Raw genomic sequence first — 144,179 nt, 5'->3', positions numbered from 1 at the left:
AAGCTGCATCCTTGGAAAGCAGAAACGGGTTAGTTTCTTAAAAGGAGGAAGAGAGCCAAAATCTGAGAAGTTAGAGCTGGTGCACACAGATGTGTGGGGACCCGCTCCTGTTGCATCGCTAGGAGGTTCGTACTACTATGTGACCTTTATTGATGACTCCACAAGAAAGGTGTGGGTCTACTTCATGAAGAACAAATATGAAGTGTTCTCGTTTTTCAAGAGATGGAAAACCATGGTTGAGGTTGAGACGAATCTCAAGTTGAAGTGTCTAAGGTCTGATAATGGTGGTGAGTATATCAGCGGCGAGTTCACGAGATACTGCGCTGATAACGGGATCAAGATGGAGAAGACTATTCCTGGAACGCCTCAACAGAATGGAATAGCGGAAAGGATGAACCGAACCTTGAACGAGCGTGCAAGGAGCATGAGATTGCACTGTGGATTACCAAAGACGTTTTGGGCAGATGCAATCAGTACCGCAGCCTTCTTAATAAACAGAGGACCGTCTGTACCATTGGGATTTAAGATCCCTGAAGAAGTTTGGAGCAGAAAGAAAGTAAACCTTTCTTATCTAAAGGTGTTTGGTTGCTTAGCTTATGTTCACATTGACGATGCTGCAAGAAGTAAACTTGACTCGAAGTCTAAAAAGTGTTACTTCATCGGTTATGGTGACACGGAGTTTGGTTACCGGTTTTGGGATGACGAAAATCGGAAGATCATCCGCAGCAAAAATGTTGTGTTCAACGAAGAAGCGTTGTACAAGGATAAGCTAAGAGAAGGCTCGGAGAAGAAAGAGCCTGGAGCTGTTGACTTAGAAGATATCCTGACACCGGAATTGCCACAGGATACCGCAACAGCAGAAGAAGAAATCTCTCAAGACGAGAGTGGTGAGGCTGAAGAAAGTGATGATTCTGAAGTGGTCCCATATACACCAGTCACGGAGTTACGACGGTCAAGCAGAATCATCAGAAAGCCATTAAGATTCTCTCCATCGCTCAACTACATTCTGCTCACAGACAGAGGCGAGCCTGAATGTTATGAGGAAGCTATGCAAGTTGATGAGTCGATCAAGTGGGAGCTTGCAATGAACGACGAGATGGACTCGTTGTTATCCAATCACACGTGGGAGTTAGCAGATTTGCCTAAGGAGAAAGAGGCATTGCATAATAAGTGGGTCTACCGAATAAAAGAAGAACCTGATGGAAGTAAGCGCTATAAAGCAAGGCTTGTTGTGAAGGGATTCCAACAAAAAGAAGGCGTTGACTACACTGAAATCTTCTCTCCTGTAGTCAAGATGGTGACCATCAGAACGGTTCTTGGGCTGGTAGCACAAGAAGGTCTGCATCTTCAACAAATGGATGTGAAGACGGCATTTCTTCACGGTGATTTGGATGAAGAAATTTATATGAAGCAACCCGAAAGCTTTGAGATCAAAGGGAAGGAAAGCCTTGTTTGCAAGCTAAAAAGGAGTTTGTACGGCTTAAAACAAGCTCCAAGACAGTGGTACAAACGGTTCGATAGCTTTATTAAAGGCGTTGGTTTCTTGAGGTGTGAAGCTGACCACTGTTGTTACTTCAAGACGCTTGAAGAGTCCTACTTGATATTGCTCCTATATGTCGATGACATGCTGATAGTAGGAGCATACTTGCACGAGATCAATAGCTTGAAGACGAAACTCTCAGAAGAGTTTGCGATGAAAGACCTTGGAGAAGCAAGACAGATTCTAGGGATGAGAATCAGTAGGAGCAAGGAAGGTCTTAAGCTATCACAAGAGGAGTATGTGAAGAAAGTCCTCAAGAGGTTTAACATGGATGACGCGAAGCCAGTTAGTACTCCCCTGGCAAGTCACTTTCGGTTATCCAGAGAACAGTCACCAAAGACGGAAGACGAGATGGCATGTATGGATAAAGTTCCATATGCTTCTGCTATTGGCAGCCTGATGTACGCGATGATATGTACAAGGCCAGACATTGCACATGCAGTGGGAGTCGTCAGCAGATTTATGAGCAATCCAGGGAAGGAACATTGGGAAGCCATTAAGTGGATTTTCAGATATCTAAAAGGAAATCCAAGTTTATCGCTATGTTTCACGAAGTCTAAGACGGGATTGCAGGGATATGTTGATGCTGACAATGGAGGTGACATTGACAGCACGAAGAGCACAACCGGGTATGTCTACACCTTTGGCGGTACTGCAATTTGTTGGGTTTCAAAGTTGCAGAAAATTGTATCTCTATCAAGCTGTGAAGCTGAGTATGTTGCGGTAACGGAGGCAACAAAAGAGATGATATGGCTACAGTCTTTTCTAGAAGAGCTAGGCCATGACCAAGGGAAAGGTGTGTTGTACTGTGACAGTAAAAGTGCTATCGATTTGGCAAAGAATCCGGTTTACCATGCTCGGACGAAGCACATACATCGTCGATATCATTTCATCAGATCAGCGTTAGAAGATGAAATGTTGGTGCTTGAGAAGATCCCAGGAAGCAAGAATCCGGCAGACATGTTGACGAAGGTCGTGCCGTATGACAAGCTGAGGTTGTGTGCAACCTCAGTAGGCTTGTTGGAGTAACAAGCTGGGAAGACCTGCTACATTGATCATGGTGTGAAGACAGATTGGAATCAGTCTTCAAGTGGGAGATTGTAAAGAAACACGTTTTTGAATGGTAGGTACAACAATAAGTTGTATCAAGAAGGTGTTTGTTGATTAATTCAACAACACATTTCTTTTGTGTTCTTTTGGTAGGTGCAACAAGAAGTTTCACCAACTCCCCATAATCTCCTATAAATAACCACACAAGGAGAAGAAGAAGATCATCCCAAACAAGAAAAACAAAGTAAGAGAGAACAAGAGAAGAGAAGAAAAGAGAGTGCAAGAGAGAAAAAAAAAATATCTTTTTTGTGAGAAAATCTTTCTCTTTAAGAAATTACGAATAATTTCTTGAGTGTATTTGGGATCGGGTGTGAGTTGAGAGTTTGTAAAACTTCCCGGGTTGATAATAAAAGATCTGTAGCAGGTCCGGAGACGTAGGCAACATTGGCCGAACTCCGTTAACAATTTTGTGTGTTTTCCCGCTTCCATAAATTCTGGTTTTCCGCAAAATTTGACCGCGTATTTCCTAACAATGTAAGTGAGATTGTTGTGATTCAGGGAACATTCTGGTGAACAAGAATAACAAAACAAAAGCGTTTGTTCAAGACTTTCTTGGAATCTGCTAAAGAGATGGTGAACAAGATGATCAAAGGAGGGTTTGTTCCTGATATACAAACTTTCAACACTCTTGTTGGAGCTATTACTAAATCAGGGGAAGTTGGTTTCTGCATTGAGATGTATTACACTACTTGCAAGATAGGTTTTTGTGTAGATATAGATACTTACAAGACACTTATACAGCGGAGGCAGAACCAAAACTCAATGGGGTCAAAATCATATATTTATAAAATTATTAGAGATTTTACAATAAACGTAGGGGTCCAACCCTTACAAATGAACCAATTATTCAATATATACTAAAGTTATATGCTTATATTAAACTAAATTTAAAAATTGATAGGGGTCAACTGACCCCCCTACTTCTACATTGCCTCCACCACTTATACCTGCGGTTTCTAAGATTGATAAGATAGATGAGGCGTTTAGGTTGTTGAAAAACTGTGGAAGATGGACATAAGCCGTTTCCGAGTTTTTATGCTCCGAAAATCAAGGGGTGTGTGTGTCGGAATGGGAAGTTTGATGAAGCGTTTAGCTTCATCAGTGATATGAAGGTGAAGGCTCATCCACTTAACATGCCGGTTTACACGACGCTGATAACAATGTGTTGTTGTGGTGGGAGGTTTATGGATGCAGCTAGTTACTCAGTTGAGATGACAGAGATGGGTTTTGGTTCCTATATCACGGTTCTTTGATATGGTGACTGATGGGTCAAAGAATAACGGGAAGCATGATTTGGGTATGCAGATAGGGCATTTTGAAGTTCAGCTTAGAGGACTTTAAATAGTGGTAGGATAGAAAGGCTCTCATAATTGGGAACTCTGTAGAAACTTAGCTGTTTTCGATTGATAACTCAATTTTAGCACGTAGGTTCAAGTTGAGTGTTAGATTATACTTGCGTCTTAGGACTTGGTTTTTCCTAGGAAAGAGACGAGAAATATAATACGTTTTGCGCCACGACTGTAACGTTTGCATCAAGATACTTAACCAAGAGATATAAGTTGCACAACCAGAGGTTTAAGCCAATCTAACATACACAAACCAGTACCAAACAAAGCGATGGTAAGGTTCCAATGTGTGTTTGTGAGCAACATCAACAATTCTCTAGTGAGCCTTTAGCCAGGAAATAAAAGTACCATCAAACAAAATATATGAAAGAAAACAGAGATGAAACTACTCTGTGATAAGCAGAAGGTTTCGCCTTGGCGAGTAACAAGCACACGCATGAAGATGGCACCTTTCACAGACTCATATGTCAGCTTCAAGGAAATTTTGAGAAAGGGTTACCTATGGAGGAAGAGAAATTACAGTTTAGATTGTATTCTTCATAGCACTTGCATGAATTTACAATGGTGATAGATATTAAGTAATTTGTTACCTTCTCGCCTAGTTTGAAGAGTGGTCTCGGTGATGCCTTCCGGTGTGACTATTTGTCGGAGAAGGAACCCCCTGTAACGGCCTTGGCCCGATGAACCTTATCAAATGCTTTACCCCAAACCTTTTCGTTCAAAAACTCTTATTAAAACTCAAATTGTCTTACATAAAACCAAACTCAACAAAACTGAAATGTCGAATAAAAACTTAAGAAGAAATGGTTGAAAGAAAGGAGTCATAAATGAAAGACTCGAGAAAACACTTGCAGCATACGGACATCTACTCCCGCTCCCTCTCGGCCCTACCTGTAAAAAAAGGGGTGAGTACATAATACTCAGTGAGGGTAGGTTCTAGGAACCCACGAGCTCAACTCAGGAAGAGCAAACAATCACAAGTCATGAGCTAATAAGATCTATTACACAGAAACCCATACTACCCGACATGAACTAAAGACCCTACAATGCACATCCTTTTCATCTTTTCGTCCTTTTCATCAGTGGGTAGCCCCAACTAGGCTTCTACCCCATATTCTTGTGGATTGGCCACATCTCCTATGGGTGCTTCCATATTCTTGTGGATTGACCACATCTCCTATGGATACCTAGCGTGGACTACTACCCCACATACTTTCCTTAGACTCTCTATATGATCCCTTATTCGTACTTATTCTTACATCTTTCACTTATCATTCACAACACGTCTCAACACCTTATCATCATATTCTTGACCACCCTAACATGCCTACGTTCTTATCACTTCAACACGTACTATCGTCTAGACAAGATCAATCACATATCACATCACACATACACACAATATCTAGAACTGATTAACAAAGGACTAAGTCCCATTGGTTACTCATCATGAGGCAAGTTCACGGCCAAGTCCTCACCTTAGCTTTTTGCAGAAGTAGATCTGGATCTAGGTTTGGGGAACAGTCACTTCTCGAGATCTGATTTGAGAATCAGATTCACACAAGAGAGAGATGGGTTTAGAATCTGTCATTTTCCAATGACTTAGAGCTAGAGATCTTAGTTTTACCTTTAGGGTTCAGATCTCAGTTGCTTGCACGAAACTGAATCAAGGAGGCGGCGGCTAGGAGCTCGGTTGCGGCGGCTAGGAGCTCGGTTGCGGCGGCTAGGGCTTCGCGGGCGGCTGGCGTCTGGCTTCGCCGGAGATGGAGCGGCGGCGGCTTGAGGCGGAGGCGGCGGCGGGGTTCTGCTCAGGCAGGGCTTCGCTTGCTGTCTCTCTTGTGGCTGAACCCTAGGGAAACTTCTCCTTTTATAAGCAATGGGAGGGGTTATGTCTAGGGTTTCTTCCCATTGGGGCTCCTGCACTTGAGTTTCCTTTTGGGCCGGGCCCGGGATGTTACACCCCCCCCCAAATCAAAGATTCAACGTACGTTACTTCAATAGTACTAAAGAAAGGACTTGATCCGGAAACACTTTTACAAAAAAGGAGTTTCATGTTTCGATCTTGCACACAGTCATGTTCCTCTGGTTAATAAGCAAACACATGTCAAGAAATCACAAGAGTTTCATGTAAACTGACAACAAGAAAAAAACCACGTGCAGTTAAGAGGAAGCCATATAGATGATCTGAGATCAAACACATGAAGATCGTTTAGAATCCTCTTCTTAGAACCTTCACCGCCGAAAAGGATCAATTTCATATTTCTTTATATTTTCTCGGTCATTGGACACTGAATGTGATAAATACAAGAAAAGAAATTTAAAGGTCGATCAATGGAGGTTATTGTTCGTGCATCCAAAAAAGAGAAGTCTATTTCTAATCTTCCTTGTTTCTCTGGTTCTCTTTCGAAGTCAGAAGTTTACACAAGTCTCAGCTGTTAACTATACCAAACCGCATAGACAAGTCAGTAGCTTGAGAGCTGAGAGGATCCAAAAGCACTTAAACAAGATCAACAAGACTCCTGTCTTCACTATCCAGGTTTGAAATGAATATGTATTTTTAACATACTCAAATGCATTTGTTGGTTTGTATAATTTGTAAGTGAAATATTTACCCTTTTGTTGTTATAAAATAATAATTCACAGAGTCCAGATGGTGATGTAATAGATTGTGTACCAAAAAGAAAGCAGCCAGCTTTGGATCATCCACTCTTAAAGCATCACAAGATTCAGGTAATTCTGACCATTCAGCCTTTCTTTGTTCCTTTAAAAAAAAAAACTTTCTTTGTTCAATTAAATATTTGTATATAGGCATCTGTAGCTCTCCAAACTTATGTGTAGTATTAAACAAACATTTATTCATTTGTATTTTTAATTTAAAATGCTAAATACGGTAGCAAATTTAGCTCAAACATATATATAGTATATTCCTGAATTCTAACGATTACCAAATTTATATTAATTTTAACATAAGATTATATGTTTAGTCAAAAAAAAACATGAGATTATATGGAATAAATTTAACACCTTTCTGTTTTAGGTGAAATCCGATTTAAAATGATGTTAATGAATTTGATGTGATAAGTTATATAAGTATATTGCTTTTTGTAATATGTTTTATAAGTGTAGTAAAGCTATCTTTTTAATGAGAACTTCATTATGATAAATAATGCAGAGAGCACCGACGAGAATGCCGCAGATGATGGGAAAGGAGAGAACCGATGATGTTAAAGAAGCAGCCAATCTATTGGAAAGTGCATGGCAAATGTGGCACGTGAACGGCACGAGGTGCCCCAAGGGAACTGTTCCCATACGACGGAACACAATGAATGATGTGCTCAGAGCCAAGCATTATTTGACTTTGGCAAAAAGCGATGTAGTATTGACCTTGCTCGGAGGACAGAAAAGCCTGATGCCCTTTGGCACTAGTGGACACGAGGTACACTGAATCATAAACTCACTCCCTTGTTTCAACAACATTTTCGGTTAAATATTAGCTTAATACTAATAGTCAAACTGATTAAATATTTTGCTGGACAGAGCTATACGTACTTTAGCATTGTCGATACCTATATATACGATAGAAGTGTTAATGTGAATCGTCTGTGTAATCATTTAATGATGGACTTATATAACAGCTTCTAATGTCAGTCTCATTAATTAAAGTCATAAAATACATAAAACATAAGTATTTAATGGAGTTTAAGACCCGGTCTCGTTTTAATAATTCTTGAATGAATACAATTCTCTACTCACCTCAGGATCAGTCACAACATCCGCGCTTCTGTGCAACACAAGGAAAGGAACGCTCAGATCTTGTAGCTTCTTCCCCAAGTAAGCCGTGGACCATGAAGATGAGGCCACGCGGCGGAGCACACGAAGTGCCAGATCGTTGGATTTCAAATGAGGAAAGTACGATAATAGCCTTCAGTAGTGATAAGAAGTTCCAGCTAGACATCGCTATATTTCGAGTAGACGAAGTATTATTCAAAATAATAATTTTCAAACTTTTGCAACATATATAGTATTCAATTGAATTCATTCAAAATTGAAAAACTTTCCATAAAAGTGCTTTTATAGTTTATATATAAATCAAAAAGTTCATATGTATTTTTGGTTATTAATTAGTTTCTTGTTTATCTTTCAATGTTGGTAGTTGACCGCATGTGACTATAATCAACTAAGAAAATCTTTTAGACTAACTAAGTGGTACTAACAAGAATCCTCACATTGCTATCTTCCAAATGCTATAAACCTCTCTAAACAAACCGGTATATGAAACGTTCCGTATAAGGATATATGAAACTTTCACAGATATCGTATCAATAGGGACATGGTATTTGTTTTGCTACGCGAAAAAAGAGTACCTCAAACTTATTAACGAACATAAGGGTATTCTACAAAAGAACTGTTTTAGAATATTGGCAGCGAAGTTCACTGATCCATCGTCTCTTTGCCTGCCTACATTTACCCATAAACATAAGCAACAAATCAGACTCAAGACAATAACTCTAAGCAAGCGGATATCACTCAGGGAGAAACTGTACCAGCGAAAGATCATTGAATCTATACATTTTCTGAGCATCTTTCTGATCCTTGAAAACAACATCCTGTGGATGAAGCTCACAGACCTGTAGAATAAAAATTTCAGTTGATTGTGTCTTCTTCAAATCATCCTCTGTCAAAAGATAATCTTCATCAAAAAGACATCGTCTAGATTAACCTTAAACAGAGTTTTGGCAAGGTTTTTGAGAGCAAATGATGGACCAATCTTCTTCTTTGCCTTAATCTGCATTTAACAACAAGTTCCTCATGAGCCAAAGCGAGAGAGTATATATGAAACTTCCACAGATATGTAGCACAAACCTGTTGCAACTCTACAGTTTCACCATCACGACATGCAACCCCTTCCGTCACAGCCAAAACAGACAACATCGAATCCTACAAAACAACAAAAAGACCAAGATTGGGTTCATGGAAAAAGATAAAACCAAAAGTAACAGCTTTGATTGATTACTGGGTTAAGAAATAGAAACATACTCTGCCTCTGCCTTGTGGGTTACCATTTACCAACAGGAACTTGCGGTACAGAGGAAGATTTAGAAGTAGAAGGCAGGTCACGGTAGTGTTTTGGAGAAGCAATTTTTGAAACAGGGTTTTTGAGAGCAAATGATGGACCAATCTTCTTCTTTGCCTTAATCTGCATTTAACAACAAGTTCCTCATGAGCCAAAGCGAGAGAGTATATATGAAACTTCCAGAGATATGTAGCACAAACCTGTTGCAACTCTACAGTTTCACCATCACGACATGCAACCCCTTCCGTCACAGCCAAAAAAGACAACATCGAATTCTACAAAACAACAAAAAGACCAAGATTGGGTTCATGGAAAGAGATAGAACCGAAAGTAACAACTTTGATTGATTACTGGGTTAAGAAATAGAAACATACTCTGCCTCTGCCTTGTGGGTTACCAACAGGAACTTGCGGTACAGATGAAGAGTTAGAAGTAGAAGGCAGGTTGCGGTGGCGTTTTGAAGAAGCAATTTTTGAAACAGGGTTAGGGTCTCTGTCTGTGGGAGAAGTATCACCATCACCAGGATTTTGTTTCTTTACCAATTTTGGTTCTGGTTGAGCGAAGATCAAGCTACCACCAGTTGAGAGGCAGTAAAGGGAGAGTTCTTGGCACTGGAAGAGATGGAGTCTCCAGTCTTTAGCCAACTGCCTGTGATGGTCATCACCACCATCCATCAGAAACAGGGTGTACTTAACAGGTGGATGATCAAACCCCTCGAAACCAATACTTAGGAATGGATTTTTTTTCCACCAGATGGCCGGCGGCTTAGTGCCACAGTTCGTCGATGTGTAGCTCATCGATGTGTAGCGTAGTGGGGGTGTCTTGAAAAATAGCCAATTTCCTGCATTTTCTGGTATGATCTTTAGCTGCCAAGGAAGTGTGGTGAATAATCCAGCAACGTGATCCAGATTTGGAACACCTGTTTGTAAGCCTCGGACACTGTTCAGCAGAGCCAAGATACAAACCCTCTTTCGATGTTCTCCATCAAGGAATCCGTCGAAGTAATGAAAAGCCACAGCTCGTTGGGCAAATTCTCGTGCCAACTGAAAATGGCCGTAGCAGCAGTGGCTGCGATTTTGCTCAACTTTCAGGAAACAGCCGAGTAGAGGACAAGTTTTAAACAGGCTCCGCAGAGACCTGTATCGGCAAGGAAGAGGAGGTGGCGGCTCCGCGGTATTAGCGTCTTCTTCCTAGAAAAGAAAGACAGTCTCAGCGAGAACAAGGCCTAAAGTTACTCTAACCCTAAATAGCCCAAACACAAAACAATAGCCCAAACCCTAAATACCAACATATCTACAATGGAGTCATCTAGCTATTACCTAAAAGAGCCCAAAACAAGCGCTAATATCAAGATACCTCAACAATGGAATCATCCATCGAACAGAGCCCAAACACCAAAACAAACCCTACAAGTAGTCTCAATCATCTCGGTTACTCTCTTAAGAGTCCATCGAGTACCTAACAGAGCCCAAACACTTAATCAAACCCTAATTATCAGTCTCGGTTACTCTCTTAAGAGTCCATCGCAAGATTCGCGTCAGACTATTACAAACACCCGCTAAATATGAAGATAGGAATCAGATATTACCGGATCCTCCTGCTCTGGTGCTTGTTGCCGTGGTGCCTGATGCGGTGCTTGTTGCCGTCGTGCCTGCTGCGGTGTCTGTTGCCGCGGTGCCTGTTGATGACGAACCACGACTCTCCCCAAACACTAAAACAAACCCTAATTATCAGTCTCGGTTACTCTCTTAAGAGTCCATCGCGAGATTCGCGTCAGGCTATTACAAACAAGCGCTAAATATCAAGATAGGAATCAGATATTACCCCTTGCGGCGGATCCTCCTGCTCCGGTGCCTGTTGCCGTGGTGCCTGATGCGGTGCTTGTTGCCGTCGTGCCTGCTGCGGTGCCTGTTGATGACGAACCACGACTCTCCCCAAACACTAAAACAAACCCTAATTATCAGTCTCTGTTCTCTCTTAAGAGTCCATCGCGAGATTCGCGTCAGGCTATTACAAACACCAAAACAAGCGCTAAATATCAAGATAGGAATCATCTCGTCAAGCATTACCTCTTGCGGCGGATCCTCTTGCGGCGGTTCCTCTTGCGCCGGTGCCTGTTGCCGCGCCTGTTGCCGCGGTGCCTGCTGCAGTGCCTGTTGCCGCGGTGCCTGCTGCGGTGCCTGCGGTGCCTGCTGCGGTGCCTGTTGATGACCAACCACGAATCTCTTCTTGAGAGGACGATGATCATCAGAATCAATGGCTAGAAGTTGTTAGCGTCCTCTCCTCTTTTTTTTTTCTTCGATCGTCACAGAGAAGTAAGTTTGTTAGCGTCCTTTTTTTTTTTTTTTTCTTTCTTGTTAGTGTTTAGCGAGAATTGTTTTCTTTTATACTGAGTCGTAATGGTAGGATAGAAAGGCTTGAGGAGATATTTAAAAGGAGAATTGAAAATATTATTTTTTGAGGAGATATTTAAAAGGATAATTGAAAATATTTTTTCATGTGTCAAGTACAGGAATCAGACGTGGTTGAAGTGGCGTGGCACACAAGTCATTATCTTGATCTAGCTTCGTTTTAAGGTACATACATGATAAAGCTTCATTTCAAAAGAATTTTTGGCCGTAGGTTTAAAACAACTAAGAATGCTATTGGACACTGTTAGGTCTTACCTCTATGATTATGTGTAGTGGTTCAACTTATTGAAATAACTTAGTCGGACCCCATGCTTTGTCCGTTGCATTTTCAATCAAGATTGTATTCTCTGTCAAACTACTAAACTGTTAGTCTTACCGATTGCTACAGTGCTTTAGCATTCTGGATGCCACTTGAGGTTTCAGTCATCATCATCTAACCACAGAGATCCCTCTCTCTACGCAGGTTTTGGCTTGTGGGTACTGGAGGATTTCAGATTCAGAGTTTAGTAGACAGAAAGAAACATATACACACATATGTTCTGTTTTGTTTTGTTTGTGTAAACATTCATACAGCTGATTTGGTGACTAGTGAAGTCGTGGCTTTATTGGTTGGTTCCGACTCAGATTTCGTTTAGGAAGAAACATTCTTCCTTCCCTTTTTGGGACCTCCACAAGATTTTGGTGTGGAGGCATTTGCGATAGTCATTCCCTTGTAAATATGTTGTGTACTTATATGAATCTGTAATGCAGCGTTTGTAATTTGGTTATGATTTCAAAAAGCAGGGATTATCAAACTATTTGTGGATAATGCAAGCTTCCATAACTCAACTCAAATAAATAACGTACAACCATTTCTGTTTTCGGTTAAACTGCTATCTTCACCAGAAATGGGATGTTACAGTGACTATGAGAGGACACACGTGTTTCTTACAACACAAATGCACATTTGAAGAATATGCCATATCATGGAGGTACAACAGGTCGGGTGGAGTTCCGGCCAAGACTCAAGTCCCAAGCCCAAAGGAACACTATCACTCTTTGGATTACTGCTGAGGCTATGGCTGCACTTGGAAGAATGAACATGTCCTGACTGCGAATTATGTATTGGGTTAACATCGATAGCAACGTGACCATTTCCATTTTTTAAGGTTAGAGCTCCGCTGCATCTGCATCTGCATCATATGCTAATCCCCTCTTGTCTTCTTCATGACACTCAATATCTTCATTATAACCTTTCAACAAGAAATCCGAGCAGTTTCTGCTGCAACCGACCTCCTGGACCTCTTAGGTAGCTGTAGCGTAGTGCATTAGCCATTTCGTTTGTTGTTATAGGATAAAGAGACAGAGATTCAAACTGGATGAAGAAAAACATTCAATCATGAAAACAGATTAATCATCTCTAGTCTACATAGCGAGTAGAATTCATTAATCCAGGGTAGAGAAGTAGGAAAGAACATTCAACGCACCATTTAGATCACAAGAGGAACAAAGACACGCAAATAAGTATGAGGGAATGCGGACTCAATTGCAAGCTAAAAGTTGGAATATTATAAGGAAGAAGCTATAGATGGTAAGCTTTGCAGATTCTCTGCAGAAATTATGATATTTGTGGAATTGAAAAGAAAAAAAGAGAAGCAAAACTTAGACTAGCTCACGTTCAAATATTGGTTTTGTCCCTATCTGGAAAGATATTTACTGAAAATTGAAAATTGGTGCTTTGGATTTACTGTTACCATTAACCAAAACTAGTGTTAAAGAGTCTTTGTTTACTTTAACAAGGTTAGCCAATCTAAAGAATGATTACCATTTTATATGTGGTTCCTAGAGTGTGACTAGCATTAGGACAAGTCACACACATATCTTCTGAAATGAAACAAATTGTAACCAACTTCAATGATATTTAAATGATAATAACCATACACGATTTAAGTTGCATCTAAATATTGGCATATATAGCCGAGAAAGAAAAAGCTCTCAGCTGAATTGGATGTCACACTTTGATGAAGCTTTGGGGAGAGTCAGTAGATTAGCTCGCAAGAACTCAATCTGGTCGTCTTTGTCCGAGTTAACACCAACTTTAACAGTTTCAAGACATTCCAACTTACCTAAGAAATGCATCATCTGGTTCAGCTCTTCAAAAGAACCTCCATACTCTAAAATCTCTAGCACCTTCACTTGACATGTCCATAAACAACTTATTGTCTTCTCCTCCTCCAAAATCTTCCTCTGCTTCTTAGGGATGCAAGCACATGCATCTCCGCATCTATTTGTTATTCTGTGCACAAGACCCTGAAACCAGAGACCAATTTGTTATGTGTAATGATGGGCAACCCACACTAGAAACAAACAAACAAACAAAAAGAGAAAACTGATAATTACCTTGATGACTAAAGTGTGTAGATTTGGACAACTATTGAGCAGAAGTGGCATTACTTGCCAACCTTTTTCCTTGTCACTCTCGATCGATAAATTAAGGAGGTTGTTGAACATTGGCATGGATTCACAGCAGAAATGAAAAGCCTGGTATAATAAGCTAATCATCAACAAACCAAGATACAATAGAAAAACAGAAGATTAGAAAAAACTGACCTCAAGAGAATCAGGAGACAAGTGAAGGGTTGTAATATTGCGTATACCCGCAACTAGGTGTGAAACATCACCAATTATAGCTACCTTATGTTTATCATTAAAGGAATCATCATCATCATCAGCAGCAGCAGCAGCCTCATCATCATCCTCATCATCGTAATCATAATCATAAGTTGACTCCCATAACCTGAGATCCAGCCAGACTTGGACAAGCGAATCCAAATCATCAAACCAATGATTCTCGGATACATAACAAGAATAGTCCAGTTGCACAAGATTGGGTGCTCTCAAATAAGTTCCTTCGGGGTGATAACCTTTTGGAAGATTGACAAAAACCACAAGCCGCTTGATAGTTTCGCTTTCCACGTGCTCACCACAATATGACGGTTTCAAAGGATCAGCATCACTTATGAACAAGTCTTCCAGCACAGGGCAGCCATCTATGAGCCGACAATAGTCCGGATGATCAATGGCTGAAAATGATAACATAGAAAGTGATTTGAGCGCTGGAAGAAAAACACGCTCAAGGACTTGAATAAGATGGTTACCGGATAGTGTGAGCGTAACCAATGTCTTGCACGTAAACAACTCTTGCATTATATGAATACCACAACAAGTGTCAGCGTGCAAGTGTAGTTCCAATAAACCCCGCTCCATAGCAGTCCAAATGCAACGGTCCAAACAAAGTTTCACATGATCATGCGTACACGCTGCTGCGTGACAGCGACTGCCATATACATGTCCGCGAGACAGAGATAATTTTTTGATGATAGGAGAATTGTTTAACAGAGCAGAAGTCTTGTCCACGAAATCTAAGAAGCGATGTGCTGCACCACATGATGCGACTCCTTCCTTGGTGGGATACATAAACATCGAATCATCAAAACAAAGGCTGTCTACAAGACACAGCAGATTCTTCCACCTCTTGGACAGGATCGATGTAGAAGCAGCCTCTTTTGTCGGAACCAAAGACAGGATTTTGCCAAGAAGCTCATCTGGCAAACTACTTATCAAATCTCTAGAAAACGTTTTCATACTAACCTATCCGTACCTTCAAAATCGAAAGACTCAAAAGACGAAGCCAGAGGGAGACGAGGAAGAACCAAAAAGCTTAAGAACCAAAAAGCTTATTCTTTTACGATGTGATCTGAGAGCAAGAGAGAGAGAGAGAGAGCCCTAACCTTCTTCTTTTTTTTTTTTGTTCAAAAGAGCACTAACCTTCTTCTTCTTCTTTTTTATATAAATTTACCAAAATTTACCAAAGTTTAATGTAAATTACTATTACCTTTTTGTTAATTTGAGTTTAATTATGATAACCTTCAAATATTAGGGGAAAAGGGAATATACAAAAGCAAAAAAAAAAAAACTAAAAGTTAATGTGAACCATTATTTTTAAGTTTTTTTTTTTTATAATATTACTAAATGATTTTCCGTGATATAATATCTCGTGGTAACTAAAATGGCTAAACCAATGTCCAAATAAGAAGACTTTACATTATCACATCTACACAATATTACACAACACACTTCACGTAAACAGAGGAGCTCTGTTTTCGCAGATCCATATTAAGCTCAGCCAAAACCTTTCTTCAACATATCTCATCTCCCTCCCAGTTATCCTTCTCCTTTGGTCCCGTAGGACCTTCCTCTCCATAAAGCGCAATAGGAAACAAATTCTCAATAGAGAACCTCACAATCAAAGGCAAAAGATTAATGATCTTATCGATCTCAGCTGCAGAATCATACACTATAGTTGGTCCCCACTCTCTCATGTACTGCAGCCAGCACGGCTCCGAAACCACTCCTTCCCCTAAATACTCAGCCGCCACGACTCTATACCTCTGACTAGAATCCACAACAAACTCGCTCTTCCCAACATCGTTTCTCTGACGAGCCTTGAAGATACATCCCCGGGTGAGGGAAACTCGCGTGTCCGTGCTTAGAAGAGTACACAACCGGCTTGTTGCTTCCTTTAACAAACTCGAGATCAGAGACATCAACCCACCCGCCGCCGCTGTGCTGCGAGAAGAACATCTGAGTAAGCTCGCCGTTGAAGTTGCTTATCCGGAACGTGAAATGCTCCCAGTCACCAACGTGCTCACCGATGCGGTTCATGGGGACGGTGAGAAGACTGATCTTAAGCGTGGCGGGACCGTTAAAGGGGCAGAAGATCCACATAACAACGTCAGTGAAGATCCCACCGAGCGCTGGCTTCACGTGGACGTAAAGCTCTGAGCTCTCTATGTTCCCTTTCTTTAGATTGTTTGTAGCTTCCTCATCTTCTTGAGGGAGATCAATCCAGTAGCTCCCGTCGTTTTGTCCACCTGATGGCAAGTTCGAACCGGTTGAGTTAATCGGTTCTCCTCCCGGTTTACCAAACCGGTATAACAAAGCACCGTTTTTAAAGAACCATGGTACGGAGGAAGGTAAGTAAGTCTCTTCAGGGTGGAAGTAGACCGTTGGTCCGTAGTGCTGAATAAGCGCATGGACTTGGTCAAGATTAGGCATCGCTTGTAAGGTAGGATCAAGGTTTTTCAGACAGGAAATGTTCATGTCGGCTTTGTTATGATTAGTAGAGCAAAAGAATGACCCAACCGCCACGCCTCGTGACCAAATCCCTCTGGAGCACGGTTCCGTGCTCCACACGTTAAAGGATCCAACGCCGAGAATCCTCTCGCGTGTTTCACAAGTCTCTGTGAGATCCTCTCTTACACATCTCACTTCTTCAGTGTCAGGCTCCTCTGCTTCGTCTGTGACGATAACTCCCACGGCTTTGTAGCCAACCGGAGGATTAGGCAACCAGAAGTAGCAGTCTGAGTCTGAACTCCAAACTAAAGTATAGTTCACTGGTTTCTTCAGTGCAGGACGATGATCATCCTTATCCGGATGGTTAGCCCGAGCTGCAAGAACAAAGCCTCTCAACGGCTGGTTGTTTGCCTGACAATAATGGCCAAGGCAATGGAAACCTTCTGGTATCCCCACAGGTTTGTAAAAAGAGGCACATCTTGTTTTACCGCCACGCGACTTGCTACATTTCCAAACTCTATCAAATTCAGTGACTTTCACAACTTGGATCTCTCCGAGGTTTATCTTTCCGGTAGCAAAACCTGTGCCTGAAACAAAGATTACATAGTTCTGATTCAAATCAAGATAGTTTTTGACAGCATTAGCATAAAAATACTAAGCAAGTTGGTGAATTTTAAAACCGTAGGTGGCAAAATATCATTATCAACAATTACTCGACATTATCCAGGAGGGGGGTTGTTGGGACCTCGTGGCATTCATAATGAAAGAATCAAAACATGTATAAACTATGATATAGAATAATATACCATAAGCATCTTCAATGTTTAATAGTAGGGGAAAGGGAAAAAGAATATACAAAAGCAAAAAAAAAAAACTAAAAAGTTAATGTGAACCATTATTTTAAGTTTTTTTTTAATAATATTACTAAATGATTTTCCGTGATATAAGACTTATTCTTGGGTTCACTTCCTAGGGTAAACCTCTAGGTTCACCGACCAATAGGATTGTGTTATTTCATATACGATATCTTTTAAAAAAAGAAACAAAATATTGTCAAATTATATTATTTTTTATAAAAAGAAATAAATAAAACAAATTAGTAATTACAAAAAATATATTTTTAAAGTCGTTAGCAAAACATTAAACCCTAAATCCTAATCTCTAAACGTTAAATCCTAAACCCTAAACCCTTGAGTAAACCCTAAACTCTAGGATAAATCTTAAACTCTAAATCAAAATCACTAAACACTAAAACATTCGAGGGTTTAGGATTTACGGTTTAGAGTTTTAGGATTTAGTGTTTTTATTTAGAGTTTAGGATTTATCCAAGGGTTTAGGGTTTACCCAAGGGTTTTAAATTTACCCAAGGGTTTAGGGTTTATCCAAGGGTTTAGGGTTTAGGATTTAGGGTTTACGGATTAGGATTTAGGGTTTAGTGTTTTGCTGATGACGTTAAAAATATTTTTTTTAATTCTTTTTTCTGTAACTACTATTTTTTTTTTCTAAAACCATAATATAACTTGACAATATTTTGTTTCTTTTTTTAAAAGATATCGAATTTGAAATAATGAAATCCTATTGGTTGAAACAATTCGGTTAAATGCAAAACTAACCCGTTTATCCTAGACGACTTACTGGTAAGTCGTCTAGGGTATTCTCTAGATTTTTTTTTAACAAACAAAGATAACGACTTACAAGTAAGTCGTCCGTTTGACCAGAAGACTTACCCGTAAGTCTTCTACAGCCAGACTACTTACGGGTAAGTCTTCTACGCGAACAGATCTGGAAAAAATTTCAATTTCATACCTTAAACTAGTGAGATGATTTCTTTAGCACACAAAGTCTTCTCCAACCACCCAGAACCTCAAACGAAAGTAACCCACTAAGAATAGTATGTTTGAATGGTTCTATCAACCATAAAAAAATTTGAATCAAAAGCTTGAGTGTTTTTGATGAATATAGAGGCAAAGTGAAAGAGATGTTGTTTTTAGTTCATAACAAGTGAGAAAGAGAGAGTGTAAATCGATTTGAGGTGCATTAAGAGCTTCAAATTGGTTGTTCATGGTGGTTGGTGTAGTGATTGTAATGGCAATCTTGTAAACACTTGAAGATGATGAGGTTGAGAGAGTAAAAATGCTATTTTCGAAAAGAAAAAAAAAACTAATGGTATTTTCGTAAATAATATGAACTTGTGGGGTGAATAGGATAAAAGAAAAATCCAAGAAAAACATGAGTTAGTTTTAGGTTTAACTTTAATTTCTGAGTGAATCTTGCAAAAATCTCTAACTTTTTTGTTCATCTTCACCATCGGATGAATATTTATATTTAGACTTGCCTTAATTTATTTTAATCTTATCTAATCCAACGACCTTTCTCTTTGTAATTTATATCCAATAATATTATTTGCTACTTATTTTCTATCGTCGAACATTTATTTAAAACATCATTTGTATATGTGTGTGTGAGAATGAGAGCTACCCATTCCTATTATCAGCAGCTTAATTAATTATTTAAGTTTATGTAAGCAATTAAGATGTATGTTAAACTCAAATTAATTTGTTGTTGAATATGTCTTGTAAATTCGATTAAACAACATACTTTGTATTTTAAGCAAAAAAAAATACATTATATCCAATTCATATCAGTCGAATTTTCACAGGCATACAAATAAAATGCCAGAAGATATCTACTCTATTTGTTTGGGATGTAAATGTAATGTATGTTGCTCAATATAAATTTATAATTTTAGAAAAATAAGAAAAAAGAAAGAGTGACAGATGAAAACATTGAAAGAGAGTCATAAAAGGGAAGAAAGGTTTAGTTAATTGGGTAGGTCTCTCTATTGTATTTATATCTTTGCTTCACATTCATTTAGAGCGTGACTGTATTGCACTAATAGAGTAAATGTCTAAAATTAAATTTATTCTAGTTTCAGCTACACATTTACCAAGGTGAAAAAGGTTTTCCACAATTTCAGCTATTTACTGTATAAAAGTGAAAAATACAATCTAAATTTTACTCTAATTTTTATAATAGGAAAACATTTACTCTGGTTTTCTTTTTCTCTCTCCTCATACCACTTAGTTTTATTTTCAGCTTATTTCTACTTATTTATTTACTCCATTTTTCTGTGATTTTTACCAATCACAACCTTATTTCTCGTAACTTTATTTTAATCAATAGTATTGTTTTTCTCACACACACACATGTATAAAATGAATATCTTCTCCTTTTCGTTACTTTTTTGAGAAAAAAACTAGTTTAACCTTTATTTATCAATTAATTACTAGTTTAACTCTAATTTTATTTTAATTACTAGTTTGTTTTTCATACATAATTTACCCCTATTTTCTTTGTTAACAAAAAAACAATTACGAAAACAACATTACTGAATTTTCAGAATATTTACGATTTTGTCATCTACAGACTTATTTTGTATATGTTTTATGTAGTCACAGACTTAAATATATTATTCTTTAGCCACAAATTTATTTAAAAACTATAGACTTAATAAAATTTCTACAGACTTGTTACAACAAATCTGTTACGTTTGGCCGCAAATTTATTAAATATTGACATATTTAATTTATTTGGCCATAGATTTACTTAATTTGAACAGATTTACGTAGGATTTGATAGATTTATTTGTTCTATAGCCACAAATTTATTTGTTTTTGACAGATTTAATTTTGATTTGATTGATTTATTTTTCTTTAGCCACAAAGTTACTTAGTTTTGATAGACTTAGTTAGGATTTGATAGATTTATTTATCTTTTACCACAAATTTATTAGAATTTGACAGATTTAGTTAAAATTTGATAGATTTATTTATTATTTGACCATAGATTTGTTACAGTACTGGATATTTGGTAAAAATAAATGGTTATTTGGTGTTGACAAAGGAAGAGGAGTAAAGCTATAGCCATAGACGACAAAACAAGTTATGATGATTTTGTTCATATGGTGATCAAAGAGTACAAGGTTAATGAGCAGATTTACGATTTGAAATTGAGCTACATGTTTCTGAAGAAGGTTTTGTTGAAGTTACCCCAAAACACACCGCCTGTAGATAGTAAAAAGCAGAGGCAATTCACTGGATTTTTGGAACAGCTCAAAACAGAGGTAATGCCAATATGTCTCGATATTGGATAGCTGGATTTTTGGAACAGCTCATTTTTTATGTTTTTAAATTTATTAATGAAATATATTAGAAATAGTAATATTGTAATAAAGAAAAACAATTAAGATTATCGGGTCTTTAGCCACCTATACTAACATGTGTTGATGATGTAGAGTTAGGTTAGTAATCTATACTAATAAAAGGGACATTTTGAGGCTCCATAGAGCGTCCACATCAGCGAAACAAAATTCTCTCGAAAGATGACACGTGACATTATTATTTAAAAATAGAAAATAAATAATAAGTAAATTTGAAATATAAGGAAAAATAAATAATAAGTAAATAAACAATATAAGAAATAGAAACATTGCATTAAACAATCATAAGTAAATATACAATATAAGGAAAGTAAATAATAAGTAAATATATAATTAAGAAATAAAAAAAACCTAAATTAAACATATATCTGAAAAATATATAGTATAATAAATAATAACTAAACACACAATATAAGAAATAGAAATATTATATTAAATATTTATCGTAATATTAGAATAAATAAATATAAAATAAAATAAAAAAATAATAAGCAAATATAGTATATAACAAATAAAAATATTACATTAGATATATATCGTAATATTATCATTGATATAAAAGCAAGAAATTTAGAATAAATAAATATACAAAATAAGAAAAGATAAACAATAAGTAAATATACAATATAAAAATGGAAAAACCTAAATTAAACATATAATCTATACTAATAAAAGGGAGCTTTTGAGGCTCCATAGGGCGTCCACATCAGCGGAAAAAACTTATTCTAAAAGATGACACGTGGCGTTAACAAAAAAATAAAAATAAAAATACATATAAAGAAAAAAATATAATTAGTAAATATATAATATAAGAAATAGAAACATTGCATTAAACAATAATAAGTAAATATACAATATAAGGAAAAATAAATAATAAGTAAATATACAATATAATAAATAGAAATATTACATTAAACATCTATCATAATATTATCATTTTATATAAAAAAATAGAATAAGTAAATATACAATTGTGAAATGAAAAACTAAATCTATACTAATAAAAAAGAGCTTTTGAGGCTCCATAGGACGTCTACATCAGCGGAAAAAATTTATTCTAAAAGATGACACGTGGCGTTAACAAAAAATAAGCTTTTGAGGCTCCATAGGGTGTCCACATCAGCGGAAAAAACTTATTCTAAAAGATGACACGTGGCGTTAACAAAAAATAAAAATAAAAATACATATAAAGAAAAATAAATAATTAGTAAATATATAATATAAGAAATATAAACATTGCATTAAACAATAATAAGTAAATATACAATATAAGGAAAAATAAATAATAAGTAAATATACAATATAATAAATAGAAATATTACATTAAACATCTATCATAATATTATCATTTGATATAAAAAAATAGAATAAGTAAATATACAATTGAGAAATGAAAAACTAAATCTATACTAATAAAAGGGAGCTTTTGAGGCTCCATAGGACGTCTACATCAGCGGAAAAAAACTTATTCTAAAAGATGACACGTGGCGTTAACAAAAAATAAAAATAAAAATACATATAAAGAAAAATAAATAATAAGTAAATATATAATATAAGAAATAGAAACATTGCATTAAACAATAATAAGTAAATATACAATATAAGAAAAAATAAATAATAAGTAAATATACAATATAATAAATAGAAATATTACATTAAACATCTATCATAATATTATCATTTGATATAAAAAAAATAGAATAAGTAAATATACAATTGAGAAATGAAAAAAATAAATTAAACATCTATAAAATAATAACTAAATACAAAATATAAGAAATCAAAATATTATACTAAACATTATCGTATTAAACATTATCTTATTAATAGAATAAGTAAATATAAAAGATAAGAAAAATAAATAATAATTAAATATAGTATATAAGAAATAAAAATATTAAATTAAATATATATCGTAATATTATCATGGTATAAAAATAAAAATAATAAAAGATAAACATTAAGTAAATACACAATATAAAAAATGGAATCTATACTAATAAAAGGGAGCTTTTGAGGCTCCATAGGGCGTCCACATCAGCGGAAAAAAACTTATTCTAAAAGATGACACGTGGCGTTAACAAAAAAATAAAAATACGTATAAAGAAAAAAAAATAATTAGTAAATATATAATATAAGAAATAGAAACATTGCATTAAACAATAATAAGTAAATATATAATATAAGGAAAAATAAATAATAAGTAAATATACAATATAATAAATAGAAATATTACTTTAAACATCTATCATAATATTATCATTTTATATAAAAAAAATAGAATAAGTAAATATACAATTGAGAAATGAAAAACTAAATCTATACTAATAAAAAAGAGCTTTTGAGGCTCCATAGGACGTCTACATCAGCGGAAAAAACTTATTCTAAAATATGACACGTGGCGTTAACAAAAAATAAGCTTTTGAGGCTCCATAGGGCGTCCACATCAGCGGAAAAAACTTATTCTAAAAGATGACACGTGGCGTTAACAAAAAATAAAAATAAAAATACATATAAAGAAAAATAAATAATTAGTAAATATATAATATAAGAAATAGAAACATTGCATTAAACAATAATAAGTAAATATACAATATAAGGAAAAATAAATAATAAGTAAATATACTATATAATAAATAGAAATATTACATTAAACATCTATCATAATATTATCATTTGATATAAAAAAATAGAATAAGTAAATATACAATTGAGAAATGAAAAACTAAATCTATACTAATAAAAGGGACCTTTTGAGGCTCCATAGAGCGTCCACATCAGCGAAAAAATTCTCCCAAAATATGACATGTGGCATTATTATTTAAAAAATAGAAAATAAATAATAAGTAAATTTGAAATATAAGGAAAAATATATAATAAGTATATAAACAATATAAGAAATAGAAACATTACATTAAACAATAATAGGTAAATATACAATATAAAGAAAAATAAATAATAAGTAAATACACAATATAATAAATAGAAATATTACATTAAACATCTATCATAATATTATCATTTGATATAAAAAAAAATTAGAATAAGTAAATATACAATTGAGAAATGAAAAAATAAATTAAACATCTACAAAATAATAACTAAATACAAAATATAAGAAATCAAAATATTATACTAAACATTATCGTATTAAACATTATCTTATTAATAGAATAAGTAAATATAAAAGATAAGAAAAATAAATAATAATTAAATATAGTATATAAGAAATAAAAATATTAAATTAAATATATATCGTAATATTATCATGGTATAAAAATAAAAAAAAATAAAAGATAAACATTAAGTAAATACACAATATAAAAAATGGAAAAAAATAAAAAGGAGCTTTTGAGGCTCCATAGGGCGTCCACATCAGCGGAAAAAACTTATTCTAAAAGATGACACTTGGCGTTAACAAAAAATAAAAATAAAAATACATATAAAGAAAAATAAATAATTAGTAAATATATAATATAAGAAATAGAAACATTGCATTAAACAATAATAAGTAAATATACAATATAATAAATAGAAATATTACATTAAACATCTACCATAATATTATCATTTGATATAAAAAAATAGAATAAGTAAATATACAATTGAGAAATGAAAAACTAAATCTATATTAATAAAAGGGAGCTTTTGAAGCTCCATAGGACGTCTACATCAGCGGAAAAAACTTATTCTAAAAGATGACACGTGACGTTAACAAAAAATAAAAATAAAAATACATATAAAGAAAAATAAATAATAAGTAAATATATAATATAAGAAATAGAAACATTGCATTAAACAATAATAAGTAAATATACAATATAAGGAAAAATAAATCATAAGTAAATATACAATATAATAAATAGAAATATTACATTAAACATCTATCATAATATTATCATTTGATATAAAAAAAATAGAATAAGTAAATATACAATTGAGAAATGAAAAACTAAATTAAACATCTATAAAATAATAACTAAATACAAAATATAAGAAATCGAAATATTATACTAAACATTATCGTATTAAACATTATCTTATTAATAGAATAAGTAAATATAAAAGATAAGAAAAATAAATAATAAGTAAATATAGTATCTAAGAAATAAAAATATTAAATTAAATATATATCGTAATATTATCATGGTATAAAAATAAAAATAAGAAAAGATAAACATTAAGTAAATACACAATATAAAAAATGGAAAAACTAAATTAAACATATATCTGAAAAATGTAAAGTTAAGTAAATAAAAGTAAATTTACATTATAAAAATATTACACTAAATCTATACTAATAAAAATGAGCTTTTGAAGCTCCATAAAGCGTCCACATTAGCAAAAAAAATTTCTATCGAAAGATGACACGTGGCATAAAATATAGTTTTACATTTGAATATTACTAATTTTCTGAAATATGACATGTGGCATTATTATTAAAAAAATAGAAAATAAATAATATGTAAATTTGCAATATAAGGAAAAATATATAATAAGTAAATAAACAATATAAGAAATAGAAACATTGCATTAAACAGTAAAAAGTAAATATACAATATAAGGAAAAATAAATAATAAGTAAATATACAATATAATAAATACAAATATTACATTAAACATCTATCATAACATTATCATTTGATATAAAAACAAAAAAAAATATAGAATAAGTAAATATACAATTGAGAAATAAAAAACTAAATTAAACATCTATAAAATAATAACTAAATACAAAATATAAGAAATCGAAATATTATACTAAACAATATCTTATTAAACATTATCTTATTAATAGAATAAGTAAATATAAAAGATAAGAAAAATAAATAATATGTAAATATAGTATATAAGAAATAAAAATATTACATTAAATATATATCGTAATATTATCATTGTATAAAAATAAAAATAAGAAAAGATAAACATTAAGTAAATACACAATATAAAAAATGGAAAAACTAAATTAAACATATATCTGAAAAATGTAAAGTTAAATAAATAAAAGTAAATTTACATTATAAAAATATTACACTAAACATCAATTATAATATTAGAAAAAGTAAATATAAAATATAAGAAAAATAAATTTTAAGTAAATATACAATATAAAAATACAAAAAATACATTAAACCTTTATCTAAAAATATATAATAATGTAAATAATAAGTGAATATATAATATAAGAAAATGAAATATTACATTAAACATCTATCGTAATATTATGATTTGATATAAAACAAAAAAAAATAGATAAATAAATATACAATATAAGAAATAAAAAAACTATCTGAAAATGTATAGTTTAACATTTTATTATTTTCAAATATTTTTGTAAGTAAATATACAATATAAGAAAAATAAGCATAGAATATAAGATAATATTTTTTATCACATTAAACTTCTATCATAATATTATCATTTGATATAAAAACAAGAAAATTAGAATAAGTAAATTTATAGTATAAGAAAAAAAAATTTAAAATACAATTAAGAAATGAAAAGACTAAATTAAACATATCTCTGAAAAAATGTATAGTAAAATAAATAATAAGTAAATATATCATATAAAAAATACAAGTATTATATTAAACATCTACCGTAATATTAGAATAAGTAAATATACAGTATAAGGAAAAATACAAAATAATTAAATATACAATATTAAAACTGGAAATAGAAAGTATAAGAAATAGAAATACACAATATAAAGAAAAATAAATAATAAGTAAATATATAATATAAGTAAATACGCAATTTAAAAATGAAAAATTACATTAAGATTTAAAAATATATCTTAAAATTTAAAATATTGATATTACGTAAATAGAAAGTATAACAAATAGAAATATACAATTTAAAGAAAATGGAAAATGTACATTAAGATTTAAACATCTATCTTAAATTGTAAAATAGAAATATTAAGTAAATAAAAATACAATAAATGGAAATATATATACAGGAAAATAAATAATAAGTAAATAATGTAAATATATAATATATGAATTATATACATAATAATAAGTAAATACACAATTTTTTTTAGAGAATGGAAAAAGTCCATTAAGCATTAAACATTTATCTTAAAATGTAAAATATATAATATAAGTAAATACACAATTTAAAAAAAAAGTACGTTAAGATTTAAATATCTATTTTAAAATATAAAATATAAATATAGATATTACGTAAATAAAAAATATAAGAAATGGAAATAAACATTTTTAAAAATGGAAAAAATACATTAAGATTTAAACATCTATCTTAAAATGTATATCTATGTTAAAATGGTAGTAAATTATATAAAAAAGGAAATACCACATTAAGCAAAAAAAAAAAATGTATAGTTTTACATCAAGAAAGTCCCTATAAAATTCATTATTCCATCAACTTCAACCTCACACTATTAAGGAAAACTTCAAATCACTCGAGCAAAAAAATGGTTCCACCATCAACTCTTGCCGTCCTAAAATCCTTTAATGACCTTGAATGAGATTTTTTATAACAACGAATTTTTTGTTAGGTGGATTCATTGTTGGGAAACCCCCAACTTCCAAAAGCCAAACTTATTCATGGGAATTGAATTGTTTTTCATAGACTCAAAGGTATTCTTACAAATTTAAATTAATCTAATCCATAATTTTATTGTTAATATTCATATTACTCTTTCATGATCAAACCATTACAGTTAATAACCATTCAAGCGTTTATCCCGAAACACTTCTTTCCTCTCCGAATCAGGTATTGGTTCATGTTGGTTTAGTATTGTTTTTTTGTTTATTAACCGGTTTAGGATGGTCCTATTGTAAATATAATTTAAGTTGATTTAGCATATATTATGCTTAAAATAACTTAAATTAAATAATATTAATATTATGATTAAAATATAATTTTAGAAAATTTTCAAATATAGTTTACAGAACATTATAGGTGATGAATTTAATTTATTAAATTCGTTTATTACTTAAAACTAAGTTTTTTTAAAAAACATACTGAGTTATAAATATCAATGCTGGATTGGTGAGTATAACATGAAGACAAAAATATAAATATTTAATTTTCAAGATAAAAAATTCAGCTTTTATTCAGTTACTCAATATATAATAGAGAAAAAGACAAAAATAGCACTAAATCCAGTTTATGTTCCCAAACTAGCGCTCAAGGTCAAAAGTCACAAAAATAACACTTAATGTTTCATCAAAAGTCACAAACTTAGGGTTTAGAGTTAAAGGGTGGAGTTTAGGATTTAGGGTTTAGGGTTTAGGGTTTAGAGTTTAGGGTTTAGGGTTTAGATTTTAGGGTTTAGGGTTTAGATTTTAGGGTTTAGGGTTTAGAGTTTAGAGTTTAGGGTTTAGGGGTTATGGTTTAGGGTTTATGGTTTAGGGTTTAGGGTTTAGAGTTTAGGGTTTAGGGTTTAGAGTTTAGGGTTTAGGGTTTAGAGTTGAGAAATGAGGTTTTGGGGATAAGATTTCAAATTTTGAAAAAGAAAAAAAATTAAAATTTTCAAAGAATAAACTTAGAAATGTGCTATTTTGGTCATTTTAGTTTTTGAGTGCTATTTTTGTGATATAAACTTAGAAATGTGCTATTTTGGAGATTTGCCCTGTATAATATCTTAAATTATTTTTTAAAAAATGTAAATAATTTATATATATAGATTAATCTTCCAAACTTAAACTATTATATTATATATGAATAATGTTTTTAAATACAAATAATTTCTGATTAAAAAAAAACAACGAATGGTTATTTTCAAATAATGGATGTAATTTACGTTATACTATCATTTAACAAGTATTAGATACGTTTTGATATATCATTATTTTCTATTTCCAGAAAAAATAAATTGTTAAACATCAATATCATCTAGGTTAAGTATACTAACAGAACAAATTCAAACATCACAAAAAATATTTACATAAACATTATAATACAATAATTTAATCAAAAAATACAATTCAAAAAAAAATATTCAAAAGAATAGTTATATACTTTATATTTGAAAATCAAAGATATTTTTGCTAAAATCGTACTTACCTGGCCAAGGAGATCGATCATCTTTTTACGGATCGATCGATTGTTGAGCATGTGGTCGATCCGAAAATACTTTGCAGTTTAATTAAATATCTAAAACATTTATTCCAACACTCTACAGATAGTTTTGCTAAATATGATAACTAGATAGCCAACAAAATTACAAAAAAAATATTTAAATAGTAAAAAATATGTTAATTTAACGTGTTAAAATTTAAAAATAAATTTTAATTATGACATGCATCTAACATTTATATAAACATATATTATAACCTAAATATAAATAATTTAACAACTTATTATTTACTTATAATTTTAATAATAAGTAAATACACAATTTAAAAAAAAATAGAAAAAGTTCATTAAGCATTAAACATCTATCTTAAAATGTAATATATATATAATATAAGTAAATACACAATTTAAAAAAATGGAAAAAGTACATTAAGATTTAAATAAATATTTTAAAATATAAAATATAGATATTATGTAAATAAAAAATATAACAAATGGAAATAAACATTTTAAAAAATGGAAAAAATACATTAGGATTTAAACATCTATCTTAAAATGTACATCTATCTTAAAATAGTAGTAAATTATATAAAAATAAAAATACCACATTAAACAAAAAAAAAAAATATAGTTTTACATCAAGAAAGTCCCTATAAAATTCATTATTCCATCAACATCAACCTCACACTATCAAGGAAAACTTCAAAGCACTTGTGCAAAAAAATGGTTCCACCATCGACTCTTGCTGTCCCAAAAACCTTTAATGAACTTGAAGGATATTTTTTGTAACAATGAAGTTTTTGTTAGGTGGATTCATTGTTGGGAAACCCGCAACATCCAAAAAAGTCAAACTTATTCATGGGAATTGAATTGATTTTCCTAGACTCAAAGGTATTCTTACAAATTTAAATTAATCTAATCCATAATTTTATTGTTAATATTCATTACTAACTCTTTCATGATCAAACCATTACAGTTAATAACCATTCAAGCGTTTATCCTGAAACATTTCTTTCCTCGCCGAATCAGGTATTGGTTCATGTTGGTTTAATATTGTTTTTGGTTTATTAACCGGTTTAGGATGGTCTTATTGTAAATATAATTTAAGTTAGTTTAGCATATATTATGTTTAAAATAAGTTAAATTAAATAATACTAATATTATGCTTAAAATATAATTTTAGATTGTTTTCAAATATAGTTTACAAAACATTATATGTGATGAATTTAATTTATTAAATTCGTTTATTACTTAAAACTAAGTTTTTTAAAAACATACTGAGTTATAAATATCAATGCTGGATTGGTGAGTATATCATGAAGACAAAAATATAAATATTTCATTTTCAAGAAAAGAAATTCAGCTTTTATTCAGTTACTCAATATATAATATCTTAAATTATTTTTTAAAAAATATACATAATTTATATATATAGATTAATCTTCCAAACTTAAACTATTATATTATATATGAATAATGTTTTTAAATAAAAATAATTTCGGATTTAAAAAAAAAGAAAAAAAACAAATGGTTATTTTCAAATAATGGATGTAATTTACATTATACTATCATTTAACAAGTATTAGATACGTTTTGATATATCATTATATTCTATTTCCAAAAAAAAAAATTGTTAAACACCAATATCATCTAGGTTAAGTATACTAACATCACAAATTCAAACATCACAAAAAATATCTACATAAACATTATAATACAATAATTTAATCAAAAAATACAATTCAAAAAAAAATATTCAAAAGAATAGTTATATACTTAATATTTGAAAATCAAAGATATTTTTGCTAAAATTGTACTTACCTGGCCAAGGAGATCGACCATCTTTTTACGGATCAATCGATTGTTTAGCATGTGGTCGCTCTGAAAATACTCTGCAGATTAATTAAATATCTAAAACATTTATTCCAACACTCAAAAGATAGTTTTGTTAAATAAGATAACTAGATAGCCAACAAAATTACAAAAAAATATTTAAATAGTAAAAAATATGTTAATTTAACGTGTTAAAATTTAAAAATAAATTTTAATTATGACATGCATCTTAAAATTTATATAAATATATATCATAACTTAAATATAAATAATTTAACAACTTAAATTAGAAAAAATAAAAATCCCGGGCGTAGCCCGGGTTAATCCCTAGTCTATATTATAATAGTTGAGTTTTGGCTCACTCCTCAGCGCGCTACGTCAGCTTTTTGTGGACCCGACTTTTAAAAAGTATGAAAAAGTGTCAAGCCCATGGCTTGAACCCGGGTTATTGAGATATAAACACCAACATTTATACCACTAAGCTAAATGATACTTTGTACATTGATGGCCGAACCTAATATATACTTATGAAGGTCGGAAGCTCTTGCTTTTTCGGCTTCCTCTGAGGGTCGGGCCTACAAGTGTATTATGGATTTCATTTTTAAATGGGATTCATCACGTTATATGGAAAAAAACTCAAGTTTGCAACAATTTTAATTTTTTTTCATATTGTAAATTGTTGTCGTTTAACATGAGTTTGAGTTCTTTTCATCATTGTCTTAAACAAGTCTGAGTTACAGAGTTGCGCCGTGTGTCTGTTCGTAATCTATTTTTTCACCGGTGAACTCTTCATGTCCCCATCTTAAATCGCTTGATCATAAATGTTCCTGATTTGTAGCCCCTTTGTAAACCCTATATATATATGATTCTCATCTTTGATGAACCCAATATGCATCTCCAAAAAACTCATTGATTCTTCTTAGCTTTAACGATCTTCTAGAAAATGTTTCTCTCTGCCTCTCCAGTTCCTCAAACCGGCGTCCCAGCGTCCGTCACTCAACCTTCGAGTCTCTCCGTCTTGGTCGTAGTAGTCAAAGCATAGCCTTTGGCTTCCTCCGCTTCTGGGATTCCCTGAACTTCAAGAAAGACAGAGAGTTTGTGGGAATCACGTTTCTCTTCCTTGATGAAAAGGTAAGTTAATCTTCGATCTATCACACTTATTTAACATAATTGTTTTAATTGATTTCCTGATTCTTTGTTGAATAATATTATTTGCAGATTCTGTGATTCATGGGTTTACTCCCGTCGGACGTGCTAATCATTACATGTCATCTTTGAAAGTAGATTCCATCGTGAAAATTGATCGTTTTGAGGTTATTAGGTGTTCAAGCATGTACAAGATAACTGATCATCCATTTCTCATTCGTTTCATCTCACTAACCATTATTGATGAAGTCATCACAGGTGCTCCTGAGATCAATCTCCAGTCAAGATTAGACTGTTTGACAATCTCCAAGTGATTGCGAACACAAACCTAAAAGTCCCACGTATATTATCATATAGTATATGGGTTTATATTATGCTTAGATATCATAACTGATATTTAAACACGCAGATGTAGTTGGGAAAATCTGTTCTGTCCAGGGCTCTTACCTCACCAAAGAAACAATCTGAATCGTTATCCGTCTCCTCATCGGTCCGTAAGAAACAATCAACACATAATTCTCTTTATAGTACTATCTATATTGTGCTAACATCAATAATCAAAAATATTTCCTACCCAAGATTTGTGGTCGTCTATTTACTTCTCTTACTTATCAATTTAATTTTACACAAATCTTTATTTTACAGCTTTAAAAGAAACCACAATAACCCAAACAATCAAAACACCAAAAACTAGAATCCCCAAAAAGACGAATCATTAATGATCACATCTCTTTTTGTCTAATCTTACAAATAAACTTCAAAACAAATATATCAAACCAATCAACTCAACTAAAACTCAACGACACATACATTGAGCCAGCTAAACAAATACAAACTACACGGCCATCCATTCAACAATTTACAAACTTACTTTCGCAGATGCTTACGAAGAAGAAGAAGACGACAACCAAGATCAGTGAAATTACCTAAAAAAAAAAAAACAGAAGACGACAACCAAGATCAGTGAAATTACCTAAACAAAAAAAAGCAGACTAAGTTACAAACTCTGATAAATACAACTAACAATGATTTTTGTTTACATATTACCCATAAAATAAAAGAGAAACAAACACATCCACACTAAGAGATACAAGAGACAATCCCAACAGACACAAAGGCGGCAACAACATCTCCACATGCTCACTCCTCTTGTCTTATGAAAATATATTACATGATCAATGTCAACAGATCAATGCTATTGTCTTCTTATGAGAAATACATATATTCGTTTAAAACCCATTAAGGCCCAAATACTAATTGCCACTCATTTTATAATTATTTCTACAAGTCTTCATGTATTTGTTTTAAAGGTCCGGTAAAAACATCAAGTTTAAAAAAAAAAAAAACATATAACCAACATAATAAGAATAAAAAAAATATTACTTAATACACACAACGTACACAACTAAACTGGAGAAAAAATATCCATAAACAAAAAGTACTCTCAACAACCATAATATAATTTATGTATTCTCAACAATACAAGTAACAAATTAAAAGACAAACAAACAATAAGTCTCAGTGACACAACAAGCAACACCACAAACTATCTCAATCACATTACTAACACAGTTTAGTCCTTCAAGAGTGGAGAACAGTGCATACACAGTTCATCATCACAACTCTAACCATATAACAATAAAAAACTAGAAAAACAGTGATTAACCCAAAACGCAAAGTTCACAGCTACAATAACGCTAAAAAATATTGAGATGAAACAAGAATTCTGTCCACAACTCCGCGCTTGCACGGAGGCAATGTCCCTAGTCTATATATATATATATATCTTATTATATAAAGAAGAGTTAACTCTCTTCTGGTGAGGACACGTCAGCATCCACGTCAGTAAGTCGATGGCCCTGAGAGCGACACGTGTCCAAGTTTCTGAATTGTTTTTTTGTTTGGCGAAACAATTGATTTTGAGCTTGGGCAATTTAGTCACTTGGACTGCAACATAAATATTTGGTGCCCAACATTTTTTGTCTTTGTTTTCAACACTGTGACTAATCATTTCTAGGGTTCCAGCTGTTTTTGAACCAATAATGGAGCCTCAATTACGTTACGGAGGAAAACTATGTCCGGCCAATCCCCGGTCTAAGTTGTCGTTGTGTCGAATCGACTATATTTCTTCCCTCTTGCATTGGAAAATTAGCAACTTTGCGGAACTCACCCGGATTCAGTATGTGTCATTAAAGTTATTCTTAAGTTCATCTCTCCCACTCCCTACACGATTCTCATTCAATGCTCTCAACTTGCTTCCAGTCGGTGAATCTATAGATATAAATAGGTTAGACTTGATTCACTAAACCTCATCATTTCATTTGTCACAATTATATTTACTCTAAAAACTTTGACAGGCAAACTCTCCTTGCTTATGAGCTCTCGCCTATGAGAGGAAGACAATCATCTGAAACAAGTGCGGCACGATAGAAGGAGGAAAGCGGCGGCGATGGCGGAGAGGAAGAGGGTGAAGGCAGTGGAGGATAAAGGAAGCGATGATGGTGAAAAGGATAGAAGAGAGTATTAATGAAGAGTGGGCAGAGGTTTCTGCATAAAGTAGGACCTTTCATTATACTCTTTTGTGATCTTTGTTTTAATTTTTTATAAAAGGTAAATATTTCATATATGATTTCTTGAATCTGAAATAAATATTCATAGTTATCGCTATTGTGATCTGAAATAAATAGGTTCTAGATTCGTTCGGATAAATATCAGTGGGAGAGTGTATAGCCCAATTGATCAGAGACATTTCTCTACGGCCTATAAAATCTACTAAATTAATAATGAGCTCACTTATTAAATTAGCCGACTTATCTAGAATTCGTCCGTAACAAATTTTGGGGCTTACTGATCTTTACCATCTAGCTAGCAGTTTACGTATTTAAAAAATATTAGATCTCGATCCGCGCAATCGCGTAGATTTTTGTTTTCATTTATTTTTATATATACATTTTATTTTCATTTCTAAATTGGTATATATTATAATATATATGTGTCTATCAATTTTAAAACATAATAAGTTTAAGGTATGTTTTTTTCATTGAATAAATTGTTTCAAACTCTCACATGTATTTGTATCTTCTTCTATATATATATATTTTCGGATTATTATTTTATTATTAAAATCGTAATTATATACATAAAGATTAGTAAAATATTGTTTTATTGTCATTTGTCATATTCAAAGATATTGTAACATTTCACAAATTTAGAAAGTTTTTTAAAAAAATAAACTTTTCGTTTCACAGATTTATATTATCGAGTTAATAATTAAACATTTAGTTTTTATTTAATTTTTAAAATAAACTATATAGTTTTTAAAAAAAATTCATTGGTTTAAGGTAGTAAAGATTAATCATTGTTAGATAATATGATTTTTCTTATTTAAAAAAAATCTTTATAATTTTAAAAGTTAACATCGACAAATGTTTATATCTATTTAATTTATATTATCTATAAATCCAACGAGTCATCTATTGTTTAAATTCAATTATTGATATCCCAATAAAATTTCTGGTAGGCCAAAAATTTAAATGATAAGATTAGAGATTAAATGTAACATGATTTTCTAGAAATAGGTCCATTAGGTCTATTTTTAAAAATATCACACATGAATCAAAGCTGTGACTTATGTTTTAATATATAAAATATTTAACCTAATGGATATATATTGTTAACAGATCAATTGGTAACCCAACAAACAACCTACAATAGCTTCTTTTTTACAACAAAACCTACAATAGCCAACACAAATTGTTAAACTAAAATAACAATTACTAAAAGTATGTTACGATAAAAAGTAGTACTATAAACTGTATCAATACTATCAAAAGAAAAAAAATCTCTAAAATATTTATTTATGAAAAGTTGTTGCACCTATTCATTAACTATTTATTATATCATGATCCTACCTTTATTTTCTCTAACCAGACAGTAGTCTTGAGATTTGTTTTTATCATGCTGAGATTTCGTATACCTTTAACCAATTATAACCAATAGACACAATTACCATATAAATTCAGTAACCGTTAGTAAAATTCAATAGCCCATTTGATTAATTTCTCATTTTTGTCACGCACACTAAATTTACTATCACCAAGACATGTGTATTTACAGCTTATTAACCTTTTTTATCAATTTTTTTAAAAAAATTGAACCTATCGTCGGAACTTATATTTCACCATTTCTTCATTTGCTAAACGGTTACGTAAAATATTATGATTGCTACAAATATTCCATCTACGAGAACAAGATCATACACTCTTTAAAGTTGATATGTTGATATGTTCAAAATTCCAAAAAAGTCAATATTTTGGTTTATGTAAATACTATAATATTTTAACTACTCTTTCAATGAAAAACACTATTATTTTTGGAGTGCATAACTTATGAAGTTTAATATACTACCAATACTGCAATTCAAAAATTACACTAGAATAAATTAATAAATAGTATCAAATATATTAAAGAAATTAAAGAAATTCTCTAAGATAGACCTAAAATTTTTTTTTGTCACAAATATAGAACTTAAAAATAAAAATGACCAAAATAGACTTAAACGTTTTACCAAAAGAAGTAAATATACACTTATATCCCTAGGGTTAATTAATCAAGACATTAGGGTTTAGGGTTTAGAATTAAGGGTTTAGAGCTAAGAGTTTAGAGTTTAGAGTTGAGGAGTGGGGTTTTGGGGATATGATTTCAAATTTAAAAAAATAAAATAAAACTAAAATTTTCAAAATAAAAATGATATTTTGGTTATTTTAGTTTTTGAGGTCAATTTTGTGACAAAAACTTAAAAATGTCTATTTGAGAGAATTGTCCAATATATTATCATTCCAAAATTAGTGTGTACAAAATATTTGTTGCCCATAAGTTATACCGAATTTGATCACTATGTGCTAACCAGCTTAATATTTCACAAAATAACTAACTTCAAATTTTAGCTTAATATTTCACAAAATAACTAACTTCAAATTTTGAGCGTTAAAAATATCTTAAAACTATCATAAATTAATTTTTAAATCTAAAATAAATAAAATATAAAATTATAATAGGTGAGTAATAAAAAACTAATATTGTCATATCAATTAATTTTTTTTCCTTTCTATTACTATTTTTTTCATTTTTTGAATGAAATATAAAAAAATTCATCAAAGTCTAAGGAATCACAAGCTTATTTAATTTTATGTAACATTTAAAATTATCTGAGTTATTTAATCAAATGCTTTAAAAAATATGTTATCAGAGTTTTAGGTTTTTATCGGATCAACCGGTATCGGACGCGGGTTAATAGGGGATTTTTGGATTTTTACCTTATTTTTACCGCATTTTGTTTTATACTATATATAGATCACTAGATCTATCGGTTCGACCAAAAGTTTAGATTAGATATGAAAACACTATGAAATTACTGTTTAAAACTCAAAACATTATAATAGAACAACTTTTAAATTACTTATTTCTAATAAAAAAAATATAAATTCAATTAAATTTTATCAAACGGTCAACAAAATAACCCGCGCTTTTCGAAAATCTAGTATATATATATATATATATATATAGTAGACTTTTTTCTCCACTGGGGGAATTAATACACGTGGCATTTCATTCCCGTATTGGGCTATTGAGTTCTGAGGCCCTTTTTGGTCATGTCCATTCATCTATAACGGGCTGACACGAAATAAAACAGCCCAACTACCTCCTTCGTCGTCCTCTCGCTAGCCGTAGCTCCGATCACCTCCTAAAAACGCCATCAAAACGCCACCCTCACAGCAAAATCAAACTTCTCATCTACTCCCACTAACACACTACGTCTTACTAAATTACCCCGTACTAATCATTGAAGATCGCGAGACCAGTAGCGCTTTTGTTTTATACATAGTTGCGCCTCTACGTGTTGTTGATCTCAGGTTAGTGACGTCGTAGTTTAGATCGATAGGCAGCAAGTTGGTGGGGAGAATCTTGCGGATAATGGGATTACGCTGCATTCGATGATTAGGTTGACATACATAATTAGGGTTTTGAAGGAGATGGGGAAGATCGAAGAGGGAGGGGAAGCGAACTTGCTCAAGTTTCTAAAGGAGAAACATAGGGTTAGTGTTCAAGGAAAGGTCAGAGACATAATCTGATGGGTAAGAAGCTGTTTGAGGCTATAACGAAGAAAGAAACCAATCGCTAGATCTGGGGATGAACCATTATCTGCAACTTTTAAAAAGATTTTGAATTGTTTCTGAGTCTGTCTGAATCAAAGTATATAGAGTCTGATGGAGTTGTTGATTCTCTCACCAAAGGTATAGTTTCTTTATATATATAGTCTCTGTAAAATCTTGGATTCATACTTTATGATGCTTTGGTTTTTGGTAGTCCCAGCTCTTGGTTTTTCTATGATCCTTCTTTGGTTTTGCTTCAGATTCATTCAGCATAAGCTAGGAGTCTCTGACTACGAGAAGCTAAAAAGCTTAGAAGTTTGATCTTAAAATAAAATACAATGAGCTTTTAGCTAAACCTCAGGAACCCTCAAAGAGGTATTACATCATTGAACCATCTACTGTTGATTAGCACATGATTCCATTCTTATGTAGTTACTTAGTATTGTTTTCACAATAGTTTTTTCACCATCCATAAGCAGTTCAGAGATCTTGAGGATCGCTAGAGGCGAGGAGCTAAGTCCTCTCTCCGGAGTTTTTATCGCCTTCCACCGCTTCTTCTCGCATCACAGACCATTATTGTCGGTTGTTCAATGCCACGGCGGTGAAGAAGGTTAATAGTTGGGACGATTATTGTTGGGAAGATGGATATGGATGAATTCGGTATGGGAAGCCCAACTGAAGCTTTCGTCCTTTCAGGTTTGTCTTGTAATGAAGAAATCTTAAGTCTTTATTGATGGGTAGTTTATGATGCTTGAGTTTCGATTTTGGTTTAAAGGTAACTGCGAAGTCTTGGGACTTGACACATGTAGCGGGAAGTTCATCAGGAGGATCAGCAGCAGCTGTTGCAGCAATATAATGTATGGTAGTGATACTGGTGGGAGTGCGAGATAGCTAGCTTCGCTTTGTGGTGTTGTGGTCTTAAGCCAACTTACGAGGTTTGGACTAATGGCCTATGCATCTTCGTTGGATGTCATTGGTTGATTTAGCTCTGCGTTTGCTGATGCTAGGATGCTTATGAGAGGGTTGAATCCACGAGTAGCAAACAGGTAAGGCCGGCTTGTGTTTCGTGTTGTGCATCGTAATATAGACATAAAAAAAGTTCTTTGAAACCAAATATATCTTTTCTTAATACATTATGTGCCTGAGTTCCAGTCCCAGTTTCTCTATATTAATTATTTTGAATCCAACCCAGTTTCAAGGGAGTGAAAGGTGGTCCATCCGCGAGATGCTTGAAGATGGTGTTTATTCTGGAGTGAGATATGCAGCTTAGAAGCATTGGGTTGTGTACGGACAGAGGTTTTCTCTCTGTCTCAGTTTTGTTTTGATTTGTATGATATTTGTTTTGGTGTCTAAGTCTAAGATCGATTTCTGTTTTCACAGGTTTTCTTTCCGTCATTCTCTCTTGGACTACCAGCTTAATATGTGGTGCATGATGAATTAATGTGGACAGAGTTTTGGAGTTGACGCAGAAGTGAGGAAGGTCCAGCTGAAAAGAGTTCTTAGTGAGGAGCTTCGCCAAATAATCTGATGATCTGATCCCATTTTGCTGGCTTTGGATTGGTGTTATAATATTCCCGTTCTTTTCTTCTTGCAACACTCTTATTATTATGGGTGTGAACGGTCCACGATCCCAACCCAAGGATGTTACAGCCTGTATCTCTTCCCTCGAGAATCTTATTAAGGCAATAATTACTTTATGTTAGGAACAAATTTTCTAAAGAACATGAACACACCTTGATTTGGTGACTGTTATTATCCAAGCTTAGCTTACTGAGAATAACAAATGTCATGTAAGGTTCGAAAGTCAGAATAGACCATGTCATCTGAAACAAAAAAAAAGATGGAAGATGTGTTTACTTCTAATGCGTTAGTTCTTTTGAACACAGTCCATATCATCATTTGAGTTCGTATTCTTAGAAAAAATATTAAAGTGCCAAAAATTCATAAGTAAATATACAAACTAAGAAATATTTATATTTGACATATAAAATCTAACCAATTGTCATCCTAAAATTATTATTTTATTTATTATCATAATCACAAGAAATTTGTGATCTCTAATAAAACTAACAAAAAAATAGTGAAAGTTACATTAACAACTAAAATCACATTAACATTTTCAAATGTTCATTCAAATGTAAGATGTTTCTATATTATCTTCCAATTTACAAAGATAATATTTTTCTGAGCACTTACAAAGATAGTCTAAGAAATGAATAAGCAAGTTAAAAGGAAAGTGTTTCATCGGTTTTCAAAGGTTCCAAGGAGATACGACGAGGCAACTTTTTGTTAATGCACAAGCTGCCACAACTATGTTTATGGAAGCGTTAAGTATTCATCATCTAAATTATCTTTCATTCCTCTAATTGGTAACTAGAAGTGACCTAATTCATAAGTGATAACCAATCTGCCAATGCGGGATGTCTAATACCAAAATGTGCTTAAAAGAAACAAACACTGAAAATTATTCGATAGTATATATTTCAAAATCTCTAATCTGTTGATTTGATGACATGGTTGATCATCAAACACAATATTATTGAAAAACAAATATGAAAAAAGATTAATCTGAATAAAAAGTAGTAGGGAATTCAAGAAACAACGTTCAAAGCCGAAAATAATTTATGGTTTGTGTTCTTAGAACCTATTATCATAATTAAAATAGAACCTACTTTGTAAAAAAAATGGTTAAAGAAAAAACTACATTTCATGTCAAACTTTTAAAAATGAAATAATTATAATCGCCAATAAAAATAACAAAATAAAACAATAAAATAATTAATTAACAAAATTAATGTAATTATTAACTGAGAGTAAACTAAATAGTCCATTTTCAAATTCATTAACACAATATCAAATAACCTGAACGTAGCAGATCTATCACCGAAATGTATTAAAGGACTCAACCATCTTTGCCAATCTGCAGATAAAAACTATGACAACGGTACATATTTTTATGGTATATTAATGTTGTGCAGAGATAATTTTGAAAAGGGAAAAAAATATATGGATAAGATATCTTGGGAAAATAGTCAATTCAGGTCCGATCAATGCTGGAACATAATTAAAAATTCACTTACTTGATTCAAACTTCATTTTGAAGACAAATTATTTAACCAATCCGTCTACACTGAAGCCCTTAACAGATTGTCTCATTCCTGACATGGAAAAAATATGCAAGGATTGTTACTATTCTAAGAGGATATGCAAGGATTGTTACTATTCTAAGAGGATGAAAGAATTTATTATTTTCATTTAAACAAGATAATCACATAACAAACACACATATTTACATATTTTCTTTTTGGAACATCAACTTTATTTTATGTTTTAAGTTCAACTATATTTATTTCGGTGCAACTATCAACTATTTATTTCATTTTTATTGAATCGATTAGCGAAAACCACTTATGCTATTTCCCTTTGAATTAAGGAACTTAAAAACAAAGTAATACACTATTGTATTTAGTGAATATTAAATGGATCAAAAAAAAATTGAACTTATTAGAAAATAAAACATACGAAACCGGCGCTAATACCACCGGTTAACAAAAAAAAAGTAGAGTTATTCTGAGTGATTTTCTCTACTTTTTATTATAAGAAAGAATATACAAGTAAATCTGTCAATATATATAAACGAAACCGATGCATGGCAATGATGAATCTTGATTTGATCTTCTTCTCGAGAACCTCATTGCTTCCGCTTCGTCTCTTCCATTTCCACATTTACACTTCATAATATCGCTTCACCCACTTCTCTTCTTCCTCATTTATAACACACACACATTTATATACATATATAGTTTACGTTTATATATTTTGGACTCGCTATTGTAATTTTTATAGTATCTCTTTTTATTTTCTTGAAAAGGTCCTCTTCTCATCTAAACCCTATAAAACTCTGTCCTCCTTTCAATTTCATATTTTTTTGTATTTTCTCGTTCATTGGACACTGAATGTGATAAATACAAGAAAAGAAATTTAAAGGTCGATCAATGGAGGTTATTGTTCGTGCATCCAACAAGAGAAGTCTATTTCTAATCTTCCTTGTTTCTCTGGTTCTCTTTCGAAGTCAGAAGTTTACACAAGTCTCAGCTGTTAACTATACCAAACCGCATAGACAAGTAAGTAGCTTGAGAGCTGAGAGGATCCAAAAGCACTTAAACAAGATCAACAAGACTCCTGTTTTCACCATCCAGGTTTGAAATGTATATGTATTTTTAACATACTCAAATGCATTTGTTGGTTTGTATAATTTATAAGTGAAATATTTACCCTTTTGTTGTTATAAAATAATAATTCACAGAGTCCAGATGGTGATGTAATAGATTGTGTACCAAAAAGAAAGCAGCCAGCTTTGGATCATCCACTCTTAAAGCATCACAAGATTCAGGTAATTCTGACCATTCAGCCTTTCTTTGTTCCTTTAAAAAAAAAACTTTCTTTGTTCAATTAAATATTTGTATATAGGCATCTGTAGCCCTCCAAACTTATGTGTAGTATTAAACAAACATTTATTCATTTGTATTTTTAATTTAAAATGCTAAATACGGTAGCAAATTTAGCTCAAACATATATACAGTATATTCCTGAATTCTAACGATTACCAAATTTATATTAATTTTTTTTTTTTTTTGTCACAAATTTCATTAATTCAAATCTAAGACGCTACAACGATTTTAACCGGAGGTATGCTCGACGGTAAGATGAACAACAATAACATGAAAACAATAAAACTGAGGATAGAAGTGTTAAAAGGAGAGACTAGCTCGAAGTAGAGAGATCCGCAGATAATCTTCACTTGAATCCTTGAAACCACAGCTCGAGAGAGCTTTAAATAGTCTAAAACGACGTTGAAATACCCTGGTGAAAGGGGTTTGAAGATGGGTGGGAAGCAGGCTAGCGCACCCATCAAACGAAAGAGAACAGCTCTATAACCGCCGTCTATGTTGCCCCGGGAGACTAGGTGAATCTCAATAGATCCGGGTAGCAAAAAGATCGGTAAGCGAGATGGTGAGGTGATTGAAACTCTTTTCATCTCCGATTGTGAATTTGGCACTGAAACGAACTTATCCGGAGGGATTTGTCGGAGGGAACCATGGTGCCGCTGCCTTGGACTCTTGATCTTGAGAAATGGGCCAGAGCTTGTGAGACCATTTGTGGCCCAGTCACTTGTAGAGAATGCCCATTTAGATAAGGCCCAAAAAGAGATTAGGGTTTTGTGGTGAGCAGTGAGACCACATGCGCCGTAATCAGTTTTCCCGTCGGAAAATGATGAAGTCCGATGAGGCTCATCGTCAAGGCTGAACACGGATCCATTGATGTGTCGTGGGAGCTGGACCGCTGTTGCGAGACGGCAAGATGTGTCAGAGGCGAAGCGTTTGGTGGTGTCGACACCGAAAAACCTCTTCGCGGTGGTGGAGCACATGCTCTCAGATCTGGAAAGCAAGTACAAGTTGCGCGAGCAGAGGTTACGGTGGAGTGGTGACTGAGAACCATGGAGAATAGACTGTGCTGAAAGTAGATGCGATAGCCTATGGAGTTTGCCAAGTCTGTTCGTGATGGTGACTGCAGCGGGGGAGCCGGTGAAAGAACGAAATCTCAGATTTGGAGCTTTTCTGAACACTGAGCTAGGGACGACGGAGAAAGCCGGTAGAGGACTACAGATGAGCAGCAACACCCAGAGGAGGCGACGCCGGCATAGATCCGTGAGTCCGGCGGCGGAGGCGAAACAAAACCAACCGATAAACACAAGCATAGAGTGACTGACAATGCAGAGAGAAGTCATCATGGGACCAAAGACTAGAAATGCAACAGAAGTACAGGGATGAGGCGAAGAGTCCCGACGCCGGCGAGCTCGGGCTCCTCCGGCGTCGGAGATGGGTGAAAACAAATCGGTGTCGGGAATCGCGTTGGGAGAGAAAGCAAGCGCGTGGAAATTAAGGCTATGATTTAAAGGTTGGGTTTTAACATAAGATTATATGTTTAGTCAAAAAAAAAACATGAGATTATATGGAATAAATTTAACACCTTTCTGTTTTAGGTGAAATCTGATTTAAAATAATGTTAATGAATTTGATGTGATAAGTTATATAAGTATATTGCTTTTTGTAATATGTTTTATCAGTGTAGTAAAGCTATCTTTTTAGTGAGAACTTCATTATGATAAATAATGCAGAGAGCACCGACGAGAATGCCGCAGATGATGGGAAAGGAGAGAACCGATGATGTTAAAGAAGCAGCCAATGTATTGGAAAGTGCATGGCAAATGTGGCACGTGAACGGCACGAGGTGCCCCAAGGGAACTGTTCCCATACGACGCAACACAATGAATGATGTGCTCAGAGCCAAGCATTATTTGACTTTGGCAAAAAGCGATGTAGTATTGACCTTGCTCGGAGGACAGAAAAGCCTGATGCCCTTTGGCACTAGTGGACACGAGGTACACTGAATCATAAACTCACTCCCTTGTTTCAACAACATTTTCGGTTAAATATTAGCTTAATACTAATAGTCAAACTGATTAAATATTTTGCTGGACAGAGCTATACGTACTTTAGCATTGTCGATACCTATATATACGATAGAAGTGTTAATGTGAATCGTCTGTGTAATCATTTAATGATGGACTTATATAACAGCTTCTAATGTCAGTCTCATTAATTAAAGTCATAAAATACATAAAACATAAGTATTTAATGGAGTTTAAGACCCGGTCTCGTTTTAATAATTCTTGAATGAATACAATTCTCTACTCACCTCAGGATCAGTCACAACATCCGCGCTTCTGTGCAACACAAGGAAAGGAACGCTCAGATCTTGTAGCTTCTTCCCCAAGTAAGCCGTGGACCATGAAGATGAGGCCACGCGGCGGAGCACACGAAGTGCCAGATCGTTGGATTTCAAATGAGGAAAGTACGATAATAGCCTTCAGTAGTGATAAGAAGTTCCAGCTAGACATCGCTATATTTCGAGTAGACGAAGTATTATTCAAAATAATAATTTTCAAACTTTTGCAACATATATAGTATTCAATTGAATTCATTCAAAATTGAAAAACTTTCCATAAAAGTGCTTTTATACTTTATATATAAATCAAAAAGTTCATATGTATTTTTGGTTATTAATTAGTTTCTTGTTTATCTTTCAATGTTGGTAGTTGACCGCATGTGACTATAATCAACTAAGAAAATCTTTTAGACTAACTAAGTGGTACTAACAAGAATCCTCACATTGCTATCTTCCAAATGCTATAAACCTCTCTAAACAAACCGGTATATGAAACGTTCCGTATAAGGATATATGAAACTTTCACAGATATCGTATCAATAGGGACATGGTATTTGTTTTGCTACGCGAAAAAAGAGTACCTCAAACTTATTAACGAACATAAGGGTATTCTACAAAAGAACTGTTTTAGAATATTGGCAGCGAAGTTCACTGATCCATCGTCTCTTTGCCTGCCTACATTTACCCATAAACATAAGCAACAAATCAGACTCAAGACAATAACTCTAAGCAAGCGGATATCACTCAGGGAGAAACTGTACCAGCGAAAGATCATTGAATCTATACATTTTCTGAGCATCTTTCTGATCCTTGAAAACAACATCCTGTGGATGAAGCTCACAGACCTGTAGAATAAAAATTTCAGTTGATTGTGTCTTCTTCAAATCATCCTCTGTCAAAAGATAATCTTCATCAAAAAGACATCGTCTAGATTAACCTTAAACAGAGTTTTGGCAAGGTTTTTGAGAGCAAATGATGGACCAATCTTCTTCTTTGCCTTAATCTGCATTTAACAACAAGTTCCTCATGAGCCAAAGCGAGAGAGTATATATGAAACTTCCACAGATATGTAGCACAAACCTGTTGCAACTCTACAGTTTCACCATCACGACATGCAACCCCTTCCGTCACAGCCAAAACAGACAACATCGAATCCTACAAAACAACAAAAAGACCAAGATTGGGTTCATGGAAAAAGATAAAACCAAAAGTAACAGCTTTGATTGATTACTGGGTTAAGAAATAGAAACATACTCTGCCTCTGCCTTGTGGGTTACCATTTACCAACAGGAACTTGCGGTACAGAGGAAGATTTAGAAGTAGAAGGCAGGTCACGGTAGTGTTTTGGAGAAGCAATTTTTGAAACAGGGTTTTTGAGAGCAAATGATGGACCAATCTTCTTCTTTGCCTTAATCTGCATTTAACAACAAGTTCCTCATGAGCCAAAGCGAGAGAGTATATATGAAACTTCCAGAGATATGTAGCACAAACCTGTTGCAACTCTACAGTTTCACCATCACGACATGCAACCCCTTCCGTCACAGCCAAAAAAGACAACATCGAATTCTACAAAACAACAAAAAGACCAAGATTGGGTTCATGGAAAGAGATAGAACCGAAAGTAACAACTTTGATTGATTACTGGGTTAAGAAATAGAAACATACTCTGCCTCTGCCTTGTGGGTTACCAACAGGAACTTGCGGTACAGATGAAGAGTTAGAAGTAGAAGGCAGGTTGCGGTGGCGTTTTGAAGAAGCAATTTTTGAAACAGGGTTAGGGTCTCTGTCTGTGGGAGAAGTATCACCATCACCAGGATTTTGTTTCTTTACCAATTTTGGTTCTGGTTGAGCGAAGATCAAGCTACCACCAGTTGAGAGGCAGTAAAGGGAGAGTTCTTGGCACTGGAAGAGATGGAGTCTCCAGTCTTTAGCCAACTGCCTGTGATGGTCATCACCACCATCCATCAGAAACAGGGTGTACTTAACAGGTGGATGATCAAACCCCTCGAAACCAATACTTAGGAATGGATTTTTTTTCCACCAGATGGCCGGCGGCTTAGTGCCACAGTTCGTCGATGTGTAGCTCATCGATGTGTAGCGTAGTGGGGGTGTCTTGAAAAATAGCCAATTTCCTGCATTTTCTGGTATGATCTTTAGCTGCCAAGGAAGTGTGGTGAATAATCCAGCAACGTGATCCAGATTTGGAACACCTGTTTGTAAGCCTCGGACACTGTTCAGCAGAGCCAAGATACAAACCCTCTTTCGATGTTCTCCATCAAGGAATCCGTCGAAGTAATGAAAAGCCACAGCTCGTTGGGCAAATTCTCGTGCCAACTGAAAATGGCCGTAGCAGCAGTGGCTGCGATTTTGCTCAACTTTCAGGAAACAGCCGAGTAGAGGACAAGTTTTAAACAGGCTCCGCAGAGACCTGTATCGGCAAGGAAGAGGAGGTGGCGGCTCCGCGGTATTAGCGTCTTCTTCCTAGAAAAGAAAGACAGTCTCAGCGAGAACAAGGCCTAAAGTTACTCTAACCCTAAATAGCCCAAACACAAAACAATAGCCCAAACCCTAAATACCAACATATCTACAATGGAGTCATCTAGCTATTACCTAAAAGAGCCCAAAACAAGCGCTAATATCAAGATACCTCAACAATGGAATCATCCATCGAACAGAGCCCAAACACCAAAACAAACCCTACAAGTAGTCTCAATCATCTCGGTTACTCTCTTAAGAGTCCATCGAGTACCTAACAGAGCCCAAACACTTAATCAAACCCTAATTATCAGTCTCGGTTACTCTCTTAAGAGTCCATCGCAAGATTCGCGTCAGACTATTACAAACACCCGCTAAATATGAAGATAGGAATCAGATATTACCGGATCCTCCTGCTCTGGTGCTTGTTGCCGTGGTGCCTGATGCGGTGCTTGTTGCCGTCGTGCCTGCTGCGGTGTCTGTTGCCGCGGTGCCTGTTGATGACGAACCACGACTCTCCCCAAACACTAAAACAAACCCTAATTATCAGTCTCGGTTACTCTCTTAAGAGTCCATCGCGAGATTCGCGTCAGGCTATTACAAACAAGCGCTAAATATCAAGATAGGAATCAGATATTACCCCTTGCGGCGGATCCTCCTGCTCCGGTGCCTGTTGCCGTGGTGCCTGATGCGGTGCTTGTTGCCGTCGTGCCTGCTGCGGTGCCTGTTGATGACGAACCACGACTCTCCCCAAACACTAAAACAAACCCTAATTATCAGTCTCTGTTCTCTCTTAAGAGTCCATCGCGAGATTCGCGTCAGGCTATTACAAACACCAAAACAAGCGCTAAATATCAAGATAGGAATCATCTCGTCAAGCATTACCTCTTGCGGCGGATCCTCTTGCGGCGGTTCCTCTTGCGCCGGTGCCTGTTGCCGCGCCTGTTGCCGCGGTGCCTGCTGCAGTGCCTGTTGCCGCGGTGCCTGCTGCGGTGCCTGCGGTGCCTGCTGCGGTGCCTGTTGATGACCAACCACGAATCTCTTCTTGAGAGGACGATGATCATCAGAATCAATGGCTAGAAGTTGTTAGCGTCCTCTCCTCTTTTTTTTTTCTTCGATCGTCACAGAGAAGTAAGTTTGTTAGCGTCCTTTTTTTTTTTTTTTTCTTTCTTGTTAGTGTTTAGCGAGAATTGTTTTCTTTTATACTGAGTCGTAATGGTAGGATAGAAAGGCTTGAGGAGATATTTAAAAGGAGAATTGAAAATATTATTTTTTGAGGAGATATTTAAAAGGATAATTGAAAATATTTTTTCATGTGTCAAGTACAGGAATCAGACGTGGTTGAAGTGGCGTGGCACACAAGTCATTATCTTGATCTAGCTTCGTTTTAAGGTACATACATGATAAAGCTTCATTTCAAAAGAATTTTTGGCCGTAGGTTTAAAACAACTAAGAATGCTATTGGACACTGTTAGGTCTTACCTCTATGATTATGTGTAGTGGTTCAACTTATTGAAATAACTTAGTCGGACCCCATGCTTTGTCCGTTGCATTTTCAATCAAGATTGTATTCTCTGTCAAACTACTAAACTGTTAGTCTTACCGATTGCTACAGTGCTTTAGCATTCTGGATGCCACTTGAGGTTTCAGTCATCATCATCTAACCACAGAGATCCCTCTCTCTACGCAGGTTTTGGCTTGTGGGTACTGGAGGATTTCAGATTCAGAGTTTAGTAGACAGAAAGAAACATATACACACATATGTTCTGTTTTGTTTTGTTTGTGTAAACATTCATACAGCTGATTTGGTGACTAGTGAAGTCGTGGCTTTATTGGTTGGTTCCGACTCAGATTTCGTTTAGGAAGAAACATTCTTCCTTCCCTTTTTGGGACCTCCACAAGATTTTGGTGTGGAGGCATTTGCGATAGTCATTCCCTTGTAAATATGTTGTGTACTTATATGAATCTGTAATGCAGCGTTTGTAATTTGGTTATGATTTCAAAAAGCAGGGATTATCAAACTATTTGTGGATAATGCAAGCTTCCATAACTCAACTCAAATAAATAACGTACAACCATTTCTGTTTTCGGTTAAACTGCTATCTTCACCAGAAATGGGATGTTACAGTGACTATGAGAGGACACACGTGTTTCTTACAACACAAATGCACATTTGAAGAATATGCCATATCATGGAGGTACAACAGGTCGGGTGGAGTTCCGGCCAAGACTCAAGTCCCAAGCCCAAAGGAACACTATCACTCTTTGGATTACTGCTGAGGCTATGGCTGCACTTGGAAGAATGAACATGTCCTGACTGCGAATTATGTATTGGGTTAACATCGATAGCAACGTGACCATTTCCATTTTTTAAGGTTAGAGCTCCGCTGCATCTGCATCTGCATCATATGCTAATCCCCTCTTGTCTTCTTCATGACACTCAATATCTTCATTATAACCTTTCAACAAGAAATCCGAGCAGTTTCTGCTGCAACCGACCTCCTGGACCTCTTAGGTAGCTGTAGCGTAGTGCATTAGCCATTTCGTTTGTTGTTATAGGATAAAGAGACAGAGATTCAAACTGGATGAAGAAAAACATTCAATCATGAAAACAGATTAATCATCTCTAGTCTACATAGCGAGTAGAATTCATTAATCCAGGGTAGAGAAGTAGGAAAGAACATTCAACGCACCATTTAGATCACAAGAGGAACAAAGACACGCAAATAAGTATGAGGGAATGCGGACTCAATTGCAAGCTAAAAGTTGGAATATTATAAGGAAGAAGCTATAGATGGTAAGCTTTGCAGATTCTCTGCAGAAATTATGATATTTGTGGAATTGAAAAGAAAAAAAGAGAAGCAAAACTTAGACTAGCTCACGTTCAAATATTGGTTTTGTCCGTATCTGGAAAGATATTTACTGAAAATTGAAAATTGGTGCTTTGGATTTACTGTTACCATTAACCAAAACTAGTGTTAAAGAGTCTTTGTTTACTTTAACAAGGTTAGCCAATCTAAAGAATGATTACCATTTTATATGTGGTTCCTAGAGTGTGACTAGCATTAGGACAAGTCACACACATATCTTCTGAAATGAAACAAATTGTAACCAACTTCAATGATATTTAAATGATAATAACCATACACGATTTAAGTTGCATCTAAATATTGGCATATATAGCCGAGAAAGAAAAAGCTCTCAGCTGAATTGGATGTCACACTTTGATGAAGCTTTGGGGAGAGTCAGTAGATTAGCTCGCAAGAACTCAATCTGGTCGTCTTTGTCCGAGTTAACACCAACTTTAACAGTTTCAAGACATTCCAACTTACCTAAGAAATGCATCATCTGGTTCAGCTCTTCAAAAGAACCTCCATACTCTAAAATCTCTAGCACCTTCACTTGACATGTCCATAAACAACTTATTGTCTTCTCCTCCTCCAAAATCTTCCTCTGCTTCTTAGGGATGCAAGCACATGCATCTCCGCATCTATTTGTTATTCTGTGCACAAGACCCTGAAACCAGAGACCAATTTGTTATGTGTAATGATGGGCAACCCACACTAGAAACAAACAAACAAACAAAAAGAGAAAACTGATAATTACCTTGATGACTAAAGTGTGTAGATTTGGACAACTATTGAGCAGAAGTGGCATTACTTGCCAACCTTTTTCCTTGTCACTCTCGATCGATAAATTAAGGAGGTTGTTGAACATTGGCATGGATTCACAGCAGAAATGAAAAGCCTGGTATAATAAGCTAATCATCAACAAACCAAGATACAATAGAAAAACAGAAGATTAGAAAAAACTGACCTCAAGAGAATCAGGAGACAAGTGAAGGGTTGTAATATTGCGTATACCCGCAACTAGGTGTGAAACATCACCAATTATAGCTACCTTATGTTTATCATTAAAGGAATCATCATCATCATCAGCAGCAGCAGCAGCCTCATCATCATCCTCATCATCGTAATCATAATCATAAGTTGACTCCCATAACCTGAGATCCAGCCAGACTTGGACAAGCGAATCCAAATCATCAAACCAATGATTCTCGGATACATAACAAGAATAGTCCAGTTGCACAAGATTGGGTGCTCTCAAATAAGTTCCTTCGGGGTGATAACCTTTTGGAAGATTGACAAAAACCACAAGCCGCTTGATAGTTTCGCTTTCCACGTGCTCACCACAATATGACGGTTTCAAAGGATCAGCATCACTTATGAACAAGTCTTCCAGCACAGGGCAGCCATCTATGAGCCGACAATAGTCCGGATGATCAATGGCTGAAAATGATAACATAGAAAGTGATTTGAGCGCTGGAAGAAAAACACGCTCAAGGACGTGAATAAGATGGTTACCGGATAGTGTGAGCGTAACCAATGTCTTGCACGTAAACAACTCTTGCATTATATGAATACCACAACAAGTGTCAGCGTGCAAGTGTAGTTCCAATAAACCCCGCTCCATAGCAGTCCAAATGCAACGGTCCAAACAAAGTTTCACATGATCATGCGTACACGCTGCTGCGTGACAGCGACTGCCATATACATGTCCGCGAGACAGAGATAATTTTTTGATGATAGGAGAATTGTTTAACAGAGCAGAAGTCTTGTCCACGAAATCTAAGAAGCGATGTGCTGCACCACATGATGCGACTCCTTCCTTGGTGGGATACATAAACATCGAATCATCAAAACAAAGGCTGTCTACAAGACACAGCAGATTCTTCCACCTCTTGGACAGGATCGATGTAGAAGCAGCCTCTTTTGTCGGAACCAAAGACAGGATTTTGCCAAGAAGCTCATCTGGCAAACTACTTATCAAATCTCTAGAAAACGTTTTCATACTAACCTATCCGTACCTTCAAAATCGAAAGACTCAAAAGACGAAGCCAGAGGGAGACGAGGAAGAACCAAAAAGCTTAAGAACCAAAAAGCTTATTCTTTTACGATGGGATCTGAGAGCAAGAGAGAGAGAGAGCCCTAACCTTCTTCTTCTTCTTTTTTATATAAAGTAGGGATTAACCTGGCTAAGCCCGGGATTTTTATTTATTTATTTATATAATATATATTTATATAACTGTTAAGATGCATGTCATAATTAAAATTTATTTTTAAATTTTAACACGTTAAATTAACATATTTTTTACTATTTAAATATTTTTTGTAATTTTGTTGGCTATCTAGTTATCATATTTAGCAAAACTATCTGTTGAATGTTGGAATAAATGTTTTAGATATTTAATTAAACTGCAAAGTATTTTCAGATCGACCACATGCTCAACAATCGATTGATCCGTAAAAAGATGGTCGATCTCTTTGGCCAAGTAAGTACAATTTTAGCAAAAATATCTTTGATTTTCAAATATTAAGTATATAACTATTCTTTTGAATATTTTTTTTTGAATTGTATTTTTTGATTAAATTATTGTATTATAATGTTTATGTAAATATTTTTTGTGATGTTTGAATTTGTGTTGTTAGTATACTTAACCTAGATGATATTGATGTTTAGCAATTTTTTTTTTCTGGAAATAGAAAATAATGATATATCAAAACGTATCTAATACTTGTTAAATGATAGTATAATGTAAATTACATACATTATTTGAAAATAACCATTTGTTGTTTTTTTTTTTTTAATCAAAAATTATTTTTATTTAAAAACATTATTCATATATAATATAATAGTTTAAGTTTGGAAGATTTATCTATATGTATAAATTATGTATATTTTTAAAAAAATAATTTAAGATATTATATATTGAGTAACTGAATAAAAGCTGAATTTCTTATCTTGAAAATGAAATATTTATATTTTTGTCTTCATGTTATACTCACCAATCCAGCATTGATATTTATAACTCAGTATGTTTTAAAAAAAAATTAGTTTTAAGTAATAAACGAATTTAATAAATTAAATTCATCACCTATAATGTTCTGTAAACTATATTTGAAAACTCTCTAAAATAATATTTTAAGCATAATATTACTATTATTTAATTTAAGTTATTTTAAGTATAATATATGTTAAACCAACTTAAATTATATTTACTATACGACCATCCTAAACCGGTTAATAAACCAAAAACAATACTAAACCAACATGAACCAATACCTGATTCGGCGAAGAAAGAAGTGTTCGGGATAAACGCTTGAATGGTTATTAAATGTAATGTTTTGATCATGAAAGAGATAGTATGAATATTAACAATAAAATTATGGATTAGATTAATTTAAATTTGTAAGAATACCTTTGAGTCTATGAAAAGCAATTCAATTCTCATGAATAAGTTTGGCTTTTGAAAGTTGCGGATTTCCCAACAATGAATCCACCTAACAAAAAGTTCGTTGTTATAAAAAATCTCCTTCAAGGTCATTAAAGGTTTTTGGGACGGCAAGATTTTATAGGGACATTCTTGATGTAAAACTATACATTTTTATTTTTTTGTTTAATGTGGTATTTCCATTTTTATATAATTTACTACCATTTCAAGATAGATGTACATTTTAAGATAGATGTTTAGATCTTAATGTATTTTTTCTATTTTTTAAAATGTTTATTTATATTTCTTATATTTTTATTTACTTAATATCTATATTTTATATTTTAAAATAGATATTTAAATCTTAATGTACTTTTTCCATTTTTTTAATTTGTGTATTTACTTATATTATATATTTTACATTTTAAGATAGATGTTTAATGCTTAATGAACTTTTTCCATTTTTTTAAAAAAACTGGGTATTTACTTATTATTATATATATATAATGTATATATTATATATTTACATTATTTACTTATTATATATTTTCCTGTATATGTATTTCCATTTCTTGTACTTTTTATTTACTTAATATCTCTATTTTACATTTTAAGATAGATGTTTAAATCTTAATGTACATTTTCCATTTTCATTAAATTGTATATTTCCATTTGTTATACTTTCTATTTACGTAATATCTATATTTGAAATTTTTGGATATACTTTTAAATCTTAATGTAATTTTCCATTTTTAATTGCGTATTTACTTATATTATATATTTACTTATTATTTATTTTTCTTTATATTGTGTATTTATATTTCTTATACTTTCTATTTACTAATAATTTTATATTTTAAGATAGATTTACATTTTAAGATAGATGTTTAAATATTAATGTAGTTTTTCCATTTTTTTAAATTGTGTATTTCTTTTTCTTATACTTTCTATTTGCGTAATATCTATATTTTACATTTTAAGATAGATGTTTAAATATTAATATACTTTTTCCATTGTTTTTAAGATGTTTATTTCTTTTTCTTATACTTTCTATTTACTTAATACCTATATTTTACATTTTAAGATAGATGTTTAATATTTAATGTACTCTTTTAATATTTTAAAAATTGTGCATTTACTTATTATTGTATATATAATTCATATATTTATATATTTATAATATTTACTTATTATTTATTTTTTTTATATATTGAGTATTTCTCTTTCTTATACTTTATATTTAGTTAATATCTATATCTTATATTTTAAGATAGATGTTTAAATCTTAATGTTTTTTTTTTTCATTTTTAATGTAAAACGACAATGTTTAATAGAAGAAACTTGGACAAATAGTCAAATAGTTATATTTATGTATTTTTTTTTTTATAAAATGGTAAAGTTACATTATGGAGATAAGCCGTTTTTAGTGAAAAATGGTAATCTTACATATGTTTAATGTAGTTTTTCCATTTTTTTATGTTGTATGTTTACATATTATTGTTATTTTTAAATGTAAAACGGTAATCTTACATATGTTTAATGTAATATTTCTATTTTTTATGTTGTATGTTTACATATTATTTATTATTTTTGAAATTATATATAATGTTTTTTTTTACAAAATAGTAATGTTACATTATGGAGATAAACCATCTTTTTTAGTGAAAAACGGTAATCTTACATATGTTTAATGTTGTTTTTCCATTTTTTTGTTGTATGTTTACATATTATTTTTTTAAAAATAAATGGTAATATTACATATGTTTAATTTAGTATTTCCATTTTTTATGTTGCATGATTACGTATATTTATTATTTTCGAAATTATATATAATATTTTGTTTTTTTTTATAAAACGATAATGTTACATTATGGAGATAAGCCGTCCTTTTTTTAAAGTGAAAAATGGTAATTTTACATATGTTAAATGTAGTTTTTCCATTTTTATGCTGTATGTTTACATATTATTTATAATTTTCGAAAATTAGTAATATTAAAATGTAAAACTATATTTTATGCCACGTGTCATCTTTCGGGAGAAATTTTTTTTGCTGATGTGGACGCTCTATGGAACCTCAAAAGGTCCCTTTTATTAGTAGGGACTAGGAGTTAATCTGCGCTACGCGCGAGACTATTTTGATTTTCAAATGTTAATTATATAGTTTTTTTTTACATTGTATTACGAAGAACAACCAAATTCTGAATTGTATGTTTGTGTGAATATATATTTCCTTAGGAAAAAACTGAAAACTATACATTTTTCAGATAGATGTTTAATATAGTTTTTCATTTCTTATATTGTATACTTACTTATTATTTAGTTTTTCTTATATTGTAGGACATCTCTCTCAAAATATTTTTTAAGTTTTTGTCACAAAAATAACATTGAATAAGTAAAATAACAAAAATAGCCACTTTTTATTTTGAAAATTTTAATTTTAATTTTTTTTTAATTTGAAATCCTATCCTCAAAACCCCACCTTTAACTTTAAACCCTAAATCTAGATTAGTTTATCCTACGGTATAAAAGTATTTTTACTCTTTAATAAAACTTCATTTGGTCATTTTTCTTATTGAGGCTATTTTGTGACAAAAACTTAAACTGACCATCTTAAGGAATTTCTCTGTATTGTATATTTATTTATTCTAATTTTTTTGCTTTTATATCAAATGGTAAAATTACAATAGATATTTAATGTAATATTTCTATGTCTTATATTGTATATTTGCTTATTATTTATTTAACTATACATTTTCCATTTAACTATACATTTTGAGATACATTGTTAATTTTTTTATATTGTATATTTACTTACTATTTATCTTTTATTATTTCGTATATTTACTTTTTCTAAATTTCTTGCTTTTATATCAATGATAATATTATGATATATATTTAATGTAATATTTTTATTTTTTATATACTATATTTACTAATTATTTATTTTTTCTTATATTTTTACTTATTATAATATGTAAATTTTGTATCCCTTATATTGCATATTTACTTACTATTTATTTCTTCATATATTGTATATATTTACTTGTAAAAGTATTTGTAAATAATAAAAATGTAAAAAAATACATTTTCAGATAGATGTTTGATGTTAGTTTTTATTTCTTATATTGTATATTTACTTATTATTTATTTTTTCTTATATTGTATATTTACTTTTTTTTATTCTAATGTTATGATAGATGCTTAATGTAATATTTTTATTTCTTATACTTAATTATTTTTGTCAAAATAAATATACTTAATTATTATTTATTTTACTATACATTTTTCAGATTGATTTTTAATTTAGTTTTTTCAGTTATAATATTATATATTTACTTATTGTGTATTTTTCCTTATATTGTATATTTATTAATTCTAATATTACGATATATGTTTAATATAATATTTTTATTTGTTAAATTGTATATTTACTTATTATTCCTTTTACTAAACATTTTTTCAGAGAGATGTTTAATTTAGTATTTTAATTTTTTAATTGTATTTTACCTATTGTTTATTTTTTTTATATTGTATATTTTTTTTTTAATTTTCTTCCTTTTATTCCAAATAATAGTATTATGATAGAGGTTTAATGTAATATTTATATTTCTTATATTGTACGTTTCTTTTACATATATTGTATGCTTGTTTTACTTATATTGTATATTTACTTATAAAATATTTGGAAATAATAAAAATGTAAAACTATACATTTTTCAGATAGATGTTTAATATAGTGTTTCTATTTCTTATATTGTATATTTACTTATCTAATTGTTTTTCTTTTATATTAAATTGTAATATTACGATAGATGTTTAAAGTAATATTTCTATTTCTTATATTATATATTTACTTATTATTTATTTTATAATATATTTTTCAAATAGATGTTTAATGTATTTTTTGTATTTCTTATATTATATATTTACTTATTATTTTTTTATGTTTTATATTTACTTATTGTAATATTATAATAAATGTTTAGTGTAATATTTTTATATTGTATATTCACTTATTATTTATTTAACTATACGTTTTCATATATATGTTTAATTTACTTTTTTCATTTTATATATTATATATTTACTTATTCTAATTTTCTTGCTTTTATATCAAATGATAATATTATGATATATGTTTAATGTAATATTTCTATTTATTATATTGTATATTTACTTATTATTTATTTTTCCTTATATTGTATATTTAATTATTATTGTTTAATGTAATGTTTCTATTTCTTATATTGTTTATTTACTTATTATTTATTTTTTCTTATATTGTATATTTAATTATTATTGTTTAATGTAATGTTTCTATTTCTTATATTATTTATTTACTTATTATTTATTTTCTATTTTTTAAATAATAATGCGTCGTCCCATGGGAGAAGTTTTTTTCGCTGATGTGAACCCTATAAGGAACCTCTAAATGTCTCTTTTATTAGTATCTATTTCTACTAATGTATATTTACTTAATGTGTATTTTTTCTTATATTGCATATTTACTTATTCTAATATTATGATAGATGTTTAATAAAATATTTCTCTTTTTTAAAATTGTATATTTACTTATTATTTATTTTTCTACACAATTTCTTTCACACAAATGTTTAATTTAGTTTTTAATTTCTTAATTGTATTTTACCTATTGTTTATTTTTTGTTATATCGTATATTTACTTATTTTAATTTTCTTGCTTCTATATCAAATGATAATATTATGATAGAAGTTTGAAGTAATATTTATATTTCTTATATTGTATGCTTGTTTGAATTATATTTTATATTTACTTATAAAATATCTGGAAATAATAAAAATGTAAAACTATACATTTTTTAGATAGATGTTTAATGTACTTTTTTCATTTCTTATATTGTATATTTACTTTTTTTATTGTATATTTACTTATCTAAATGTTTTGTTTTTATATCAAATTGTAATATTACGATAGATGTTTGATGTAATATTTCTATTACTTATATTGTATATTTACTTATCTAACTTTTTATTGTAATATACTTTTCAGATAGATGTTTAATCACTACAAGAAAACATATTTATTACAAGGGTCATATTCCTTGTCAATTCGTTGTAATAGAAGGGTTACAACGAATTAACAAGGAATAGCGTTTCGTTGTAAAACGCCCGTTGTAATGCAAGATTCGTCGCAACTTCCATGTAACATTTACGACGAAATAAATTCGTTGTAAAAGCGAAAGAGAGTATTTCGTCGTAGTTTCGTCGTAGTTTCGTAGTTACGCTTCATCGTAAAAGACTCATATTGTTTTCTTGTAAAGTCGTCTTTAAGTACTTGTACAATTTACGACGAATTTACAAGTCTTTTAATGTAAAGTCCTTGTAATATTTACGAGGAATTTACAAGTATTTCCTAGTAAATTTCCCGTAAAGATTACGAGGATTTTACAAGGAAGTACTTGTAAAATCTTCGTAATCTTTGCGATAAATTTACATCTCATTGTCATATTATTATATTATTATGAAATATTCAAAATCAAAATATATAATTTATAAAAGAAAATATTGAAAATTAAAATATTTTTTTTAAAAAAATATATAAATGTCATAAAATAATATTCAAATTAATAATAGAAAACAAAAAAATTGAAAAATAAAAAGCTATGGGAGAACGCCGTCGAAGTAGTTGTTGGAGGTGTTTCTTCCTGGAGAGTCTCGTACTTCATCTATGGGTTCCGTCTCGAAGAGTAGGATGAAGTCGTCCTTGTGGCTTCATTGATGAAGCTTATTCATACCGTCAGTTCCATCTTTTTAGGAGCCACCTTGAAAAAAGAAACATATTAATATAATTAATTACATAAAATTATAAGAAAATAAAATATATTTAATTTTTTTTTAAAAATATCTAATCAGTCTTTTAAATGCCTCAACCTAATATTTGAATATAGTTTTGTTACCTAAAATTACCACCTAAACTAACCACCTAATCTAATTAACTAAACTAATTATCTAAACTAACCACCTAAACTAACCACCTAAACCTAAATTAATATTAAAAACAACATACATTTGAGAGAAGGAGAGGAGTGGTTTGAGATGAATGAAGGAGGCATTCCTCATTCATGTTTCGAGTTTATATAAGAAAACAACATTCCTCGTAAAGTCATCGTAATTTTATGAGGAATCTACCAGGCCCGCGTTTTTAGTGTTACGAGGAATCTACCAGGTACGCGCGTTTTTAGTGTTACGAGGAATCTACAAGGAATATTTACGACGAATTTACAAGGAAAATTTTACGACGACTTTACAAGGAAAGCTTTTCAATGAAATTACAAGGAAAGCATTACAACGAATTTACAAGGACACATGTATTACGAGGAATCTACCAGACCCGTGTGTTTTCTATTACGACGAATTTACTAGGACTATATCTGAAACCCCGAAAATCAAATTCCTAAACCCCAAAATCACTTATCTATTTACACCATACCCTTTTACCACATCATCCCCTTTTACCACATCATCCCCTTTATCATATTTTTTTCTTAAACCCTAAACTCCAATTGAATCCTTAAAACGCAAGTTATAAGTACTATAATCAAACAACCACTTGATAGCAAATAATCAAATTATTCTGTAATCTCTAAACCGAGGGTATGAAATGAAGTTAACTTGCTTGGCTTGAGAATGCTTACAACAAAATCAGTTTGGTAAAACAGCTTAAACACGTTTTCACCAAAAATAATGGTAACATGTTTCGTGAAAAAAATCCTTGTAAAGTTACAACGAATTCACAAGGAAAGCATTACAACGAATTTACAAAGAAAGAATTACAACGAATTTACAAGAACACATGTTTACGACAAATCTACCAGGCCTGCGTTTTTAGAGTTACAACGAATTAGCAAGGGAGCATTGCAACGAATTTACAAGAAAATCTTTACAACGAATTTACAAGGAAATGATTACAACGAATTTACAATGACACGTGTATTACAAGGAATATACCAGGCCCATGTTTTCCATTACGACGAATTTACTACGACTATATCTGAATCCCTGAAAATCAAATCCCTAACCCCCAAAGTCTCTTACCTATAACCTCATATCCCTTTTACCCCATTCCCCCCATTCTCCCATTTATCCTATTTTCTCTTAAACCCTAAACTCCAATTAAATCCTTAAAAGCCAACAAATAATTATTATAACCAAACAATATAAACTTGCATTAAGTCTTAAACTGATTTATATATTTTTTAAAAATATTTAAAACATATATTACATCATTCTGAATCATTCGAGTTTTCAACAATATCAGTACAATGATTATCATCGCTTGCATCGAACTCTTCTTCACTTTCTTCATCCGTCATATCGTCGAAAAGATCTTCATATTGACGGTTATCCACATCAATTAGAAGGATGTCATCAGTTTGTTGTTCAGATACTTCCACTTCAGTGATACACACTTCTTCTTGCAAAAGTGATTCTTCTCTAGCAACTATTCGTTCACGAGGTGTAACTTTGATAGCAGCTAATCAAGTTATTCCAAAATCTCTAAACTGAGGATATCAGTTTGGTAAAGCATGCTTAAAACACGTTTTCACAAAAATTAATGGTAACATGTTTCGTCGTAAGAGCTTTGTAAAGTTACAAGGACTTTACAACGAATTTTCTCTTTACTCTTAAAATCGACGTAAATTTACATGTAAATTACCACGAAACATTTTCCTTGTAACTTTACGACGAAATTCAGTTTTGTCGTAAAATCGTAGTAATTTTCTCGTAAATTTACGAGGAATATATTTCCTCGTAATTTTTCCTCGTTATAGGCATGTTTTCTTGTAGTGAATGTATTTTTTTGTATTTTTTATATTGTATATTTACTTATTCTTTATTTTTCTTATGTTTTGTATTTACATATTGTAATATTATAATTAATGTTTAATGTAATATTTTTATATTATATATTTAGTTATTATTTATTCTACTATACATTTTTCATATATATGTTTAATTTAGTTTTTTATTTCTTAATTGTATATTTACTTATAATTTATTTTCCTTATATTGTATATTTACTTATTAGTTTAATGCAATTTTTCTGTTTATTTATTTACATATTATTTATTTTTATTTATATTGCAAATTAACTTATTATTTATTTTATATTTTTTAAATAATAATGCCACGTGTCATCTTTCGGGAGAATTTTTTTCGCTGATGTGGACGCTCTATGGATCCTCAAAAGGTTCCTTTTATTAGTTTTTTCCGATATATTTTAATTTAGTTTTTTCCATTTTTATATTGTATATTTACTTACTGTTTATCTTTTCGTATTTTTTATATTTGTTTATTCTAAATTTCTTGCTTTTATATCACTGATAATATTACGATATATATCTAATGTAATATTTTTATTTCTTATATACTATATTTACTTATTATTTATTTTTTCTTATATTTTATATTTATTTATTCTAATATTACGATAAATATTTAATATAATATTTCTATTTCTTATATTGTGTATTTAGTTATTATTTATTCTACTATACATTTTTCATATATATGTTTAATTTAGTTTTTTATTTCTTAATTGTATATTTACTTATAATTTATTTTCCTTATATTGTATATTTACTTATTAGTTTAATGCAATATTTCTGTTTATTTATTTACATATTATTTATTTTTCCTTATTGCAAATTTACTTATTATTTATTTTATATTTTTTAAATAATAATGTCACGTGTCATCTTTCGGGAGAATTTTTTCGCTGATGTGGACGCTCTATGGAGCCTCAAAAGTTTCCTTTTATTAGTATAGATTTACTTATTATTTATTTAACTATACTTTTTTCAGATATATGTTTAATTTAGTTTTTTTCATTTTTTATATTTAACTAGTTTGTTTTTCATACATAATTTACCCCTATTTTCTTTGTTAACAAAAAAACAATTACGAAAACAACATTACTGAATTTTCAGAATATTTACGATTTTGTCATCTACAGACTTATTTTGTATATGTTTTATGTAGTCACAGACTTAAATATATTCTTCTTTAGCCACAAATTTATTTAAAAACTATAGACTTAATAAAATTTCTACAGACTTGTTACAACAAATCTGTTACGTTTGGCCACAAATTTATTAAATATTGACATATTTAATTTATTTGGCTATAGATTTACTTAATTTGAACAGATTTACGTAGGATTTGATAGATTTATTTGTTCTATAGCCACAAATTTATTTGTTTTTGACAGATTTAATTTTGATTTGATTGATTTATTTTTCTTTAGCCACAAAGTTACTTAGTTTTGATAGACTTAGTTAGGATTTGATAGATTTATTTATCTTTTACCACAAATTTATTAGAATTTGACAGATTTAGTTAAAATTTGATAGATTTATTTATTATTTGACCATAGATTTGTTACAGTACTGGATATTTGGTAAAAATAAATTGTTATTTGGTGTTGACAAAGGAAGAGGAGTAAAGCTATAGCCATAGACGACAAAACAAGTTATGATGATTTTGTTCATATGGTGATCAAAGAGTACAAGGTTAATGAGCAGATTTACGATTTGAAATTGAGCTACATGTTTCCGAAGAAGGTTTTGTTGAAGTTACCCCAAAACACACCGCCTGTAGATAGTAAAAAGCAGAGGCAATTTACGATTTGAAATTGAGCTACATCTTTTTTGGAGAGTTAATCCAAAAATTGAGGATCACCGATTTGCGTGGATATTATGGTATATTTGGAAAGGTCGAAACAACAAAGTTTTTAGCAATTTGGATGTTGATCCAAGAGATACGCTTAAACTACCGGGATTAAGAATCAACACTTTGGGCGCAGGCACATGTAACAAATAATCAGAGGGTTGCAAATCAAGTACATGAAAGAATTGTACCAACAATACCAAGAAAATGATGTTTCATAGATTGCTCATGGAAAGATAAGGAACAATTCTCAGGACAAGGCTGGTACATCACTTTAGCGGGTTTTGATGTATTGCTAGCGGCACGGAATGTCCGGGCAAGTCTTTCACTTCTTCATTCGGAGGTAGAAGCGCTAATATGGGCAATGGAATGCATGAGGAATTTACGGTAATTTCAGGTCACATTTGTGACATATTGTTCTCAATTGATAAAGATGGTTTCGGAACCAGAAGAATGGCCAGCGTTTGACAATTATCAGGAAGACATTAAACTGCTGAAAGTAAGCTTTCTAAACTCAGAGATCGTTCATGTACCTCAGACAGAAAATCAAAAGGCGGATAGCTTAGCACGCAGTGCTAGGAAACAACCGTCTTTCGTCGTTCACATGGACAGAGTTACCGGTTTGGTTTACAGAGTCAGCATGAGTTTGTTGATGATTGATGTAAAAAAAAGACATAAAAATATTAGTATAAAAATAAATAATAAGAAATATTATTATGATATTTTATTTTTATTCTAATATTATAATAGATTTATAATTTAATATTATGTAATCTTTTAATATTATTGTTAGTAATATTAATCATATGGAAATGTTATATACTATAATAAGTAAATATAAAATATAAGAAAAAATAAATAATAAGTAAATATAGTATATAAGAAATAAAATATTATATTAAATATATATCGTAATATTATGATTGATATAAAAGCAAGAAATTTATAATAAATTACTATACAAAATAAGAGAAGATAAACAGTAAGTAAATATACAATATAAAAAATATAAAAACTAAATTAAACATTTATCTGAATTAAACATTTATTAAAGAGCTAAAATACATCTATGCTAATAAGGTTAAATAAACTAGACTTAGGGTTTAGAGTTATGGGGTGGAGTTTTGTGGATATGATTTCAAAGTTTGAAAAATAAAAAATAAAATATCTAAATTTTCAAAATAAAATGAGTTATTTTGGTCATTTCCTTATTGATGACTATTTTTGACAAAAACTTAAAAACGACTATTTGAAAGAGTTGCCCTACAAATTAAGAAAATTTAAATAATAAGTAAATATATAATATAAAAAAAAGAAAACTATATGAAACATCTATATGAAAAATATATAGTTTTCTGTTTTTTCTAAAGAAATTACTATTCACACAAACATACAATTTATAATTTTGTTGTTGTTCAGAATACAACGTCCAAATGAATAACTATATAGTTAACATTTAAAAATAAAAATAGCTCCGCGCGTAGCGCGGATTAACTCCTAGTCCTTACTAATAAAAGGGACCTTTTGAGGCTCCATAGAACGTTCACATCAGCAAAAAAACTTCTTCCGAAAGATGACACGTGGCATAAAATATTGTTTTACATTTTAATATTACTAATTTTCGAAAATTATAAATAATATGTAAACATACAACATAAAAAATGGAAAAACTACATTAAACATATGTAAAATTACTATTTTTCACTTAAAAAAAGACGGCTTATCTCCATAATGTAACATTACCGTTTTATAAAAAAAAAACAAAAAACATTATATATAATTTTGAAAATAATAAATATATGTAAACATACAACATAAAAAATGGAAACACTACATTAAATATATGTAAGATTACCATTTTACATTTTTATTTTTAAAAAATAATATGTAAACATAGAACATAAAAAATGGAAAAACTACATTAAACATATGTAAGATTACCATTTTTCACTAAAAAAAAGACGGCTTATCTCCATAATGTAACATTACTATTTTGTAAAAAAAAAACATTATATATAATTTCGAAAATAATAAATAATATGTAAACATACAACATAAAAAATGGAAATACTACATTAAACATATGTAAGATTACCATTTTACATTTAAAAATAACAAAAAATATGTAAACATACAACATAAAAAAAATGGAAAAACTACATTAAACATATGTAAGATTACAATTTTTCACTAAAAAAATGGCTTATCTCCATAATGTAACACTACCATTTTATAAAAAAAGAAAAAAAAACATAAATATAACTATTTGACTATTTTCCAAGTTCTTCTATTAAACATTGCCGTTTTACATTAAAAATGAAAAAAAACATTAAGATTTAAACATCTATCTTAAAATATAAAATATAAATATTAACTAAATATAAAATATAAGAAAAAGAAATACTCAATATATAGAAAAATAAATAATAAATAAATATTATAAATATAGAAATATATGAATTATATATACAATAATAAGTAAATGCACAATTTTTAAAATATGGAAGTAGTACATTAAATATTAAACATCATGTAAATCTATCTTAAAATATAAAATTATTAGTAAATAGAAAGTATAAGAAATAGAAATACACAATATAAAGAAAAATAAATAATAAGTAAATATATAATATAAGTAAATACGCAATTTAAAAATGGAAAATTACTTTAAGATTTAAAAATATATCTTAAAATTTAAAATATTGATATTACGTAAATAGAAAGTATAACAAATAGAAATATACAATTTAAAGAAAATTGAAAATGTGCATTAAGATTTAAATATCTATCTTAAATTGTAAAATCGAAATATTAAGTAAATAAAAAGTACAATACATGGAAATATATATACAGGAAAATAAATAATAAGTAAATAATGTAAATATATAATATATGAATTATAGATATAATAATAAGTAAATACACAATTTTTTTTAAAAAAAAATGGAAAAAGTTCATTAAGCATTAAACATCTATCTTAAAATGTAAAAAATATAATATAAGTAAATACACAATTTAAAAAAAAAGGAAAAAGTACATTAAGATTTAAATATCTATTTTAAAATATAAAATATAAACATCTATATTAAAATGTAAAATTTAGATATTACGCAAATAGAAAGTATAAGAAAAGGAGATACACAATTTAAAAAAATGGAAAAGTACATTAGTATTTAAACATCTATCTTAAAATGTAAATCTATCTTAAAATATAAAATTATTAGTAAATAGAAAGTATAAGAAATAGAAATACACAATATAAAGAAAAATAAGTAATAAGTAAATATATAATATAAGTAAATACGCAATTTAAAAATGGAAAATTACATTAAGATTTAAAAATATATCTTAAAATTTAAAATATTGATATTACGTAAATAGAAAGTATAACAAATAGAAATATACAATTTAAAGAAAATGGAAAATGTACATTAAGATTTAAACATCTATCTTAAATTGTAAAATAGAAATATTAAGTAAATAAAAAATACAATAAATGGAAATATATATACAGGAAAATAAATAATAAGTAAATAATGTAAATATATAATATATGAATTATATATATAATAATAAGTAAATACACAATTTTTTTTAGAAAATGGAAAAAGTTCATTAAGCATTAAACATCTATCTTAAAATGTAAAATATATAATATAAATAAATACACAATTTAAAAAAAAAAAAAAGTACGTTAAGATTTAAATATCTATTTTAAAATATAAAATATAAATATAGATATTACGTAAATAAAAAATATAAGAAATGGAAATAAACATTTTTAAAAATGGAAAAAATACATTAAGATTTAAACATCTATCTTAAAATGTATATCTATGTTAAAATGGTAGTAAATTATATAAAAAAGGAAATACCACATTAAGCAAAAAAAAAATGTATAGTTTTACATAAAGAAAGTCCCTATAAAATTCATTATTCCATCAACATCAACCTCACACTATTAAGGAAAACTTCAAAGCACTCGAGCAAAAAAATGGTTCCACCATCAACTCTTGCCGTCCCAAAATCCTTTAATGACCTTGAATGAGATTTTTTATAACAACGAATTTTTTGTTAGGTGGATTCATTGTTGGGAAACCCGCAACTTCCAAAAGCCAAACTTATTCATGGGAATTGAACTGTTTTTCATAGACTCAAAGGTATTCTTACAAATTTAAATTAATCTAATCCATAATTTTATTGTTAATATTCATATTACTCTTTCATGATCAAACCATTACAGTTAATAACCATTCAAGCGTTTATCCCGAAACACTTCTTTCCTCGCCGAATCAGGTATTGGTTCATGTTGGTTTAGTATTGTTTTTTTGTTTATTAACCGGTTTAGGATGGTCCTATTGTAAATATAATTTAAGTTGATTTAGCATATATTATGCTTAAAATAACTTAAATTAAATAATATTAATATTATGATTAAAATATAATTTTAGAAAATTTTCAAATATAGTTTACAGAACATTATAGGTGATGAAATTAATTTATTAAATTCGTTTATTACTTAAAACTAAGTTTTTTTAAAAAAAACATACTGAGTTATAAATATCAATGCTGGACTGGTGAGTATAACATGAAGACAAAAATATAAATATTTAATTTTCAAGATAAAAAATTCAGCTTTTATTCAGTTACTCAATATATAATAGAGAAAAAGACAAAAATAGCACTAAATCAAGTTTATGTTCCCAAACTAGCGCTCAAGGTCAAAAGTCACAAAAATAGCACTTAATGTTTTATCAAAAGTCACAAACTTAGGGTTTAGAGTTAAAGGGTGGGGTTTAGGATTTAGGGTTTAGGGTTTAGGGTTTAGAGTTTAGGGTTTAAGGTTTAGATTTTAGGGTTTAGGGTTTAGATTTTAGGGTTTAGGGTTTAGAGTTTAGAGTTTAGGGTTTAGGGTTTATGGTTTAGGGTTTATGGTTTAGGGTTTAGGGTTTAGAGTTTAGGGTTTAGGGTTTAGGGTTTAGGGTTTAGGGTTTAGGGTTTAGAGTTTAGAAATGAGGTTTTGGGGATAAGATTTCAAATTTTGAAAAAGAAAAAAAATTAAAATTTTCAAAGGATAAACTTAGAAAGGTGCTATTTTGGTCATTTTAGTTTTTGAGTGCTATTTTTGTGATATAAACTTAGAAATGTGCTATTTTGGAGATTTGCCCTATATAATATCTTAAATTATTTTTTAAAAAATGTACATAATTTATATATATAGATTAATCTTCCAAACTTAAACTATTATATTATATATGAATAATGTTTTTAAATACAAATAATTTCTGATTAAAAAAAAAAACAAAGAATGGTTATTTTCAAATAATGGATGTAATTTACGTTATACTATCATTTAACAAGTATTAGATACGTTTTGATATATCATTATTTTCTATTTCCAGAAAAAATAAATTGTTAAACATCAATATCATCTAGGTTAAGTATACTAACAGAACAAATTCAAACATCACAAAAAATATTTACATAAACATTATAATACAATAATTTAATCAAAAAATACAATTCAAAAAAAAATATTCAAAAGAATAGTTATATACTTAATATTTGAAAATCAAAGATATTTTTGCTAAAATTGTACTTACCTGGCCAAGGAGATCGATCATCTTTTTATGGATCGATCGATTGTTGAGCATGTGGTCGATCCGAAAATACTTTGCAGTTTAATTAAATATCTAAAACATTTATTCCAACACCCAACAGATAGTTTTGCTAAATATGATAACTAGATAGCCAACAAAATTACAAAAAAATATTTAAATAGTAAAAAATATGTTAATTTAACGTGTTAAAATTTAAAAATAAATTTTAATTATGACATGCATCTAACATTTATACAAACATATATCATAACCTAAATATAAATAATTTAACAACTTATTATTTACTTATAATTTTAATAATAAGTAAATACACAATTTAAAAAAAACTGGAAAAAGTTCATTAAGCATTAAACATCTATCTTAAAATGTAATATATATAATATAAGTAAATACACAATTTAAAAAAATGGAAAAAGTACATTAAGATTTAAATATATATTTTAAAATATAAAATATAGATATTACGTAAATAAAAAATATAACAAATGGAAATAAACATTTTAAAAAATGGAAAAAATACATTAGGATTTAAACATCTAACTTAAAATGTACATCTATCTTAAAATAGTAGTAAATTATATAAAAATAGAAATACCACATTAAACAAAAAAAAATATATATATATAGTTTTACATCAAGAAAGTCCCTATAAAATTCATTATTCCATTTACATCAACCTCACACTATCAAGGAAAACTTCAAAGCACTCGTGCAAAAAAATGGTTCCACCATCGACTCTTGCCGTCCCAAAAACCATTAATGAACTTGAAGGATATTTTTTGTAACAATGAAGTTTTTGTTAGGTGGATTCATTGTTGGGAAACCCGCAACATCCAAAAGCCAAACTTATTCATGGGAATTGAATTGATTTTCCTAGACTCAAAGGTATTCTTACAAATTTAAATTAATCTAATCCATAATTTTATTGTTAATATTCATTACTAACTCTTTCATGATCAAACCATTACAGTTAATAACCATTCAAGCGTTTATCCTGAAACATTTCTTTCCTCGCCGAATCAGGTATTGGTTCATGTTGGTTTAGTATTGTTTTTGGTTTATTAACCGGTTTAGGATGGTCTTATTGTAAATATAATTTAAGTTAGTTTAGCATATATTATGTTTAAAATAAGTTAAATTAAATAATACTAATATTATGCTTAAAATATAATTTTAGATTGTTTTCAAATATAGTTTACAGAACATTATATGTGATGAATTTAATTTATTAAATTCGTTTATTACTTAAAACTAAGTTTTTTAAAAACATACTGAATTATAAATATCAATGCTGGATTGGTGAGTATATCATGAAGACAAAAATATAAATATTTCATTTTCAAGAAAAGAAATTCAGCTTTTATTCAGTTACTCAATATATAATATCTTAAATTATTTTTTAAAAAATATACATAATTTATATATATAGATTAATCTTCCAAACTTAAACTATTATATTATATATGAATAATGTTTTTAAATAAAAATAATTTCGGATTTAAAAAAAATAAAAAAAACAAATGGTTATTTTCAAATAATGGATGTAATTTACATTATACTATCATTTAACAAGTATTAGATACGTTTTGATATACAATTATATTCTATTTCCAAAAAAAAAAATTGTTAAACATCAATATCATCTAGGTTAAGTATACTAACATCACAAATTCAAACATCACAAAAAATATCTACATAAACATTATAATACAATAATTTAATCAAAAAATACAATTCAAAAAAAAATATTCAAAAGAATAGTTATATACTTAATATTTGAAAATCAAAGATATTTTTGCTAAAATTGTACTTACCTGGCCAAGGAGATCGACCATCTTTTTACGGATCGATCGATTGTTTAGCATGTGGTCGCTCTGAAAATACTCTGCAGATTAATTAAATATCTAAAACATTTATTCCAACACTCAAAAGATAGTTTTGCTAAATAAGATAACTAGATAGCCAACAAAATTACAAAAAAATATTTAAATAGTAAAAAATATGTTAATTTAACGTGTTAAAATTTAAAAATAAATTTTAATTATGACATGCATCTTAAAATTTATATAAATATATATCATAACCTAAATATAAATAATTTAACAACTTAAATTAGAAAATAATAAAAATCCCGGGCGTAGCCCGGGTTAATCCCTAGTCTATATTATAATAGTTGAGTTTTGACTCACTCCTCAGCGCGCTACGTCAGCTTTTTGTGGACCCAACTTTTAAAAAGTATGAAAAAGTGTCAAGCCCATGGCTTGAACCCGGGTTATTGAGATATAAACACCAACATTTATACCACTAAGCTAAATGATACTTTGTACATTGATGGCCGAACCTAATATATACTTATGAAGGTCGGAAGCTCTTGCTTCTTCGGCTTGCTCTGAGGGTCGGGCCTACAAGTGTATTATGGATTTCATTTTTAAATGGGATTCATCACGTTATATGAAAAAAAACTCAAGTTTGCAACAATTTTAATTTTTTTTCATATTGTAAATTGTTGTCGTTTAACATGAGTTTGAGTTCTTTTCATCATTGTCTTAAACAAGTCTGAGTTACAGAGTTGCGCCGTGTGTCTGTTCGTAATCTATTTTTTCACCGGTGAACTCTTCATGTCCCCATCTTAAATCGCTTGATCATAAATGTTCCTGATTTGTAGCCCCTTTGTAAACCCTATATATATATGATTCTCATCTTTGATGAACCCAATATGCATCTCCAAAAAACTCATTGATTCTTCTTAGCTTTAACCATCTTCTAGAAAATGTTTCTCTCTGCCTCTCCAGTTCCTCAAACCGGCGTCCCAGCGTCCGTCACTCAACCTTCGAGTCTCTCCGTCTTGGTCGTAGTAGTCAAAGCATAGCCTTTGGCTTCCTCCGCTTCTGGGATTCCCTGAACTTCAAGAAAGACAGAGAGTTTGTGGGAATCACGTTTCTCTTCCTTGATGAAAAGGTAAGTTAATCTTCGATCTATCACACTTATTTAACATAATTGTTTTAATTGATTTCCTGATTCTTTGTTGAATAATATTATTTGCAGATTCTGTGATTCATGGGTTTACTCCCGTCGGACGTGCTAATCATTACATGTCATCTTTGAAAGTAGATTCCATTGTGAAAATTGATCGTTTTGAGGTTATTAGGTGTTCAAGCATGTACAAGATAACTGATCATCCATTTCTCATTCGTTTCATCTCACTAACCATTATTGATGAAGTCATCACGGGTGCTCCTGAGATCAATCTCCAGTCAAGATTAGACTGTTTGACAATCTCCAAGTGATTGCGAACACAAACCTAAAAGTCCCACGTATATTATCATATTGTATCTGGGTTTATATTATGCTTAGATATCATAACTGATATTTAAACTCGCAGATGTAGTTGGGAAAATCTGTTCTGTCCAGGGCTCTTACCTCACCAAAGAAACAATCTGAATCGTTATCCGTCTCCTCATCGGTCCGTAAGAAACAATCAACACATAATTCTCTTTATATTACTATCTATATTGTGCTAACATCAATAATCAAAAATATTTCCTACCCAAGATTTGTGGTCGTCTATTTACTTCTCTTACTTATCAATTTAATTTTACACAAATCTTTATTTTACAGCTTTAAAAGAAACCACAATAACCCAAACAATCAAAACACCAAAAACTAGAATCCCCAAAAAGACGAATCATTAATGATCACATCCCTTTTTGTCTAATCTTACAAATAAACTTCAAAACAAATATATCAAACCAATCAACTCAACTAAAACTCAACGACACATACATTGAGCCAGCTAAACAAATACAAACTACACGGCTATCCATTTAACAATTTACAAACTTACTTTCGCAGTTGCTTACGAAGAAGAAGAAGACGACAACCAAGATCAGTGAAATTACCTAAACAAAAAAACAGAAGACGACAACCAAGATCAGTGAAATTACCTAAACAAAAAAAAGCAGACTAAGTTACAAACTCTGATAAATACAACTAACAATGATTTTTGTTTACATATTACCCATCAAATAAAAGAGAAACAAACACATCCACACTAAGAGATACAAGAGACAATACCAACAGACACAAAGGCGGCAACAACATCTCCACATGCTCACTCCTCTTGTCTTATGAAAATATATTACATGATCAATGTCAACAGATCAATGCTATTGTCTTCTTATGAGAAATACATATATTCGTTTAAAACCCATTAAGGCCCAAATACTAATTGCCACTCATTTTATAATTATTTCTACAAGTCTTCATGTATTTGTTTTAAAGGTCCGGTAAAAACATCAAGTTTAAAAATAAAAAAAAACATATAACCAACATAATAAGAATAAAAAAATTATTACTTAATACACACAACGTACACAACTAAACTGGAGAAAAAAATATCCATAAACAAAAAGTACTCTCAACAACCATAATATAATTTATGTATTCTCAACAATACAAGTAACAAATTAAAAGATAAACAAACAATAAGTCTCAGTGACACAACAAGCAACACCACAAACTATCTCAATCACATTACTAACACAGTTTAGTCCTTCAAGAGTGGAGAACAGTGCATACACAGTTCATCATCACAACTCTAACCATATAACAATAAAAAACTAGAAAAACAGTGATTAACCCAAAACGCAAAGTTCACAGCTACAATAACGCTAAAAAATATTGAGATGAAACAAGAATTCTGTCCACAACTCCGCGCTTGCACGGGGGCAATGTCCCTAGTCTATATATATATATATATATATATATCTTATTATATAAAGAAGAGTTAACTCTCTTCTGGTGAGGACACGTCAGCATCCACGTCAGTAAGTCGATGGCCCTGAGAGCGACACGTGTCCAAGTTTCTGAATTGTTTTTTTGTTTGGCGAAACAATTGATTTTGAGCTTGGGCAATTTAGTCACTTGGACTGCAACATAAATATTTGGTGCCCAACATTTTTTGTCTTTGTTTTCAACACTGTGACTAATCATTTCTAGGGTTCCAGCCGTTTTTGAACCGATAATGGAGCCTCAATTACGTTACGGAGGAAAACTATGTCCGGCCAATCCCCGTTCTAAGTTGTCATTGTGTCGAATCGACTAGATTTCTTCCCTCTTGCATTGGAAAATTAGCAACTTTACGGAACTCACCCGGATTCAGTATGTGTCATTAAAGTTATTCTTAAGTTCATCTCTCCCACTCCCTACACGAATCTCATTCAATGCTCTCAACTTGCTTCCAGTCGGTGAATCTATAGATATAAATAGGTTAGACTTGATTCACTAAACCTCATCATTTCATTTGTCACAATTATATTTACTCTAAAAACTTTGACAGGAAAACTCTCCTTGCTTATGAGCTCTCGCCTATGAGAGGAAGACAATCATCTGAAACAAGTGCGGCACGATAGAAGGAGGAAAGCGGCGGCGATGGCGGAGAGGAAGAGGGTGAAGGCAGTGGAGGATAAAGGAAGCGATGATGGTGAAAAGGATAGAAGAGAGTATTAATGGAGAGTGGGCGGAGGTTTCTGCATAAAGTAGGACCTTTCATTATACTCTTTTGTGATCTTTGTTTTAATTTTTTATAAAATGTAAATATTTCATATATGATTTCTTGAATCTGAAATAAATATTCATAGTTATCGCTATTGTGATCTGAAATAAATAGGTTCTAGATTCGTTCGGATAAATATCAGTGGTAGAGTGTATAGCCCAATTGATCAGAGACATTTCTCTACGGCCTATAAAATCTACTAAATTAATAATGAGCTCACTTATTAAATTAGCCGACTTATCTAGAATTCGTCCGTAACAAATTTTGGGGCTTACTGATCTTTACCATCTAGCTAGCAGTTTACGTATTTAAAAAATATTAGATCTCGATCCGTGCAATCGCGTAGATTTTTGTTTTCATTTATTTTTATATATACATTTTATTTTCATTTCTAAATTGGTATATATTATAATATATATGTGTCTATCAATTTTAAAACATAATAAGTTTAAGGTATGTTTTTTTCATTGAATAAATTGTTTCAAACTCTCACATGTATTTGTATCTTCTTTTATATATATATATTTTCGGATTATTATTTTATTATTAAAATCGTAATTATATACATAAAGATTAGTAAAATATTGTTTTATTGTCATTTGTCATATTCAAAGATATTGTAACATTTCACAAATTTAGAAAGTTTTTTAAAAAAATAAACTTTTCGTTTCACAGATTTATATTATCGAGTTAATAATTAAACATTTAGTTTTTATTTAATTTTTAAAATAAACTATATAGTTTTTTAAAAAAAATCATTGGTTTAAGGTAGTAAAGATTAATCATTGTTAGATAATATGATTTTTCTTATTTAAAAAAAAATCTTTATAATTTTAAAAGTTAACATCGACAAATGTTTATATCTATTTAATTTATATTATTTATAAATCCAACGAGTCATCTATTGTTTAAATTCAATTATTGATATCCTAATAAAATTTCTGGTAGGCCAAAAATTTAAATGATAAGATTAGAGATTAAATGTAACATGATTTTCTAGAAATAGGTCCATTAGGTCTATTTTTAAAAATATCACACATGAATCAAAGCTGTGACTTATGTTTTAATATATAAGATATTTAACCTAATGGATATATATTGTTAACAGATCAATTGGTAACCCAACAAACAACCTACAATAGCTTCTTTTTTACAACAAAACCTACAATAGCTAACACAAATTGTTAAACTAAAATAACAATTACTAAAAGTATGTTACGATAAAAAGTAGTACTATAAACTGTATCAATACTATTAAAAGAAAAGGATCTCTAAAATATTTATTTATGAAAACTTGTTGCACCTATTCATTAACTATTTATTATAGGGGCTTTTGCAAAAGTGACTCAAAACTTGGAGTCAAACAGAAAACTAACCTTTTCTTTTGACTCCTTTTTTTTTTGAGATTTTAACCCCACACCTGCAGTTTATCTACGAAAATACCATTAACATTTTTTTTTTTTTCGAAAATGGCTTCTTTACTGTCTCAACCTCATCTTCTTCAAGTATTTACAATATTGCCACTGCAATGAATAGTGGCAACAACCTTGTACGAACTGTTTGAAGCTTTTAATGCACGTAAATCTCTTTACACTCTCTCTGTTTCAATTGTTATGAACTAAAAACAACATTTCTTTCACTTTCTCTCTATATTCATCCAAAAAACTCAAGCTTTTGATTCAAAATATGGGCTATGGTTGACAGAGCCATATTTCTTTCGTTTTGACTTACGGTTGCTTTCGTTTGAGGTTCTGTGTGCAAACGAAGTCATCTCACCTAGTTTAAGGTACGAATTTGAATTTTTTTTTAAGATCTGTTCGCGTAGAAGACTTACTAGTAAGTCATCTGTATGTAGAAGACTTACTGATGAGTCTTCTGGTCAAACGGACGACTTAAATTAAGTCGTCCAGCTTTGTTTGTTAAAAAAAAACACTCCAGACGACTTATATATACGTCGTCTACGAGAAACGGGCTAGTTTTGCATTTGACCGAATCGTGTCAGATCTTTGACTATTTCTGGACGACTTATAATTCAATCGTCTCTGGGAAAGTTAAAATTTCAATATTTTATGAAAACTTGACGACTTACGTGTAAGTCGTCCTAGGTTAGTTTTGTAATTGAAAAATAAAACTTCATAATTTAACTTTAACCAGACGACTTAATATAAAGTCGTCCCTCCAGAAGACTTAATTTAAAGTCGTCCGGGGAAAGCAAAGTCGTCCAGAATTTTTCCCAATTTTCTGGTCAAACCTTGCTTATCCCGGACGACCTTAAATTAAGTCGTTTAGCTGGACGACTTTCATCTAAGTCGTCTGGAGAAAGTTAAATTTCAAGTTTTATTTTTCAATTACAAAACTAACCTAGGACGACTTACACGTAAGTCGTCAAGTTTTCATAAAATATTGAAATTTTAACTTTCCTAGAGACGACTGAATTATAAGTCGTCCAGAAATAGTCAAAGATCTGACACGATTCGGTCAAATGCAAAACTAGCCCGTTTCTCGTAGACGACTTATATATAAGTCGTCTGAAGTTTTTTTTTTAACAAACAAAGCCGGACGACTTAGAATTAAGTCGTCCCTTTTAATTTTCAATTGCAAAAGTGACCTCTTTAGACGACTTACCTTTAAGTCTTCTGGACGACTTAATGCTAAGTCGTCTGCGGCAATGTTTATTGAACTTCTTCATTTTCTCTATGTTTACTAATGTGTTTTATTTTGAATATTTGCAGATGATTTTTCAGTTACATGCAGTGTATGGAGAATGGTTGTTGAGAGATTTCCGTTGGGATTTTGTGGTTGATGATCTCAAAAGGAGCAAGATTGTTTTTATTGAATGAAGATTCAACACATGCTGAACTTGTTGCAATGGCTCAAGAAGATTATAACCTGGACATGAGAACAGTGAGTGTGGAGATTAGCTACTCATTACCAGCAGAAATGATGATGGCTCCAGGCAGTCTTCCCATTAATGTTACAAGTGATAGACAAGTTCGAAACTTGCTGGAGATACTCAAAACCCATAGAGTATGTCTTTGTGTATCAAGCCGCAGCAAGGTCGAAACGGTTTCAGAGAAAAGGGATATTGATGAAGCTGGTGAATGGGAAAAAGATGTTGGTGATAATGATGAAGCTGGTGAATGGGAAGAAGATGTTGGTGATGATGATGAAGCTGATGAATGTTTTGAAGATGTTGGTGATAATGAGTTTGTTGAAGATGAAAATCAAGATGGGGAGGAGGAAAATGGGAAGGAGGATGCTGATAATTCTATTGTTGGTGAAACGGATCAGAATGGTGGGGATTACAGTCTTTATGGAAAGGTTCCAGATGAGGACGAGGAAGATGATGATAATATTTGTTTTGAAGAAATCCAAAAGACATATGCTAAGACAAATGCTATTGAAGGAGGAAAATCGAATGGTACCAGTATCTATGTCAACCAGAGTTTTGTTAGCAAGGGTGCACTGCTTTCAGAGCTGCGGTTGGCAGCAGTGAGGGGTAAGTTTTCTTTCAGATTATACAAATCAACGAAAACTCTCGTTGTGGCAACATGTCCGGTTAGCTATTGTGGATGGAAGGTCAGAGCGAGTGTCAAACATGGGACAAACACGTTTTGGGTAACAAAGTATGTGGAAAAACATTTATGCTCAGCGGGAGACCGAATCGTTCAGCAGATACACTGTACTCCGAAGTATGTAGGTAGTCTTTTCATTGATCGTGTTGGAATCATTGATGGGATAACTCCGCAGCATATCACTGATGCAATGAAGAACATGTTTGGCATGGCGCTTGATTACACCACTTCATACAGAACACTGTTATATGCACAAAGATTGGTGAGAGGATCAGCAGAAGAAGGGTATTCGCGTCTGGCATCATATCTCGAGCAAATCTCCATTGCAAATCCTGATTCTATCACGGCGATAGAACTTGATTCTATGAAAAGATTTAAGTATCTATTTCTCTCTTTTGGAGCTTCTATCAAAGGTTTTAAGTATCAGAGAAGGGTCATTGTGGTGGATGGAACTCACCTAAGTGGAAAGTATGGAGAAACTATGTTAGTTGCAGCCGCACAAGATGGCAATTTTCAGATATTCCCATTGGCTTTTGGGATCGTGGATGAGGAAGATATACCTTCTTGGGAATGGTTTTTCACAAAATTGGCTAGTTGTATATCTCATGACAAGCCTCTGGTGATAGTCTCCGACCGGCACAAGGCCATTAAAAGTGCGTGTGATAAGGTGTTTCCTTGGGCAACCCGAGGAATATGTTATTATCACCTTCAAGATAACATTGTCAAAAATTTTAAAGGGAAACATCTCATGTACTTGGTGAAAGGGGCTGCTTATGCTCACACGGTTTACGATTTTGACCGGTACATGGCTGAGATACGGAGTGCAAACCCGGAACTTGCAACGTATTTGGAGAAAGCTGACGTCAGGCTATGGTCAAGGGTTTATTGTAAGGGGAACAGAGTTTTATTTTTAGACTACCTTCTACTATCCCTTCAAGTCGTCCAAACCTTCTAGACGACTTATTTCTTCCAGACAACTTATATATTTACAAATCTATACAAAGACAAGCTGAAATACAAATACTTCGCTTGTTAAAAAAAGACAAGCTGAAATACAAATACTTCGCTTGTTAAAAAATCATGTTCAAATGCTAATCATACATGCCCACGAACTTATCACCATCCACATTTTCTTTCAGATGCTGATCAACAAGCTCCTTCCATATATCCACCGCCATATTATCCCTCATTTTCTTCGCGTTGCACCTAACAAAGTCTTTAGGGTCAAAGGAGACGCCAAGAGCATGACATTCAATGTACTTTACAGAGTACACGCCACAATCACCATTGTTGGCCGTGGGTACACCTTTCAGCGGTCTCTCATATGTGTATGGCTCCAACCCGTATTTGACCCGTATTTCGTCGGTGGCTGCGCACTCAACAAGCAGATAAGGGACCATCTGGAGAAAAGGCTCCATTATCGCATCCCATGCGTCTGGTACACTAGATGAAGGTATGCTGTCCCAGACGACTATGTGCCTCTTAGGGATCGATATCCAAATAGCAACCCAATGCTTGTCGTCCAAGTTCACTGGCGCATAGATATCATCAATGTCCTCCCCCCACTTCTTGTTTGATTGGCAAAATGAAGGTATTGATCCGTCATAAAAATCCGACGCCCCACCAGGCAGAACTCTTCCTAAACCTTTGTGATCAGGTTCCGATGTTTTGAAGAGCTGATACTGCTCTCTCCAAGACTGGGAAAAGTTGTGATCCAGGAAGCACATTCGCTCGCTCCTGAAAGCTTGTGGGTTCTTCTGATACCTCTGCCTTAGCACATTAATCCAAGCATCTATATGCTGCATATTAAATATAACAAGTTAGAAGTTACCAGACGACTTAAATATAAGTCGTCTACGTGGTCGTCCAAGTAGACGACTTTCCAGACGATTTATCTTTAAGTCGTCTGGAAAGTAGTCTACTTGGACGACTTTGTAAACGACTTAAATCGTGTGAAAAAGACTTACGCAGTCTTCCAGCCATCATCTGGCTGTCCGGAGGAAGTGGTACCACCTTGTTGGTGATGTACGTGGTTTGTCCTCGGTCTTAGTTAAATAATGACTGCAAACAAAAAAACAATCAGTTTTGGACGACTAAATCAAGCTATTATGGGTAAAGCAATCACTTACGGATCAGTTTTCAACCAATCAGCGAGTTCCTTCAACTTATCTTTGTTTACTGGCGGAAATGGATTATAGGCCGCCACTTTATCTTTTTTTTTCTCTGCCGTATAAGGAGAACTCACAGTGGGAGCAGGTTTCTTCGCTCGTTTACTCTTTGCACGCTTGTCCAATACAACCAGGCTCGGTTCTGAAACTGGATCGCTTGGCTCGGTGGAAGCTTTATCCTCCGGCAAGATCTTATTTACCGAGTTCGCCTCGGTTGATGTATCCTCCGGCAACCATCTCTGCAATAAAAGTTGCGCACAAGTTAACTCTGGACGACTTAAATAAAAGTTGTCTGGACGACTAGTTGACCCTGGACGACTTAAAATTAAGTCTTCCGTGGTCAACTAGTCGTCCAGACAACTTACGTTTAAGTCGTCCAGGGTCAACTAGTCGTCCAGACAACTTTTACAGTCGTCTGGACAACTAGTTAACCCTGGATTTGATACTAACCTCTTTGATTTGAGGAGGCTGTTTCTTTTGAGGAGGAGGCTGTTTCTTTTGAGGAGGAGGAGGCTGCTGCTGTTTCTTTTGAGGAGGAGGAGGCTGCTGTTTGGTTTGATGAGGAGGAGGCTGGTTACTAACCACGGTTTCATTGGCATGAGGGGTAGCCTGTTTGTTTCTACCCCCGGTTTCTTTGGCAAGAGGGGTAGGCTGTTTATCTTGAGGGGTAGCCTGATTGGTTAGAGGTGGAGGGGTAGCCTGATTGGTGACACCAACCTTCTTCTCCACAGCTTCCAATCTATCGGACAACTTCCTAAACTCCCTCATGCACTTATTAAACCCTTTTTTCATGCAGTCAGCTACGCCCTTGAACATAATTTCCAAATCCTCTCTGGTCACCCCTCTAGCCTCTTCTCTAGCCTCTTCTCTAGCCTCTTCACTAGCCACTTTAGGAGCCTCTGTACGAGCTTTCTTCCGAGGTCTTGGATTGTCTTCCTCCTCCTCCTCCTCCTCCTCCAACACAACCATCTCTTTGGCCTTCTTCGATGGAGTCACAACCTTAGGTTTTGTATTGACCTTAGTACCAGTGACTTCCCAGCAATCCATGGTCCACTTCCACGGTCTCCGCTCATACATGACTTTAATGATGTTCTCCGCGGGCAGGTCCTCAACCTCAGAGTCCCATTTTGGCCACATTTCACTAATGTCCTTCTCAACAAAGTTGATCACGCGGGTCTGCAGTAAATAGAAGAATCGAGTTAGATATTTGAAAAAAAATACTAAATAGACGACTTAATTATAAGTCGTCTACTAAGTCGTCCAGCTGGAAGACCTTCCAGACGACTTATAATAAGTCGTCTAATAAGTCGTCCAGATGGAAGACTTTCCAGACGACTTAATTAAGTCGTCCGATAAGTCGTCCAGCTGGGAAGACTTTCCAGACGACTTATTATAAGTCGTCCGATAAGTCGTCCAGCTGGACGACCTTCCAGACGACTTATAATAAGTCGTCTGCGCAGTCTTTTGGATTGAAGTAAATACCTGACTCAAGATAGCAGCTTTCATTGATCTGCGGCCTCTGCTGCCCTCGTAAGCCAGTATCGGTGGAGACGGACTGTCTGCTCTGGGACCACCAATACTAGCACCCAATTCCGGCATAGCTGTGTACGTCCAGACCTGAAGAACTTGTATAAACCCATCCACGGTGTAACAGCCAGCAATTTCTTTGTTCCACAAAGAGTCCATCAGCACCTTAAACGCGACTCTCCCCCATGGATAATTCTCAAACCGTTCTAAATCCATCACTAGCCTTGCCAGAGTAGATCGTGTAGCGGTTGAAAACTTTCTCCCTTCAATGAATCCAGTGAAGATGGAGAGGTACGCGAGCCGCTTGCGATCTTCCCTGGACCAATCCCCGCATCTCTTCAGTGCTGCTATTATCTGATCAGTAGTTGGCCCAGCTTCCAGATGAACTCCCAGCATCCCCCAGAAAGAAACCATCTCTGGGGTAACGTCACATTTTGGTGTCTCAAGGTCCTCGATGTACTCGCAGTTTAGACCAGTGAGGTTTTCAAACTCTAACAGTGAAAACCTCAAAGGTTCTGGACCAACGAGAGACCACATCTCATACTTCTTCTTAATGTCCAGCTTGAAACTGAGCATGTAGTGAACCAGCCTTGAAGCCCAACCAAATCCCTGCTCCTTGAACTTGATGAAAACTCCCAAACTCGACTCCTTGAGCTCTTCAAATTCGTCATCAGTAAGAGCTTTCCTAAGAGCAGTATGCAACTTGCTGTTATCCGTATGATACGAAATGCTATTGTGGGCTTCTGGCTCTTCCCCTGATGTGTATAACCTACGGGGGAGTTCTGGAATATCCATCCTTTTTGTCTGCAAAATAATCAAAGACAACAATATAAGTCCAGACGACTTAGTAGACGACTTATAATTAAGTCGTCTGGAAAGTCTTCCAAATGGACGACTTATATTTAAGTCATCTACTAAGTCGTCCAGTTGGAAGACTTTCCAGACGACTTAAATTACTTACAAGTCTTCCAGTCGCAGAAGGAGTTGGAGTACTCGTCATTGCGGTTATAGATCTGAAAAAATAAACGTGAAACGGTGAGAATGAGTAAATTGATAGAGACAACGTTTTATGTTCATCTTTTCCTCGAGATTGATGACTTAGCGGCGTTAGGGTTTACAGAGAAACGGCGCTAAGGTTTACAGAGAAGAAGCGGCGGCGCTAGTGTTTAGAGGAAGCAGCGGTGAGAACGTTGGTGACCACGGTGGCGAGGGCGACGGTTTGTTCGGAAATAGTGGAAGCGGCGGCGCTAGGGTTTAGAGGAATCGGCGGCGCTAGGGTTTAGAGGAATCGGCGGCGCTAGGGTTAGAAGAAGCTGCGGCGACAACGGTGAGATAGATAGCCGACGTTGAGAACGATGGTTTGTTCGGAAATCGTGGGAATTCGAAATCGCCTTTGAGAGAGAACTGTTAGGGTTTCTGAATTTCGCGAAAAATGAAACAAAAAAAATAAAAATCACCTTATATATTGGGTAAATAATCCGGTTAGCTTTAAAAGTACATTGGTAAACTTTAAGGTTTGATCCGGTTTAGACGACTTATTCTGGCTGATAATGTACAACAGACGACTTAATATTTAGTCGTCTGTTTTCAGACGACAAAATATTAAGTCGTCCTAAACCCTAAAATGAACCCCTAAACTAAAATGACTAGATTAACTAACTAACCACGTTATAAAATCAAATTATACTTAAATAGTGTTTACTATACACAGAAATGAACACGCATAAGTAATTTTAAAAATTTTCAAAAACGGTTTTAATGCTTTCCAAAATCTAACCCTAAGAACACATACAATACTACAACATATGTTGATGAAACATAAACTTAAGAATATCATGACTCACTACTTTCACTCATCTATGCTGAAAACAATTGAAATTTGTTATATCTTAATTTATACCTCCTAAGACATATGTTAATTACATAATTCCCATTTTTCACTTATCAAAATATTTTTTACAAAATTTTTAAATTATGTTTAAGACTAACTGTCCAGACGGCTTTCAGTTAAGTCGTCTGGACGACTTATTTTCAAGTCGTCTAAACAGACGACTTGCGAGGGGTAGAAACGTAAAAAAAATTTCGTTTTCTTGTTTGGTCACAAGGGGATAGTTGTAATTTCAATAGCCTTTTAGGTTACTTTTGCCTTTGACCCAAGTTGGGGTATTGTTTTGGGTTTGACTCCAAGTTTTGAGTCACACTTGGCAATTCTCCCTTTATTATATCATGATCCTACCTTTATTTTCTCTAACCGGACAGTAGTCTTGAGATTTGTTTTTATCATGCTGAGATTTCGTATACCTTTAACCAATTATAACCAATAGACACAATTACCATATAAATTCAGTAACCGTTAGTAAAATTCAATAGCCCATTTGATTAATTTCTCATTTTTGTCACGCACACTAAATTTACTATCACCAAGACATGTGTATTTACAGCTTATTAACCTTTTTTATTAATTTTTTTAAAAAAATTGAACCTATCGTCGGAACTTATATTTCACCATTTCTTCATTTGCTAAACGGTTACGTAAAATATTATGATTGCTACAAATATTCCATCTACGAGAACAAGATCATACACTCTTTAAAGTTGATATGTTGATATGTTCAAAATTCCAAAAAAGTCAATATTTTGGTTTATGTAAATACTATAATATTTTAACTACTCTTTCAATGAAAAACACTATTATTTTTGGAGTGCATAACTTATGAAGTTTAATATACTACCAATACTGCAATTCAAAAATTACACTAGAATAAATTAATAAATAGTATCAAATATATTAAAGAAATTAAAGAAATTCTCTAAGATAGACCTAAAAATTTTTTTGTCACAAATATAGAACTTAAAAATAAAAATGACCAAAATAGACTTAAACGTTTTACCAAAAGAAGTAAATATACACTTATACCCCTAGGGTTAATTAATCAAGACATTAGGGTTTAGGGTTTAGAATTAAGGGTTTAGAGCTAAGAGTTTAGAGTTTAGAGTTGAGGAGTGGGGTTTTGGGGATATGATTTCAAATTTAAAAAAATAAAATAAAACTAAAATTTTCAAAATAAAAATGATATTTTGGTTATTTTAGTTTTTGAGGTCAATTTTGTGACAAAAACTTAAAAATGTCTATTTGAGAGAATTGTCCAATATATTATCATTCCAAAATTAGTGTGTACAAAATATTTGTTGCCCATAAGTTATACCGAATTTGATCACTATGTGCTAACCAGCTTAATATTTCACAAAATAACTAACTTCAAATTTTAGCTTAATATTTCACAAAATAACTAACTTCAAATTTTGAGCGTTAAAAACATCTTAAAACTATCATAAATTAATTTTTAAATCTAAAATAAATAAAATATAAAATTATAATAGGTGAGTAATAAAAAACTAATATTGTCATATCAATTAATTTTTTTTTCCTTTCTATTACTATTTTTTTCATTTTTTGAATGAAATATAAAAAAATTCATCAAAGTCTAAGGAATCACAAGCTTATTTAATTTTATGTAACATTTAAAATTATCTGAGTTATTTAATCAAATGCTTTAAAAAATATGTTATCAGAGTTTTAGGTTTTTATCGGATCAACCGGTATCGGACGCGGGTTAATAGGGGATTTTTGGATTTTTACCTTATTTTTACTGCATTTTGTTTTATACTATATATAGATCACTAGATCTATCGGTTCGACCAAAAGTTTAGATTAGATATGAAAACACTATGAAATTACTGTTTAAAACTCAAAACATTATAATAGAACAACTTTTAAATTACTTATTTCTAATAAAAAAATATAAATTCAATTAAATTTTATCAAACGGTCAACAAAATAACCCGCGCTTTTCGAAAATCTAGTATATATATATATATATATATAGTAGACTTTTTTCTCCACTGGGGGAATTAATACACGTGGCATTTCATTCCCGTATTGGGCTATTGAGTTCTGAGGCCCTTTTTGGTCATGTCCATTCATCTATAACGGGCTGACACGAAATAAAACAGCCCAACTACCTCCTTCGTCGTCCTCTCGCTAGCCGTAGCTCCGATCACCTCCTAAAAACGCCATCAAAACGCCACCCTCACAGCAAAATCAAACTTCTCATCTACTCCCACTAACACACTACGTCTTACTAAATTACCCCGTACTAATCATTGAAGATCGCGAGACCAGTAGCGCTTTTGTTTTATACATAGTTGCGCCTCTACGTGTTGTTGATCTCAGGTTAGTGACGTCGTAGTTTAGATCGATAGGCAGCAAGTTGGTGGGGAGAATCTTGCGGATAATGGGATTACGCTGCATTCGATGATTAGGTTGACATACATAATTAGGGTTTTGAAGGAGATGGGGAAGATCGAAGAGGGAGGGGAAGCGAACTTGCTCAAGTTTCTAAAGGAGAAACATAGGGTTAGTGTTCAAGGAAAGGTCAGAGACATAATCTGATGGGTAAGAAGCTGTTTGAGGCTATAACGAAGAAAGAAACCAATCGCTAGATCTGGGGATGAACCATTATCTGCAACTTTTAAAAAGATTTTGAATTGTTTCTGAGTCTGTCTGAATCAAAGTATATAGAGTCTGATGGAGTTGTTGATTCTCTCACCAAAGGTATAGTTTCTTTATATATATAGTCTCTGTAAAATCTTGGATTCATACTTTATGATGCTTTGGTTTTTGGTAGTCCCAGCTCTTGGTTTTTCTATGATCCTTCTTTGGTTTTGCTTCAGATTCATTCAGCATAAGCTAGGAGTCTCTGACTACGAGAAGCTAAAAAGCTTAGAAGTTTGATCTTAAAATAAAATACAATGAGCTTTTAGCTAAACCTCAGGAACCCTCAAAGAGGTATTACATCATTGAACCATCTACTGTTGATTAGCACATGATTCCATTCTTATGTAGTTACTTAGTATTGTTTTCACAATAGTTTTTTCACCATCCATAAGCAGTTCAGAGATCTTGAGGATCGCTAGAGGCGAGGAGCTAAGTCCTCTCTCCGGAGTTTTTATCGCCTTCCACCGCTTCTTCTCGCATCACAGACCATTATTGTCGGTTGTTCAATGCCACGGCGGTGAAGAAGGTTAATAGTTGGGACGATTATTGTTGGGAAGATGGATATGGATGAATTCGGTATGGGAAGCCCAACTGAAGCTTTCGTCCTTTCAGGTTTGTCTTGTAATGAAGAAATCTTAAGTCTTTATTGATGGGTAGTTTATGATGCTTGAGTTTCGATTTTGGTTTAAAGGTAACTGCGAAGTCTTGGGACTTGACACATGTAGCGGGAAGTTCATCAGGAGGATCAGCAGCAGCTGTTGCAGCAATATAATGTATGGTAGTGATACTGGTGGGAGTGCGAGATAGCTAGCTTCGCTTTGTGGTGTTGTGGTCTTAAGCCAACTTACGAGGTTTGGACTAATGGCCTATGCATCTTCGTTGGATGTCATTGGTTGATTTAGCTCTGCGTTTGCTGATGCTAGGATGCTTATGAGAGGGTTGAATCCACGAGTAGCAAACAGGTAAGGCCGGCTTGTGTTTCGTGTTGTGCATCGTAATATAGACATAAAAAAAGTTCTTTGAAACCAAATATATCTTTTCTTAATACATTATGTGCCTGAGTTCCAGTCCCAGTTTCTCTATATTAATTATTTTGAATCCAACCCAGTTTCAAGGGAGTGAAAGGTGGTCCATCCGCGAGATGCTTGAAGATGGTGTTTATTCTGGAGTGAGATATGCAGCTTAGAAGCATTGGGTTGTGTACGGACAGAGGTTTTCTCTCTGTCTCAGTTTTGTTTTGATTTGTATGATATTTGTTTTGGTGTCTAAGTCTAAGATCGATTTCTGTTTTCACAGGTTTTCTTTCCGTCATTCTCTCTTGGACTACCAGCTTAATATGTGGTGCATGATGAATTAATGTGGACAGAGTTTTGGAGTTGACGCAGAAGTGAGGAAGGTCCAGCTGAAAAGAGTTCTTAGTGAGGAGCTTCGCCAAATAATCTGATGATCTGATCCCATTTTGCTGGCTTTGGATTGGTGTTATAATATTCCCGTTCTTTTCTTCTTGCAACACTCTTATTATTATGGGTGTGAACGGTCCACGATCCCAACCCAAGGATGTTACAGCCTGTATCTCTTCCCTCGAGAATCTTATTAAGGCAATAATTACTTTATGTTAGGAACAAATTTTCTAAAGAACATGAACACACCTTGATTTGGTGACTGTTATTATCCAAGCTTAGCTTACTGAGAATAACAAATGTCATGTAAGGTTCGAAAGTCAGAATAGACCATGTCATCTGAAACAAAAAAAAAGATGGAAGATGTGTTTACTTCTAATGCGTTAGTTCTTTTGAACACAGTCCATATCATCATTTGAGTTCGTATTCTTAGAAAAAATATTAAAGTGCCAAAAATTCATAAGTAAATATACAAACTAAGAAATATTTATATTTGAAATATAAAATCTAACCAATTGTCATCCTAAAATTATTATTTTATTTATTATCATAATCACAAGAAATTTGTGATCTCTAATAAAACTAACAAAAAAATAGTGAAAGTTACATTAACAACTAAAATCACATTAACATTTTCAAATGTTCATTCAAATGTAAGATGTTTCTATATTATCTTCCAATTTACAAAGATAATATTTTTCTGAGCACTTACAAAGATAGTCTAAGAAATGAATAAGCAAGTTAAAAGGAAAGTGTTTCATCGGTTTTCAAAGGTTCCAAGGAGATACGACGAGGCAACTTTTTGTTAATGCACAAGCTGCCACAACTATGTTTATGGAAGCGTTAAGTGTTCATCATCTAAATTATCTTTCATTCCTCTAATTGGTAACTAGAAGTGACCTAATTCATAAGTGATAACCAATCTGCCAATGCGGGATGTCTAATACCAAAATGTGCTTAAAAGAAACAAACACTGAAAATTATTCGATAGTATATATTTCAAAATCTCTAATCTGTTGATTTGATGACATGGTTGATCATCAAACACAATATTATTGAAAAACAAATATGAAAAAAAGATTAATCTGAATAAAAAGTAGTAGGGAATTCAAGAAACAACGTTCAAAGCCGAAAATAATTTATGGTTTGTGTTCTTAGAACCTATTATCATAATTAAAATAGAACCTACTTTTTTAAAAAAAATTGTTAAAGAAAAAACTACATATTCATGTCAAACTTTTAAAAATGAAATAATTATAATCGCCAATAAAAATAACAAAATAAATAATAAAATAATTAATTAACAAAATTAATGTAATTATTAACTGAGAGTAAACTAAATAGTCCATTTTCAAATTCATTAACACAATATCAAATAACCTGCACGTAGCAGATCTATCACCGAAATCTATTAAAGGACTCAACCATCTGCACGTAGCAGATCTATCACCGAAATCTATTAAAGGACTCAACCATCTTTGCCAATATGCAGATAAAAACTATGACAACGGTACATATTTTTATGGTATATTAATGTTGTGCAGAGATAATTTTGAAAAGGGAAAAAAATATATGGATAAGATATCTTGGGAAAATAGTCAATTCAGGTCCGATCAATGCTGGAACATAATTAAGAATTCACTTACTTGATTCAAACTTCATTTTGAAGACAAATTATTTAACCAATCCGTCTACAGTGAAGCCCTTAACAGATTGTCTCATCCCTGACATGGAAAAAATATGCAAGGATTGTTACTATTCTAAGAGAATGAAAGAATTTATTATTTTCATTTAAACAAGATAATCACATAACAAACACACATATTTACATATTTTCTTTTTGGAACATCAACTTTATTTTATGTTTTAAGTTCAACTATATTTATTTCGGTGCAACTATCAACTATTTATTTCATTTTTATTGAATCGATTAGCGAAAATCACTTATGCTATTTCCCTTTGAATTAAGGAACTTAAAAACAAAGTAATACACTATTGTATTTAGTGAATATCAAATGGATCAAAAAAAAATTGAACTTATTAGAAAATAAAACATACGAAACCGGCGCTAATACCACCGGTTAACAAAAAAAAAGTAGAGTTATTCTGAGTAATTTTCTCTACTTTTTATTATAAGAAAGAATATACAAGTAAATCTGTCAATATATATAAACGAAACCGATGCATGGCAATGATGAATCTTGATTTGATCTTCTTCTCGAGAACCTCATTGCTTCCGCTTCGTCTCTTCCATTTCCACATTTACACTTCATAATATCGCTTCACCCACTTCTCTTCTTCCTCATTTATAACACACACACATTTATATACATATATAGTTTACGTTTATATATTTTGGACTCGCTATTGTAATTTTTATAGTATCTCTTTTTATTTTCTTGAAAAGGTCCTCTTCTCATCTAAACCCTATAAAACTCTGTCCTCCTTTCAATTTCATATTTCTTTATATTTTCTCGTTCATTGGACACTGAATGTGATAAATACAAGAAAAGAAATTTAAAGGTCGATCAATGGAGGTTATTGTTCGTGCATCCAACAAGAGAAGTCTATTTCTAATCTTCCTTGTTTCTCTGGTTCTCTTTCGAAGTCAGAAGTTTACACAAGTCTCAGCTGTTAACTATACCAAACCGCATAGACAAGTAAGTAGCTTGAGAGCTGAGAGGATCCAAAAGCACTTAAACAAGATCAACAAGACTCCTGTCTTCACCATCCAGGTTTGAAATGTATATGTATTTTTAACATACTCAAATGCATTTGTTGGTTTGTATAATTTATAAGTGAAATATTTACCCTTTTGTTGTTATAAAATAATAATTCACAGAGTCCAGATGGTGATGTAATATATTGTGTACCAAAAAGAAAGCAGCCAGCTTTGGATCATCCACTCTTAAAGCATCACAAGATTCAGGTAATTCTGACCATTCAGCCTTTCTTTGTTCCTTTAGAAAAAAAAACTTTCTTTGTTCAATTAAATATTTGTATATAGGCATCTGTAGCCCTCCAAACTTATGTGTAGTATTAAACAAACATTTATTCATTTGTATTTTTAATTTAAAATGCTAAATACGGTAGCAAATTTAGCTCAAACATATATATAGTATATTCCTGAATTCTAACGATTACCAAATTTATATTAATTTTAACATAAGATTATATGTTTAGTCAAAAAAAAACATGAGATTATATGGAATAAATTTAACACCTTTCTGTTTTAGGTGAAATCCGATTTAAAATGATGTTAATGAATTTGATGTGATAAGTTATATAAGTATATTGCTTTTTGTAATATGTTTTATAAGTGTAGTAAAGCTATCTTTTTAATGAGAACTTCATTATGATAAATAATGCAGAGAGCACCGACGAGAATGCCGCAGATGATGGGAAAGGAGAGAACCGATGATGTTAAAGAAGCAGCCAATCTATTGGAAAGTGCATGGCAAATGTGGCACGTGAACGGCACGAGGTGCCCCAAGGGAACTGTTCCCATACGACGGAACACAATGAATGATGTGCTCAGAGCCAAGCATTATTTGACTTTGGCAAAAAGCGATGTAGTATTGACCTTGCTCGGAGGACAGAAAAGCCTGATGCCCTTTGGCACTAGTGGACACGAGGTACACTGAATCATAAACTCACTCCCTTGTTTCAACAACATTTTCGGTTAAATATTAGCTTAATACTAATAGTCAAACTGATTAAATATTTTGCTGGACAGAGCTATACGTACTTTAGCATTGTCGATACCTATATATACGATAGAAGTGTTAATGTGAATCGTCTGTGTAATCATTTAATGATGGACTTATATAACAGCTTCTAATGTCAGTCTCATTAATTAAAGTCATAAAATACATAAAACATAAGTATTTAATGGAGTTTAAGACCCGGTCTCGTTTTAATAATTCTTGAATGAATACAATTCTCTACTCACCTCAGGATCAGTCACAACATCCGCGCTTCTGTGCAACACAAGGAAAGGAACGCTCAGATCTTGTAGCTTCTTCCCCAAGTAAGCCGTGGACCATGAAGATGAGGCCACGCGGCGGAGCACACGAAGTGCCAGATCGTTGGATTTCAAATGAGGAAAGTACGATAATAGCCTTCAGTAGTGATAAGAAGTTCCAGCTAGACATCGCTATATTTCGAGTAGACGAAGTATTATTCAAAATAATAATTTTCAAACTTTTGCAACATATATAGTATTCAATTGAATTCATTCAAAATTGAAAAACTTTCCATAAAAGTGCTTTTATAGTTTATATATAAATCAAAAAGTTCATATGTATTTTTGGTTATTAATTAGTTTCTTGTTTATCTTTCAATGTTGGTAGTTGACCGCATGTGACTATAATCAACTAAGAAAATCTTTTAGACTAACTAAGTGGTACTAACAAGAATCCTCACATTGCTATCTTCCAAATGCTATAAACCTCTCTAAACAAACCGGTATATGAAACGTTCCGTATAAGGATATATGAAACTTTCACAGATATCGTATCAATAGGGACATGGTATTTGTTTTGCTACGCGAAAAAAGAGTACCTCAAACTTATTAACGAACATAAGGGTATTCTACAAAAGAACTGTTTTAGAATATTGGCAGCGAAGTTCACTGATCCATCGTCTCTTTGCCTGCCTACATTTACCCATAAACATAAGCAACAAATCAGACTCAAGACAATAACTCTAAGCAAGCGGATATCACTCAGGGAGAAACTGTACCAGCGAAAGATCATTGAATCTATACATTTTCTGAGCATCTTTCTGATCCTTGAAAACAACATCCTGTGGATGAAGCTCACAGACCTGTAGAATAAAAATTTCAGTTGATTGTGTCTTCTTCAAATCATCCTCTGTCAAAAGATAATCTTCATCAAAAAGACATCGTCTAGATTAACCTTAAACAGAGTTTTGGCAAGGTTTTTGAGAGCAAATGATGGACCAATCTTCTTCTTTGCCTTAATCTGCATTTAACAACAAGTTCCTCATGAGCCAAAGCGAGAGAGTATATATGAAACTTCCACAGATATGTAGCACAAACCTGTTGCAACTCTACAGTTTCACCATCACGACATGCAACCCCTTCCGTCACAGCCAAAACAGACAACATCGAATCCTACAAAACAACAAAAAGACCAAGATTGGGTTCATGGAAAAAGATAAAACCAAAAGTAACAGCTTTGATTGATTACTGGGTTAAGAAATAGAAACATACTCTGCCTCTGCCTTGTGGGTTACCATTTACCAACAGGAACTTGCGGTACAGAGGAAGATTTAGAAGTAGAAGGCAGGTCACGGTAGTGTTTTGGAGAAGCAATTTTTGAAACAGGGTTTTTGAGAGCAAATGATGGACCAATCTTCTTCTTTGCCTTAATCTGCATTTAACAACAAGTTCCTCATGAGCCAAAGCGAGAGAGTATATATGAAACTTCCAGAGATATGTAGCACAAACCTGTTGCAACTCTACAGTTTCACCATCACGACATGCAACCCCTTCCGTCACAGCCAAAAAAGACAACATCGAATTCTACAAAACAACAAAAAGACCAAGATTGGGTTCATGGAAAGAGATAGAACCGAAAGTAACAACTTTGATTGATTACTGGGTTAAGAAATAGAAACATACTCTGCCTCTGCCTTGTGGGTTACCAACAGGAACTTGCGGTACAGATGAAGAGTTAGAAGTAGAAGGCAGGTTGCGGTGGCGTTTTGAAGAAGCAATTTTTGAAACAGGGTTAGGGTCTCTGTCTGTGGGAGAAGTATCACCATCACCAGGATTTTGTTTCTTTACCAATTTTGGTTCTGGTTGAGCGAAGATCAAGCTACCACCAGTTGAGAGGCAGTAAAGGGAGAGTTCTTGGCACTGGAAGAGATGGAGTCTCCAGTCTTTAGCCAACTGCCTGTGATGGTCATCACCACCATCCATCAGAAACAGGGTGTACTTAACAGGTGGATGATCAAACCCCTCGAAACCAATACTTAGGAATGGATTTTTTTTCCACCAGATGGCCGGCGGCTTAGTGCCACAGTTCGTCGATGTGTAGCTCATCGATGTGTAGCGTAGTGGGGGTGTCTTGAAAAATAGCCAATTTCCTGCATTTTCTGGTATGATCTTTAGCTGCCAAGGAAGTGTGGTGAATAATCCAGCAACGTGATCCAGATTTGGAACACCTGTTTGTAAGCCTCGGACACTGTTCAGCAGAGCCAAGATACAAACCCTCTTTCGATGTTCTCCATCAAGGAATCCGTCGAAGTAATGAAAAGCCACAGCTCGTTGGGCAAATTCTCGTGCCAACTGAAAATGGCCGTAGCAGCAGTGGCTGCGATTTTGCTCAACTTTCAGGAAACAGCCGAGTAGAGGACAAGTTTTAAACAGGCTCCGCAGAGACCTGTATCGGCAAGGAAGAGGAGGTGGCGGCTCCGCGGTATTAGCGTCTTCTTCCTAGAAAAGAAAGACAGTCTCAGCGAGAACAAGGCCTAAAGTTACTCTAACCCTAAATAGCCCAAACACAAAACAATAGCCCAAACCCTAAATACCAACATATCTACAATGGAGTCATCTAGCTATTACCTAAAAGAGCCCAAAACAAGCGCTAATATCAAGATACCTCAACAATGGAATCATCCATCGAACAGAGCCCAAACACCAAAACAAACCCTACAAGTAGTCTCAATCATCTCGGTTACTCTCTTAAGAGTCCATCGAGTACCTAACAGAGCCCAAACACTTAATCAAACCCTAATTATCAGTCTCGGTTACTCTCTTAAGAGTCCATCGCAAGATTCGCGTCAGACTATTACAAACACCCGCTAAATATGAAGATAGGAATCAGATATTACCGGATCCTCCTGCTCTGGTGCTTGTTGCCGTGGTGCCTGATGCGGTGCTTGTTGCCGTCGTGCCTGCTGCGGTGTCTGTTGCCGCGGTGCCTGTTGATGACGAACCACGACTCTCCCCAAACACTAAAACAAACCCTAATTATCAGTCTCGGTTACTCTCTTAAGAGTCCATCGCGAGATTCGCGTCAGGCTATTACAAACAAGCGCTAAATATCAAGATAGGAATCAGATATTACCCCTTGCGGCGGATCCTCCTGCTCCGGTGCCTGTTGCCGTGGTGCCTGATGCGGTGCTTGTTGCCGTCGTGCCTGCTGCGGTGCCTGTTGATGACGAACCACGACTCTCCCCAAACACTAAAACAAACCCTAATTATCAGTCTCTGTTCTCTCTTAAGAGTCCATCGCGAGATTCGCGTCAGGCTATTACAAACACCAAAACAAGCGCTAAATATCAAGATAGGAATCATCTCGTCAAGCATTACCTCTTGCGGCGGATCCTCTTGCGGCGGTTCCTCTTGCGCCGGTGCCTGTTGCCGCGCCTGTTGCCGCGGTGCCTGCTGCAGTGCCTGTTGCCGCGGTGCCTGCTGCGGTGCCTGCGGTGCCTGCTGCGGTGCCTGTTGATGACCAACCACGAATCTCTTCTTGAGAGGACGATGATCATCAGAATCAATGGCTAGAAGTTGTTAGCGTCCTCTCCTCTTTTTTTTTTCTTCGATCGTCACAGAGAAGTAAGTTTGTTAGCGTCCTTTTTTTTTTTTTTTTCTTTCTTGTTAGTGTTTAGCGAGAATTGTTTTCTTTTATACTGAGTCGTAATGGTAGGATAGAAAGGCTTGAGGAGATATTTAAAAGGAGAATTGAAAATATTATTTTTTGAGGAGATATTTAAAAGGATAATTGAAAATATTTTTTCATGTGTCAAGTACAGGAATCAGACGTGGTTGAAGTGGCGTGGCACACAAGTCATTATCTTGATCTAGCTTCGTTTTAAGGTACATACATGATAAAGCTTCATTTCAAAAGAATTTTTGGCCGTAGGTTTAAAACAACTAAGAATGCTATTGGACACTGTTAGGTCTTACCTCTATGATTATGTGTAGTGGTTCAACTTATTGAAATAACTTAGTCGGACCCCATGCTTTGTCCGTTGCATTTTCAATCAAGATTGTATTCTCTGTCAAACTACTAAACTGTTAGTCTTACCGATTGCTACAGTGCTTTAGCATTCTGGATGCCACTTGAGGTTTCAGTCATCATCATCTAACCACAGAGATCCCTCTCTCTACGCAGGTTTTGGCTTGTGGGTACTGGAGGATTTCAGATTCAGAGTTTAGTAGACAGAAAGAAACATATACACACATATGTTCTGTTTTGTTTTGTTTGTGTAAACATTCATACAGCTGATTTGGTGACTAGTGAAGTCGTGGCTTTATTGGTTGGTTCCGACTCAGATTTCGTTTAGGAAGAAACATTCTTCCTTCCCTTTTTGGGACCTCCACAAGATTTTGGTGTGGAGGCATTTGCGATAGTCATTCCCTTGTAAATATGTTGTGTACTTATATGAATCTGTAATGCAGCGTTTGTAATTTGGTTATGATTTCAAAAAGCAGGGATTATCAAACTATTTGTGGATAATGCAAGCTTCCATAACTCAACTCAAATAAATAACGTACAACCATTTCTGTTTTCGGTTAAACTGCTATCTTCACCAGAAATGGGATGTTACAGTGACTATGAGAGGACACACGTGTTTCTTACAACACAAATGCACATTTGAAGAATATGCCATATCATGGAGGTACAACAGGTCGGGTGGAGTTCCGGCCAAGACTCAAGTCCCAAGCCCAAAGGAACACTATCACTCTTTGGATTACTGCTGAGGCTATGGCTGCACTTGGAAGAATGAACATGTCCTGACTGCGAATTATGTATTGGGTTAACATCGATAGCAACGTGACCATTTCCATTTTTTAAGGTTAGAGCTCCGCTGCATCTGCATCTGCATCATATGCTAATCCCCTCTTGTCTTCTTCATGACACTCAATATCTTCATTATAACCTTTCAACAAGAAATCCGAGCAGTTTCTGCTGCAACCGACCTCCTGGACCTCTTAGGTAGCTGTAGCGTAGTGCATTAGCCATTTCGTTTGTTGTTATAGGATAAAGAGACAGAGATTCAAACTGGATGAAGAAAAACATTCAATCATGAAAACAGATTAATCATCTCTAGTCTACATAGCGAGTAGAATTCATTAATCCAGGGTAGAGAAGTAGGAAAGAACATTCAACGCACCATTTAGATCACAAGAGGAACAAAGACACGCAAATAAGTATGAGGGAATGCGGACTCAATTGCAAGCTAAAAGTTGGAATATTATAAGGAAGAAGCTATAGATGGTAAGCTTTGCAGATTCTCTGCAGAAATTATGATATTTGTGGAATTGAAAAGAAAAAAAGAGAAGCAAAACTTAGACTAGCTCACGTTCAAATATTGGTTTTGTCCCTATCTGGAAAGATATTTACTGAAAATTGAAAATTGGTGCTTTGGATTTACTGTTACCATTAACCAAAACTAGTGTTAAAGAGTCTTTGTTTACTTTAACAAGGTTAGCCAATCTAAAGAATGATTACCATTTTATATGTGGTTCCTAGAGTGTGACTAGCATTAGGACAAGTCACACACATATCTTCTGAAATGAAACAAATTGTAACCAACTTCAATGATATTTAAATGATAATAACCATACACGATTTAAGTTGCATCTAAATATTGGCATATATAGCCGAGAAAGAAAAAGCTCTCAGCTGAATTGGATGTCACACTTTGATGAAGCTTTGGGGAGAGTCAGTAGATTAGCTCGCAAGAACTCAATCTGGTCGTCTTTGTCCGAGTTAACACCAACTTTAACAGTTTCAAGACATTCCAACTTACCTAAGAAATGCATCATCTGGTTCAGCTCTTCAAAAGAACCTCCATACTCTAAAATCTCTAGCACCTTCACTTGACATGTCCATAAACAACTTATTGTCTTCTCCTCCTCCAAAATCTTCCTCTGCTTCTTAGGGATGCAAGCACATGCATCTCCGCATCTATTTGTTATTCTGTGCACAAGACCCTGAAACCAGAGACCAATTTGTTATGTGTAATGATGGGCAACCCACACTAGAAACAAACAAACAAACAAAAAGAGAAAACTGATAATTACCTTGATGACTAAAGTGTGTAGATTTGGACAACTATTGAGCAGAAGTGGCATTACTTGCCAACCTTTTTCCTTGTCACTCTCGATCGATAAATTAAGGAGGTTGTTGAACATTGGCATGGATTCACAGCAGAAATGAAAAGCCTGGTATAATAAGCTAATCATCAACAAACCAAGATACAATAGAAAAACAGAAGATTAGAAAAAACTGACCTCAAGAGAATCAGGAGACAAGTGAAGGGTTGTAATATTGCGTATACCCGCAACTAGGTGTGAAACATCACCAATTATAGCTACCTTATGTTTATCATTAAAGGAATCATCATCATCATCAGCAGCAGCAGCAGCCTCATCATCATCCTCATCATCGTAATCATAATCATAAGTTGACTCCCATAACCTGAGATCCAGCCAGACTTGGACAAGCGAATCCAAATCATCAAACCAATGATTCTCGGATACATAACAAGAATAGTCCAGTTGCACAAGATTGGGTGCTCTCAAATAAGTTCCTTCGGGGTGATAACCTTTTGGAAGATTGACAAAAACCACAAGCCGCTTGATAGTTTCGCTTTCCACGTGCTCACCACAATATGACGGTTTCAAAGGATCAGCATCACTTATGAACAAGTCTTCCAGCACAGGGCAGCCATCTATGAGCCGACAATAGTCCGGATGATCAATGGCTGAAAATGATAACATAGAAAGTGATTTGAGCGCTGGAAGAAAAACACGCTCAAGGACGTGAATAAGATGGTTACCGGATAGTGTGAGCGTAACCAATGTCTTGCACGTAAACAACTCTTGCATTATATGAATACCACAACAAGTGTCAGCGTGCAAGTGTAGTTCCAATAAACCCCGCTCCATAGCAGTCCAAATGCAACGGTCCAAACAAAGTTTCACATGATCATGCGTACACGCTGCTGCGTGACAGCGACTGCCATATACATGTCCGCGAGACAGAGATAATTTTTTGATGATAGGAGAATTGTTTAACAGAGCAGAAGTCTTGTCCACGAAATCTAAGAAGCGATGTGCTGCACCACATGATGCGACTCCTTCCTTGGTGGGATACATAAACATCGAATCATCAAAACAAAGGCTGTCTACAAGACACAGCAGATTCTTCCACCTCTTGGACAGGATCGATGTAGAAGCAGCCTCTTTTGTCGGAACCAAAGACAGGATTTTGCCAAGAAGCTCATCTGGCAAACTACTTATCAAATCTCTAGAAAACGTTTTCATACTAACCTATCCGTACCTTCAAAATCGAAAGACTCAAAAGACGAAGCCAGAGGGAGACGAGGAAGAACCAAAAAGCTTAAGAACCAAAAAGCTTATTCTTTTACGATGGGATCTGAGAGCAAGAGAGAGAGAGAGAGAGAGCCCTAACCTTCTTCTTCTTCTTTTTTATATAAAGTAGGGATTAACCTGGCTAAGCCCGGGATTTTTATTTATTTATTTATATAATATATATTTATATAACTGTTAAGATGCATGTCATAATTAAAATTTATTTTTAAATTTTAACACGTTAAATTAACATATTTTTTACTATTTAAATATTTTTTGAATTGTATTTTTTGATTAAATTATTGTATTATAATGTTTATGTAAATATTTTTTGTGATGTTTGAATTTGTGTTGTTAGTATACTTAACCTAGATGATATTGATGTTTAGCAATTTTTTTTTTCTGGAAATAGAAAATAATGATATATCAAAACGTATCTAATACTTGTTAAATGATAGTATAATGTAAATTACATCCATTATTTGAAAATAACCATTTGTTGTTTTTTTTTTTAATCAAAAATTATTTTTATTTAAAAACATTATTCATATATAATATAATAGTTTAAGTTTGGAAAATTTATCTATATGTATAAATTATGTATATTTTTTAAAAAATAATTTAAGATATTATATATTGAGTAACTGAATAAAAGCTGAATTTCTTATCTTGAAAATGAAATATTTATATTTTTGTCTTCATGTTATACTCACCAATCCAGCATTGATATTTATAACTCATTATGTTTTAAAAAAAAACTTAGTTTTAAGTAATAAACGAATTTAATAAATTAAATTCATCACCTATAATGTTCTGTAAACTATATTTGAAAACTCTCTAAAATAATATTTTAAGCATAATATTACTATTATTTAATTTAAGTTATTTTAAGCATAATATATGTTAAACCAACTTAAATTATATTTACTACTAGGAGGGTGTCCGCGCTTCGCGCGGAATATTGTTTTATTGTTGTTAAATATGATTTTTGGAAGATGTGATTATGTGGTCAGTATTTATTGTGAACATCATTATTTGATGTTTTTTATGTTATGTATTAGTAGCTAATAAGTTAATATATTATGTGTTTGTCTTTTTAATAATGTGTTGCTGTATGTATAATACTACTTGTTAGTGGTAAAATGAGTTTCTGATGTAAAATTATTGAATTTCAATAACTTTGTCTTTAAGAATTTGTTGATTCTAAGATTAACAGCGTCAAAATTGTATTTTAGTTTTTCACATTTTTGAACATTACTCTTTTAGATGCTTTTTGCACTTTCCCCCATATTTTGACCTTGAGCCATCACCATCTATGTATTTCGTTTACCTCTCCGGTGTGCAGTGCTTCTCACCATCACTGGGAAAAGACTCACCTCTGTGCTCTTGTTTTGCTCACCTTCTTTTTCTTTGAGATTATATGTTATTTGTTATAGATCAGACATATTAGTTCCATGTTGTGTGGTTGTTTCTTACGGCGTTGTATGTTATTTCAGTCAATATTTGTCGTTTTTTTCTTTCGATTTTGGCTAAGGTTAGAAACTACATCGCATTGGGTTGGGTCAGAGTTTAGTTGTCATTGATGTTGTTTTCCTTGTTGCTGGTTTGCCATCGATAGTCTCTGCTCGTCTTGGTTCTCAAAATCAGGTTTTTGGTGATCCGACTTCTATGTTTTTTTTTCATAACTCGAGTATGGATCCACGGTTCGTTGATTTCATTTTGTCTCTTTTTATCTCTTTGTTCTCTCATCTCGTTGTACCTTTCATCGCTGATCACGTCTCTGGTGGCTCTCCATTTCGCCATATTTGGTACTCTAGGTTTGGATAGTGTTTTTCTCTGTGTATGCTTTGTGCACTTGAAAGGTTGTTTATGGTCTCAAGCTTAAGCTTTGGTTTCTCGGTGGTTGGCTTCCATTCTCCCACACTCGGGTTGTTTATATTCTTCTCATGCATCCCTTGGTGTAGGTGTGCGGAGCTACTCTTTTAGAGCTTTGGTTTCTTCTATTCAGAGTTTTGTGGTTCTTCGTTGTCATGGGCACCTTGTATGTACTTGTTTAGTTTGTGAGGTGCTTCTTATCTATTAACTGGTGCTTGTGTTTCTGGTGCTTTAGACATGCATCTTTTTGTTTTGTGGTGATTTTGTTATTCTGATAATTATTCTTTCTCTGACCCGCTTTTTTGGTTTTTTGCTCTGGTGCTTGATCGAGATCCTTTGTGTTCTGGGGATTGCTTTATCTCATATTTTATCTTTTTACCTTTTTCTGACATCTGTTTGTTCTAACCAAGACATTCTATGGTAAGATGAGATAGATTAGTCTTCTTTGCTGGTCTTTTTTCAGCTCCAAACTTTTATTGAGTTAATATTACTATGGTATTTTTCTTTTTTCTTTGTGATTGCGGAAGTTTTATGTTTAGATTATGTATTACACTCTAATTTCTTTTTATTAGTTTGGTCATTTTATATTTTTAATAGTTAAATAAATATATAATTTGTAAATTAAATAATAGAAAATGGTAAAAAATAGTAAAATAACAAAAATTATGTTATTTTTAGTTATGAATAAATTAAATATGTAAAATTTATTTCAATTATTTTATTTATTTATTTATTCATATTGAATTTTAGTAAACAATAAAATAGATTATCAAACTTCAGACGATAATAGTTAGTGCGAAAATGATTAGATATTGCATAATTAGAAAGCATTTGACCAAATTACACTAATCTAAAAGAATAAGGACCTAAAATGTAAAAAAAAAAAATACATGGATGACACGTGTCGCAAAAGCCTCGTGCCACTTGTCAGAAGAAGGGAAAAAGCCAACTTTATATATATAGATACGACCATCCTAAACCGGTTAATAAACCAAAAACAATACTAAACCAACATGAACCAATACCTGATTCGGCGAAGAAAGAAGTGTTCGGGATAAACGCTTGAATGGTTATTAACTGTAATGTTTTGATCATGAAAGAGTTAGTATGAATATTAACAATAAAATTATGGATTAGATTAATTTAAATTTGTAAGAATACCTTTGAGTCTATGAAAAGCAATTCAATTCTCATGAATAAGTTTGGCTTTTGAAAGTTGCGGATTTCCCAACAATGAATCCACCTAACAAAAAGTTCGTTGTTATAAAAAATCTCCTTCAAAGTCATTAAAGGTTTTTGGGACGGCAAGATTTTATAGGGACATTCTTGATGTAAAACTATACATTTTTATTTATATAATTTACTACCATTTCAAGATAGATGTACATTTTAAGATAGATGTTTAGATCTTAATGTATTTTTTCTATTTTTAAAATGTTTATTTATATTTCTTATATTTTTATTTACTTAATATCTATATTTTATATTTTAAAATAGATATTTAAATCTTAATGTACTTTTTCCATTTTTTTAATTTGTGTATTTACTTATATTATATATTTTACATTTTAAGATAGATGTTTAATGCTTAATGAACTTTTTCCATTTTTTTAAAAAAACTGGGTATTTATTTATTATTATATATATGTAATTTATATATTATATATTTACATTATTTACTTATTATATATTTTTCTGTATATGTATTTCCATTTCTTGTACTTTTTATTTACTTAATATCTCTATTTTACATTTTAAGATAGATGTTTAAATCTTAATGTACATTTTCCATTTTCATTAAATTGTATATTTCCATTTGTTATACTTTCTATTTACGTAATATCTATATTTGAAATTTTTGGATATACTTTTAAATCTTAATGTAATTTTCCATTTTTAATTGCGTATTTACTTATATTATATATTTACTTATTATTTATTTTTCTTTATATTGTGTATTTATATTTCTTATACTTTCTATTTACTAATAATTTTATATTTTAAGATAGATTTACATTTTAAGATAGATGTTTAAATATTAATGTAGTTTTTCCATTTTTTTAAATTGTGTATTTCTTTTTCTTATACTTTCTATTTGCGTAATATCTATATTTTACATTTTAAGATAGATGTTTAAATATTAATATACTTTTTCCATTGTTTTTAAGATGTTTATTTCTTTTTCTTATACTTTCTATTTACTTAATACCTATATTTTACATTTTAAGATAGATGTTTAATATTTAATGTACTCTTTCCATATTTTAAAAATTGTGCATTTACTTATTATTGTATATATAATTCATATATTTATATATTTATAATATTTACTTATTATTTATTTTTTTATATATTGAGTATTTCTCTTTCTTATACTTTATATTTAGTTAATATCTATATCTTATATTTTAAGATAGATGTTTAAATCTTAATGTTTTTTTTTCCATTTTTAATGTAAAACGACAATGTTTAATAGAAGAAACTTGGACAAATAGTCAAATAGTTATATTTATGTTTTTTTTTTTTTATAAAATTTTAATGTTACATTATGGAGATAAGCCATTTTTAGTGAAAAATGGTAATCTTACATATGTTTAATGTAGTTTTTCCATTTTTTTATGTTGTATGTTTACATATTATTGTTATTTTTAAATGTAAAACGGTAATCTTACGTATGTTTAATGTAGTATTTCTATTTTTTATGTTGTATGTTTACATATTATTTATTATTTTTGAAATTATATATAATATTTTTTTTTTACAAAATAGTAATGTTACATTATGGAGATAAGCCATCTTTTTTAGTGAAAAACGGTAATCTTACATATGTTTAATGTTGTTTTTCCATTTTTTTGTTGTATGTTTACATATTATTTTTTAAAAAATAAATGGTAATATTACATATGTTTAATTTAGTATTTCCATTTTTTATGTTGCATGATTACGTATATTTATTATTTTCGAAATTATATATAATATTTTATTTTTTTTTTATAAAACGATAATGTTACATTATGGAGATAAGCCGTCCTTTTTTTAAAGTGAAAAATGGTAATTTTACATATGTTAAATGTAGTTTTTCCATTTTTTATGCTGTATGTTTACATATTATTTATAATTTTCGAAAATTAGTAATATTAAAATGTAAAACTATATTTTATGCCACGTGTCATCTTTCGGGAAAAAATTTTTTTGCTGATGTGGACGCTCTATAGAATTATTTTTGAAATTATATATAATATTTTTTTTTACAAAATAGTAATGTTACATTATGGAGATAAGCCATCTTTTTTAGTGAAAAACGGTAATCTTACATATGTTTAATGTTGTTTTTCCATTTTTTGTTGTATGTTTACGTATTATTTTTTTAAAAATAAATGGTAATATTACATATGTTTAATTTAGTATTTCCATTTTTTATGTTGCATGATTACGTATATTTATTATTTTCGAAATTATATATAATATTTTGTTTTTTTTTATAAAACGATAATGTTACATTATGGAGATAAGCCGTCCTTTTTTTAAAGTGAAAATGGTAATTTTACATATGTTAAATGTAGTTTTTCCATTTTTTATGTTGTATGTTTACATATTATTTATAATTTTCGAAAATTAGTAATATTAAAATGTAAAACTATATTTTATGCCACGTGTTATCTTTCGGGAGAAATTTTTTTTGCTGATGTGGACGCTCTATGGAACCTCAAAAGGTACCTTTTATTAGTAGGGACTAGGAGTTAATCTGCGCTACGCGCGAGACTATTTTGATTTTCAAATGTTAATTATATAGTTTTTTTTTACATTGTATTACGAAAAACAACCAAATTCTGAATTGTATATTTGTGTGAATATATATTTCCTTAGGAAAAAACTGAAAACTATACATATTTCAGATAGATGTTTAATATAGTTTTTCATTTCTTATATTGTATACTTACTTATTATTTAGTTTTTCTTATATTGTAGGACATCTCTCTCAAAATATTTTTTAAGTTTTTGTCACAAAAATAACATTGAATAAGTAAAATAACAAAAATAGCCACTTTTTATTTTGAAAATTTTAATTTTAATTTTTTTTTAATTTGAAATCCTATCCTCAAAACCCCACCTTTAACTTTAAACCCTAAATCTAGATTAGTTAATCCTACGGTATAAAAGTATTTTTACTCTTTAATAAAACTTCATTTGGTCATTTTTCTTATTGAGGCTATTTTGTGACAAAAACTTAAACTGGCCATTTTAAGGAATTTCTCTGTATTGTATATTTATTTATTCTAATTTTTTTGCTTTTATATCAAATGGTAAAATTACAATAGATATTTAATGTAATATTTCTATGTCTTATATTGTATATTTGCTTATTATTTATTTAACTATACATTTTCCATTTAACTATACATTTTTGAGATAGATTGTTAATTTTTTTATATTGTATATTTACTTACTATTTATCTTTTATTATTTCGTATATTTACTTTTTCTAAATTTCTTGCTTTTATATCAATGATAATATTATGATATATATTTAATGTAATATTTTTATTTTTTATATACTATATTTACTAATTATTTATTTTTTCTTATATTTTTACTTATTATAATATGTAAAATTTGTATCTCTTATATTGCATATTTACTTACTATTTATTTCTTCATATATTGTATATATATTTGCTCATAAAAGTATTTGTAAATAATAAAAATGTAAAAAAATACATTTTCAGATAGATGTTTGATGTTAGTTTTTATTTCTTATATTGTATATTTACTTATTATTTATTTTTTCTTATATTGTATATTTACTTTTTTTTATTCTAATGTTATGATAGATGCTTAATGTAATATTTTTATTTCTTATACTTAATTATTTTTGTCAAAATAAATATACTTAATTATTATTTATTTTACTATACATTTTTCAGATTGATTTTTAATTTAGTTTTTTCAGTTATAATATTATATATTTACTTATTGTGTATTTTTCCTTATATTGTATATTTATTAATTCTAATATTACGATATATGTTTAATATAATATTTTTATTTGTTAAATTGTATATTTACTTATTATTCCTTTTACTAAACATTTTTTCAGAGAGATGTTTAATTTAGTATTTTAATTTTTTAATTGTATTTTACCTATTGTTTATTTTTTTATATTGTATATTTTTTTTTTTAATTTTCTTCCTTTTATACCAAATAATAGTATTATGATTGAGGTTTAATGTAATATTTATATTTCTTATATTGTACGTTTCTTTTACACATATTGTATGCTTGTTTTACTTATATTGTATATTTACTTATAAAATATTTGGAAATAATAAAAATGTAAAACTATACATTTTTCAGATAGATGTTTAATATAGTGTTTCTATTTCTTAAATTGTATATTTACTTATCTAATTGTTTTTCTTTTATATGAAATTGTAATATTACGATAGATGTTTAAAGTAATATTTCTATTTCTTATATTATATATTTACTTATTATTTATTTTATAATATATTTTTCAGATAGATGTTTAATATATTTTTTGTATTTCTTATATTATATATTTACTTATTATTTTTTTATGTTTTATATTTACTTATTGTAATATTATAATAAATGTTTAGTGTAATATTTTTATATTGTATATTCACTTATTATTTATTTAACTATACGTTTTCATATATATGTTTAATTTATTTTTTTCATTTTATATATTGTATATTTACTTATTCTAATTTTCTTGCTTTTATATCAAATGATAATATTATGATATATGTTTAATGTAATATTTCTATTTATTATATTGTATATTTACTTATTATTTATTTTTCCTTATATTGTATATTTAATTATTATTGTTTAATGTAATGTTTCTATTTCTTATATTGTTTATTTAATTATTATTTATTTTTTCTTATATTGTATATTTAATTATTATTGTTTAATGTAATGTTTCTATTTCTTATATTATTTATTTACTTATTATTTATTTTTTATTTTTTAAATAATAATGCGTCGTCCCATGGGAGAAGTTTTTTTCGCTGATGTGAATCCTATAAGGAACCTCTAAATGTCTCTTTTATTAGTATCTATTTCTACTAATGTATATTTACTTATTGTGTATTTTTTCTTATATTGTATATTTACTTATTCTAATATTATGATATATGTTTAATAAAATATTTCTATTTTTTAAAATTGTATATTTACTTATTATTTATTTTTCTACACAATTTTTTCACACAAATGTTTAATTTAGTTTTTAATTTCTTAATTGTATTTTACCTATTGTTTATTTTTTGTTATATCGTATATATACTTATTTTAATTTTCTTGCTTCTATATCAAATGATAATATTATGATAGAAGTTTGAAGTAATATTTATATTTCTTATATTGTATGCTTGTTTGAATTATATTTTATATTTACTTATAAAATATCTGGAAATAATAAAAATGTAAAACTATACATTTTTTAGATAGATGTTTAATGTACTTTTTTCATTTCTTATATTGTATATTTACTTTTTTTATTGTATATTTACTTATCTAAATGTTTTGTTTTTATATCAAATTGTAATATTACGATAGATGTTTGATGTAATATTTCTATTACTTATATTGTATATTTACTTATCTAACTTTTTATTGTAATATACTTTTCAGATAGATGTTTAATCACTACAAGAAAACATATTTATTACAAGGGTCATATTCCTTGTTAATTCGTTGTAATAGAAGGGTTACAACGAATTAACAAGGAATAGCGTTTCGTTGTAAAACGCTCGTCGTAATGCAAGATTCGTCGTAACTTCCATGTAACATTTACGACGAAATAAATTCGTTGTAAAAGCGAAAGAGAGTATTTCGTCGTAGTTTCGTCGTAGTTTCGTAGTTACGCTTCATCGTAAAAGACTCATATAGTTTTCTTGTAAAGTCGTCTTTAAGTACTTGTACAATTAACGACGAATTTACAAGTCTTTTAATGTAAAGTCCTTGTAATATTTACGAGGAATTTACAAGTATTTCCTAGTAAATTTCCCGTAAAGATTACGAGGATTTTACAAGGAAGTACTTGTAAAATCCTCGTAATCTTTACGAGAAATTTACATCTCATTGTCATATTATTATATTATTATGAAATATTCAAAATCAAAATATATAATTTATAAAAGAAAATATTGAAAATTAAATTTTTTTTTAAAAAAAATATATAAATGTCATAAAATAATATTCAAATTAATAATAGAAAACAAAAAAATTGAAAAATAAAAAGCTATGGGAGAACGCCGTCGAAGTAGTTGTTGGAGGTGTTTCTTCCTGGAGAGTCTCGTACTTCATCTATGGGTTCCGTCTCGAAGTGTAGGATGAAGTCGTCCTTGTGGCTTCATTGATGAAGCTTATTCATACCGTCAGTTCCATCTTTTTAGGAGCCACCTTGAAAAAAGAAACATATTAATATAATTAATTACATAAAATTATAAGAAAATAAAATATATTTAATTTTTTAAAAAAAATATCTAATCAGTCGTTTAAATGCCTCAACCTAATATTTGAATATAGTTTTGTTACCTAAAATTACCACCTAAACTAACCACCTAATCTAATTAACTAAACTAATTATCTAAACTAACCACCTAAACTAACCACCTAAACCTAAATTAATATTAAAAACAACATACCTTTGAGAGAAGGAGAGGAGTGGTTTGAGATGAATGAAGGAGGCATTCCTCATTCATGTTTCGAGTTTATATAAGAAAACAACATTCCTCGTAAAGTCATCGTAATTTTATGAGGAATCTACCAGGCCCGCGTTTTTAGTGTTACGAGGAATCTACCAGGTACGCGTTTTTAGAATTACAACGAATTTACAAGGAATATTTACGACGAATTTACAAGGAAAATTTTACGACGACTTTACAAGGAAAGCTTTACAATGAAATTACAAGGAAAGCATTACAACGAATTTACAAGGACACATGTATTACGAGGAATCTACCAGGCCCGTGTGTTTTCTATTACGACGAATTTACTAGGACTATATCTGAAACCCCGAAAATCAAATTCCTAAACCCCAAAATCACTTATCTATTTACACCATACCCTTTTACCACATCATCCCCTTTTACCACATCATCCCCTTTATCATATTTTTTTCTTAAACCCTAAACTCCAATTGGATCCTTAAAGCGCAAGTTATAAGTACTATAATCAAACAACCACTTGATAGCAAATAATCAAATAATTCTGTAATCTCTAAACCGAGGGTATGAAATGAAGTTAACTTGCTTGGCTTGAGAATGCTTACAACAAAATCAGTTTGGTAAAACAGCTTAAACACGTTTTCACCAAAAATAATGGTAACATGTTTCGTGAAAAAAATCCTTGTAAAGTTACAACGAATTCACAAGGAAAGCATTACAACGAATTTACAAAGAAAGAATTACAACGAATTTACAAGAACACATGTTTACGACAAATCTACCAGGCCCGCGTTTTTAGAGTTACAACGAATTAGCAAGGGAGCATTATAACGAATTTACAAGGAAATCTTTACAACGAATTTACAAGGAAATGATTACAACGAATTTACAATGACACGTGTATTACAAGGAATATACCAGGCCCATGTTTTCCATTACGACGAATTTACTACGACTATATCTGAATCCCTGAAAATCAAATCCCTAACCCCCAAAGTCTCTTACCTATAACCTCATATCCCTTTTACCCCATTCCCCCCATTCTCCCATTTATCCTATTTTCTCTTAAACCCTAAACTCCAATTAAATCCTTAAAAGCCAACAAATAATTATTATAACCAAACAATATAAACTTGCATTAAGTCTTAAACTGATTTATATATTTTTTAAAAATATTTAAAACATATATTACATCATTCTGAATCATTCGAGTTTTCAACAATATCAGTACAATGATTATCATCGCTTGCATCGAACTCTTCTTCACTTTCTTCATCCGTCATATCGTCGAAAAGATCTTCATATTGACGGTTATCCACATCAATTAGAAGGATGTCATCAGTTTGTTGTTCAGATACTTCCACTTCAGTGATACACACTTCTTCTTGCAAAAGTGATTCTTCTCTAGCAACTATTCGTTCACGAGGTGTAACTTTGATAGCAGCTAATCAAGTTATTCCAAAATCTCTAAACTGAGGATATCAGTTTGGTAAAGCATGCTTAAAACACGTTTTCACAAAAATTAATGGTAACATGTTTCGTCGTAAGAGCTTTGTAAAGTTACAAGGACTTTACAACGAATTTTCTCTTTACTCTTAAAATCGACGTAAATTTACATGTAAATTACCACAAAACATTTTCCTTGTAACTTTACGACGAAATTCAGTTTTGTCGTAAAATCGTAGTAATTTTCTCGTAAATTTACGAGGAATATATTTCCTCGTAATTTTTCCTCGTTATAGGCATGTTTTCTTGTAGTGAATGTATTTTTTTGTATTTTTTATATTGTATATTTACTTATTCTTTATTTTTCTTATGTTTTGTATTTACTTATTGTAATATTATAATTAATGTTTAATGTAATATTTTTATATTATATATTTAGTTATTATTTATTCTACTATACATTTTTCATATATATGTTTAATTTAGTTTTTTATTTCTTAATTGTATATTTACTTATAATTTATTTTCCTTATATTGTATATTTACTTATTAGTTTAATGCAATGTTTCTGTTTATTTATTTACATATTATTTATTTTTATTTATATTGCAAATTAACTTATTATTTATTTTATATTTTTTAAATAATAATGCCACGTGTCATCTTTTTCTAAACATTTTTTTTCACACAAATGTTTAATTTAGTTATTAATTTCTTAATTGTATTTTACCTATTGTTTATTTTTTGTTATATCGTATATTTACTTATTTTAATTTTCTTGCTTTTATATCAAATGATAATATTATGATAGAGGTTTGAAGTAATATTTATATTTCTTATATTGTATGCTTGTTTGACTTATATTTTATATTTACTTATAAAATATCTGGAAATAATAAAAATATAAAACTATACATTTTTTAGATAGATGTTTAATGTTGTTTTTTTATTTTATATTTACTTATAAAATATTTGGAAATAATAAAAATGTAAAACTATACATTTTTTAGATAGATGTTTAATATAGTTTTTTCATTTCTTATATTGTATATTTACTTTTTTTATTGTATATTTACTTATCTAAATGTTTTGCTTTTATATCAAATTGTAATATTACGATAGATGTTTGATGTAATATTTCTATTACTTATATTGTATATTTACTTATCTAACTTTTTATTGTAATATACTTTTCAAATAGATGTTTAATGTATTTTTATATTGTATATTTTCTTATTCTTTATTTTTCTTACGTTTTGTATTTACTTATTGTAATATTATAATTAATGTTTAATGTAATATTTTTATATTGTGTATTTACTTATTATTTATTTAACTATACTTTTTCAGATATATGTTTAATTTTGTTTTTTCCATTTTTTACATTGTATATTTACTTACTGTTTATCCTTTCGTATTTTTTATATTTGTTTATTCTAAATTTCTTGCTTTTATATCACTGATAATATTACGATATATATCTAATGTAATATTTTTATTTCTTATATACTATATTTACTTATTATTTTTTTTTCTTATATTTTATATTTATTTATTCTAATATTACGATAAATATTTAATATAATATTTCTATTTCTTATATTGTGTATCTAGTTATTATTTACTCTACTATACATTTTTCATATATATGTTTAATTTAGTTTTTTATTTCTTAATTGTATATTTACTTATAATTTATTTTCCTTATATTGTATATTTACTTATTAGTTTAATGCAATATTTCTGTTTATTTATTTACATATTATTTATTTTTCCTTATATTGCAAATTTACTTATTATTTATTTTATATTTTTTAAATAATAATGCCACGTGTCATCTTTCGGGAGAATTGTTTTCGCTGATGTGGACGCTTTACGGAGCCTAAAAAGGTTCCTTTTATTAGTATAGACTAGGGTTAAACCCGCCCTACGGGCGGGTGAGCAATTTAAATAACAACTAAACATATTTCAAAATTTAGTATATAATTGAATATAGCTATTTATATATAAGTGTTTTTAATCTTTTGTATTAATCTTTAATATTGCAAAAGATTATAATAATAAGATATTATTTTTACATTGTGGAAAAAGATACAAATTTGATAGTGATATATCATTTAACTAATTATTCACTGTTCAAAACTGAAAAGAAATTTTGTTTTGTTACTTTTAATCCCAAAATGGATTATAAACCAACTGATTATTAAAAAATATAATTAAACTAAGTGCGGGTTTATAACTTTATTTTTTATTAATAATTAAATTTGATTTCTAAATTATCAATATCTAATGAATTTACATAATTTTTGTGTTTGTGAAAATATAATGTTAACCTACTTTGTTTAAAATTAAAATCACACATTTAAAAAGTGTCACTGTAACTATCATAATTATCATAGTCTAAGAATGAAAGGTTAAACTCAATCGAACAACAGTTCATTAGAGCTTAATGGAGACAATAACATTATATTCATGTTTTACTGATAAATTTTAGATAAATTTCCAAATGTGATAAATTTCTTCACTTGACGATGTGTTTCATGAGAAAAAAACAAATTCTACTTAATTAATAGAAATTTATTTATTAGATTTTATTAATTTTTTAAAAAATAAGAATAATGTTTTGATTATGTAATAATCACTGTTGTGTTCTTCTTTCAAATTTCATGTGAATATTTTTAAGATTGAGCTTGGTAACCACAAAAACAATATCCATGATATTACTTTCGTTTTCATTTCCATTTGTCGGATTTTGATGAAATGTCAAAAATAATATCGTAAATGGATTTTCTTTTTTTTGTTCTTATAAATATTTTTTAGTTTTCCGTAGTTTTATATTTTGGATTAGATCATGTAAATTTTTAAATAAACTATTATTTGTTAATTATTTTTCACCAAATTCTAGTTATTCAATGTAATTTTTACAAAAAAAATATATAGTTTTATTTATTATGTCTTATTAATTTTCAAACTAATTTTTATAAGATATTTGTTTTGATTATTTACTAAAACCCCATATTCTTTCGCCTAGTTACTCCTCATGCAGCTAAAAAACTTATATTATTCCTACAATATTTTTGTGCAAGAGAACAAACCAATCATTTACAAAAAATTGAAGGAGAAAGTGAAGGCACCAATGATGTTCCACGCCTCTTTAATCTTATTAAAGTTAAGGATGGAGGATGAAACTGCCATTCTAAACAGTCTTGGGAAACTTACTTTCTTCATTCTTGTTAGCTTAGGTTCCATGGGTTTTGAGTTTGTTATTTCTAATTTATTATGAGACTCTAAGCCATACCTCCTTATCAATCAAACTCCCTCACTTTTATCAAACCCGAATTAAGCTTTTTCAACTCAATGTTTTTCTTATCCATTACCCTTTTGTTCAAAACTTCGGTTACGTTCTCTCCTGCTAACTTGTAAGCACTTCGCGTCAGCAATGTTCTGTATACTCTAATCTTGGTAGCTTGTCTTTTCTACTCCAACTACAGATTGCGGCTTATCTCTTGCCTCATAAGTTTCAGTTTTTTTCCAGAGTTTCCACTGCCCCTGATGATGTTTCTTTTGTTTGCTCTTTTTTCCTCAATCTATCTAACACGTTTCTCTAAGTATTTAGAGTTCTGTAGCTCGGACAGAGTCTCGTGTGTAGAATCTAACTTCAACCTCTCCCAAGTTCTCAGTCCCGGAGCAAATAAAATTGCTAGGCCATGTCTGTTTATTAAACGGAACGACTTAGATGAGCGACTGAAAGGTCTTCTTCATTGGTCGTTCCGGTGAAACACGGGAAAATGCGGCGATCAAACAATAAAAGAGATCCAAGAGTATCTGTGATACTAAATAAAACATCAACTCCATTTGTCTTCTTTTTCTCTCCCCAACGACATGTTTCTCTCTCATCAGCTACTAAAACACCAGTTTTCTTTCTTTCTCTTACATGTCTTTCGTTAAATTTTGTATTGCTGGTTATTGTCACAGTGTTAACTAAACGAACAGGGTCTGAGCACTGTGGGGGACCAAATAAAGTCTATCACTGGTCACTTGCCCTTCCATGACATGAATATGCTGCGAGGGAACTCATTCTATTTGGTACCAATAGGTTATTGGTGCAGCAGGAGCAGTCATGAACCCTCGTTGCAGTTCTGTTGGATATAAAGAGAACATAATATGTTTGCTTTTCTATTTATTTGTTTCACATTAAAGGTATATTAATCGTAAGTGCAATACAAAACATATAAGTTTGTGATGGCTTGATACCTTCCATCAAAGAGAACATCGAACCAGCATGCAAGACCATGCACTCGGGTTCACACGAACACTGTAAATTTCAATGGAACATAAATGTCGAAAAATTGTGTTTTCCACGAAAATAAAGTGACAGGTATATAAGTTTAGACCATGTCATTCACCAAACAGAGAATAGTACACACTGAGATTTCTTTTATGCGAAAGGGCATGGACAAAAGATTATGTGATGTTAACGAAACACCATTGAACCAAATTTCATGTATAAAGAAGCTATACACCTATCTAAGTGAAATTTGACTCTCACCTGCCAAAGCTCACACACAACACACAAAGTCACTCTTAACTCTGCTTAACCAATGAATCAGTTAACCCCAATAACTTATTCTTCTTTGTTTTGTTAAAAAAAGTGAGAAGCTTAGTCAAATCATAATTGCATGGCATAAAAAATCGACACCGCAAGCTCCACGTACTCGCGGCCTGATAGAAGTGAATATAATCAAATAAAAATCTGTAATTCTGAGATGCTCCAACGCGAAGAACCCCTACAAAGTTAGTGGAGTCATTGTTTTTTTTTTGCTGAAGTCTTCTTTGATGAGGGGGCAATGGTGTGAGCTCACTGTTGCTGCGTGAATGGTTTTATAGGGAAATAAACAGTCTCTTCATATAAAAATATAATATTATTAGTATAGATTTGGAAATAATAAAAATGTAAAACTATACATTATTTTAGATATTATATTTAATGTAATATTACCATTTCTTTTATTGTATATTTATTTATTCTATTTTTTTTGTTTTTTTTCTGAAATGTATATTTACTTATTTTAATTTCTTGTTAATTTTTTTGTATATTATGAAATGGTAATATTACATTATGGAAGATTGTTTGAACCGTAAGAAATAGAGATTGCTTTTTTTTGGTTTATTCCGGTCAAAATTATTATTTTCAGTCATATGATTTAATGAGCCACATGACTTCTTTTGGAAAAAAGATTTGTATCCTAACATGAACACTCCTCTTTGTAAAATTAAATATAAAAAAATGTAATATTATTATTTTCTTATATTGTATATTTTCTTATTCTAATTTTTGAGTTTATTTATTTAACTTAATATTATCATTTCTTATATTGTATATTTTCTTATTTTAATTTTCAAGTTTATTTCTTTAACCTTTTTGTAAACTAAACGTAAAAAAATGTAATATTGTATATTTTCTTATATTGTATATTTTCATATTCTAATTTTCGAATTTATTTATTTAATTTTTTATATAAAATGGTAATATTACAGTAAGGACAGTTACAAGTTTATTTCTTATTGTATATTTTCTTATTTCAAGTTTATTTCTTTAACGTTTTTTTGAAAGAAGTTTTTTTCGCTGATGTGGACGCTTTACGGAGCCTCAAAAGGTTCCTTTTATTAGTATAGATTTACCAAAGTTTAATGTAAATTACTATTTCCTTTTTGTTAATTTGAGTTTAATTATGATAACCTTCAATTATGATAAAGCAAAAAAAAAAAACTAAAAGTTAATGTGAACCATTATTTTAATTTTTTTTTTTTATAATATTACTAAATGATTTTCCATGATATAATATCTCGTGGTAACTAAAATGGCTAAACCAATATCCAAATAAGAAGACTTTACATTATCACATCTACACAATATTACACAACACACTTCACGTAAACAGAGGAGCTCTGTTTTCGCAGATCCATATTAAGCTCAGCCAAAACCTTTCTTCAACATATCTCATCTCCCTCCCAGTTATCCTTCTCCTTTGGTCCCGTAGGACCTTCCTCTCCATAAAGCGCAATAGGAAACAAATTCTCAATAGAAAACCTCACAATCAAAGGCAAAAGATTAATGATCTTATCGATCTCAGCTGCAGAATCATACACTATAGTTGGTCCCCACTCTCTCATGTACTGCAGCCAGCACGGCTCCAAAACCACTCCTTCCCCTAAATACTCAGCCGCCACGACTCTATACCTCTGTCTCTGACTAGAATCCACCACAAACTCGCTCTTCCCTACATCGTTTCTCACTCCAATCCCAAGCTTGGACGAGCCTTGGAGATACATCCCCGGGTGAGGGAAACTCGCGTGTCCGTGCTTAGAAGAGTACACAACCGGCTTGTTGCTTCCTTTAACAAACTCGAGATCAGAGACATCAACCCACCCGCCGCCGCTGTGCTGCGAGAAGAACATCTGAGTAAGCTCGCCGTTGAAGTTGCTTATCCGGAACGTGAAATGCTCCCAGTCACCAACGTGCTCACCGATGCGGTTCATGGGGACGGTGAGAAGACCGATCTTAAGCGTGGCGGGACCGTTAAAGGGGCAGAAGATCCACATAACAACGTCAGTGAAGATCCCACCGAGCGCTGGCTTCACGTGGACGTAAAGCTCTGAGCTCTCTATGTTCCCTTTCTTTAGATTGTTTGTAGCTTCCTCATCTTCTTGAGGGAGATCAATCCAGTAGCTCCCGTCGTTTTGTCCACCTGATGGCAAGTTCGAACCGGTTGAGTTAATCGGTTCTCCTCCCGGTTTACCAAACCGGTATAACAAAGCACCGTTTTTAAAGAACCATGGTACGGAGGAAGGTAAGTAAGTCTCTTCAGGGTGGAAGTAGACCGTTGGTCCGTAGTGCTGAATAAGCGCATGGACTTGGTCAAGATTAGGCATCCCTTGTAAGGTAGGATCAAGGTTTTTCAAACAGGAAATGTTCATGTCGGCTTTGTTATGATTAGTAGAGCAAAAGAATGACCCAACCGCCACGCCTCGTGACCAAATCCCTCTGGAGCACGGTTCCGTGCTCCACACGTTAAAGGATCCAACGCCGAGAATCCTCTCGCGTGTTTCACAAGTCTCTGTGAGATCCTCTCTTACACATCTCACTTCTTCAGTGTCAGGCTCCTCTGCTTCGTCTGTGACGATAACTCCCACGGCTTTGTAGCCAACCGGAGGATTAGGCAACCAGAAGTAGCAGTCTGAGTCTGAACTCCAAACTAAAGTATAGTTCACTGGTTTCTTCAGTGCAGGACGATGATCATCCTTATCCGGATGGTTAGCCCGAGCTGCAAGAACAAAGCCTCTCAACGGCTGGTTGTTTGCCTGACAATAATGGCCAAGGCAATGGAAACCTTCTGGTATCCCCACAGGTTTGTAAAAAGAGGCACATCTTGTTTTACCGCCACGCGACTTGCTACATTTCCAAACTCTATCAAACTCAGTGACTTTCACAACTTGAATCTCTCCGAGGTTTATCTTTCCGGTAGCAAAACCTGTGCCTGAAACAAAGATTACATAGTTCTGATTCAAATCAAGATAGTTTTTGACAGCATTAGCATAAAAATACTAAGCAAGTTGGTGAATTTTAAAACCGTAGGTGGCAAAATATCATTATCAACAATTACTCGACATTATCCAGGAGGGGGGTTGTTGGGACCTCGTGGCATTCATAATTAAAGAATCAAAACATGTATAAACTATGATATAGAATAATATACCATAAGCATCTTCAATGTGCTACATTAATAAATAATCCAAGTCTTTTTCAGTGGTGATAATATAGTACATTATTGCTTTCATTATTGAAAGTCACCGAAACCTACCTTCTAGCAAAACATTATTCATTTTAATTTAGCCTTAAAAGTCTACAGCATTTTTTTATTCGTTACCATTAATATCTTTAGTCCAATAAAATTGACGACCATGGAGAAAAATGTCAAACAAAGAAACAGTCAAATGATTGAATATTCCAGCAAAGGAAAGTTCAAAACTCAATCAAGCCATAAAACTGAATTTGATGGAAACATTAAACACATAAACTTGATCTTGATGAGGTATGACTAATCAAAATCAACTATCTGATTAACGAAAGCCAACTCAAGCATTGAAATAGTAGATGGTTAAAGAGGACAACACTTGGCATAGTCTGATTAGTTTCTTGTTAGAGATCAAAATGCCACCCAAACTATCCAAATAATAATAATAGAAGCTTTTAAAGGTAAAGTAGTTTGATAAAGAAAAATTCTGCAAACTAAAGTTAAAAATTGCAATTTCCAATAAAGGATAATTGTTTATTACCTTGTGGCCATCGAGGAAGAGGAGACGGAAGCGAGAAAGGCTTTGACTCGGACGAGTCCCATTCCAACTCGGAGTTTTCTTGGTTCCAGTAGAAGCAATCACAAAACATCGTCCTATAAAGATTGTGTCAGATGAGAAACACACGAGTTTGATTTGTCAAAGTTTTGGAGACTCGGATTTGAGGAAACTCCCCCCTCCCCCAACTTACTATCTATCTCACGATCACTTATTACAGATCGGGAATATTGTGAGATCAGATAGATTCCCCTTCGCAGACTTCAGGGCGAGGAGAGAGAAAAAGAAGGGAGGCGTTGAAGCTGAGTTTGCGTGTGATAGAGGGAAGTTCTGTTCAGTGGCGTGGTGGTGGCTTTGGCCTCTTTTTATTTTGTTTTTGTTTTTCGTGCCTTTTTTCTCATTTACATATATTATCCCTTTCTTTAAACGTTTTCTATAAAAGCCCACGTATTTACATATAATTCAAATACCAGCCCAATAAAATCAATTGTAAACAAATCAATCCAAAGGATCAATCATCATCTTGAAACAACAAACATTTATTATGAAAATATCAATTAGTGAAACTTTAGAGAACAGCTTATAGAATATCATCAGAATTTGCTTGTTTGTTATATATATCAGCCTTCCACTACTGTATTTTTTTCTCTTTGAATTCTCATGTTTTGTTCGCTTATATATCCACAAAGAACAATAATAGCTTAGAAGTTTTATCATAGTGCGGGTTGGTTTGTCGGATCGTATGTGATACACACTTGTAATCTTTTCTTCTCCGTCTCGATGTGTTTTGGCACTTTCCACTAGGTCGTTTTTAATAAGCAATTATAGTATAAAACTCACATTTATCTCAGACATATTAAAACACCGTATCAGTCTACAGAAAACAAAACTGTGAATGAATTTTCATTTTTCAACCAATGAAATAGCACAGCTTTTAGTATATTCTTAAAAATTCCTTTTTTGTATCATACGTAGTACTCCTGAAATAAACACGAAAATTAAATGATTGTACTGATTTTAGAAATGGAGCGTATTGTAGTATTTATAACGTAGACCATTAATTTGATGCAGGGAGTAATTAATCCAACTAGTAATATTGGATTCGACTTAACTGTTCCACGTTATTTGAAGCACTCAATTTTCACATTTAAGAAAACTTAAATGTCATTGTCATTAATTTGTCATGGAGATTATTATTTTAAAAAGTTCTTCAACAACACGAATCGAGCCGCCGAATTAGACTGTGCATTATTCGCACTTTATTTTCCAGCTGGAACCTTTATAAATTTGGTTATATTAATCCGTATGTTAAAATTATTTATTATGATAATACTTTAATATAGGTACCAGCTTAATGAAGTAAGAATTATATAATACCACATGGATTAATATGTGTGTTTCGTTATAAATGTAGCTTTGCTGTTTACTTTCACTGATTCATTCTTTTTTTTTTTGTCTTTACTATCTATCGATATACATAAGCGAGATAATTTACTTGCATAATTACAGTTTGGAGAGAAAGCAAAGCATCAGACGTTTTCTCTACATTGATAATAATAATAAATGTCATAAATATCACATTTATTAATAATCAGACAAACCCCAAAGACACCTGGTTTCAACAAGTTTTAAGACCAAAAAGAGTTCAGATTAGTTTGTCAACGAGCCAGTAAAATTAGATTTAGTTTTGACATTCTATCAAGATAACTTTTGAGCAAGAAGAGTTAAAGTCTCTATGTCATTTGTCACAAATCCAAAAAGGTCTTCACCTGTGTTCGTTTTCGTCGGTCGTCGTCACCTTTTATTGTGCAAAGCTAATAAAAGCCACAATAAATAAATAATTGGATAAAAAATTTCTTTTTATTTACTGTTTATCTATTTTCTCTGGAACACAGCTACTACAAGGGTAAAGCTTCAATCTTTCCCACTGACATCTCTGGTCTCCGAACTTCTTTTCTTGTTTCTTCTTTTCATTGCTTGGGTCTTCTTGTCTGTAAGGTTAGGGATCTCTCCTTACAAAGACCCAAAGCAGGGGATCTTTCTAGATAATGCTGCTTGAGATCTGACCTTTTTCCTTCAATGACGCTCTGAATCAGGTTTGGTTCTCTTACTCAAGTTCTCTGAGTTTTCAGCTTCTAGACTTTTGCTTCGGTCTTCTTTGATCTGTTTACTCGTCTTTATCAGACAATGCTACGGAATGCTTTGCTGACTTTCTGATAAGTTTCTTATTGTCGGTAGCGAGATTTATTCTAGATAAGTTGCTGAATGTTAATCTTTCACATATGTAGTTTTCTCTCCAGCTTAATGTTTAGCTGGCGTCTGGTCTGAAAACTGAAAAATTTGGCAGCTGTCAACTTTTTTTGGGACTTAGCCACTTTAGGCACAATGCTTGGTTTGTATGAATCTGATTTTTCTCTAGTCATCTGTTCAACATCTTGTCTTCTTGCTTCTTCCTTTCCAATTTGAACTCTATAATCTCATATGGTCCCTCCCATGTTTTGGTATAACCTCTGAAGTTTCAGGTCTAGAAAATATTTCTTTAGATTTTGAAGTGTCTTGAGTTGTAGATTCTTTGTCTTTTCAGGTTGAACAAGGAAGATGGGATCTGGTTTAAACGATGCATTATCTAGGAAGTACAGCGGTTTGGAGCTCTGGGAGATCATAGTGATTGTTCTCTCTGCAATATTCGTTTTAGTGTTAGCTATATCGTTATGGCTTAGTTTCAGAAGAAGAAACTCTAGATCTTCTTCTTCTAATCAGATCCCTGTTAGCCACCAGCTTCCTCCTACTGTCTCCGAAGAGATTAAAGAGATTAGAGTCGACGAGGTTTCCTCAAGCAACGGTGGTGGTGGCAATGGATATCCTTCCATTAGTGAGAAGTTTGGGCACAAAGAACCTGAAAAAGGGATAGTAGTGGAGTCAGAGAATGGTGATAGTAGCAGGTCAGGCTCGTTTAATCACTTGGAGAAGAAAGATGGATCAAGCGTGTCTTCTGCTAATCCTATGACGGCTCCGTCTCCTTTATCTGGCCTTCCTGAGTTTTCTCACCTCGGATGGGGGCATTGGTTTACTCTCAGAGATCTTCAGATGGCTACGAACCAGTTCTCGAGGGATAATATAATTGGTGATGGTGGGTATGGAGTTGTGTACCGTGGTAACCTTGTTAATGGTTCTCCTGTTGCCGTCAAAAAGTTGCTCAACAATCTGTAAGTGAAATCAAGATTCAAGATTTTCATTTCCTGAATTTCGTTTTTTTTTTGTAATGTTGATGTTTTGGGTGTTTGTAGAGGACAAGCTGACAAAGACTTCAGAGTAGAGGTTGAAGCTATAGGTCATGTTCGCCACAAGAACTTGGTCCGTCTTCTTGGATATTGCATGGAAGGAACGCAGAGGTATGTGTATGTTCTGCTGTTAAATGATTCCTTTTTGAACTTCACTGAACATTGGATGTGGTGACACTTGATTAGGATGCTGGTGTATGAGTATGTTAACAACGGAAACTTGGAGCAATGGCTACGTGGAGACAATCAAAACCACGAGTATCTAACTTGGGAGGCACGGTTAAAGATTCTTATTGGAACAGCCAAAGCGTAAGTCTTGTTATGGTTGTAGTTCCTTCTTGATTTGTGTTCGTTTATCTTCTTTATCTGAGGCAAATGGGGGGGGGGGGGGGGGGGGGGGGGGGTGGTGATGCAGGCTTGCTTACCTTCACGAGGCGATTGAGCCAAAAGTGGTGCACAGAGACATAAAGTCAAGCAACATTCTGATTGATGACAAATTCAATTCTAAAATTTCTGACTTTGGACTTGCCAAGCTGCTTGGTGCTGATAAAAGTTTTATAACTACTAGAGTTATGGGTACCTTTGGGTAAGTAGTAGTGGTGGCCTCTCTCTCTCTCTCTCTCAATACACTTTTCACTTAATAAATGTGAAGACGTTAACTTGTTTCTTTTTTTTACTTTTCAGTTATGTAGCTCCAGAGTATGCGAACTCTGGTCTTCTGAATGAGAAAAGTGATGTCTATAGCTTTGGTGTTGTACTATTGGAAGCTATAACTGGTAGATATCCTGTAGACTATGCTCGCCCACCACCTGAGGTATAATCCCTCAAGTTTGTTAAAAGAAGCCTTCAGACACACACATCAACTCTGCTCACTTTTTGTAGGTACATTTGGTGGAATGGCTGAAGATGATGGTCCAACAGAGACGTTCAGAAGAAGTGATTGACCCAAACCTCAACACGAAACCATCTACCAGTGCCTTGAAAAGAACACTCTTGACTGCTTTGAGATGTGTTGATCCAATGTCTGAGAAACGACCAAGGATGAGCCAAGTTGCACGTATGCTTGAATCAGAGGAGTACCCAATTCCTAGGGAGGTATGAGTAAAGGAAAAGATCACAGCTTCGAAAACTGCTTCTTATTTTTATCGGTCTGATAGATCTTTTGGTTGCTAAAAGCTCTAACGACTTAGAGAATTTTAGGATAGAAGAAGACGAAAGAGTGAGAATGGACCAACAAGAGAGTCAGATCCTCCTAGGAACAGCACAGACACTGACAAGAGCGAGTTCCAAGACCAAAAGCCTGAAGCTGGATAAGGCATTGGAAATAACCTGAGGTGTAAATGTTTTCCGAGCTTCTTCATGTGAAGCAAGTCCTTGTTCGTCTCCAAAATCTTGTGTGTTATGTGATGTTTCTTCATTTTGTCTTTGGTAATAAAGAGAAAGAGGAGGAGAGGGGAGAGTATGTTTGTTCATCGTTTGGTTTTGAGAATGGTTTAGATCACATCATTTGTTTGTATAGTGTTTGCTGTATTGTTTGCTTCTCTACGTTTCGCAATGTAGGTTGTTTTCGGACCAAGAAAATGCTAGGCTATGTCAAGTTCTTCGTAGAACGATGTGTAGTTTGTAGTTTGCTTGTGTAATACTCCCTCTTCCAAGAAAAATGTATATTTTAGGATTTTCAAACTTATTAAAAAAACGTATCAGATTTTAGTTACCAATACATTATCTTTCGTAATTAACTATTTTCTATAACTTTTAACAACATAATTTTAATAAACACAAATATGTTTTTTCGAAGTTTACAATTTATAATTAATTTATGCATAGAAAATGTAAAAAAATTATCTTTTTGAAACAAATTTACAAGTTTACAATTTGTAATACTCTTTCCGTTTCAGGAAAAATGTATGTTTTAAGATTTTCACACATTAAGAAAACATATCAAATTTTAGTTACTAATATATTATTTTCCGTAATTAACTATTTCCCACAACTTTTAACCAATAGAATTTTAATAAAAATAATTATGTTTTTCGAAGTTTACAATTTACAATTAATTTATGCATTAAAAATGTAAAAAATGTATATTTTTAAAACAATTTTTTTTTAAATATAGATCTTTTAGAAACGAAGGGAGTATATTGTTTATTTGAGACTCTGTTAAATGTCTCAAACGAAATACCAACTAGTTAATAACTTTAATATTGATGTATAATTAATATAAAAAATAGAAATTACATCTCAAAATTTTATTACATAGATTTTGATAAATATTAGGCATCTTGCCCGGGGAAAAAGCTACATCCAGTAACGGACCTAGCCCCCCCCCCCCCCCCCCCCCCCCCGAAGGAGGCATTTAAAAAGAATTCCCCTTCATTTTTTTTTCAAAATGATAGTGCCACTTTTATCTTATAAAAAGATAATATGATTAGTTTCCAACTTTCAGTTATCTTAATTTTCATCAAATTAAATTTCATAATATTATGTTTTCAGTATTTAATCTATTAATAATAGCAATCTCAATTAATGTTCAAAGGTTATGTGTTTTCATTTTAAGAGTTCTATTAGTTTAAAAAATTGTCAAAATGTAGAAGTATGTATCTTTTCATATTTACAGTTTATCTTTTAATCTTAAAAATTGCATTAGTTGAAAATAACTTGTCAATTGTAATTTAAAATGTAACTTTTTCGTTTTTAACATTGTGTATTTTCATCTTAAAAATTGCATTGGTTTAAAATAAATTGTCAAAATATATAAGTATGTACATTTTCATCTTAGTGTTTTTTTATCCTAAAAATTGCATTGGTTCATATGATACATATTATTAATTTAGGAAGGATCTACAACAATTTAGAAAATTAATAATAAACAATTATTCTTCTATAATCTTATAGTTGCCACTTGTTAGAAATACCTGACTTTTCACTTCGAGAGGTTGTGTCTTTCACCCCTAGTGAAAATAAGCTTTTATAATGGAACTGCCTGAAGATGTTGTGTGTAGTATTTTATTAAAGGTCTTCGATCAGTCAAGTAAAGATTTTGGAAATTATAGATTAGTCAATAAAGAAATTGAAAGAATTTCAAAATCATCTTTTGTATTAAAAAAAATATACTAATTGGTGTATTTTAATACCAGAAAAAAACCCTTCCATAAGAACAGACAGATGACGTCCATTAACTCATACAGAACTCTTATTTTTCTTCCTACTGAACTCATGAGTGACAGAGAAGGAATAACAATGATTGATGCTGTCGTTTGAGTGGTCATAATGGAGAAACACAATCATTTTAGAGCATTTCCAACCCCTAGCTATTTTCGCCCATCAATACTATTAAAATAGGATGTCCAATTAATAAATGTTTTGTCCAATTATTTAGAACCTAATTATTCATTGTACAACACAAATTCTATAACCATAAATGTTTTCTTACTAATGAAATAATTTTGTAACCTCCACTTTTCCATATGTTTCGGGAACCATTTTGTTCAAGTCGACAGTTACGAAAACAAAATATTATTATTTCCTTTTGGTGTATATACCAAATACGGATGATTAAATATTATTATTTTCTTTTGTTATATATTGCCACATTATTTTAAGAAGAATCAATACTATTAAAATAGGATCATGTCCAATTGATAAATGTTTTGTCCAATTATTTAGAACCTAATTATTCATTGTACAACACAAATTCTATAACCATAAATGTTTTCTTACTAATGAAATAATTTTGTAACCTCCACTTTTCCATATGTTTCGGGAACCATTTTGTTCAAGTCGACAGTTACGAAAACAAAATATTATTATTTCCTTTTGGTGTATATACCAAATACGGATGATTAAATATTATTACTTTCTTTTGTTATATATTGCCACATTATTTTAAGAAGAATATGGTTTAATTAATGTTTTAAACACAGTCTAGATGTTGAATCTGATTACCATGTTTAAAAATATAGTAAATTTTTAATGTTTAAAGTATTTATTTTCATTTCACATAAAATATAATTTAAACAATTTTTATAACAACTTAGTATTACGACATATAATAAAAATACAATAATATCAAAATTAATAATTATTTAAATATCTGATTCAAACATTGAAATTAAATTTTAAATTTTAGAAAAAAAATAAAATTAGATTATATATCGATCACCCATAGGTTCAACATGCAGCTTCTGGTTTTTGTGGTTTTTGTGGATTTTATCAAGTTTTTAATTAATGGATATTTCTTGAAACTCAAACCGAATTACATATCGAATCACTGGGTTTATAGGTTCAACCACAGATCCGAATTAGATTTAAGAACGCTGATTTAAATACAAAAATATTTTAAATAGACAAAATCCCGACAAATTAGCAAAATATGTTATTAAATGATCAATCTTATTTTTCTATCAGCTTAAATATATAGTCGACTCCTAAATCTCTTAAGTTGGTGATATTGTAATATTTATCATTAATGAAATATAAAATTTAATTATGTGATGAGATTTTGGTTTAAGTCTAATGAGGTTTCGAATTTTTGGAAGTAGTGATTTAAATCTGATTTAGATATTTATAAATTTTGTTTCAGTTCATATTTTTACGGGTTTAGTTTGGCTTTAACTATTCATTTAAATTATATAAACTATTTATAATTTTCAAAATTCAAAAATAAAAACAAGAAATGACATATAAATTTTATAATACATGAACAAGTACCTAAATTTAACATAAAATTACTTATGTTTAAATCTTTGGTTAAAAACCCAATAAATATTTCAAATATCACCAGTATTTTAAGCATTTTGGATTATTGTTGCAGCTTTTACGGGTTTTTGTACAAATATTTTGTATCCACAAACATATTTTAAATTATGATTATAATTTTGCGGTTGTATCTAAAAATTAAATTTCTTGAAATTATAAAAAAAAATAAAAAATATACTCGCCCTTTAAAGGGCGGCTCAAAATCTAGTAATAGAGGTAAAAGTGTTTCATCTCATCTCTATTTTCACCTCTAAAATAGAGATTGCTATTTTTTCCTCTATTATAGAGTCATGCTTTTTTATCTTCAAAATAGTCCTTTAACTTTCAAATTTTTATAGTTATAACCAAAATAATTATATTTATAAAAAAATACAGCTTTTGTAGGAGTATAATAACATTTTTTATTGACATAATAGTCTTTTAACAAAACTTTAGTTTAAAAAAATTCATATGTTTATGAAAATATTTTAAAAGTTAAAAATAAATAGGGTTAGTTATCAACTTTTATATACAAAATGTATCTTTTGTAAAATTAAAATATAATCTTTTGAGAAGATTCTTTTATAGAGGCAAAAATAGAGAAATACATTGGAGAGAAACTCATCTCTATTTTAGAAATGCTCTATTTTAGAGGTAAAAATAAGAGAATACATTAAAAATAAGGGAATACATTAAAGATAGTCTTAGCGATCGGACGAAAGTTAAAACAAATAACTTGATTATCACCAAATCAATGAGTATCGATACTATAGTTACGGAGTTATATGTGAAAAGAAAGTTACAGTGACATGTGTGAAAGATAATTGTGAAAGAGGTACGATCATCAAACTTTTCACTGATTTTGTTGTGGAAATCAAGAGATACAAATGTGTAGAAACAAAAGAGAAATTAAAATGGGACCAGAAAATCCAGAGGAAAACTGTCTTGTAACAGTTGGAGGGAGAGACTAGTATTTGGATATTTTAACTATTTTAAAAATTAATAAAGTCCAGTTTTTTTACTTAAAAGATACAACTTTTAAAACTAATATATTTCAGTTATTTAATGAAAAGACTCAAATTTTAAAATGAAAATTCTACCTTTTCATCTTAAAAACTGAATCAGTTGAAAAAAAATTAAATATTAAAGAATGTATCTAGAAATGTATATTTTCATCATGCAATGAGTATAACAAGTTTTTAAAATACGTAGGAATGTGTTTTAAGATTCTAAGAGCATCAACACCGGGTACTTTCTCAACCTCGGTGTCTAGACAATATCATAATAGTATTTTTAACACAGTTTTATTTTGAATTGCAGTCAATATCATTAAAAGAGGACAATTCCCAAATTATAGCATTAATGAAAATCGTATTTTTACCAAAAATATCCTTATTTTTAAAAAGAGATTAAAATTCATTAATGGCATTTAAGTCTTTTGGTTTCGGGCCTACAAATACACCTAAATTGATGTATATATAATGAACATATATATATATATATATTGATAAAATATGCTAATTTTAAATTTAATATAAATATTCTAAGTATAAATATAAGACATGCATATATTATGAACCAAAAATAATATTATTTTCATAAATTTATGTATCAATATTCAAAATAGAACATTCGAATATTATGCAGTTTTTCAATACAAACCAAAACATGATATCGTACACCATTTCATATACATATTTGAATATCATTTTTTCGTATATAATATTATTTAACGATCGAAAATGAGTATATAGACAAAAATTATATATATATATATATTTATTATGTCATTTGTACATAATATTGATACGGCAATTATGAGTGTTTAAGAATATTTTTAAAATTATCTTAAAATCAATTTATAAATAAAAAATAAAAAATGCAAACTTATAATAGGTTATTAATAACGAAAATAAACAACTATTGTCATATCAATAAGTTTTTAATATTATCATTTTGTATTTGGATAACATAATAAAAATCTCATCAAAGTCTAAAAAATCACAAATTTATGAAATATTAAAAATATATGGGTAATTTAATCAATATTATCATATATTTTGTATTTTTATCGGATCAATGGTATCATATCGCGGGTTAATAACGATTTTTTGGATTTTTACCGGGTTCTATTGGATTTTTAATTAACGAAGTTTTCATTACATCTGGACCAAAATATAAACAATGTAATGAGGCTACTGGTTCAACCACGAATCTAGGTCGAATATGAAAACAATTCTTAATACTCAAACATTATTATAGAACGACTATCTTATTTTGAAAAATACCACATAGTTTGTAGAGAAAAGAAAAAAAAATGATAAAAACCTAAACTCAATTGGTATGATTCAAAACATAAATAATGGTAGTTTGTGAATCAATTTTCGATCAATAAATGAAAAAACAAACTTAAACACTAAGCGCGGATCAAAATCTTGTTAAATTTAAAAATCCAATACCAACATTTATATAGAGACAGACACCTGTAGAACGAACACTCAGCCGTTTTTGGAAGTTTCTTCCTAAAGGTATGTTTCTCTTTAAAATTACCTTCTCTCTCATATTTTTAACTTTTTTAATATTTTTTTTGTTAAAAAATGTGGGAAGAATTCACCACTAAAGATGCCCTAAGAGTGTATCTTTTTGGAATCCAAAATAAATATTTAAAGATGTGTATTTTGATCTTAAAAGTTGCATCAGTTTTAAAAAAGATATTAAAGTGTATAAGGATGTGTCTTTCTATATTGATGTGTATTTTCATCATGCAATGATTTTTAAGAGATTAAAGAAAGTCCGGAAAAATACAGAAAGAACAAGACCATAAAGCCAATTAAGGAAAATTCTGCTATCAGATAATGCGGGTTCCAAAAAAAGGAAAATTTCATTAGCAATCATTATAAGGTTATACTAGACCCTGATCAGATATGAATTTTCAGTTTTTAATTATTTATTTTATTAAATGATGTATTTCTAATATTTGTTCATATTATATTCATTAAGTAAATATTTTTTTTGCATCTTAAACTATCTATTTTTTTACGAATGTGTGATATCATATAAAAAAAATGAGTATAGGGTTAATTAGATAATTTAAAAAACAGAAATTTTTCTTTTGTGTGCGATATCATATAAATAATGATCCGCCCAGTTAACAAAAATCGTGATTATTTTATGTGTAATTTTTTTTATTTTGACTATTTCCTTAAAACTATATTAAAGTTTACATATTTTAATTAGAATATTTTTAATATCTTTACCTTTTTATTTGAAATGCAACTCAATATTTTTTTAGCAATTATAACAAAATATTTTAAAAATATTTTAAAAATTTGTTTGAAAAATATGAAAATTACATTTTAAATTAAAATTATCCTAAAATATGATAAGTTTTGATGTAAACGAAAACTCAAATTATGTCAAAAATATTGATATTCAATGATAATAACAATTTTAATTGATTTTTAAAAAAAAATACATTTACAAAAATATTATTTGAAAGAAAATTCATTTATCTTTCAAATATAAAATGAAAATGTTATAATTAAATAATAAAAAATACAAATAAAAACCATAAATTTAGCAAATGACAACTGAGTTATATTATGCTAAATTTTTTTTCCTAACAATTTATCAAATGACAAATGAGTTATGAGCAAATAATATCATATAATTTTTAAAAACATAGCCATTCTTAAATATATTTTGAATAAATAATTATTTTTAAATTTAATCAACTGAAAATAATATCCGTACAATTGTGTGAGTCAAATTCTAGTTTTATTGATGCATGTTATATATTAGTGATGCATGTTTTAGGTAACATTTTAATGATGCACATTTTAAAAATCTTCATTATTAAAATTATGCACGTAAGGATAATTCATGATTTTTTTTTGTTGATTAAATGACATTATGTCCAAATTTATTTAAAGATATTTCATTAATGTAACTGAAAAAGACAAACAATAAAATAGGAAGTTTAAATTCATTTAAGCATATTTCATTAATGTAACTGAAAAGACAAGTAATAAATTAGACAGTTTTATTCGTTTTAGTATATTTCATAAACGCAACTGAAAAATACAAGAAAAAAAAAGGAGTTTAATTAATGAAGTATTAACATTTTCAAATGGGTACTTCTCTTTTAATAATATAGACGAAAGAAGGTCAGGTGTGTGGTAACCACTTAAAGAAATTATTGTAGAGAATGAACATCCTCAATGGGTCCTTATATATGATTTCTCAAGCTTCTTCATCAAGTCGGACACTTAATGACGGTTTTTCTATTTGGCTTATTCAAAGAGCACCGTCAAATGCCGTAACTCATTTCTCATTCTCTACAATATTTTCTTTAACTGGTTCTGGCAGACCTGACTTTTTCTTAGAATCCCAAACGATTTCTAGTCGAACTTTCTTTACTTGAAACATGCATTATTATTATTATTATTTTTTTTGAAACTTTGAAACATGAAACTGCATTATTCATAGCCAAAATTTTTTTAACTGGCTTTGCGGTCCCATTTTTATGTACTTAGACTATCGTCGTTCCACTGTCAGTTTAGAGTCACTTAGTGTAAGTCAATGTGTTCTTAGTTAAAAAGAAACATTTGATACGTAGTGAAAAATTAACTTCTCTATTTTTTCTTAAACCAATTTCTTTAAGAATATTTTTGTTTGATAAAACTTTTCAAATACTTTTAAATAGAAGAACACCTACCCCAATAAATTTTGTAATGTTATACTTCTCAACTTACAAACCATTAACGCTTGTCAACTTTTGATACAAAACTATAGATGAAAGGTGACAAACATTAACAATTTGTAAGTTAAGGGGTTAAAATATTAAAAATTAGTTGAAGATTTTTTTTTGCAATTCAAAAATAGTTGAAGAATTTTATCACTAAAAACTCTTTTCTATGAAAGGAGAGGAATTCCCGAACTCGTTGTTGAGTTCCGGTTTCAGCTTCCTCGTCTATGAGAGCTGGTCTTCAAAGTCACTATATGTGACTATTTCTATGTTGTCCGACTTTGTCGTGAAAGCTACCCCGACGCATTCAAGTTTCGTCTCGAATCCGCTGTCATCTTCGTTTGAAGAATTATCTTGTTTAGTTTAGATTGTTGTAGTTTATGTTTTCAATCAAAGAGGATGGTTAATTCCTTCTAATCGTTGTAATCAAGCAGTTTGAAGAGTAATGAAATTAAGTTGTGTTTCAAAAAAAAAAAAGAGAAACTGCATGTTCAATTGAAATATAAAATAGTTACAAATGATAGAGATTTTAGTGATAAAAGCCTTCAGCTATTTTCGAATCGCAAAAAGAATCTGCAATTAATTTTTAATGTTATAGTTTTTTTTTAGTTTGGTTAAAAAAAATTAAACAAACCAATACAGCTTAGTTTAGTTTAGTCATAAAATACTTTTTGTAATTAATAACCAATACAGTTTTTCGTCTTCAAATAGTTTTTGCCTTTTCCATTTGGCTACATGAATTAGTCTTACTTTAATCTTCTTCCTTGTCTTCGTTTTCATCCTACCCGTCACAAGGTATGTAACTAATTTTTTTTTGGATTAAAGTATGTAACTAATTTATCTTTAAAAAAAAAACTAGAAATATGACGAATGATTATATCATGTTTTTGTCATTGTTACGAGCTTGACAATACTGCTATGAGCTTGAAGTTCAATGAATGTTAAGAGGTTCATCAAGATAAGACTGAAAATCAAGGTGAAGAGGAAAAAGAACAACATAAGAAAATATCTCTGATCCAAAAATTGGGAAAACCGGTTATATGAGATTGAGAGATTTGTTGGTTAAAATGGGTCTATGATAAAGAGTTAAAGACTAACAAGTTATTACCTGTTTCTTAAGAATAGTACTGGTAGGCATTTTTCATATGCATTCTACACAAAATATATGATAAACAGAAAAGTTATAAGATGGTTGATATACTTAAAAAGTTTTGAATAAAGCTTTTTGTTTCTATCGCAAGTTGTTTGACATGAAAAAGGTGGCGATAACTTGGCAAACTCCAAGCACTTCATAAGAGGACTATTCCGGGTTTCGTGGACAAAAACTCTAGCCGTCGAAAGAGAAGCAAAAAAAAAGAGATTCTTTTCTGTTTCTTTGATTTATTTTGTTTCTGGTCATTTGATTTATATGATTGTCAATTTATTCTAAATCTTACAGAGTTTTTAATTGTTTTGTGTGTCTTTTTCAATGGATTTGGAAACACAAAATTTTTGGTTTAGTTGAACCATTTAGAAAAGGTAATTGACAGATCTAGAAGCGGATTGTGACGACAGGTCTAACGGAATTCAATCATTGATGGTTTTTTATTTGATGGTGATGAAGTTCTTGCTTCAAACTGTTAGTATATACTCTATATCTTAGATATGATTACGTAAATATCTTTAGTTTCTATAATCTCTCCTTGTATTGATAGCCTAGGATACGTGACTTGCTCTCTACTCCTATTCTCTCTGTATATAAGCTATCAATAATACTCAAGTTGAATACCTTCTCTATATGGTATCAGAGCACAAATAAGATCCATTCTCTTCTCTGCGACGTATCTCTCTTTTTCAATAGCGAACACAAACGCCTCTCACGTTGCAATCACACCAGTTTACAATGGTGCTGATCCAAAAACTCCATTGATCTCTGTCAACATGTCAGGGATTACAAAACTCACTTCTTCGAACTATCTAACTTGAAAGATCCAAGTCTACGCTCTTCTTGAAGCACATGAACTCCACGTCTTCCTTGAAGACACATCCATTCCGGGGGCCACTATCATGACAGAAAACGTCACCAGTTCAAATCCTCTGTTTCTGGCATGGAAACGACAAGATAGGATGCTATACAGTGCGATTCTAGGCACTCTTGCACTCACAGTTCAACCGGTGGTGGCACGAGCTTCCACAACTCGTGAGATCTGGCAAAACCTAGCCAACACCTACGGGAAGCCATCCCGTGCTCATGTGAAACAACTTAAACAACAGCTGAAACACATCACCAAAGGTAGTCAGTCTGTCTCCGAGTACATGCGCAATATTCTCACCAAAACCGACCAACTGGCACTTCTTGGAACTGCGTACGAACATGAAAACTTGCTTGACATTATCACAGATGGTCTAGGAGAAGACTATTATGTATTAACTGAAATGGTGAATGGCCGTGATGTTCCAATCTCGGTAGAAGAACTTCACGAGAAGCTACTTAACAGGGAGAATGCTATTGCAACTATCAAAGAAACAACTGATGCTTCCATGCCAATCACCGCGAATGCAGCTCAATACTCACATCACCAGACACCACGTCCTAACTCGAACTACCGTGGTTCTGGCTCTCCCGCTCGAGGAAACTATCGCAATTCCAAGCCTTATCTTGGAAAATGTCAAATCTGTGGCATGCAAGGCCATAGTGCGAGGAGGTGTCCTCAGTTCATACAGGTCATGCCATCGTCTTCTCATGGCAGGGGAGTACCTCAGTGGTATCAGCAACCACAACAAACTCCACATCAGCCGTGGACTCCGCAGGCTCATTACACTACTGCATCTCCGTCTGAAGCAACACAATCATGGCTTTTGGACAGTGGAGCGTCACACCACATTGCCTCAGACCTCCAGAATCCCTCTCTCTATGCACTTTATCAAGGGAATGATGATGTTATGGTTGGAAATGGAACGGGATTGAACATCACTCACACTGGTTCCTACACATTACCCTCAAACTCTCGTCCTTTATCTCTTACTAATGTGTTGTGTGTTCCTCAAATGAAGAAGAATCTGATTTCAGTTAATAAGCTATGTCGAACTAATAACGTTATGGTGCAATTGTGTCCATTTACATTTCTGGTGAAGGATCTCAGAACGGGGGAAACACTTCTCAAAGGCAAGGCCAATGATGGAGTGTATGAGTGGCCGGTGACTTCTTCTCTAATTCAAGCTTTTCCATGTATCAAGTCATCTCTTTCAACTTGGCATTCAAGACTTGGGCATCCTTCACTATCGATTTCAAATCAACTTATTTCAGCTTTTTCTCTTCCAGCTTCTTCTATATCATCATTTTTGTTTTGCAATTCTTGTTCAATTATAAAAGCCACAAACTTCCATTTTCCAATACATCTATTCGTTCTTCTCGTCCTCTTGATGTTGTATTCTCAGATGTCTGGACTGCTCCTAGCTATTCAGTTGATGGGTTCAAGTATTATATAATCTTTGTTGATCATTTCACAAGGTATATTTGGCTCTATCCTCTAAAGCTAAAGTCTCAGGTTATCCATCTCTTTCCTACATTCAAAGCGCTGGTGGAGCATCAGTTCAGTTCTAAAATCAAAACCCTTTACTCGGATAATGGTGGTGAGTACATTGGTCTCAGATCGTTTCTTGCTGATCACGGGATTCAACATCTCACCAGTCCACCACACACCCCTGAACACAACGGCATTGCGGAAAGACGACACCGTCACATAGTGGAAACATGAATGTCTTTGCTTACTCATGCCAAGATGCCGATCAAATACTGGTCTTATGCGTTCATGATTGTGGTTTATCTTATAAATCGCATGCCACGCCAAACCTTGAGAAGAAGTCTCCATCCCAAACTACACTAAACTCCGGGTCTTTGGGTGCCTTTTCTACCCGTGGCTGCGACTCTATGGTGCAAATAAATTCAATCCAAAATCCATTCCGTGTGTGTTTCTGGGGTATTCTCTAACTCAAAGTGCTTTTTTGTCTAGACAAGTCCACACAACGTATCTATACTTCTCGTCATGTCATTTTTCAAGAGAGTATATTCCCTTTCTCTCAAAACACTTCTCAAAACTCTTCTTCTCCAGACTCCTCTTCTTCTTCAGCTTATCCTCCAGCTACAACAGTTCCGATCTATCACCAGCCACTCATTCATCAACTGCCCCTGAACTCTGCTCCTCCACCAACGAGTTCGACACCAGCTACACTGACTGAAACAGAGGACTCTGCACTTGAGTATATTCCCTTTCTCTCAAAACACTTCTCAAAACTCTTCTTCTCCAGACTCCTCTTCTTCTTCAGCTTATCCTCCAGCTACAACAGTTCCGATCTATCACCAGCCACTCATTCATCAACTGCCCCTGAACTCTGCTCCTCCACCAACGAGTTCGACACCAGCTACACTGACTGAAACAGAGGACTCTGCACTTGAGCTCGAACCCACACCAACTCTGGTGGAACCAGCCCTAACGCCTACTCCACCACAACCAGCTCCTGAGCCTATCCAGATGCAACCAGCTCCTGAGCCGCAGGTTCCAGTGTCTCATCCGATGATGACTCGAGCAAGGAACAATGTTCGAAAACCAAACCCAAAATATGGGCTTATAGCTCAGTTAGGGGACGTGGAGCCTCGAACTCTTGCTCAGGCACTGCAAGATGAACGGTGGCGTAAATCCATGGGTGCTGAAATGGATGCTCAAATACGTGAGGGGACATGGGATTTAACTCCACCTCCTGCTAATAAAAACGTTGTGGGTTGTAGATGGATTCATACCATTAAACGTAATCTTGATGGTTCTGTTGGCAGGTTAAAATCGCGCTTGGTGGCCAAAGGAAATCATCAGCAACAAGGACTTGATTTTCATGACACATTCAGTCCTGTGATCAAGCATGCAACGATCAGACTGGTTCTTGGCGTTGCTGTTGCTCATAACTGGCCGCTTCGTCAACTAGATGTCAATAACGCTTTCCTTCAAGGTCATCTTCAAGAGGAAGTGTACATGATGCAACCACCGGGATTTGTTGATCAGGACAAACCACATTATGTATGTCTTCTACGGAAGGCAATAAATGGCCTAAAACAGGCTCCGAGGGCGTGGTACAATGAACTCCGCCAGTTCCTTACAAGCGTTGGCTTCATCGCTTCTCTTGGTGACACATCACTCTTCATTCTCAGATTGGGAACACATATTGTCTACATCCTTATTTATGTATATGATATTGTGGTCACATGAAATTCTCCTCCTCTGGTTGATCGGTTCATTACTACCCTTGCTTCTCGGTTTTCATTGAAGGATCTTGGAAATCTCTCATACTTCCTTGGTCTTGAAGCTTCTCGCACGCCTTCTGGTCTGCGTCTGACTCAACACCGTTATGTCTCTGATTTTCTCCATCGAACGAAAATGGAAAATGTGAAACCCGCTCTTACTCCAATGTGTTCGTCTCAGATACTCAGGGCTACACTTGGTACACCTCTTGCTGACCCGACGATGTTTAGAGCTACAGTTGGTAGTCTTCAGTATCTTGGTCTTACACGACCAGACATTGCGTTTGCAGTGAATAGACTCTCACAGTATATGCATAAACCGACTGACGCACACTGGGATGCAGTAAAAAGAGTGCTGCGATATCTAGCTGGGACGGTTACTCATGGTATATTCTTCTTTGCGTCAACTCCCTTAACTCTTCATGCCTATTCAGATTGGGCTGGGAACAAGGATGACTACACTTCTACAGGAGCTTAACATTGTGTACATTGGGAAACAGCCTATATCTTGGGGCTCACGCAAGCAAAAAAGTGTATCTCGTTCGTCGACGGAGGTAGAATACCGGTCTGTTGCAGATACTGCAGTGGAACTAAAATGGATCCTCTCCATTGCCACCGAGCTTGGTATTCCTTTGTCTGGCATACCCACAATTTACTGTGATAATATAGGAGCAACTCAGCTGTGTGCCAACCTAGTTTTTCATAGAAGAATGAAACATGTGGCACTTGATTATCATTTCATTCGGAAACAAGTCCAGCAAAAGCGTCTACGGGTCTTTCATGTTTGCTCTGCTGATCAACTGGCTGATGCCTTGTCAAAACCATTGCCTCGACCAAGATTCCAAACTCTATCAGCAAAGATTGGACTTACCTCTGGATGTCCATCTTGAGGGGGGATGTTAGTATATACTCTATATCTTAGATATGATTACATAAATATCTTTAGTTTCTATAATCTCTCCTTGTATTGATAGCCTAGGATACATGACTTGCTCTCTACTCCTATTCTCTCTGTATGTAAGCTTATGCTTAAGATCAATAATACTCAAGTTGAATACCTTCTCTATACAAACTATGGTTATTCCAAAATGCAACATGAAATTCTAATTATAAGCTTAAAAGGCTAAATCCTTGTGTTCAGTCATTTGCAACTTATTTTATTGCATACGGTTTAGCTCTATTTCCTCAGAATAGGCAACATTTTATCAAAGACATGACCTCAAAATCAACCACAAACATCACAACCACAAAGTAGAAAACCAAACGGATATACTATCAAACTCTTAACTAAAGATGTATCGGATCGACAAGCAAAGCAGTGAGATAATCCTTTAGTTTTCCTTCACGGTGATTGTAGACATCATCCGACGTATAGAGAATATTCACCATGCGTCCATAATTGACGACTTGCATAAGAACGGGACGTGAAATGTTGGTTGTCTTTAAGCACTCTTCGTTTACAATCTTGTTGATATCTCCAATCATCTTATGAAATTCCCCACTTGCCTCTTTTTTCGTGACTCCATGTTGTTTCATGTAATAGTTAAGCGCATTTGCAGTGTACCCTTTATTCATATCCTCCTGATAATACAAGGAGCCATTTAGGTAACAAAATGAAATCATTAGTTAACCTAAACCTTTCTAATTATAATGTGTACCTCAAAATCCGTAATATCATCCAAGAGACGTGTCTTCCTTGCTAGATATCGGACAGACTTTGGTCTAGATAGTAGCCACTCAAAATCTTCTTTTTTACCAATCTCTCCAAGTCCCATAATAGAACATGCTATGGTTGCATACGAACCAGCCTCAGCCCCACCAGCCTCTACATACTCATCAAAGTTAGGGATTTGACCTGCTCTTGCCCATTTGATAAGGTCAAGATTTGTTCTCGCGACTATCTTGAACTGCTTATACCAAAGATTTAAACATCATACACAACTTCATTACCACTAAATAAATGTAAATTTGGGCATTTAAGATTAACGAAGGTGTTGTAAGTAGTTATCACCTCTTCTATCATCTTCTCCAACGCAAATGATCTTCCTTGTGACTTCAATATTTCTTCAAACTCCTTGTAAACAGACATCACAAATTTGAAGGCAGTCTTCATGTGACCATGAAGATTTTCCATGTACTCGGGATCCCATCTGTTCAAATAACAATTCACAATGGTTGTCGGTGTTTTCTGATGAAACCAAATAGATGTTTCTTAGGTGTATATATATAGATACCTTTCCAAACAGTTAACCACGCTTTCAACTTCAGGAATTGAACCATAAGTATCGCAAGCATCGTCTAAAAAGGCCAACAATAAGATAAACTTGGCCGACATAATTCTCCCAAGTGAAAATTGTGGCTCAAAATACATCATCGATCCCACAAACCAGCTCTCGAATGTTCGTTCTCTGAAGCCGTGTGGGAGGTTCTTCGTATGGTCTAGTTCCCTCCACCACCTGCAAATATAGAACAAAAATTATATATATATATATAATACTCCTCCTACATCTATCTCATAAGAAAATTTATTCATTCACACACGTGGTGATAATTTTTAATTCTTGAATGTAGTGAAGTTGCAAGAACTTGAAATTGAGCTTGGCTAGCTTGAGTAGTGTCTCATCGTTGTCCTCTTCTTGTTTATAGAACGAAAGATACTCTCTTGCAACCAGAACTGGGACGTTCTGATGCTGCGGTATGTAAAGAGCATTTTGTATATGCTTTAAAATATGTGGTGGGATCGCTTTGCTATCTGTAGCTAGTGACTCCAAATAGTCCAATGTAAAGCTCAACGCTTCATCCAGGATATGATCTGTCGTTGTCCTGAAGTGCGCTGCTTCGTAGAAGCTTAGCATGCCCTGGACATCTTCCATTAATCTTTCTTTAAATTTACCGTCGTTTCTTTTGAATCTATCGAAAACATCTACATGGAAAAATATATATTATTTAATATATAACGTACACATACGTAAGGCCACCATTAACCCTAAAGTTGCTTAAGTGGGGTACTTAAAAAACTTTTAAATTTTTTTTGTTTTGTCTAAAAAAAAAAAATTAAAAGAATAATCAATCGCGAACCGCCACATGTCCGTGGGGTCCGCGAACAGTGCAAGCAACAGTTTTGTGATGTCTAATTAAGCGTTCCTTCTTCTTCTTCTTCTCTTTTTTTTTTTAATTAAAAAAATGCTAAGCACCCTTTAAACACACATGATTAATGGTGCTCTAACTCATTAAGATATTACTTACCAGTTTTTGTCCAAAAAAAAAATATTACTTACCAGACAACATATTATGACCATATATTCTAAAAACCCGAAACATGATGGAGACTGTGTACAGATCATTTTCATCTGTGATCAGTTCATCTATCTTCTCGAAAGCATGTTTTAGGGTCTCCACGATCTCCTTCTCAAAAATATAAGCGAGGCCAAGACTGTCCAGAACATGAATCGAAAGAATGCTCCTCTTCATTGCGTCTTTGTCTCTGGAAGAAAACGTGAATATGTTTTTTCTTAATTTAGGCTTTAGTACTTCCATCTCTCTTGCAAGCACATCAAAATCCTGAATGTCAATACAAGTCAAAGATACCATTTAAGGAATAATACATGCATGTATATATATTCTTTTTTTTTTTGAAAATTATGTATATATATTCTTTGTCCGAGTATATATATATAAATGGACTCACTGAATCAGCAATGGAGATATTGAGAAAGTGATCACCCCATTGAGAGGGTAGCAATTTTGAAAAATTTAAGTAGTTTTTCTGACCGCTCTTTACTTCTTCCATAGGGAGACAGAGCTGAGGGTGGTGCAGACCTTTTCAGAGGGTAGATATATATATATATATATAATACTAGGAATTAATCTGTGTCCTTCGCATAATGAAATACTTTTAAAATAAATATATTTTTATTTTTTTAAATAATACCAAATGATATGTAAACTATATTTTAATGATTTGATCAAACTAAAATAATAAAAATATCTGATTTTTTTTTAAATTCAAGTATAATGCATATTTCAAAAAAGAAAAAATCAAAATATTTATTTATTTTATATGGTATATAGATTAATTTAAATGTTATTAAAATACATATTTTTAATTTGAATATCTATTAAATGAAGCTTCATACTCATATGATTTTATGATCATTTGTAACTTGTTATAACAACAGTTTTAAACCACTGATCACAAAATTTTCAGTGTGAAATTTTCAAAAGATTAAGTTATCTACAATCGTTTAAAAAATTTCAAAATGTAACAACACGTATGTCTCTGACGTTAATATTTACATATGTTAACTATAAATATATTCTTAATAAATTAAACATTATATCTAGTTGTCATTAATTATTATATTTTCCATACTAAGTGTATTAATGCTACCAACATGTATCCATAACTCGATTAGTTGATTAACTAATATTACATTTGTTTTTAAAGAGTGTCATTTTAGAATTATTTTACATAAAAATATCGTTTTAGAATTTCAATGCAATTTTTATTTACTTCAGCTGAATATTAATTGTAAAATGCATTGATCTAATAAATAAACTTATTTATCTCAAATACTATTAGTTAATTAGATGTAATTAATAAAAATATAGATGCATCTCAATCATTTTCTTGATATGTGTGAGAGTGACATTTTTTATGAAACAGAAGAAATAACTGATAAATGGTTTTGATCAAAAAACAAAAACTGATAAATGATTGTCTAGTACATAGTTGGGAAGGTCAAGTGTTGTATTTACAGTGGGTGGCTTTTTCCATTTTAACAATTAAGGTTGGACATCACTATTCGTTACTTAAGTAACTTGATACTTGATTTGTATCTGCCTTGAAAATTTAAGTATTGGGTGTTATCAAGGTAAGTAATAAGTCAACAAATTTATTACTTGCAAGACTAATTACTTGATAATACTTATTACATAATTTGTTCGCTGGGACTCAATTTGTTTCTTGTAGTGATGCCATATTAAATACTTATTACTTGATAATAATACTTGTTTTTTCTTTTAATTGCATTTTAAGGTTTACCACAAAGATTCGTTACTCGTCTTATACTTGTTATTTTTTTGTATTCATCTTGATTTTTCAAATACTCGTCATCATCAAGTAAAGTATTAGAAAAAAATTTAGATGCTTATAAGTACAAAACAAATAACAAATATTAAAAAAATTAGATGTCTGGCTTACTACTACTACTCACTGGTTGCCTAGAAAATATATTTTTGTTATCATGAGAAGTATACTATGTTTCAATATCAGAATATTCATATCTTTTTATTCTTCTTCTTTATAATATACACAAGTATTTTGTTTAAAGTAATTTTCATGTTCTTTTAGTAGAGTAAAGAAAAAAATGAATTCATGTCCATTTCTAGTAAAATATTATTTATTAAGTAATTTTTAAATACCCATAATACTTGTAAATATTTACAAGTACTCGTAAATAGTAAATAATAGATCGGGACAAATAATTTGCAAGTAACTCATTTTTGATCAAGTATTCAAAATAGTAAGTACTTACTTTTTACAAGGCATATACAAATCTAAATTTTTATTATTCATACAAAACAAATCAACTATCAGATACACGTAAAATTGCAAGTATCCGCCTTGTATCCGGCCCTATTAGCAATAACAAGGGTATGAATATATTGTGCGGTTTCGGCGAGATACAAAATTAAACGCCATTTTTTCATCATTAAAGCAAACTTTAACCATAATTTTCTGATTAAAATTAAAAATATAAATACAAGTGCGGCACAACTTATCAATAGACCGCACCTCAAAATAAGAAGGGACTAAGTGGTTGGTTTTCTATTGAGTTGTTTAGTTATTTTATTTTCAAGTAAAAAATATAAGTATAATCAATATTTTTAATGCTCTCTTGTTTTGTTATGTCATCTTCATTTCCAAAAATAGTATAACTTTAAAATACATAATTGCTATCACACAGTATATTTTTCTGTTACCTACATACTTGTTTACAATTAATATTTTATAAGCTTTTATTAACAATATTTCTAATATTTGTCACGATTTGAACACTTTTTATGCACTTTTTTAATATATATGCTACTATTCACTTATTTTTAATAGTTCATATTTCATTTTAAAAAAAGATCTCTCAAGATTACCTAAAAACTTTATTTATTTGGTATTTTTGATAAAAATATTGTTTATTATAACAAACTTAAATTAATTTATGTATTGATTTTAATTTTTTTTTTAAATAACAAACTTAAATTAATTTTGTTTAAATACAACTAGCGTAATTATAGTTTTTAAAATAAAATGCTGGCTATAAAATTTCAGTAATAGCATATTAAGTTTTATATTTCAGATATATAAAATATTTTTCAGATAAAATCTATATTTTAAACAATTATATTAATACCACTGATTTTTAGTTTATAAAACATAAATAGATTTATATGTATCCTGCAGTCACATTATTCATTATACATATCACCATTTATATTTTGTTTTTAACTGTTTTTTCTTGGCGATCAGCAGTTGTTTCACTGTATGTTTTTGTTATAAACCGTATCGCACTATCAAATCTGTTTGTTCCGCACCGTTCAATCTAGTGTTACCAGTCAGAATCTAATTTGTTCTTTTCTTTTCACGTTTTAAACATTTTAGGAAGTAGTTGTAAAAAAAACATTTAAGGAAGAAATAAGAATAAAAAAGTATAGTCGGACAAAAGGTATCAGTTTCTGACCACAGAAATGTTAAAAGCCTTATCCTTTTAATGTGCTCCACTTTCTTGTCGTTAGTGACGTAGCAAATCGGAACCTGATTTGTTCTATCCTTTCCACGTTTTAAATATTTTAGGAAGTAGTTGCAAAACAAAACTTTTTAGGAAGAAATAAGGATAAAAAAGTATAGCCAAACAAAAACTACCAGTTTCACAAAAAAAAAAGAAAACAACAATTTTTAATTCAGATATTTTTAAATGAGCAATTTTAATCCTCTAACTTTTAAATTGGAACAAAAAAAAATTTATATCTGTGTTGATCAAGCCATTTTGATCTCACTAAAAGTCAATCGTTAAATATGACTAAAAGAACTAAACGGTTGATTTTTGACGAAATTGAAAAGGCTTGGTCAACGAAAATATGAAATTTATTCATGTTTGACTAGAAGTTAAAAGTTAAAATGACGTGTTTGTGAATTGAAGATGTTTTTGGTTTATGTTCGAAAGTTGGAGGTTATTTTGTAAATTTTCCCTTTCATTTTTTAAAAGATCGTAGTATTTTTCTCTTTGGACACTTCATTTTCTTTTGGGATTATTCATCGATCTTTTTTCGAAAGATGGAGAAGGGAGTAAGAGTCAGAGAACCGATGGCTATGATAAAACCACAAGGTTGAATTTCATCTTCATTTGGATAACTGGAAAGATTTTATATAATATTCCCAAAATTTATGAAAAATATATATTCTTATTATTTGTGGCATTTACAATGAAACCATGACTAAATTTTCAGCATAATGATTCAAAATTTATTTCCTAAACCTAGAGTTTTCTATTTTGTAGGAAAGTTTCTAAATTTTGATCAAAGACCCGACCATTAGAACCTTTATATATCTAAATATATGCTTTTAACATTTTGGTGTAGTTTTTTGGCAGTTTAAGATATGTGTGAGATCAAATCTTCAGCTTGTATATTATCAAATGGGCTGAATCCAGTCATGTGCCAAATTTTGATGAACAAGAGAGGTTTGTGCATATCAGGGTATGTAGCCATGGCCATGTCAT

The 144,179-nt window shown here is 31.7% G+C and overlaps 12 protein-coding genes, 2 long non-coding RNA genes and 1 pseudogene across 19 annotated transcripts; 6 read left to right on the top strand and 9 right to left on the bottom strand.

The window, feature by feature from the left end:
- The first annotated feature begins 6,327 nt into the window (after positions 1-6,327).
- LOC125592752 lies at positions 6,328-7,441 on the top strand. Its single transcript, XM_048768140.1, has 4 exons — positions 6,328-6,333; positions 6,410-6,532; positions 6,640-6,726; positions 7,169-7,441. The coding sequence occupies exons 1-4, from the start codon at positions 6,328-6,330 to the stop codon at positions 7,439-7,441; spliced, it is 489 nt and encodes a 162-aa protein (XP_048624097.1).
- An 826-nt stretch (positions 7,442-8,267) lies between these two features.
- LOC125592751 lies at positions 8,268-12,796 on the bottom strand. The gene is made up of 9 exons (XM_048768138.1): positions 12,754-12,796; positions 11,140-11,330; positions 10,895-11,011; positions 10,659-10,781; positions 9,445-10,260; positions 9,271-9,345; positions 8,717-8,782; positions 8,541-8,624; positions 8,268-8,454 (listed from the first exon to the last, which is right to left on the bottom strand). Exons 1-9 carry the CDS (start codon positions 12,794-12,796, stop codon positions 8,428-8,430), a joined length of 1,542 nt encoding a protein of 513 aa, XP_048624095.1. The 3' UTR covers positions 8,268-8,427.
- Positions 12,797-13,359: 563 nt separating this feature from the next.
- LOC125593074 (F-box/LRR-repeat protein At1g48400-like) lies at positions 13,360-15,270 on the bottom strand. Of its 2 annotated transcripts, XM_048769049.1 has the most exons (4): positions 14,619-15,263; positions 14,071-14,543; positions 13,861-14,001; positions 13,360-13,770 (listed from the first exon to the last, which is right to left on the bottom strand). In XM_048769049.1, the coding sequence occupies exons 1-4, from the start codon at positions 15,103-15,105 to the stop codon at positions 13,456-13,458; spliced, it is 1,416 nt and encodes a 471-aa protein (XP_048625006.1). In that variant the 5' UTR covers positions 15,106-15,263; the 3' UTR covers positions 13,360-13,455. The 2 variants fall into 2 exon arrangements, with proteins under 2 accessions (XP_048625006.1, XP_048625005.1); XM_048769048.1 differs by having other exon boundaries at positions 14,071-15,270.
- Positions 15,271-15,460: 190 nt separating this feature from the next.
- On the bottom strand, positions 15,461-17,411 carry LOC125592750 (annotated as a pseudogene).
- Positions 17,412-36,546: 19,135 nt separating this feature from the next.
- Positions 36,547-41,106, top strand: LOC125593073. The gene is made up of 4 exons (XR_007328991.1): positions 36,547-38,691; positions 38,771-39,041; positions 39,188-39,291; positions 39,376-41,106. It is a non-coding gene; the product is annotated as an uncharacterized LOC125593073 (long non-coding RNA).
- Positions 41,107-41,219: 113 nt separating this feature from the next.
- Positions 41,220-45,232, top strand: LOC125593072. The gene is made up of 4 exons (XM_048769047.1): positions 41,220-42,194; positions 42,302-42,388; positions 44,174-44,437; positions 44,760-45,232. Exons 1-4 carry the CDS (start codon positions 41,991-41,993, stop codon positions 45,021-45,023), a joined length of 819 nt encoding a protein of 272 aa, XP_048625004.1. The 5' UTR covers positions 41,220-41,990; the 3' UTR covers positions 45,024-45,232.
- Positions 45,233-45,272: 40 nt separating this feature from the next.
- Positions 45,273-49,801, bottom strand: LOC125592749. The gene is made up of 9 exons (XM_048768137.1): positions 49,759-49,801; positions 48,145-48,335; positions 47,900-48,016; positions 47,664-47,786; positions 46,450-47,265; positions 46,276-46,350; positions 45,722-45,787; positions 45,546-45,629; positions 45,273-45,459 (listed from the first exon to the last, which is right to left on the bottom strand). Exons 1-9 carry the CDS (start codon positions 49,799-49,801, stop codon positions 45,433-45,435), a joined length of 1,542 nt encoding a protein of 513 aa, XP_048624094.1. The 3' UTR covers positions 45,273-45,432.
- Positions 49,802-50,364: 563 nt separating this feature from the next.
- LOC125593071 (F-box/LRR-repeat protein At1g48400-like) lies at positions 50,365-52,277 on the bottom strand. Of its 2 annotated transcripts, XM_048769046.1 has the most exons (4): positions 51,624-52,270; positions 51,076-51,548; positions 50,866-51,006; positions 50,365-50,775 (listed from the first exon to the last, which is right to left on the bottom strand). In XM_048769046.1, the coding sequence occupies exons 1-4, from the start codon at positions 52,108-52,110 to the stop codon at positions 50,461-50,463; spliced, it is 1,416 nt and encodes a 471-aa protein (XP_048625003.1). In that variant the 5' UTR covers positions 52,111-52,270; the 3' UTR covers positions 50,365-50,460. The 2 variants fall into 2 exon arrangements, with proteins under 2 accessions (XP_048625003.1, XP_048625002.1); XM_048769045.1 differs by having other exon boundaries at positions 51,076-52,277.
- Positions 52,278-85,579: 33,302 nt separating this feature from the next.
- LOC125593070 lies at positions 85,580-89,052 on the top strand. Its single transcript, XR_007328990.1, has 4 exons — positions 85,580-86,853; positions 86,933-87,203; positions 87,350-87,453; positions 87,538-89,052. It is a non-coding gene; the product is annotated as an uncharacterized LOC125593070 (long non-coding RNA).
- Positions 89,053-89,208: 156 nt separating this feature from the next.
- LOC125593069 lies at positions 89,209-91,947 on the top strand. The gene is made up of 4 exons (XM_048769044.1): positions 89,209-90,376; positions 90,484-90,570; positions 91,013-91,276; positions 91,599-91,947. Exons 1-4 carry the CDS (start codon positions 90,173-90,175, stop codon positions 91,860-91,862), a joined length of 819 nt encoding a protein of 272 aa, XP_048625001.1. The 5' UTR covers positions 89,209-90,172; the 3' UTR covers positions 91,863-91,947.
- A 164-nt stretch (positions 91,948-92,111) lies between these two features.
- On the bottom strand, positions 92,112-96,640 carry LOC125592748. Its single transcript, XM_048768136.1, has 9 exons — positions 96,598-96,640; positions 94,984-95,174; positions 94,739-94,855; positions 94,503-94,625; positions 93,289-94,104; positions 93,115-93,189; positions 92,561-92,626; positions 92,385-92,468; positions 92,112-92,298 (listed from the first exon to the last, which is right to left on the bottom strand). Exons 1-9 carry the CDS (start codon positions 96,638-96,640, stop codon positions 92,272-92,274), a joined length of 1,542 nt encoding a protein of 513 aa, XP_048624093.1. The 3' UTR covers positions 92,112-92,271.
- A 563-nt stretch (positions 96,641-97,203) lies between these two features.
- LOC111214002 (F-box/LRR-repeat protein At1g48400-like) lies at positions 97,204-99,102 on the bottom strand. Of its 2 annotated transcripts, XM_048769043.1 has the most exons (4): positions 98,463-99,100; positions 97,915-98,387; positions 97,705-97,845; positions 97,204-97,614 (listed from the first exon to the last, which is right to left on the bottom strand). In XM_048769043.1, exons 1-4 carry the CDS (start codon positions 98,947-98,949, stop codon positions 97,300-97,302), a joined length of 1,416 nt encoding a protein of 471 aa, XP_048625000.1. In that variant the 5' UTR covers positions 98,950-99,100; the 3' UTR covers positions 97,204-97,299. The 2 variants fall into 2 exon arrangements, with proteins under 2 accessions (XP_048625000.1, XP_048624999.1); XM_048769042.1 differs by having other exon boundaries at positions 97,915-99,102.
- A 16,693-nt stretch (positions 99,103-115,795) lies between these two features.
- Positions 115,796-118,787, bottom strand: LOC106371935. Its single transcript, XM_048769041.1, has 3 exons — positions 118,560-118,787; positions 118,356-118,526; positions 115,796-117,556 (listed from the first exon to the last, which is right to left on the bottom strand). The coding sequence occupies exons 2-3, from the start codon at positions 118,462-118,464 to the stop codon at positions 116,010-116,012; spliced, it is 1,656 nt and encodes a 551-aa protein (XP_048624998.1). The 5' UTR covers positions 118,465-118,526; positions 118,560-118,787; the 3' UTR covers positions 115,796-116,009.
- Positions 118,788-120,232: 1,445 nt separating this feature from the next.
- Positions 120,233-123,369, top strand: LOC106371934 (probable receptor-like protein kinase At5g18500). Of its 3 annotated transcripts, none has more exons than XM_048769039.1 (8): positions 120,261-120,467; positions 120,957-121,576; positions 121,658-121,762; positions 121,838-121,960; positions 122,067-122,237; positions 122,336-122,465; positions 122,534-122,746; positions 122,852-123,369. In XM_048769039.1, the coding sequence occupies exons 2-8, from the start codon at positions 120,969-120,971 to the stop codon at positions 122,963-122,965; spliced, it is 1,464 nt and encodes a 487-aa protein (XP_048624996.1). In that variant the 5' UTR covers positions 120,261-120,467; positions 120,957-120,968; the 3' UTR covers positions 122,966-123,369. The 3 variants fall into 3 exon arrangements, with proteins under 3 accessions (XP_048624997.1, XP_048624996.1, XP_048624995.1); XM_048769038.1 differs by lacking the exon at positions 120,261-120,467 and adding an exon at positions 120,772-120,871 and having other exon boundaries at positions 120,955-121,576; XM_048769040.1 differs by lacking the exon at positions 122,852-123,369 and having other exon boundaries at positions 120,233-120,466; positions 120,955-121,576; positions 122,534-122,752.
- A 14,169-nt stretch (positions 123,370-137,538) lies between these two features.
- Positions 137,539-140,326, bottom strand: LOC106371933 (alpha-barbatene synthase). The gene is made up of 7 exons (XM_013812048.3): positions 140,093-140,326; positions 139,683-139,965; positions 138,946-139,327; positions 138,639-138,860; positions 138,416-138,554; positions 138,063-138,311; positions 137,539-137,985 (listed from the first exon to the last, which is right to left on the bottom strand). The coding sequence occupies exons 1-7, from the start codon at positions 140,192-140,194 to the stop codon at positions 137,692-137,694; spliced, it is 1,671 nt and encodes a 556-aa protein (XP_013667502.2). The 5' UTR covers positions 140,195-140,326; the 3' UTR covers positions 137,539-137,691.
- Positions 140,327-144,179: the final 3,853 nt, after the last annotated feature.

Source organism: Brassica napus, chromosome C9 (assembly GCF_020379485.1).
Source record: "Brassica napus cultivar Da-Ae chromosome C9, Da-Ae, whole genome shotgun sequence".
Lineage (NCBI taxonomy): Eukaryota > Viridiplantae > Streptophyta > Magnoliopsida > Brassicales > Brassicaceae > Brassica > Brassica napus.
This window is presented reverse-complemented; position numbering and strand designations above follow the sequence as displayed.

What these genes read in the sequence shown, in the direction of transcription:
- LOC125592752 (XM_048768140.1), top strand. An exon ending in CTCCTGTCTTCACTATCCAG is followed by an intron (nt 6,533 to 6,639) that starts GTTTGAAATGAA and finishes AATAATTCACAG; the next exon opens with AGTCCAGATGGTGATGTAAT. An exon ending in TAAAGCATCACAAGATTCAG is followed by an intron (nt 6,727 to 7,168) that starts GTAATTCTGACC and finishes TAAATAATGCAG; the next exon opens with AGAGCACCGACGAGAATGCC.
- LOC125592751 (XM_048768138.1), bottom strand. Translation starts at nt 12,796, where the DNA reads ATGGCTAATGCACTACGCTACAGCTACCTAAGAGGTCCAGGAG. An exon ending in CTACCTAAGAGGTCCAGGAG is followed by an intron (nt 11,331 to 12,753) that starts GTCGGTTGCAGC and finishes AACAACTTCTAG; the next exon opens with CCATTGATTCTGATGATCAT. An exon ending in AGGAGGATCCGCCGCAAGGG is followed by an intron (nt 10,782 to 10,894) that starts GTAATATCTGAT and finishes GGTTTGTTTTAG; the next exon opens with TGTTTGGGGAGAGTCGTGGT.
- LOC125593074 (XM_048769048.1), bottom strand. Translation starts at nt 15,105, where the DNA reads ATGAAAACGTTTTCTAGAGATTTGATAAGTAGTTTGCCAGATGAGCTT. An exon ending in TGTCTCCTGATTCTCTTGAG is followed by an intron (nt 14,002 to 14,070) that starts GTCAGTTTTTTC and finishes TTATTATACCAG; the next exon opens with GCTTTTCATTTCTGCTGTGA. An exon ending in TACACACTTTAGTCATCAAG is followed by an intron (nt 13,771 to 13,860) that starts GTAATTATCAGT and finishes CTCTGGTTTCAG; the next exon opens with GGTCTTGTGCACAGAATAAC.
- LOC125593072 (XM_048769047.1), top strand. Translation starts at nt 41,991, where the DNA reads ATGGAGGTTATTGTTCGTGCATCCAACAAGAGAAGTCTATTTCTAATC. An exon ending in CTCCTGTTTTCACCATCCAG is followed by an intron (nt 42,195 to 42,301) that starts GTTTGAAATGTA and finishes AATAATTCACAG; the next exon opens with AGTCCAGATGGTGATGTAAT. An exon ending in TTGGCACTAGTGGACACGAG is followed by an intron (nt 44,438 to 44,759) that starts GTACACTGAATC and finishes TACTCACCTCAG; the next exon opens with GATCAGTCACAACATCCGCG.
- LOC125592749 (XM_048768137.1), bottom strand. Translation starts at nt 49,801, where the DNA reads ATGGCTAATGCACTACGCTACAGCTACCTAAGAGGTCCAGGAG. An exon ending in TTGCCAAAACTCTGTTTAAG is followed by an intron (nt 45,630 to 45,721) that starts GTTAATCTAGAC and finishes TTTATTCTACAG; the next exon opens with GTCTGTGAGCTTCATCCACA. An exon ending in GATTCAATGATCTTTCGCTG is followed by an intron (nt 45,460 to 45,545) that starts GTACAGTTTCTC and finishes GGGTAAATGTAG; the next exon opens with GCAGGCAAAGAGACGATGGA.
- LOC125593071 (XM_048769045.1), bottom strand. Translation starts at nt 52,110, where the DNA reads ATGAAAACGTTTTCTAGAGATTTGATAAGTAGTTTGCCAGATGAGCTT. An exon ending in TGTCTCCTGATTCTCTTGAG is followed by an intron (nt 51,007 to 51,075) that starts GTCAGTTTTTTC and finishes TTATTATACCAG; the next exon opens with GCTTTTCATTTCTGCTGTGA. An exon ending in TACACACTTTAGTCATCAAG is followed by an intron (nt 50,776 to 50,865) that starts GTAATTATCAGT and finishes CTCTGGTTTCAG; the next exon opens with GGTCTTGTGCACAGAATAAC.
- LOC125593069 (XM_048769044.1), top strand. Translation starts at nt 90,173, where the DNA reads ATGGAGGTTATTGTTCGTGCATCCAACAAGAGAAGTCTATTTCTAATC. An exon ending in CTCCTGTCTTCACCATCCAG is followed by an intron (nt 90,377 to 90,483) that starts GTTTGAAATGTA and finishes AATAATTCACAG; the next exon opens with AGTCCAGATGGTGATGTAAT. An exon ending in TTGGCACTAGTGGACACGAG is followed by an intron (nt 91,277 to 91,598) that starts GTACACTGAATC and finishes TACTCACCTCAG; the next exon opens with GATCAGTCACAACATCCGCG.
- LOC125592748 (XM_048768136.1), bottom strand. Translation starts at nt 96,640, where the DNA reads ATGGCTAATGCACTACGCTACAGCTACCTAAGAGGTCCAGGAG. An exon ending in CTACCTAAGAGGTCCAGGAG is followed by an intron (nt 95,175 to 96,597) that starts GTCGGTTGCAGC and finishes AACAACTTCTAG; the next exon opens with CCATTGATTCTGATGATCAT. An exon ending in GATTCAATGATCTTTCGCTG is followed by an intron (nt 92,299 to 92,384) that starts GTACAGTTTCTC and finishes GGGTAAATGTAG; the next exon opens with GCAGGCAAAGAGACGATGGA.
- LOC111214002 (XM_048769042.1), bottom strand. Translation starts at nt 98,949, where the DNA reads ATGAAAACGTTTTCTAGAGATTTGATAAGTAGTTTGCCAGATGAGCTT. An exon ending in TGTCTCCTGATTCTCTTGAG is followed by an intron (nt 97,846 to 97,914) that starts GTCAGTTTTTTC and finishes TTATTATACCAG; the next exon opens with GCTTTTCATTTCTGCTGTGA. An exon ending in TACACACTTTAGTCATCAAG is followed by an intron (nt 97,615 to 97,704) that starts GTAATTATCAGT and finishes CTCTGGTTTCAG; the next exon opens with GGTCTTGTGCACAGAATAAC.
- LOC106371935 (XM_048769041.1), bottom strand. Translation starts at nt 118,464, where the DNA reads ATGTTTTGTGATTGCTTCTACTGGAACCAAGAAAACTCCGAGTTGGAA. An exon ending in TCTTCCTCGATGGCCACAAG is followed by an intron (nt 117,557 to 118,355) that starts GTAATAAACAAT and finishes TCTTTGTTTCAG; the next exon opens with GCACAGGTTTTGCTACCGGA.
- LOC106371934 (XM_048769039.1), top strand. Translation starts at nt 120,969, where the DNA reads ATGGGATCTGGTTTAAACGATGCATTATCTAGGAAGTACAGCGGTTTG. An exon ending in CTTATTGGAACAGCCAAAGC is followed by an intron (nt 121,961 to 122,066) that starts GTAAGTCTTGTT and finishes GTGGTGATGCAG; the next exon opens with GCTTGCTTACCTTCACGAGG. An exon ending in AGTACCCAATTCCTAGGGAG is followed by an intron (nt 122,747 to 122,851) that starts GTATGAGTAAAG and finishes AGAGAATTTTAG; the next exon opens with GATAGAAGAAGACGAAAGAG.
- LOC106371933 (XM_013812048.3), bottom strand. Translation starts at nt 140,194, where the DNA reads ATGGAAGAAGTAAAGAGCGGTCAGAAAAACTACTTAAATTTTTCAAAA. An exon ending in GAATTAAAAATTATCACCAC is followed by an intron (nt 138,861 to 138,945) that starts GTGTGTGAATGA and finishes CTATATTTGCAG; the next exon opens with GTGGTGGAGGGAACTAGACC. An exon ending in TGGAGAAGATGATAGAAGAG is followed by an intron (nt 138,312 to 138,415) that starts GTGATAACTACT and finishes TGGTATAAGCAG; the next exon opens with TTCAAGATAGTCGCGAGAAC.